The sequence below is a fragment of the Sarcophilus harrisii genome, chromosome 2, assembly GCF_902635505.1.
Source record: "Sarcophilus harrisii chromosome 2, mSarHar1.11, whole genome shotgun sequence".
NCBI lineage: Eukaryota > Metazoa > Chordata > Mammalia > Dasyuromorphia > Dasyuridae > Sarcophilus > Sarcophilus harrisii.
Genome location: NC_045427.1, coordinates 509587013 through 509725133, shown reverse-complemented (window position 1 = coordinate 509725133; position 138121 = coordinate 509587013). Strand labels below are relative to the sequence as shown.

General features: G+C 34.8%; 1 protein-coding gene across 4 annotated transcripts; it reads right to left on the bottom strand.

Moving 5' to 3' along the window:
* Window positions 1-33653: 33653 nt before the first annotated feature.
* MYZAP (myocardial zonula adherens protein) lies at window positions 33654-136107 on the bottom strand. Of its 4 annotated transcripts, XM_031955272.1 has the most exons (14): window positions 136006-136100; window positions 135620-135919; window positions 113803-113889; window positions 96986-97141; window positions 94996-95088; window positions 92762-92875; window positions 86556-86708; window positions 78505-78630; window positions 76701-76829; window positions 69656-69741; window positions 67719-67824; window positions 43940-44023; window positions 39613-39713; window positions 33654-34667 (listed from the first exon to the last, which is right to left on the bottom strand). In XM_031955272.1, the coding sequence occupies exons 2-14, from the start codon at window positions 135677-135679 to the stop codon at window positions 34559-34561; spliced, it is 1404 nt and encodes a 467-aa protein (XP_031811132.1). In that variant the 5' UTR covers window positions 135680-135919; window positions 136006-136100; the 3' UTR covers window positions 33654-34558. The 4 variants fall into 4 exon arrangements, with proteins under 4 accessions (XP_031811132.1, XP_012399297.1, XP_012399289.1 ...); XM_012543843.3 differs by lacking the exon at window positions 135620-135919 and having other exon boundaries at window positions 136006-136107; XM_012543835.2 differs by lacking the exons at window positions 135620-135919; window positions 136006-136100 and adding an exon at window positions 135191-135551.
* Window positions 136108-138121: the final 2014 nt, after the last annotated feature.

Here is a 138121-nt window from a genome sequence, read left to right as displayed (position 1 = left end):
TAGCCAATTTTTTTTTCTAATAAATTCTTCACTTGCCAATTTAGCTCCCTGCTGTTCTCTGTATCCCAGGAAGCCTCACTGCTCCTTCTATCTTCAATTCCTGACTTTGCTTGGACTTTCCATCTATTTTCCTGCTTTTAAGGTCATCTGGTCTCCATTTAAATCTTGTCAACACCTGATTGATAGTGAGCATTTTTCCAAGAGTAGGCCAAGGGAAAGGTTTTTATTCATCCATTCCTTAAATATTCTATAAAGATGAAAAACCAGATAGTTTCTTTCTATTCCTGATTTGCAATTTCATATAGTCACCATAGAGTTCAGGATTAACAGTTATCTAATTGTTTCATTCCTGTTTCTTTTCTTTCCCCAGATATGTGATTATATATATATATATATATATATATATATATATATATATATATATATATATATATTGAAAGCAAAGACAAAAGTAACCAATGCCTTCATTACTCTGAGATCAGCTTAATATTCACTAGGCCATGCTCCCTTACTTCAGATGTATACATCTATGTATTTATGTGCGTGTATAGTAATATGTGTGTGTATATATATATATATATATATATATATATATATACACTCATATATTTTTGTTTATATAATAGTGACACACACACATATATATGTATGTGTGTGTGTATATATATATAAGAGTGACAAGGGAGAAAGAGCAGGAAAGAGAGATAGGGAAGAGAGAGATAAAGAAGGAAGGAAAAAGAAAGAAGAGGAAGGAGAAAAAGAGGAAAGAGAGAAAAAGAAAGAACAATGAGGGAGGGAGAGAAAGGAAAGAAGAAAGGAAGAGAGAAAAGAAAAAGGGAGGGAGAGATGAGAAAAGGAGAAAAAGAGATCGAGGTAAAGAGAATGAGTAGGAGAGAGAGGAAAGGGAAAGAAAGAGAGGAAGAGGGAAGTTGAAAGAGAAGAAGAGAGGGAGAGACAGAGAGACAGAGGAAAGAGGAAAGGAGGGAGAAGGGAGAGAGTCAGCAAAATCTTTGTGAAAAGAACAAATCATTTTTCATGTTATGGTATCTCTAACATTTGACATAGCTTAAGTTTTCAAAATGTATGATATTACCCTGAATTCTTGACAGGATCCCTGTACAAAGCTTTTCAACTCTCTCACCACTCTTCAGAATGTTTGCCAAATTGAGAAACTTAGCCCTAAAAGGAAAGCAGACTGTCATTAAATCAGAATTGAATCTAGACAAGAAATAAATATACTTTTGAATGAAAACAGGCAAATTAATTTTTAAAAGCCCATTTGAACATAAAAGAGGATTGGAACACAGATTTTTAACAGCAGGAGAAATATCTGGGGAAAGAGAATAAATTAGAGGAACTGAACAACAGGGGGAATAAAAAAAGCAGAGTGGGAACCTTGTACGTGGCTAGTTTCACCTGTTTCCAGCTGAGCTGTGCAGATGTTTGAGAAGATATGGGGCTCACAAACCCCAGGCTGCTGACCTCTACTAAATAAATCAAATTCCATATCAAAATAATTGAGCTAAAATGCTCATCTGTCACAATGAATTTCAGAACTGGATGGAGCTTAAGCTGAATGGTTTTATTTAGTGTTCATTTTCAAGAAAAATAGAAGCCACTTAAATGGTGCTACCTTGATTAAGAATCCTCTGAGAACAGAGCTCCTTGAAGATGAAGTAATCCTTTTAAAAAAAATACATAAATCAAGGGAAGCTGTGCTGGCCTGCTTTATGTCACTATACCACAGTGTTCCCACGAAGGTACATGCTCAAGAGACTGAGGGACAAAACTTCTTCTGGGAACAATTTCCTTTTGTCCAAACACATTTGAAGGTAAACAGAGTCAAAATTGGGAAATCACAAAACATTGTCTTAGTTGGTCCACATCTTCTACTACTACTACTACTATTACTACTACTACTACTACTACTACTACTACTATTACTACTATTACTACTACTACTACTACTACTAATAATAATAATAATTTTGTAATGATGATGATGATATCTTATAACAGGCAATATTTTATTTTTTTCTACTCCCCTTTCCCCATCTCAGTTGCTAGTGCCAAGACTTAGCAACAAGACATGATAGGTATGGATATAGTCCAAGAAGAGATATGTAAATACAAAATAGAGGGACAAGAGAGCAGAAGTCATGATGAAGCAATGGGAAGAAAAATTGGGCAATAAGTATAGAAGAAACACTAACAAGAAATAAACCACTGTCTTCTGAGTCAGGGGCTCCATGCTTCTGTTTCTGGGGCATTCTAACTGGTGGTCAAAATGGGTGGAACTGAACTCTCAAAGGAAAGAAAGATGAGAAACCTGACTGTATTTGAGAAAGAACCTAGAAACTCATCACCTTGGGGCAAAGAAGGAAAAAATCAATTCAGCAGAACTAATCAATTCACCAAAGAAAGGTAGACAAATGGAGGTAGAGAAACCAATTAAAAAGTCTAACCTATAGTAATTAATAGTATAACCAAGTGACTAAACTAAGGAGATGGCCATATGTTTTGAGGGAAGAGAAGGTAGAGGAGATAGTTGTGTTGAAGAGGTAGAATTGTCAACATTTAGCAAATGATAAGATATGGGGGTGGAACTGAGAAAGTGAAGGATCACATCCATGGTTATAAACCTGTGTGACTAGAAAGTTAGTGGTACCCTTGACAAAAATAGGAAAATGAAGAAGAGGGAGCAATCTTTGAGCCTTGGAAGGAGAAGAAAATGAATTCTGTTTTAGATATAACAAATTTAAGATTCCTATAGGATATCAGTTTACAATTATTTCATGTGCCATTGATAATGGGGCTCGGAACAGAGAGTGAAGCTAGATTAAGAGATCTGGCAGTTATCTGTGTAGAGATAGTGATTAAACTCATGCCAGACGATGAGGTTAGCAAAAGAATATGAAGAGAAAATAAAAGAGGGTCCAGTATCACACCCATAGCTGGAAGGACATGAGAGAATGAAGAAAAGAAATAAAATGGCACCTAGAGAGAGCAATGTCACAAAAATCCTCCGAAAAAAGAGTATCTAGGAGAAGAAGAGAAGGCAAAGATAGTGGAAGGACATGAGAGAATGAAGAAAAGAAATAAATGGCACCTAGAGAGACCAATGTCACAAAAAAAGAGTATCTAGGAGGAGAAGAGAAGGCAAATAGTGTCAGATACTACTAAGGGATAAAACTGAGAAGAAGCCACTGGATTTAACAGTTAAAAGATCTTTGGGAACCTTGGAGAAATCAGTTTCTGCTTAGTAATAAGAATGAAAACTAGATTACAATGGGCTGAGAAGTGAATGAGAGTAAAGGAAGTTAGAGCAAATGAGTTGACTATGAAAGAGAGAAGAGAAATAGGACAGTATCTTGAAGGATAAAGTGAAGCTTTTGATGGAGACTTGAGCATGTTTGTAGGTAATAGGTTAAATTCCAGTAGACAGGGAGAGATCAAATAATATACACAGAAGGGAGATGATTAAACAAGAAAGGAGAAAAGGGAAGGAAACAAGCATTTATTAAGCATCTATCATGTGTCAGGCACTATGTTAAGCACTTTACAAATATAATCTCCTTTGATCTCACATAAAGACAGGAAGAGATGAGATTCAGGGGTACATGTAGGGAATCTACCTTGGTGAGGAGGTACACTTCTTTATCAGAGAATAGAACAAAGAAATAAAGAATTCCAGATATCAATAGGTGTCGAGATGCATAATAGCAAAGAAGATGCTTCCAATTAATGGTCTCTATTTTCTCAATAGAATATGCGATTAATTCCTGTGTTGAAGAAGGTCATGGGAATATGTGGGAAATGGGAGGCTAAAGAAAAGAGAAAGCTTTGACAATTCAATTCAATAAACATCTTTAAAGCACCTACTGTGAGCCAGGGCCCTGTGCTAAATATTGGAAAATCCCTCACAAGGAGTGAAATAAAGAGACAATGAGTGAATTAATGTAAAAATGAAATGAGATGACATATATAAAACATTTTACACACATTAAAGTACCATATAAATGCTAGTTGTTTGTTTATTATTATTATTACTATTATTACTCTAAGAGAGAGATAAGAAGATTGCCTTATTTTTATAAGATGTTGAAATTAATTAACATTTGTATTGTGGAGTGAGTCAGTATAATTGTGTTTTTAGCATTTATCAGCATTCTTTAGGAAGAGCCTAGAAGGTAGAAAAATTGGGATAATCCAAAACTAGGATTCGTAAGGCAAAAGTGATGAAGAGATAGTGAAGAAAGAGATTAATCTTATCTAAATATCAGAATTCACTCTTACAGAACTGCCACTGCCAGTTTTTACTTCAAATGACCTAACTATGAATGTAATTTCCAAGATAATTATTAGGCTATCAATTTTCATCAATATTATCATTGAAATGGGTCAGATTGTTGACTTATCATAATGTGGATTAATATCTTTTTTATATTCTATTTTATATTTTATATTAATATATATATAATATATATTATATTTTATATTTTATATTTTATATTCTGGGTAATGCTAATATAAATAGGTTATATAAATGCTTAGGAAGCAATTGTCAGTTATAAAGCATTACATGCATAGTTAACAATAATGGATTCTATCATCTTTTAGACTTGAAGGGTTGAATAATATACACTTTGGATCAAGCTAAACTGGAAAGGGGCACCAATGCAATTCTACCTAGGCTAGAATTTAAATCATCTTTACTTATCATCCAGGAATGTATTTCCTATAAATTTTTCTTTTTGAACTTTTATTGCTTTGTGACTTTATCCTAGTGCAGAATAATAGTTAACATAGGGCAATTGGTTTTCTCTTAGTGAACAAATATGAGATGGAGGACAGATAACAGTTCTTCCTTATGGTCTTCCAGCAACTCTACACTGACAAACATGACCTCCCTTGTGATCCTATTCCTTCAAGGATCCTTGTTCCACCATTCTCATAAACAGTCTGATCCTCATCACACGCTTCTTCCAGGGTCCATCTTTTTCCACCATGGCACCAGCATAACTTTATGCACGTGACTAGGAAGGGACTATCCATGTTATACCATCAGGGCTAGGAATTTGCATCCTGGGAGGCAGCCAGAATGATAGTAGCTTGTGATTGTCTCATTCCAAGCATCATTCTTGGTGATCTTAAGTCCTTGCTACCTTCCCCTAGCTGAATTTATCATATATATTGTGTTTCTAAGTAGTTCTGCCTTGATATATTAATAAAACCTTTTTAAATCTTCAAATAATTTTCAGACTTGTCAAAGGGAACTTTTCTTCTACTTGCTAGTTAAAAATAAGAGAAGGGACCATAAGAAGAATATATTAAGCACCTACTATGTGTAAGGTGATATGCTGGGGATATGAACACTGAGAATATACAGATCAAAAAGGATACAGTAACTAAAGAATCTATATTCTAATACGTGACATGGAGTAAAATTTTATAAGCCAAAGAAAAGAGCCAAAAAATATACTATAAAAGAGCAGCACCCTTCAAATAGAGCCTTGAAGGAAAAGAAAAAATTTCAAGAGTAGAGATATAGAAGGGAGTACATTCCAGGCATGGGAAATAAGTGCATGGAGAAAGTAGAGAGGAAAAATAGATCATGGAGTAGCACATAGATGAGTTGGGCTAAAATGTTGAGCTCATGACAGGAACCAACACAAAACAGTGCTGTTAATCTAAATTAATCACAGATTATTAAAGTCCTTTAATGCCAGTATAAGAAGTAATGCAAGTATACTTTATCTTATGGGCATTGTGGAGTCACTGAAGATTTTTAAGCTAGGGAGTGAGTGACTTTCTCAAGCTTATATATTTGGCAGCTTAACTTGGGATCACTGTGAAGGATAAATTGGAGAGGGAAGATTTTGGGGGCAAGGAAATAATCTGGAGGGTAGGATGGTAACACTATGAATAGAGAGGACAAAATGGATAAAAGATCCCATAGGATCAGCAATTGATTTGGGGGGTGAGAGAATGGCAAGAGATCAAGACAATTCAGAGATTTGGAGCCTGGTGAGTAAGATGAAAATGATGATGACATTGGCATAAATGGATTTATGGGAGAGGATAGTAAGTTTCTAACCTGGTGAGTTTAAGGTGCTAGTGAACATCAATATGAACAATATAGGATCATAAATTTAGAGCTTAAAGGAATCTTACATGATATTGAATTCAATCCTCTAATTTTTCAATAAAGAAACTAATATCCAAAGATGTTAACGATTAACTCAGAGTCACACAGATAATAAGTAGAAAAGTGAAGATTTAAATCTCAATATTCTGACTCTCAATCCAGCATCCTTTTTTCTGCATCACATGCCCAATATATAGTTAGAAATATAAGACTAAAAATTACTCAGGACTTAGCATAAAGAGACTTAAGAGTCATCTTCATAGAGATAATTGAATTTACAGAAGTAGTTAAGACTGTGAAGGGAAAGAGTATAATAAAGACAAAGAATTTGAGAATACTTCCTCTTGGGGGGGTAGTGTGAGGGTGGAGTCGAAATAAAAGAAACTAGTAGAAGAAAACAAGAAGTGGTCATATATGTAGAAAGAGTCTTAGGATAATGCAATAGAATGGAACACAACAGGTTCCAAGTGGTCATTAAGTCACTATTCATACTAAGGTAGTAAGTAGTTGGAAATAGTGAGGGAAATAGCTTTAAAAATTAAAAGAAGCTTCTGCTGAAGGGATCATGTGTTAACTTTTTGTGCCCTCTAAATTTTTGTGCCCTAAACCAAAATCCCATTTATTTCACCTTCGTTATGGCTCTTCTTCCCGCTATCTGCCTCTGTTAACTTCTCTTCCTTTGCTATAGCTTGCACTGTCTTACTTTTAAAGCTGTGCATATTACATATAAGACTCTCTTTTAAAAATGTTTTAAGCAACTTTTAAAAAAATGTATCTTTTAAAGCTGAAATAGAAACAACTTTTTTTTTTTTACCAACTACTACTACTAGCATAGAAGAAAAGAATAAGTAAAGCCACAGAAAAGTAAAAAATAATCTTTATTTATGGTAATTATAAGAGAAAAAAGAATGGACTATATTTTACTTTTTTATTATTATAAATAATAATTTTAAAATAAGGAAAACATAATACTTTTCAGCAAAGTATTACATATATGTGGGTTTATGTATATCTATAGATGTAGATATATAAATATATGCATATCTACCTATAATCATATGCTTTATAGATGTCTAGAATGCATTACCTAATACATATCAACTCATTTGATCTTCATGGCAATCTTTTGAAATAATCAGGGCCACCATTATCATTCCCATGTTAGATATTAGTTTAACAGAGACCAAGACCTATTTGACCATGTTGTTTCTGCTACACTATTGTTACTCTATAAGTACAAAATGTATTTTAAAATTACATTATGACTAGCTGAGGGAGAGAATAAATAATAGAAGAAAGGGAGAAAGAGAAGAAAGATTGGGAAAAAGAAAAAGGAAAGGAAAGAAAAAAGCAAGAAGAGAAAAGGAAAACAGAAAGAAAGCATAGAGGAGCAGATAGAAAAAACTCTATAGAATCACAGAATTTTAGAACTGGGAAGCCTTTAATGACTATGTAACAGCCCAGATTCTACTTGTTAAATCTCTTCCACAAGCATTCCTAATAAGTGATGATCCATGCTTCATGATTTCTGCTGATAGGTAACTCGCTATCAATGGAGGAAGCCCATTCCATTGTTAAACAGCTACTTATAAGAAATACTTCTAAAATCTAAGTTTGATTTATCGATTTATCTCGATTTATCGAGAACTTCGAAGTAAGCAGAGTGGAGTGGTTAAGTCTGAACTATATCTATGAAATTCTGGGTTTGGGTTGTACCTGTCCATAGATTGGTTTTAAGTAGCCTGGATCTGGAAGAAGCTGTGAGTTCATAGCTCACGCAGTAGTTGTTTAAAATGTTTTATTGCAGTTATTTAACTTTTTGATCAGGAATGTGTATGGTCAAATCAAGTACACTATATTTACAGGATTAAGGTTCACTAACACACAACCGAAAAGAAAAGAGAATGGAGTTTTCCTAGTAGGTGGAGACTTGAGACACAACTTATCTAATTCTATATTGTCCTCACTTCCTTATAACAACAAGGTCCCAAACCATTTACTTCATTCACAATTATACTCACTTTTTGGAATTCTTTTCTTCCCTCTCACTGCTTGCCTTATTCCCTAAAGAAATGTCAGCCTGGAGGCCCTGCTCTTCAGATTGGTGACTGCCACAATAGGGTCACTGTTTCGGGAACGTCCTCAGATGTACTTCACCTCAATCTCAAATTGACTCATTTTCCCGTCTGCCCCTTCTTCTCACTAGTTGCCTTGCCTCTATGTGGGTAATCTTATCCCCTTTCTGGTCCCCTTTATTTGTTGCCTTTTGTCTTTATCATGTTAGCTCCTTGGGGGTCTTTTTTTACTTAAATTTGTATCTGCAGGGCTTATCACAATGCCTGACATACAATAAGAAATTAATAAAAGCTATCCATCCATCTTATCTATATCTATCTAATCTATCTTATCACTAAAGGGAAGAGCTAGAGGAACAGAAGTAACAGTGTTCTGATGCCCAGAGAGATTGACTTTCTCTGCAACCACTCTCCAGTGCTGGATGAAGCAGAAAACCATCATGGTGAGCTAGCCGGCTTCCATCACTGAAAATGGTCAGGTAGCTGGGCAGAGTGCCTCCTAGTGTTCAGTTTCCAATAACCAACCTTTTACTACATAGCTCAAGGGCATTAAGTAATAAAGGGTATTCATTTTAAAGGAAAAGTAAACTCTTATTTTCCTTATATAAATAGTTTGGTATGAGAGACTCTAGTTTTTAGCTCCTGTCCCCCTCCTCATCAGCAAGTAGTAATAGTAAAGCCATTTAACAGAGCTACAGCTCTCAGATGACATATTGTGGCCTCTTAAAATTAATCCTAACAGAGTCTTCTTACTGCAAGTAATAGCATAAAGACTACTTTTTCAGAGAGTGTTAAAACAGTTGTTTTATGAACAGTGTGAACAGAGAGCCTATCCCTGAGGCTTTGAGAAAGGAAGCATGTGAAAATGGCTGCCTGCCTCTTTGTTTGCTCAGCTGGTTGGAAAAACTAGGACTAAGGGAAATGGGATTAATCAAGGGGGCAGTTGCCCATGGAAAAAAAATACAGTGACTACGGTGAGAAAATTCCAGCCAAATAAATTAAAGTTGGAGGAGGAGAATTTTCCTCCCTTTTTTTCTTTCCAGAGTTTTAGATTGATTATTAGTTTTATTTAGTCACCAGTCTTCCATCCCAGGATATATTAGGAGATCATTTGGCAGTTTAGAGAGTGGAGATATTTTAAGAAGACAGTTATTAAGTGTTTCCCTTTCAGAAATGTGACAGATAGTGTGTGGTAAGATTTTTATCTCAACAAAATTTTTATGTGATGAAAGGTTAAAGATAGAGTCATAAATTTCAAGCTTTTATTATTTTTGTTTGGTTGTGTCTGACTCTTTGTGACCACAGTTGGAGTTCTCTTGGGAAAGATACCAGAGTGGTTTGCCATTTTCTTCTCCAATTCATTTTATAGATGAGGAAACTGAGGAAAATAGGGTTAAGTGACTTACCAAGGTCACACAGCTAGTATCTGCAACCAGATTTGAACTCATGGAGATGAGAGTTTTTGACTTCAGATCCCAGACTCTATCTGCTGTACCACCTAAATTTAGAATTAGAGGAGACTTTAAAAGTCAACTAATCCAACCCTATTATTCTACAGATGAGGAAGGTGAAGCCCATGATTACATAGGCATTAAGTAGCAGAGCCATTATGGAATCCAGGTCTCCTAATCCCAGATTCAGTGTTTATTGCTGTACATCACATTCCATTACCACAATTATATCAGAAACAATCAGTACATAGCTCTAGGAACCAACCACATCATGAAGATAATAGACATTCAGCTAAAGAATATGATATACAACCAACCTCTGAATCCCTGACTCACAATTCATAAAATAAACTTTACTATCATTATAGCCAGCCATTCTCTCACTCCCACCATGGGAGCCATTGTGTAGAGAAGAAAAAAAATCTTGAAGCTTTTAAGGTATTCGTGACATCATAAAGAAGATAATTAAAGAAATTGTGAAAAGCAGGAATAATTGGCATACATTTAGGCAAAGCTAACCTGATTGTTAACATGATCTCTTTGGTCAAAAATATCTTCTGTGTACAGTAGTTGCATTTTTGCTGATTTCATTTGGACACACTGTCTAAAATTCCCAGTCAAACTCATTTGAAATCATAGGCACCTTCTTTTAAGAATATTATTTCTGCAATTATGCAAGGAGGAGCAGCCAGTCATCTGAATATAGTGTGAATTTATTAGAATTGTTTGCATCTTGACTGAGATGAAGGAATGGAGATTTTAATTGAGAGAAGAATCCTAAAATAATATTGGAGTGGAAGACACTTAAGGGGAACTGGACCATAGTTGAGCTTGATATATGCTTATTGAATGCAATTGAACCAGGTCCCTAAGTCAATAGCCTTTGTTTAATAGAGAAACTTGTTCAGAAAGGGAAATAGGAAGACCAAAGACAGATTCATTCCTCTTACAATTTTACTTGGCAATGCTCAAAACCCAAGAAAGGAATAAGGAATTAAGTACCAAATACTAAAAAAATTTAGAATTTCCCAGTGTGGGAACTTCCTCCACTGAAACATATTCCAACCATCTATGACTTAGTAGGTCACAAAATCATAGATTTAGAGTTGAAAGGAACTTCAGAAGCCATCTAATTGAATTCCTAATTTAAAAACATGAAGAAATAGAAGTAGAGGGAAGTTAAGTAACACCCATTGGTGGGCATAATTAGAAGCAGGCCAGGAATTCAAATCTTCTAGATGCCAGAATATATAACCCTTTCACCAAAATTTGGTGGGCCAGTCAGTATTTATGACTTGTTTTCTTATGGGACCATGCTATCTGACACTAGCTGTGAGACCCTGGGTAGGTCACTTTACCTGATTGGCTAAAAACAAAAACAAAAAAACATGCTTTCCAGCAACAAACTTGCAATGGCCCAAAGTTTTCCTTCTGTCCTCTCCAGATCATTGCACTTTTGGACAGCTCTAATTGTTAGGAAAAGTTCTTTTCCTGACATAAAACTAAATTTCACTATTTGCAACTTCTACCCATTACCCTTGATTTGGCTCTAGAGACAGACATACAAATCTACTCTATCCTCCACATGGTAGTGCATGGTAGAGATATTATATTATCTCATCTTCCCCAAACTTCATTCCTCCTAAACATCCAAAGTTCTTTCAACCAGATCTCATATCATGACTTAATACTCTTAACCTCCTCTTCACATTCTCCTTTTTATTAGTATTCTTCTGCATCATCATACCCCAAAATGAATACAATGCTTCAGATAATGGCAGAGTATACTGGGGATTATCATTTACCTATTCTTGGAAGCTATGCCCCTCAATGTAGCACAAGATTGGAACTTTTTGACTGCTATAAACTTTGCTGATTTAATGTCAAGTTTACAATCCAATAAAACTCCTAGTTCTCTGTTCAAAATTATTATCAATGTTTCCCTCATCTTATTCTTGTAAAGTTAATTTTCTGTATCCAACTACAATACTCTGTTTCTCCTACTGAATTTCATCTTATTAATTTCATCCTAATGTTTGAACCTATCAAGATTATTTTGCATCCAAACTGTTATTTAGCCATCCCAGTTTTGTGTCATCAACAAATTTGATGAATATATCATCTATACCTTTACCCAAGACATAGATAAAAATAATAATTAGCACAAGACCAAGCAGAGATCCTTAGGGTTCTCTACTAGAGATTTCTTTTCATATTGATGTTGAACCTTTAACAACTACTCTTTGAGTAGGTCCAGACAATCAGTTCTTAATCTATCAGATTGTATTATTCTCTAATAGATGTATCTATCTTCTTGACAATAATAAAACGAGATAAAAAGTTTCCCTAAAGTCTAGATAAATTATATTGAGAGCATTCCTCCCCCATCTACTAATTTAGGGTTTTCAAAAAAAAGAAAACAATTAGTCTATCTCACAGTAGATAGGATCAAATGATATAATATTTGGTAGGTTTTTTTTAAGTATTCAGCACAGTGCCTGACATCAAGTACATACTATATAAAATGTGTGTTCATTTCTATTCCCTTCCCTTCCTCCTAAGAGGCATGTAATCTTTAATTTGTATAGCTAAAAGCCATGCTGGCTCTTTTTTTGTAATCATCTTTCTTTTTATTTTTTTAAAAAAAACCTTTTTCATTTTCTCTGTAATTCCTTTTTCCTTTTTCCTTTAGTGATTTTAAACCAACCATCTCTCTAATGATCCATCTTAGGTTTTTCTCAGGAATCAAGATTAAGCTCACTAGCCTATAGTTTGCCAAGTTTCTTCTCTCTTTTGGACATTAGGACAATAATTTCCTTTCTTCAGTCTTGTGGTTCTTCTGTTCTCCTTAATTTCTCATTGATCAGATCACTTATAGCAGATCAGCATTCACACCTACCAATTCTTTTAGGACTCTAAGGACCCTTGAGTCAGGTGGCATGAATTCTGCCAGTGAAGCTATTTCCATACCTATTTTGAGTATAACTTCCTGTCAGTTATTTCTATTCTGTCATTTCCAGTGTAAAAGCCATCCCTCTTTGCAAAGAAAACACAAAATAATATTTGAGCAGCTAGGTTGTAAGTCATTATCATCCATCCATTCATCCCAAGCAAAAGTTACAGCCTTTCTTTGATCTTTCTTTTTTTTTCTCCCAATAGAGCATTACATTTTTTGTTGTTGTCATTAGCTTCCCATGATAATTTCAGCTCATTTTGAATGTTAGTATTTTAAACGCTATTTTTACCACAACCTTATTTTTATTTTCTGTTAATTGGTTTGCTTTAACTTTTTTCACATTTCATTTTAAAATCTTAGTTGGTTAATGGTTGTGCATTTACATTAATCTTTTCAGAAAAATACAATCACCACCATCATCTTAAAATTGCTTCTCTTTGTGACTTCAGAATGCCATTCTTGAACATCTTCCATAGCTCATGGTCTGACATTCCCTAAAGTATTTACTCCATGAAATCCTATCTTTCCTCTGAAAACTTTGGAATATTCTTTCCTAAAATCTGATTGCATGTCAAACTATAACCAGATTTCTCCTCTTCTATCACAAACTCTAGGATAGATTGACCATTCTCCCTTCAGATTCCCATCATTTTCACCCCAATAGCAGTTCTCTGTTAGTGAGAATCAGATCTAGAAAATAATTTCTCCTTGTTATGTCTTCCATCTTTTGGAGGATGAAATCATTACTGAGGCAAGAAAGAATTATCATTTTATAGATGAGAAATACTTAGCCAAAAGAAATGAAGTATTAATCATATAAGCAGTAAATAGCAGAGCCTGCAAGCAGGTCTTTTCACTCAAAATCCATCACAGTTTTCACTGTTATATTGACCTCTGAAGGGGCACGCATTTAGGAACTTGAGTGCCAAAACTGTGTGTCTCCAGATTACAAAGTAGAACTTGGTTTTATTTTGCAATACTTAAGATCCTCGGGATCTGAGACACAGATTGTGACCCAGAAGACTTTTGAAGTCTGATGCCTGTCCTCCATATTCAACCTGACAGTAGTACATCTGTTCCTTCATGTCTAAATTCAAACCCCTATTGCTAAAGAAGGTGTCCAGTGGCTGAAATTGCAATGGGAGACCATGATTTTTAGGATTGAGATAAACCTCTAAAGATTTTGTAATATGTGTAAAATGGATATATTACCTATGTAAGTGTATGTGTGTGTGTGTAAATATAGGATTATTATATATGTCTGTGCATTTTTCTAAATGTGACTTATGGGGAGATATAAGTAGACATCTTTGGACTGTTACCTACCTCTCTCCAAGGGAGACTTAGATTTTGCCTGAGGGAGAGCAAAAGAGGCCATGAAGCTGATTGATCTGCTTTCCTCAGAGAAGGAGTAAAAGACTAGATTTATATCTATATGGCCCTTTAAATATTAGTTTAGGGGAAATCATTTTAGGTTCAAGTTCTTTCCCTTAAAAAGGAAATACACCTTATATCTGAAGACATGACCTAGCAAATGCTGGGAAAATCCATTTATTTAAGCAAAAAGAGGTGCTATACAAACTCAATCAGAAAATGCAGAGTGTATTTTCACCTTAGGAGGAGTATGATAGGAGAGAGGAAGAGAGAAGGAGGGAACAAAGAAAGAGGGAGCGATACAGACAGACAGAGAAGAAAGAGAATCCCTAATCTCTACCTTATTTCATTCCTCAAGTCTCTAGGGAGGCCAGATTTCACATATCTATTTTCCAAAACCTATTCTCTTCCTCTATAGACTTCTCCCTGAAAAGAATCTGAAACCATGTGTCTTTTCTTAAAGCAAAAAAAGAAGTAAATTTTTCTTCTCAAGTCCTTGAATCAACTCTGCTTCCTAACACAGGTACATATATTACACATGTATATCACAAATGTACCTCACACATTTAGTCATCATCCTCTTCATCAATGAGGAAAATCTTATGTAAATGATCCTGGTTTGAATCTCTCATCTGTTATTCTATTCTAACTCTTATTTTGTAGTTAATTCACCCTTTTTAAAGCCTTTAAGAGTAATGTACTAAAGAAAGCACCTCAGATTGCTTTTTCAAAGCAGGAAAGTGTGTGTGTGTGTGTGTGTGTGTGTGTGTGTGTGTGTGTGTATTTGTATGTGTGTGTGTTGATTATGCAGTGAAGACATTTTTCAATATGTGATAAAATGAATTACATTTATACTATATAAAAATAGCTACCAAGGTTGCTTAAGGTTAGACAATGGAGAGAGGTAAGAGTTTCTTAATCTTATTTCTTTTTGTAGTGTTAAGACCATTGAACCTAGAGGTAAAATATCTCAAATCTAGCCCAGACTCTGTCATTCTATGACCCTTATGTAAACCACTTCTCTTCTCTGGGTCTCAGTTTCCACATCTGTTAAGTAAGTTAAACTCAATAATCTCTAAGTCTCCTTCCACTTAAAATTCCATAATTTTATTTTATTTTTAAAATACATTCTCTGGCACATCTGCATCTCTTTAAGGTCTTACATGTAGAGAAGAATTATTTGACATGCAATAAAATAGGAAGCAGGGAGCCCCCTTAAAAACTCCTTCCAACACCGATTAAGTTCCTGACTTTATCAGTCTTTGTTACTCCTACGATTGGACATATCTCATAGGACTGGATCATGTTTTCAGTCACCTACAAGTCTTAGGCTTAATTTCATTTTTGCTTCTAATCAATGACAGCTTTAAGTAATTTAATGTTATTTTTAAGGTAATGAACTTGGAATTCAGTATAAAGTGAAGTTGTTCAAATTGCACCAGACAACCAAACTATAATAAATGATGTGAGAGGAATATCACTAAAAGTGAACCTGAGAAAAAGGAACAACCATTCCCTCTTCAAAATACTAGATAGTAAAAATGGATAATTGAACCCAAACCATTTATTTTGTGAGACATTCCTGTAAGTGCCATAGAAATGTCATTATCTACTGGTCAAAGTTATATACTTCAAACATGGTAGGATTTTCCTTACCTTTATCTTATAAAGGTTCCCAAGATAAATTAAGAAGAAAAAAGTCCTCATAAAGAGGTCTCAAGCATTGCTGTGTTGTGTTGCTTTATTCTTCTGCTTCAGTCTAGACCTTCATCTTTAAAATGATTCAAAGACTTTGGCTGTAACTCAGAAGATACTATTTGAAGAGTGATCATTAAAACCAACAAAAATATTTGTGAAACTAACTCTTTCAAGACTTTGCTTAGAAGTTTCTGCTGTTTTTTAAGCCCTGATATCACAGACAAGACATGACTATAACATCAAAAGAATACAACAAAAGAGAGACAAACTTTTAATAAGCCATAGAGGAATAAGTCTCCTTAATAATAATGATACTTCCTATTTCTACAGCAGTTTAAAATTTACAAAACATTTCCTTTCAAGAAAAGGCAAGAATTTTGATGATTATCATTTTACAGAAGAGAAAACTGATCCTCAGAGAGGTAAAGTGACTAGTCTAGTCTAGACTCAAATAGTTAATGTCAGAACCAAGATTCATATCCAAGTCTCCTGACTCCAGTCAAGTCTAACAATCTTTCTATAATGTAACAATGATTATCAATGTACTGGTCCCTCCCCAAAAGACTATGTGAAATCATGAGGGAAAATATTGCCATTGTTATTTTTATATTTAACATTCAATTTAAAAATATATTCATAGATATTTTGATAATGTCTAGAGTTTTTATTATACTATTTTTGAAATTATTGTTTTATTCCCTAAATTTCAAATAAAATGTTAAAATTAAAATATACATATATTTACAGATTTCATAACAAATAACCAAAACAAAAAGAGGTCAAATTTTTTAAAAGTATCGATTTCCATTTCTCTCTTATTATTTCCAATAACAACTACAACAAATTGCTAAACCAAAAAATATCATTTTATTTTAGAACTGAATTCCAATATACCAAATACCAGTTTGGTATTTTTCCCCTAGGAAGCATCACTGGTTTGGATTTCTGTTTTGTTGTTGTTGTTGTTGTTGTTGTTGTTGTTGTTGTTGTTGTTGCTGTTGTTGTTGTTGTTGTTGTTGTTGTTGTTTTTGTTTTGTTTTGTTTTATTTTTGGTTAGGTAGTGTCAGGACTGATATAGAAAAGGTATTGATGCAAATCTTTGTTAAGATGTCATTTATCTCAAGCAAAAACAAAAAATCTATACTTTTCTTCCTATTTAATAAGGAACTAATCTAACTTTCTGTTATTTGGCTCAAGAAAGTCTTAAATCTGTAACAAGGGAGTGACTTCCTGTTCTCAAGAGCATGGCTGCCAAAGAAAACATTTACAAGCAAAGGCCAAGAGCCAAAAGGATTGCCTGATAATTATTCCTTCCCCACTCCAACCCCCAACCCTATTTCAGGAAGGTGAATATTGTAAATGGTTATATGTTAAAACCCTAAAATATGCTGGAAAATTAAAAGAAAGCCCCTAAGAATTTTCCTCCATTTCTTTTTCTCTTTTATTACATTTAAAATGTGCTATTTTTTAAATGACCCATGAGCATAGGTTTAGTATTTCAAATGGTATCATATTCAAAATTCCAAAGATGACAATGAATCAAATCTCATGCAATTTTACCTAATATCTCATACACAAAATATACCTTGAAGCATTTATCAGTTTAAAATAGACAAGAAAATATAAAGCACAAAACAAAGTCTAAACACATTGACAATTATTACATAATTAATCTTTTGATTTTTACAGCTCTGCATGGAACATCTTGCTACATAATTCTCTCAAACATTAAATTTTGAGACAATTGTATGAAGTGAGTTGTTACTTACTTTTTTTTTTAATCAATAGGGCTCCAGAAATAAATACTTGTACATAAAAATGTAAGTTACCAGGTTTGTGTTACAAGCAATGGACTTCCAAGTGGGACATGGTTTTCAAATGGAGCAAGACCTTTAAATATACTAGTGTACTCATTCCTCTGCCTTGAAAATAACCTAGAAGACTGTGAGTCAGAAGGGAAATTTTAAGAGAGTTCAAATATTATACTTTTTTTTTTGCTTTTTGCTGAGGCAATTGGGGTTAAGTGACTTGCCCAGGGTCACACAGCATATTAAGTGTCTGAGGTTAAATCTGAACTCAGGTCCTCCTAACTTCAGGGCTAGTACTCTAAATACTGTACCACCTAGCTACCCCATGCTGTATATACTCTAAGATTCAAGCATCCCTTCCCCAAGAACCTTTCTGCTCTCCTAGTTCTAGTTCCATCTTTTGATAATATCTAGAGGTGTTTTTTTTAATTATACTGTGTTATTGAAGTAAATGAAGGACAAACAGTAACATACCAAAGTAAAATATTTTACAATTATTTGTGAATTGAATTACAGGCTTATAGGATTGGGGGATGGAAAGAACCTTAGAGATTATGTGGTTCAGTCCCCTAATTTTAAAAGATGTGGAAACTAAGGATCAGATAGATGAAGGATCTTTTGCCAGAGGCCTTTCCCAGCTCCCCCAGGAGCTTGTGCTTTCCTCTCTGAGATTCCCTTCATAGAAAACAAGTCTTCATCTTGCCGCACACAGGTGCAGGGAATTGATCTCCACTAAGAGAGCCCCATACCAACAGCCTCTGGGTCTGGGATTATATATGGAGAAGGATAATTTTTTTAAAATTCTGAATGACAATGGAATGTATTAGTTTTGGTGTATACTCAAGTTTTATTGATGTCTTTTATTTTTACAGCATAATCATTTCTAAATGGGCAGCTAATTGCTGCAATGGATAGAATACTGGGCCTGGAATCAGGAAGTCCTGATTTCAAATCTGGCCTCAGACATTTATTAACAGTGTGACTCTGGGAAAATCACAGTAACTCTCTGTCTCATTTTCTCATTAATAAAAAGAATTGGAAAAGGAAGTGGAAAACTTCTCAGTATCTTTTCCAGATACATAGTCCTAGACAAATATATTAGGTAAGTGACTTTTATTTTAGGGGTCTCCTTTTTGTCCTGTATCATATAGGTCTTCTTGTTAAGTATAATTTTGAACCAAAAAAAATGGACATTGAATGAATTGCTATTCTTCCAGGATTTTGTTTCAAAAAGATCTGAACTTAATAGAAAATTTGACATATAAGACCCAAGAGAAATGTAAGATAAGCATAAAAGACTAATTTCAAAGGACTCAATAAGGACAAATTATTTATATTTTATACATGAAAATGTAAATCATATGTCTGAGGTTGCCATTAGTTATTGGGTAGTTCAAAAGAAAGATTTAGGATAGAGATGAGTATGATGTGATTCTAAACGTAATGGATAGAAGAAATCAAGCAAAGGAATCAGTATGGATAGGAAATAAAGAATACACACGAACATAATTATAATGACCAGAAGTATAATTGATTAGGGAAAAAATTAGGAAAAAAATTGATCTCAGACAAAATTAGAGCTAAAATAATCAAAAGAAAAAACCAGAGAAACTACACTATCTGCAAGTCCTATTAATCAAGATTGTTTTAGATTATTTAAAATAACTAGATAATATAAGATTGGAATATTTCTGATACGGAAAATGATGAGTTGGTAGATTTAGAAAAATATGTAAAGACTTGGATTTATAAAGAATGATGTTATCTACCTTCAGAGAAACAAAGGATAAAGAAGCAAAGTATAACTTTACATAGGTATATGAATGTATATGTATATACGAATATGGACAGCTCTTGATATAATGTATAGTATTTATTATATAGGCTTCCTTGAATAGAATCAATAAGTGATTATATAGATTTCACTTAAAGATTTAGTGTAAGAAATAACCTAATACTGCCCAAGAAAACCTAAACTATGTTGGGATTGTTTAAGTTTATAGAAATTTTTTTTCACATGGAGTCAAAATCTTCTACTCTTTCTAACTGCTACTCATTTTTTCTGGTGTCCACCCTCTGAATAGAAGATTAATTTTTAAATTAATAATCTATTTATTTGATTAAATTATTAAATTTTATAGTAAACATTTCTCAAATACCTATTAAGTGTCAGGCACAATACTCAGTACTTTACACATATTATCTCATTTGATCTTCATAGCAACCCCAAGATGTAGGTGTTATTACTATCCCTATTTTACAGATAATGAAACAGAAACTGACAGAGGTTAAGTGACTTGTTCAGGGTTGTATAGTGAATAAATGTCTGAGACTAGATTTCACTTCAGTCTTCCTAACTCCAAATCTAGAGTTCTATCCACTATCACATAGCTGCCTCTATGGATTACAAAACAATCTACAAAACTATTTCCACATGTTCTCTTTGCTAATAATATTTCTATTTCTGGTTATTATCTGTCTTTTTATGTAGCTTAGCTTTTTTTTCTAGGTTTAACTAGTGGCTACAGAAATTTGAGTAGCTTTAGGCTATTTTGCTTCTATGAAAAATTCCAATTATTACTTTTGATTTTTTTTTTTATTTTTAAAAGGTAGGATCTTTGTAGAACATTGCATAAAAAACCAACGGGAATCAGATCCTCCTTCCACATGGAAGCCCTTCGGATACTTCAAAAGAGCTATCATGATTCCTTGTCTTTTCTTCTCTATATTAACTGTTCCTGGTTCTTTTAACTGATCCTTGTAAAGTTTTTTCACTTGTCATCATATGAATGAATATATCCATTTTGTAGTTAATGATCATAATAATTAACACTTATATAGTGCTTACTCTGTGCCAGCAGGAGCAGCTAGATGGAATAGTGATAGAATGTCTGGTATCAGGAAGACTAATCTTCCTGAGTTCAGATCTGCCACAAACACTTACTAGCTGTATAATCTTGGGTAAATCACTTAATTCTGGTTGCCTCAGTTTCTCATCAGTACAATAAGACAGAGAAGGAAATGGCAAACCACTCCAGTATCTCTGCCCTTCAAAAAAACAAATCAAGTCACTGATAGTTGGATATGACTGAAATGACTGGACAGCAATAAAAATGTACCAGGCACTATTAAAGACTTTACAATTATTATATCATTTGATGATTTTGGGATTCTTCATCAGTGTGATAATGCTCCATCTTCTGGATATATGTCTTAGCTGCCTAGAACAGAACACAATATTCTAGATGTTTTCTGATGGGGACAGAATATAATGGGATGATCACCTCCCCATACCTAGAAACCACTCTTCTTTTAAGTTGGACAGGGTTATTATGAGGAACAAATGGCTTAACATATATAAAAATATGCTACACAAACCATAAAGACCTACAAATAAGCTAGCTATTAATATTAGGCCCTTTTAACTGTCAAATCATACTGCTGATTAATATTCAACTTGAAATGCATTATAATCCTCAGGGCTTTATCAGAAGAATTGTTATCTAGCTCCATCTTAGCCATGTACTTGTACTTGGAAAGTAATTTTTGTAGCACAAATGTTAGACAATACATTTATCCCCATTAAATTGTATCTTACTCAGTTCAGTCCAGTGCTCCAGCCTATTGAGACCTTTAAAGATTCTGTCTCTGTCATCCAGTGCATTATTCATCTTTTCCTGCTTTGTAGCATCAAAGCATTTGGATAGGGATTACATGGCAATTACTTCAGTGTAATATTGTGAGATAGCCAGTGCAATTATTATTATTCCTATGTTACATATTAGGAAAGCAAGGTTCAAAGAGACTATATGACTTAGCCATGATCCTACTGACAGGAAAGGATCTTGAGACAGTCCCTCAAGAACTATATCCCAAAATACTATATCATCTTCTAGCATTAAGAACTGCTCCCAATCTCATAGATCATTCATGTGATGACAGGTGATGTTAACATTTTATCTCTATGGTAAGGGAAAGATAAGAATACAAGTTAAATGCCTACTATGTGTTGAGGGAGGGGAATAGCTTGGGAGCACAGTGGATAGAATACTTGGCCTGGAGTAAGGAAAACCTATTATCAGACATCCACTAGATGTAGAACTATGAATAAATAACACTCTTTGCCTTGGTTTTCTCATCTGTAAAATGAGCTGAAAAAGGAAATAGCAACCAATATGGCAAAAACCATATTTTTGCCAAGAAAACTCCAAAAGGGATCATAAAGACTCAACCATGACTGAACCAACTAAATAATAATAAAATTATTATTATTAGCTACAAAATGTATATAATACAAAATTATATATTTTGTATATAATGTATAATATACATTATATACATAATGTATATTATACATTATAATGTAGATATACATATACATGTATATATACAAAATGTATATAATAATAGCACCTATTTCACATGATCGTTGTGAGGACCATTATGAGACATTTGCTAGCCCACATAATTAATTAGCTGATAATTAAATAATATTGGCTAATTACAACTAGCAATATGAGGCCAAATGTGAACTCAGTGAACACTATGCTTCCTGGCAGCCCCAATAATAATAATAACAACTATAATAATAGCTAACATTTCTATAACACTATGGGCCAGGCATTATGCTAAGTTCTTTACAATTATAATCTCATTTCATCCACACAACACTGGGAGGAAGGTATTATTATTTCCTCCATTTTATAAATAAAAAAAACTGAGGGAAATAGTTTCTGTGTCTTACCCAGAGGCTGAATTTGAACTCAGGCCTTTCTGCCTCCAGGCCTAGTGACTATACTATGCATTGTACCACATAGCTGTTCCATTTTAAAGGAAACATTGTCGATTTTACAGGGTCCCTTTTCTAAAAATCACAATGCTGAAAGTAGACTTTTCAGGCACCCTAGCAAACCAGTGAGAATGTCAGGCCTTCTCCAATACGTCTCAATTATCACAAAATTGAGTATTTGCCTTTGATTCAGTTTTGAGCATATAGTATAGAGTAAAATCATATCCCAGTGCAATGTAGAAACATACATTCACTTCTTGCTTCTTAATCTAAAAAATCATTTCCATATTTTCATGTATTTATAATACTGCAATTTCATTACATCTTCCTTCCTTTTATGTGGTTTGGAACTTTTTTCCAGATTTAACTGTAACTAGAAAAATTTTGGATGCACTTTCTTTTCCTTCCGTGAGAATATTCCTATCACTTCTAATGATATTTTGGGATTTTAACAGTATACCAATCATATTTTATTTAAAGTCCTTATACCATTTTTATCAAAATTCCTTTCGAGAAAATAGGAAATTGCCCCCCAAACATTCATTATGTCAAGGGTGGTAAAAATCAAGCATAACTTAAAACTGAACAAACTTTTAACAATTAACGTATACTTTTGGTGACTTTCTGGGAAGAGTGCTAGAACTGGAAGACTTGTGTTTGAATACTACCTACAACCTTTACTAGTTGTGTGGCCCTGACCATCTCTGACTCAGTGCAATCTTGTTAAGTCTCTTTTATTTCCCTGAGTCTCAATTTCCTCATCACATAAGGGAGAGAAAGCATTTCTAAGCTTCTTTCCAACTAGAGAGGAGGGAGGGAACAAGCCTTTACTTTTTTTAACTTTAAAAAATATTTTTCTAGTTTTTTTTTGTTTTAGTTAAGTTCATTTTTAATACATATTACTTTATGAATCATGTTGGGAGAGAAAAAAATAGAGCAAAAGAGTAAAACCATGGGAGAGATAAAAAAACAGAAAAAAGAAGTGAGTATGTCATGTATTGATTTATAATCAGTCTCCTTAGTTCTTTTTCTGGATGCAAATGGTATTTCAAAGTCTCTTGGGGTTGCTTTGGATCACTGAGAAGAACAAAGCCTTTCACAGTTGATCATCACACATTCTTCCTGTGATTGTGTACAATGTATTCCTGGTTCTGCTTATTTCTCTCAGAATCAATTCATGTAAATCATTCCAGGCCTTTCTAAAATCAGCTTGTTCTCTCCTTTTCTATAGAACAATAATATTCCATTACCTTCATATACCACAACTTATTCAGCCATTCCACAACTGATGAGCATTACTCATTTTCTAAATCTTTGTTACCACAAAAAGAGCTGCTACAAAGATTTTTGCACACATGGGTCCTTTTCCTTCCTTTATGATTTCTTTGGGAAACAGACCCAATAATAGCACTGCTGGGTCAAAGGGTACCATAGTTCCAGATTGCTCTCCAGGATAGTTGGATCATTTCACAACTCTACCAACAATTTATTAGCTTCCCAGTTTTCCCACATTTCCTCCAACATTTATCATTACCTTTTCCTGTCATCTTAGCCAATTTGAGAGGTGTGAGGTGATACCTCAGAGTTATTTTAATTTGCATTTCTCTAATCAATAGTGATTTAGATAATTTTTTCATAACTATAAATAGCTTTAATTTCTTCATCTGAAAATTGTTCATATCCTTTGACCATTTATCAACTGGGGAATGACTTGTATTCTTATAAATATGATACAGTTCTTTAGATATTTTAGAAATGAGACCTTTATCAGAAATACTGGCTATAAATATAGCTTTGTACTTCCCTTTTAATCTTTCTATTGGTTTTGTTTGTGTGTTAGAATTCTTACAGGGTGCTAAGTCAGTGGAATTGACAGAGACAATGGTTGTTTAGCAGGGTACTTAACAATTCTCTAGATGTACTTAGTACTTACTACAGTTCCACAAGATTCACACGTTTAAGAGAGCATATATAAGCTAGGAGCCTCAACCAGGATTGACTCCGGGAGATTCACAACCCAGGATTCGGTTAAGGAGATTCACAAGCCAGAAATGGCAGTCGGGCAGAACGAAGGAAGACAGAGAAGTAAGTGGTGGCAAGCTGTCCTGTGGAGAACACTGAAACCAAGATCCGGAAGGCCTCCAGAAAACTAGCCGAGCCCCAAGTGAAGGAGATAAGATTTTGGAAGAGACAATAAAGGATTTGGACTTTAACTCCTGGCTGTATTCGGGGTGATTACTTTGAACTAAAATGAAGGCTGCCTCCAGAAGCCCCCCAAGAAACCTGCTCCCAGAGAACATTATATTTTAGAGAAGAATATTACATTTGTGCAAAATTTTTTTAAATTTAGTATAATTAAAATTGTCTCATAATGTTCTGTAGTTCTTCTTTGGTCATAAATTCCTCCCTTCTCCAAAGATCTGATACATAAATTATCCCTTGCTCTTCTAATTTGTTTATGATAGCATTCTTTATCATGTATCCATTCTGACCTTTTTTTTTTTTTTTTTTTTTTTTTTTTTTTTTTTTTTTTTTTTTTAGTATGTGGTGTGAAATGTAGGTCTATGCCAAGTTTCTGACATATTATTTTCTAGTTTTCCCAGCAATTTTTGTTAAATAGTGAGTTCTTATTCTAAAACTTGGAGTTTGGGGGTTTATCAAATACTAGGATTGCTATAGGCCTTCATTATTGTGTCCTTTGTATCTAATCTATTCCACTGATCCATCACTATTTCTTAGCCAGTATTGATTACTGCTGCTTTATAATATAGTTTTAGGTTTGGTACTGTTAAGTCACCATCTTTTGAATTTTTTTTCATTAATTCCCTTGATATTATTGATCTTTTGTTCTTCCAGATGAATTTTGTTATTATTTTTTCTAGTTTATAAAAATGTTTTATTGGTGTGGCATTGAACAAGTTGACCAGTTTAGGCAGAATTGTAATTTTTATTATATTAGCTCCGTCTAACTATGAACAATTGATTTTTTTTTCCAATTGCTTAGATTTGATTTTGTGTAAGAAGTGTTTTATAATTGTGTTTGTATAGTTCTTAGGTTTATCTTGGCAGACAATACCCCCAATATTTTATTTTGTCTATAGTAATATTAAATGTAATGTCTCTTTCTATCTCCTGTTGATGGGTTTTGTCACTAATTTGTAGAAATGCTGATGATTTGTGTGGATTCATTTTATATCCTGCAACTTTGCTAAAGCTGTGAATTGTTTCCAGTAGATTTTTGAATTTTTTTTAAAGAATTCTTTAAGTATATCATCATATCTATAAAGAGTGATAGTTTTGTTTCTGTATTGCATATTCCACTTCCTTTAATTTCTTTTTCCCCCCTTATTGCTAAAGCCAACATTTCTAATACAATGTTGAATAAAAGTGGTGATAATAGGCATCCTTGTTTCACCTGTGATCTTATTGGGAATGCATAGAACTTCTCTCCATTGCAAATAATGTTTGCTCTAGGTTTTAGATAAATACTGCTTATTATTTTAAGGAAAGCTCCTTTTATCCCTATGCTCTCTAGTGTTTTTTTAATAGGAATAGATGCTGTATTTTGTCAAAAGCTTTTTCTGCATCTGCGGAGATTATCATATGATTTCTATAGGTTTTTTTTTATTGATATGGTCGATGGTGGTAATAGTTTTCCTGATATTGAACCAGACCAGCATTCCTGCTATAAATCCTATTTAGTCATAGTAAATATCTTGCTGATAAATTGCTGTAATATCTTTGCTAATATTTTATTTAAAATTTTTGCATCAATATTCATTAGGGATATTGGTATATAATTTTCTTTTTCTGTTTTGGCCCTTCTTGATTTAGGTATCAGTGCCATATTTGTGTCATAGAAGGAATTTGACAGTTCTCTTTCTTTAACTATTTTTCAAATAGTATTGGAGTTAATTATTCTTTAAATGTTTGGTAGAATTCACTTGTGAATTCATCTGGCCCTGGAGACTTTTTCTTGGGGAGTTCATTAATGACTTGTTCAATTTCTTTTTCTAAAATGGGACTATTTAAGTATTTTATTTCCTCTTTTGTTAACCTAGGCAATTTATATTTTTGTAAATATTCATTCATTTCAGTTAGATTGTCAGACTTGCTGCCATAGATTTAGGCTCCTAATTGTTGCTCTAATTTCCTTCTCACTGGTGATAAATTTATCCCTTTCATTTTTGATGCTGGTTTTTTCCTTTTCTTTTTCTGATCGAATTAGTCAAAGGTTTGTCTAGTTTGCTAGTTTTTTTTCATAAAATCAATGCTTAGTTTTGTTTATTAGATCAATAATTTCCTTAGTTTCTATTTTATTAATCTCTCCTTTATGTGTCAAAATTTCTAATTTGGTATTTAATTGGGAGGTTTTAATTTGTTCTTTTTCTAGATTTTTTTTAGTTGCATGCCTACTTCATTGATCTCCTCTTTGTCTATTTTATTTACGTAGCTATTTAGAGATATAAAATTTCCCTCAAGAATTGCTTTGCCTGCATCCCATAGGTTTTGGTATGTATGTTGACTCATTCTTGTCATTTTCTTGGATGAAATTATGGATTGTTTCTGTGATTTGTTGTTTGACCCACTCATTCTTTAGGATTAGATTATTTAATTTCTGATTGGTTTTTAGTTTATCTTTCCCTGACCCTTTACTGAATGTAATTTTCATTGCATTGTGTTCTGAAAAGGAAGCATTTACTATTTCAGCCTTTTTGCATTTAATTGTGAGGGTTTTTATGTCTTAATACATGGTCAGTTTTTGTGTAAATGCCATGTACTGCGGAGAAAAAAGATGTATTCCTTTCTGTCCCTATTTAATTTTCTCCAGAGATCTATCATATCTAAGTTTTCTAAGATTCTTTTAATCTCCCTAGTCTCTTTTTTGCTTATTTTGTGGTTAGATTTGCCTGATTCTGAGAGGGGAAGGTTGAGGTCCCCTACTAGAGTAGTTTCGTGGATCATACTTTTATTAAGCACCTATTACATGCTAAGCTCTATGCTAAATGCTTTGAAAATATCTCATTTGATAACTACAACTGTGGGAAATAAGCATTATTATTATTATCCTCAATTTACAATTAAGGTAGACAGAAGTCTACAAGGTGATTTGCCTAGCATCACACAACTAATAATTAGTTGAAAATGTATTTAAAATCAGTTCATTTGAAATATATTTCAATACATTTGGTTTCCTTTGTAATACTATTTTCCACATTTAAAAACATTAATAAGAGAAAGGATCCACGAGTTTCACCAGATTATTTATATTATTACATTATAATAGAGTATACATAATTTAATAGATTGCATTATTTATATTAAAGAATAAAATCTCTTTTCATGCTGGCAAAATATTGGAAATTGAGGGAATGCCCATCAACTTGGGAATGGCTGAACAAGTTGTGGTATATGAATGTAATGGAATACTATTGTGAAATAAGAAATAATGAGCAAACAGATTTCAGAAAAGTCTGGAAAGATCCAATTGAACTGATGCTAAGTGAAATGAGCAGAACCAGGAAAACACAGTACACTATAACAGCAACCTTGTTTGATAAATGTTTATCATTTTAGGAAGTAGTGAGAGAGGGAAGAGGGAAAAAATTTGGAGCTCAAAATTTTGTAAAAGTGAAAGTGAAAAATTGTCTTTTACCTATAATTGGGAAAAATAAAATACCATTAAAATTTTAAAAGAAGAAAGAGAAAAAGGGAATGAGGTAGTTTTCTTAAGGGTCCTTACTCTAGAGCCTTTATTCTTCACTTTTTCTTATCTTAGAATGCATGTACAATACAGTCCTACATACACCTCTCTATATATACTGTATTCAGTATAACAATCATTAATTATAAACTTGTATTTACTCTAGTATATGAAGAGAGAATCATAGCATTTTAGAAATAGAACTTTAAACCTTTAATCTAACCTTGCCATTGTGTTCCATGATCCCATGTAGAACCAAGACCCCCTCACTTCAGGTATAAGCCTTTGGACATCAATCTCCCTCCTCTTTGATCACATCCTCGGATCCCATACCCTCCTCTTCAGGACCCAGTCCAGACAGCAAGATTCAGTCACTAAAGCGCTTATTCCAGATCTATAACCTCATATACCTGGCCCCTCATTTCCAAAACCCTATCCAAGACTAGAATCACAGACACCAAACAAACCCTTTGCCATCTGGATCTCTCCCAAGTGTGCAGTCTCATTCACTAGACCTAATCTCCCTTCTTCCTTGGTTCCTGAGAACTCATGGTAGGTTGCCATCAAAGACACCCTGAGGGCAAGAGCTCCTACCCTGAAAGTACTACACCACCTTTCTATGTCTAACAAATTCAGTTTGGAACCTTCTCTGCAATTTATAGGCTTGGTGTTTAGAACACTGAGAGTTAAGTGACTTGACCTGTCAGAGGCAGAAATTTAACGAGGCTTGTTCTTTCTGGTTTCAAAGCCAGCTTTCTATCCCTCACTCTATGCTGGATGGAGGCAGAATGTTATCCTATATAGCTACAGGAAATATCTTTCCTCCATCCTTCTTTCTTTGGAGATTTTTACACATTGAGATCTGTTCTATAAATGAGGGACCTGAATCAGCAAAGGGAATTTCCCCATCTTTTAAGCAATGAAATCACAGATCCAATTTCTATCCTGCCCTCAAGAAAGCTATTTTGATGGAAAAATTCAGGATACTTTCAAGAGAAAATTAAATGTTGGCAAGATATGATTAAATGAATATTGTATAGAGTAGGTCTCTAACAATTTGAAGTAGGGCCAAGAGCTAGGGAAGCCTTTCTAAGAGAATGTGCTCTAGAGCTTAGGAAGAGGGGAAAGAGTATCAGATTGGAGATTGGAGCATAAGCAAAGGCACAGAGTCAGGAAAGAGCATGGCCTGCCTGTGGGAAGCAAGGTGGAGAAGGATTCCTGTTTTTTGTTGTAGCCACTTGAGATCTGGGAGCAGGCCTTGGAGATGGAGGGCCATTCTTGTCTTGCATTCCCATCTGTGGCACTAAATAGCAACTCATTCTCAGGCCAGATATTTAATATGTAGCAAAGGCTATTATAAATCTGAAGATGGGCAGAAACTCTATTAAAATAGGCAGTTTTAACTATAAAATATCGACACAGGGTTAGATTTTGTCCATTTTAATTGTCCTATTTCTGGAAATCCTCACATCTGAAAACGCCTCTAGTCAGTCATCTGATGCCAACCCCAGTCTAATTTGTCTAATGATGTTTTGATTCTATAAAACCAAATTTGTGGCTGAACTGCACCCATCTGGTAACATTGAATTTCTCAGTAAGCAGAATGCCTTATCTGGCAGCCAAATGTACCAAGACACTGGGTTTAGAGTCAGAAAAACCTGATTTCAGATTCTGCCTCAGATATTTACTCTCTGTGACTCTAGACTTGCTGATCTAACTTCCTTGAGCTACAATTTCTGCCATCTTTAGAATAGGAGTAACAGCAATCACCTCATAGGGTTGTTTGGCATTGAGTGATACAATGTATGTTAAACAATTTCCAAATTTTAAATGAAAAGAAAAATGTAAATAATTATTACTTTTTTCAATTTGGGATGCTCTGGATCAATCATGTAAAGCTCATTCCTATTCACTGTTTGATGTGAGCCTCTAAGAGACTGAAATTCTCCCAATAACCCAATATATTCATTGGGCCCACTGACAATCACAGTCTGAGCCTGTCTATCCACGACTGAGAAAAGCCAGCACTTTGTATTCCCCAAAGGGGTATATAGGCAGGCCCAGATTGAGAGATGGCTTTCACACTTGCCAACTCTGTTGGATTTAAACAGAGTTTGTATCACATCAAGATACTTAAAATAAAATCCAAGATACAAAGTTTACTATACTTAGAAAAGCCATTTGACTTTATTCCTCAAATTTTGAACTCTATGGCAAGAAACTGGAACCTGAGTGAATGCCCATCAGTTGAAGAATGGCTGAATAAGTTATGACATACGAATGTTATGAAATATTATTGTTCTATAAGAATTGATCAAGAGGATGATTTTTATTTTATTTTATTTTCAGCTTGAGAATTTTCTTTCTTTTTCTTTTTTTATTATAGCTTTTTATTTACAAAACATATGCATGGGTAATTTTTCAGTTTGGCATTTGCAAAACCTTTTCTTCCAAATTTTCCTCTCCTTCCCCCCACTCCCTCCCCTAAATGGCAGGTAGACCAATATATGTTAAATATGTTAAAATACATGTTAAATCCAATATATGTATACATATTTATACAATTATTTTGCTGCTCTTTTCATCACTGAACAATTAGAACTGGTTTGAATCATCTCATTATTGAAGAGAGCCATGTCCAAGGAGGATGATTTTAGAAAGGCATGGAGAGACTTACATGAACTGATGCTAAGTAAAAGAGCAGAACCTGGAGATCATTGTACACGACAGCATTGATAGTATACAATGACCAACTCTGATGAATGTGACTCAATGAGATCTTTCAGGCCAGTTCCAATGATCTTGTGATGAAGGAGAGCCATCTACACCCAGATAGAGGACTGTGGGAACTGAATGTGGATCACAACATAGCATTCTCACTCTTTTTGTTGTTGTCGGCATTTTGTTTTCTTACTCATTTACTTTCTTCTTTTTATCTGATTTCTCTTGTGCAGCATTGGATTTAACATATGTTTTAACAAGTTTAACATATATTGACTTGCTTGCCATCTAGGGGAGGAGGTGGGGGGAAAGAGGAGAAAATCTGAAATCAAGGCTATGCAAGGGTCAATGTTGTCAAATTATCTGTGCATATGTTTTGAAAATAAAAAGCTTTTGAGAAAAAAAAATGTTGAACTCTATTATATACAAAAGAAAATGTTGCTAAATATTTCTCTCCTTCACTCTCTCCCTCTCCCTCTCTGCCTCTCTCTCTCCCTCTCCCTCTTCCTCTCTCCCCCTGCCTTTCTCTCCCTCCCCATCCCTATCTGTCTCTGTCTGCCTCTGTCTCTATCTGTTTCTGTATCTGTTTCTGTCTTTGTCTGTCTCTCTCTATATCTCTATCTGTTTTTGTCTGTCTCTCTATGTGTGTCTCTGTCTCTCTATGTCTCTTATCTCTGTCTTTCTCTTACTTTTGTCTCTTGGTCTCTGTTTCTGTATCTGTCTCTGTGTCTGCTTTTTCTGTCTGTCTGTCTCTTTCTATCTCTATCTTTGTCTGTCTCTGTCTTTCAATCTGTTTCTGTCTCTGTCTCCTTTTCTCTCTGATTGTCTCTGTGTATGTGTCTCTGTCTTTGTCTCTGTCTCTGTCTCTCTGTTTCTCTCTCTCTCACTCTCCCCATTCCTCTCTGTCTCTCTTTAACTCTGTTTCTGTCTCTGTCTCAGTGTCTCTTTGTCTCTATCTCTGTCTATCTCTCCCTGTCTCTGTCTCTCTGTATGTCTGCCTCTTTATCTCTGTCTGTGTGTGTGTGTGTCTGTCTGTCTGTCTCTTTGTCTCTGTCTCTATCTCTCCCTGTCTCTCTGTGTCTGTCTGTCTCTCTGTGTCTGTCTGTCTCTCTCTGTTTGTCTGTCTCTGTCTTTCTGTATGTCTCTGTCTCTATCTCCCTGTCTTTCTCTCTCTCACTGTCCCTCTCTGTGTCTCTCTCTGTGTCTCTGTTTCTGTATCTGTCAATCTGTCTGTCTGTCTGTATCTATCTCTCTGTCTGTCTGTCTGTCTGTCTCTGTCTCCCTATCTTCCTCTCTGTCTCTGTCTCTATCTCTGTCGCTATTTGTTTTTATCTCTATCTTTCTGTGTATCTCTGTCTCTCTATGCCTCTGCCTCTATTTCTGTATCGTTCCCTCACTTTCTTGTCTCTTGGTCTCTGTTTCTGTATCTCTGTCTGTCTCTCTCTGTGTCTGCTCTTTGTCTCTTTCTTTCTGTCTATCTCTATCTCTGTCTCTGTCTGTCTGTCTGTTTCTGTCTCTTTCTCTGTCTGATTGTCTCTATGTCTCTGTCTCTGTCTTTGTCTCTGTCTCTGTCTCTCTCTGCCATCTGTCTCTGTCTCTTCATTTAGAATGTAAATGGTAGGGGTTTTGAAAGTCTAAGGCATTAACCTTTTGTCAAAAGACCTAAAAAACAATTGCTTTTCAATCCAGTTATACTTAAATGTCAATTCCTCCTAAGTGTCCTTAATAGTCTCTTAATAGGACTTACTAATATTTGAAATTTGTGACTTTTCAACAAATGAAAGTTGGCAAATAACCTTCCATACACACACACACACACACACAATTAGTGACAAGATGGCTTTGATACCAAGAGACATTCCCTGGCATCTTCTAATTTTAAGATAATCATTGATATTTGCATTTGTTCATTCATTTTTAAATGTCTAACATTGTGTTTTAAGAGAAGGAAGGAGAATTAAGGTAATGTGGGAAGTTCAGTGGGCCATCTTTCATTTCTCTTATTCAGCAGAATTTATACGCTAGAATTATTGAATCAAACAGAATAAGCAGGTCATGAAACTAGCTCCCTGTCCACCATAGTTCCAAGTTAGTGACTCTTGCTGGCACAAACAAGGTCTTTGTTATTCTCTAGTGTCAAATAACTAGTGCTAGGGTTGATTTTGCTATTGCCCAGTCCTTAGACTAGTTTTCTCCAACCAGCTTTTCTGATGCTGTTTATAAGTCATTACTCTTCTTTTCTCATTGTGGACCTTCTATCAGCATAAATCAGAAGTTTGATGTTCTTTAATACTGTTGGATTAACACTATTCCCTTTCTTTAAAAAAAAAGGCAATGTAGTAGAAATTTGACTGTGTTATTATTAGAGAAATTGGGTGCAGATCTCAACTCTGCTGTTTACTCTCTGTGTGTTCTTGGGTAAGTCAATTAAAGTATTTGAGCCTCAGTTTTCTCATCTATAAAATCAGGGATTTGGGCTGGATGCCTTCTGAGATCCTTTCCAAAAACATATCATGCTTTGAAGAAGATGGGAATGCAACATAGACATAACCTATATACCATTGCCTGTTCAATAGTGTTTCATAATAAAAATTATTGGTCTTTCATGTTGCAATCATGTTGCAATCAAACCTCATCTAGCATTTCATATTGGTCAACTGCGCACAACTTTATTATAGTATAGCCCCTGTGGAACTGGACTATAAAATATCATTTCTCTTAACAATAAATTTTTTAAAATAGAACCAGGTAACTAAGTTAAAGCAGGAGAGTCTGTGTATTGTAGTAATTTTAAAGACTTCATCTTGGGGTTTATCTTGCTTTCAAAGACTTCACTAATTTAAATCTTTGTTTTTGCTTTACTTGATGTTCTTCTTCTGCTCCCTGAACTTTTAACACAAACATAAATGAAGCACTAAGGACCAAGTAATAGAACAAAATATATAGAATTTATTAAATAAATGCATCAAGGGGGATTATAATACCAAAGTACTATAATTCTTGAATAAAATATTCATTTAAGAAAAAACATCAGTTGTTATTGAAAACTTAAATTAGTAAAATTTTAACATACAAAATTATTTTTAGGTTGAAATGAGAAAGAAAAATGCTCAGATAGAAATAAATATTGTGATTTCAGTTGGCCTGATAAAGACAAGGCACAAATGAATAGCAAAGGACTTTGGAGCTCCAGAATACAGTTTTCAGATGGCTGACCAGGCATTAGAATTATTCTTCACAGGAAGCTCATATGAAATACAGAGCCTTCAGCAGACAGACATCTGTGGCCAACAGTCATCAGTATCTGACTTCCAAATAAGTCTTCATTTCCACTTTATTTTGAAAGCGTGTCCAAAAGTCTTTTTTCTCTTTCATAGACAAATGTCTCTGCACCAGAGAAAAATATCAACTCCTAATACTTTATGGGTAACAAAACCTTCATAGTGTATGTAACAAGTGATCCTGGCATGAAAAAAAAATCACTTTTTGATTAATGCCCTTTTCCTCTATTAACACCCAAATCTAATAAAAGTACAGATTGTAAGTGAATCCCACTGATAAAACCTTAGTGGGTACATAAAAAGTCACAGAAAACACTGCACATAAGCATGTTTGGATTTAGGTTTGAAATATGACATATTGCACTTCAGGCTTCTTCCCTATCTCTTCCAACCCCCATATTACTTTCCATCTTTAGACTGCCAAAATGAAAGCAAACTGCGTAGCAATTCTAATTCTCATTTATGGAAACGTGTAGATCAAGGAAGTATCATCCATCCTTTTCAAAATTCATGCTGCAGTCCCAGTGCATTTATTCCTCTGAAAAGAATGTATTTATTGGTCTGCTTCAGTTATAGCTTTCTTCATTGTTAATTCCATTACTCTTGTGTATGGTGCATAGGTCCTTGCAGGTCTCACAATTTCTCGAGTCCTAATTGTTTGACTAAGAAATGGAAAAAAAAAAAAAAAAAGGTTAGGAAGATCTAAACTAACCTACCGGTATCCTTGATAAGTTCAAATGATTAAATTCCATAGTCTATAGGAAGGACATTCTCCAAATTTAGTGAATTATTATAGTAGTGAAAATAATACGCATTGCAAAAACTGTCTAGAGCAACAATATCATAAAAGTCAGAAAATGAGGAAATCGCTATGGAAGTAGACTTTCCAGGTTTCAGAATGAGGTTTCACAAAGCTGCCTTTCCAGAAAGAGGGAATAAGGGAATTTTTGTATTTTTTGTTTTATCTTATATATATTTAGCACTTTTAATCTATAATTTTCAAGAACAGCTAGTTTTAAGATAGAACTTTATTTTATACATTTTAGCACTTTTAATCTATAATTTTTCATATATCCTGCTTTCAGCATTCACACTCCTCTCCAGATTCTACCTCCCCCCACTCCCCTCAAAAATCAGGATCAGTAAATAAATACAGAACATTTTAAGAAAAAGTAAATAGTTATTTGACAACTGAAAGCAGATGAGGAATTATATTCTCTGATGACATGCTGGTTTCTAATAAGTGATACCTTTTAAAAAAAAAAAAAAAAGCTTCATTTTCTCCTCTTCTGAGACTGAGGAATGCAGATTAAATTCAAGGATGTTCAATTATGTTCCCAAATAACTGATTAAATAAAGATTTTGAGGTCTGGCCTCTGATGACTTTAGTCTTTCCTTCCTTGCTACCTTCCTGCCTTCCTTCTTTCTTCTCCCTTTTCCTCTTTCTCTTCCTTCCTCAACTTTTCTTCCTTCCTTTCTCCCTTCCTCCTTTCCTCCCTCTTTTCTTTGCTCCCTCCCTCCCTCCCTTTCTCCCCCTCTCTCTCCTTTCCTTCCTTACATTTTTCCACATTGTGAGATACAGAAATATTTGAAAAACTAAACCATGTACAAAATTAACAGTACAGCAAGCCAATATATGATCAGTAAGTGTTACAAAGTACAAAAGATGTTCCATATTAGAATGTAAGCTCCTTTAGAGCAGAGATTCTTTTTTGCTTTTTGTCTTCAGAGTCAGACACAACTGAAAATAATTCAACACTTGCAGAAGACAAGTTGAAAATAATTTCAGAAATGTACCGAGACCAAATTATGAATGGTTTAAAGGCCATTGAGAAGATTGAAATTTATTTTTAAATACTGAGTTCCCTAAGATTTTTGAGCAAAGAAACAACATGATAAAAATAATTATTTAAGGAAATGAATCTGATGGTGGCTTGAAAGATTATCAAAGAGGAAAGAGACTGGAGGCAAAGAGATCAGTTAGGAGTGACAGTGATGATCCCAACTTTAGCTATACTAAGTTTGAGGTATGTGGGCAAACTATCTTGGCATACAGATATAGAAATAATTCCTATAGTAGTGATAGTTGAATGTGTTAGTGAGTAAGACGACTGAAGGAGAAATTTCATACAAAGAGAATAAACAGGAACAGACTGAGGAAAGAACTTTCCAACATGTCAGCATTTGCAGCCATGAGGAAATAGAGTAACCAACAAAAGGGATTGTCAAGGAATACTTAGAGAAGTAGAAAAACAGTGTTTAATGTCAAGGAAGACAAGGAAGGAAGTTTATTTTTTTTAAATAGAGGGACAACGGTGTCAAATGCAGAGAAATCAAGGCATATAGAGATTGATTTGTCTGATTTTTAAAAATATATTATATTAGTACAAAGAAAAAACTAGATTTTTTCTCCAAATATGGCTTATAAAAGTCTGTAATCACTGCTATTTTTCAGTGTATCGTCATATATCTTTCCTTTTTAAAGCCCATAACTACCCATTTGATTTTAGGAATACCACTTAAAATACATGGACCTCAATTTTCCTATCAGTAAATTGGTAACACTGGCATCTAGTGTCCCTTTCAGTCCTAAATCTATCATTAAAATTTCTTCTTATAGCTATGGGATATATTCTGATCAACACAGTAACCTTTTCTTTAAAATCAAATTCATTTTTATTTTACCTATTGGTTTCTGGCGGGACACAAAAACATTAACCAAAAATCTTAAACATGTGACAATTTTAATAATGATAAAAATGGATCAAGTAAGTTGGTTTTTTAAAAAATAGACTATAAAACATTTTCTGACACGTTAGTTTGGAGCCAGAATACTAACCACAAAACACACTAGGATGCAGAGTACGGCGTGGGACCTATCACATGACATCCCTGAGACATATTAAAATTCAGAAGAATATGAAATTTTAGCAAATTAAAAAAATGTAGCTCACAGTAAGAGCTTTCAACATCGACCATTGAATGACCAAGCTAGTTAGGTCACTATGATGTAGTTGAAGGGAAACTGAATATGAAACTTAGGTAAAAGCTGCTTTTAGATACTAAAGTGGCTTCCAGGTTCAGTACTAACATAAGTTATGGGTCTGTCAGCACTTCCATTATGAAAACCGATTTGTGGTTCCATAACTTAGCCATAAAAGTTAGCTTCAGGCTAAACTTTGGCACACAAATTGAAAAGCTGATTTTATTTTAAGTTAAAGTGTGGGAATTTAAAAACAAACAATTTATTGGCTTCAGGCAAAGTTTTGTATTCCTCTTAGCCAAACAGGATTTATTAGGCAGTCAATTAGTGCAGACTAAGCCACTTGGGTACTTGGAAAAAAAATAAAAAAAGGAAAATGGCCAAGATTTGGATTTCAAAAACAGTCCTTGCCCATGATCAGTCCTTATTTTCTGATAAACTTTTATTGTACACTTGGTACTACATATTCATGATGTACAGACTCAAACTCTGTTTATATTTCCTTTTAATTATGTGACGATAATAAAAACCCCACATTTTGCAGAGACAAACAGTGTAAATAAGATTGTCAAAGACTCAAGGTGCCAGGCTTAATGAATTCCTTTAGATACACAAATGGCCAATTGAAATAAACACAATTAGAAAAAAGAAGGGATAAATGAAAACAAAAACAGTAGATAAGATTCTGGAGAAACAAAAAAGAGAAAAATTAGGCTAAGAGATACCTACAAAGGAAGGACGACTACATGGAGAGTAGTGCAATATTAGTTGAATGTATGGTATAAGACTTGAATGTGCATTTTAAATGGTAATTCATGTATTAAGCTAAGTAGAAATGGAGTTAAGAATGAATAGTCAGCATTGACTTTTCCCATATCAAACTCTCCCTCTTGAAATTATTTTATATTTATAAAAATAGTAATGATATTTCATAATAGCTAACACATATTTTAGGGCAGCTAGGTGGTGCAGTTGTTACTAGGCCTGAAGTCAGGAAAGTTCAAATCTGGCCTTAGACACTAACTAGTTGGGTGATCCTGGACAAGTCATTTTACTTTGTCTCAATGTCCTTATCTGTAAAATGTGCTAGAGAAGGAAATGGGAAACTCTGCCAATATCTTTTCCAAGAAAACCCCAAATGGAGTTACAGAGAGTCAGAGATGGCTGAAATGACTAAACAACATATATTATTTAATACACATTTTTGAAGAATTAAAAGCTCTTTGTATATATGGTCTCATTTTATATACTTGATAACACAGATTGTTATATTCTATGTATTTTGTCTTAAATATCTGTGTACATGTGTATAGACAACAATTAGTTTGAATTTTGTTTATGTATCCAGTGTCTAGCGCTGCTTTGCACATAGCAGGCACTTAATTACTGAAATGTTTTGTACTCACAAGGTATTTAACACTGTAACTGATTGATTGGCTCTAAAAAAAGTCTGGTTAATTGACCCATGTCTCCCTTCTACTACCATTTTGCAGCAAGAGGAAATGTCTATATCTCACAACACAAGTCATTCTTTTAGCCAAGCAGAACAGATCAATGACTGAGCAGCTTAAAACACAGTCTTGAGACAAATGAACAGTAATAGAGTTCACAATACATTATAATGAATGGAGGGCTAAACTTAATTCAGAAATATATGGGTTCAAATATTGCCTCTCTCACTTATGGGGCAAGTCACTTAATATCTCTGAGCCCCTTTTTCAGTAAAAATGAGGAGAATAGACTATATAGATTCTGAGATCCCTTCCAGTTCTAAACCTGTGATTCCATGACCTATTTTAATATCTAAATTAGATTGTTTAATGGACTCATTTGGTTACTTACCTCAAAAGTGTAATGAAAATCAGACATAAAAAGTAATTAGATGCATTGTCCTGAATGGGACCAATTTCCCCTCCTCTGGAGTAAGAGGTGATTGGTGCAACATTTTTGCTATTTTCATATTTCCACCTTCCTATGCCTCTCTTTACACAAAGATCTATTGGTGCTCCTGGGATACTTCACATGAAAAGTGTTCACAGAAAGAAATAAATCCTGGTAAGAACAACTGCTCAGTCAAAATTCCTCAGTTGTCTTTGGTAGCAAAAACACAAGCTTGCTTTTTGTCACAAACCTTATAAAGGCTTATTTATTGATTTTGCTGAATGGTTTTTTTTTTGGCGGGAAGTGGAGTACAGTGAGGATACAGAGGAGGAAGGATGATATGACCATAGGAACAGGAAAGGTACTCAAAGGCCAAATAGTTTAACTCCTTTATTTCACAGATAAAGAAAGTGAGGGCTAATGAAATTGAAATGATAGAAAACATGAGATTTCAACCCAACTCCTCTAGCAAAGATTCAAGGGTGGTTTGCCATTTCCTTCTTCACCTCATTTTACTGATGAGGAAACTGAGACAAAATTAATTAGCTTACCTGGGTCATACAACTAAAGTGCCTGAGGCTGGATTTGAACGAAGGAAGATGAGCCTTCATGAATCCAGGGCCAGCATTCTAGTCCACCACACCACTTAGTTACCATTGAACTAAAAATAGAGGGTGGAATTGCTTGTCTGTTTTTTAGTTATTGAGGGACATGTTTTTGGAAAATAAGAAATACACAAATACCTGGGTAGTAGATCACAGCCAACTCCAATGTCTCTGGTTTCGACTTCAGTCTTGGGCTGTGTTTCCATTAAATAGTCAAGTCTGCTTTGTAGTTCATTATTCTGTATTGGAGGGAAAAAGGCAGGAGAAAAAAAGTTTTTTGCAAAGAATATTCTTCCCTTCCCTCCCCCATTGTGTAATGGACAACTTGTGCTCATTCTCTGGTTTCACCTCATAAACGTGTACATTTTTCTATTTTCAAATACATATAATGCTTTGCTCCTGGCCTCAGGGGTGGAAGGATAGCTTTTCCAAAATGTTAATTGTTTTTATCTTCATGGACCTTACATAAAATATGTTAGGTTCTTGATTTTTCATATTTATGAAACAGATAACAATGTTTAAATTAGGTTAAGGTCACGCAACTAGCGTATTTATTTTTCCTTTTCAGTTAGCTGATGTGGAAAAGTTGGCTTGGTGATAGAGAAGGACTGAGAAATGCCACACAGTGTGCCATGGAAAATCTGAGTTCCAGGTGCTATGGAAGTAACTGACTTAGGTTTTGTGAGAGGGAATGTGAGCTATTCAGCTGAATCTTAGCACAGCTTTTGTACAAAGTTATGGGACATAAAAGATAGCATCCTTTCCGATAAATAGGAAATGGTGTAGAGGGATAGAACACTTTCCAGATACCCTCTCAGTAGACAGGTCATGACAGATCTATGGACTCTGAAACCAGTCACTTAATGCACACTGTATGGGAGAATAATACTGGACACTAGCCAAAGAGACACAGAAATTTACGCACATGTACATGCACACAACTTTTCCAGTTACATCTGGACTTTACCATTCACAAGGAAAGGAAATAACAGGGGGATTTCTGCTGCCATTTAGTATCCATTTTTAAATCAGTTAATTTACAAATGTATAGGCTGAAACCATGAACATCAGATCTAGCAACTGTGCTTACAAAGCACTAAAGAAAGAAGTGGAGAGTGCCCTAATTTGTATGCAGTATATAGATAATAATTAGCCCAATGTCATTTGAACACAGGATTACAGGACCATATACTAATGAGAGGAGCCACTGAACTTGATTTCAGAAGGTTTAAGACTCAGATCTGACATTTGCTGTTATACATTTCCTACATTTACAATGACAGTAAATTTGAAGTTGAAGGGACCTAGTCCAACCTTCTCATTTTATTGATTTGGAAACTGACCCAAAGTAGTTAAAAGATTTGCCCAAAATCACATGAACAGGAAGTAGAATTTGAACTCAGGTCCCCATATCCCAATGCAGCTCTTTTGAGGGCAGAAGTTGTCTTAGTTCCCCTATTTGTATTCCCAGGACTTAATAGAGAGCTTACTTATTATAGGCCAGTTAATGGATTGATTAAATCTGAGTTTCTTCTTGTGTAAAATGAGAATAATGAGATTTGAATTAGTTATACTGATGAAGTTGAATAGCTAACATTTATATATTAATATCCTGAATTTACAGTTGAAGAAACTGAGATAAACAATAGTAATTTGTCCAGGATCACACAGCCAGAAAGTCTCTAAGGAAACTCTAAAACTCTGAAATGCAGGTTGTGAGGACAGGGAGTCCTAGTCTCCCCTTTCTCCTTCTTTTCTCTCCTTTCTGGGTCAGCAAGAGGGATGGGGCAGTAGAAGTAAAAGCTAATAGATTCTCCCACCTTTGAAAGTGAAGATCTCACCTTAGAATCCCTGAGCACTGAACCAGCCATCAGTCACAGGACAGACAAATAAATTAATTGTTCAGAGAAAATTTGGAATAAAAAAGAGAGGATTGAAGGAAAGACCTGTAGGTTCTGATCTGACACCAACACTAGATTGTAAACAATTCATTTAACCACTCTGAGCCCTAACTTTCTCCTCTTTAAAATGGAAATAATAATATTTCAGTACTGATAGCTCTGACAGCACTAGCATGTCAAAGATAAGGGGGAAAATGAACAAAGGGGCATAGTCCTTATACACTCAAAAAGTTTGAAAAATATTTCACTATTTATAAATGTTTTTATTTTATTATAAACCAACCCTAATCTATAGATAAAGAAACAGAGTTAGATTATTTTGTACTTAGTAAGTAAATTATTAATGTAGAAATATTTATCTATCTTTTTTTAATCAGTCCACAGGAATCCAAATGGTACATTTGGGCCCTTTATTCTGGACTCAAGATGGTGTCTGACAGAACTCAATCTTCAGGCATAATCTCTAAGCTAAATTGCAGTTACAAGTGATATCTAAGAGAACTAAGCCACCTCCTAGCTGTCAGTAGGACCTAAATTTTCAAATAATTACTATTGTACTCATGATAGACACTGGGAAACCTCTTTGGAGTCTAGTCTTCCTGGTAAAAATTCAAACTTGGCTATGACAACTTCTAGGAAAAAGCCAGTGTTACCAGAATTCCCCATGAAAAAAATAGGAATTATCAAAGGATGAACCACATTTATGAAATGGACATGGAAAGATAGACAATCGAATACTGAGAGATTGTATTTTTAGGGCACTGACTTGTCCCAGTTCAACTGGAAAGGCATCATGAAGGATCATACAGGAAACATTTTATCTTGGGGGAGGAGCAGGAAATAAATATACTAATATATGATAAATATGATGAAAATTTTATGACAAAATATTAATAGTTATTTCCTTTCCTGAAATTGATAAATTATCTTATTTTGTCCAGCAGAGGAATAGAGCCAGAGAAGTAGCTATTAAAATATTAGAATAAATATTAATATTTTGTCTTCCATTGAATGTTCACTTTAAATGTAAGTTTATTATACTTAGCAAAGAAAATGTTATTTAAAATATAACATATTCTAGAAAAATTTGGATTTAATGTTATTACTTTAATTATAGAGTGGTTACAATTTAAAAGCATTTTGCTTACAACAACCCTACAAAGGAGGTTATGCAAGTATAATAATCCCCATTTTACAGATGAACAAACTGTAAGTGACTTGCTTGAAGTCATATGACTAATAAGTAACAAACCCTGGGATTCCAGGGCCTATTCTTTCCACTACTCTGTGCTATCTCTGTTAGACATTTGTAGATTTGCTCCTCATTAAAAAACACTTTACTATGGAGTGGTTTATTCCACTCCACAAATAATTATTTGTCATCTGAAAGACAGCGGAGTTTCAAGGGAATGGAAAGCCAACAGGCAAGCTTTGGTTAAAGAAAGGAATTGGTAAAATGTCCAAAGAAAAACATATCTATCTGTACTCTTCTGCACAATGTCTTTTCTGAATATTTTCCCTAGCACTTTTTTCAGTTGCCAAAATGGAAAGAACAAAAGAAAACAATGAAAAGGGAGATGGAAAAAGGGGTTTTAGAAACTGTGCTAAATTTCATAACTTTGTCTAGGATCAATCCAAACTGGAAGAACTGGAACAAGGAAAATAGTACTGAACAGATAATTAGCAAGTGGTAAGACTGAGAGGCAGTTGCCATGATCTAGTAGAAAGAGCTTCAGATTCAGAATCAGAAGATCTTGAGTCCTGGCTCAGCACTCACACTATGAATTATTGAGTTGGATACATTATTTAATTCTTCAGTTTTCTTAACTATAAAATGAAGGGGCTAGAATGTCTGATTCAAGAAAGGAGATGTTTATGCCAAGCTTCTAAAGAAACACAGTACTGTTATATATGGCAGATATGTTACTTGATTCTGTTGAAATTTTTCCCTTTTAAAATCTTTGTTCTAAGGGTTGGTTTGCTAGGTAGAAGAGAAACATGTTCAGATATGAAAGTGTTAGAGAAACAAAATTTAAAAATTTAAGTAATAAAATAAAATATATTTTGATTTTTTAAATGGAAAGATTTTATAGAACAGCAAGTCTGTAGCTTCTCCTATCCACAATCCATCTAAATTCTTAAATTTCCTTCTAATTCTTTGGTTCTATTCCTCCTCTAGACAAAATAAGATTAATTCAGGAAGGAAATAAATATTAATATTAATTATTTTAAAATTCCAGCATAAACTAAATGACCTATAACACATTATCATATTTATTCAGCATATTACTGTGATTGCTTAGAAAGTTCATATAGAAGAAAAGCATATACAACCAAAATAGGTTGGGGAGAAGTAGCTAAATTCATTCATTACCAGTAGAATCACAACCCTCTCAACTAATTTTGATGAATAACTATCAGAATTTCATCTTTTCATTCAAAGTTAATTTACTATTTCCAACCTCTAAAAAGTCTTCTTTTATTTGAAAATTAAGTTTTGGTACCCCAGTAATAAAAAGTTATATGATACAGAAGAATTGGATCTAATAATCATAGATTCTTACCTCGCCTTCCAAGAAGGATATTTTTTCTAAAAGCTGCAAGATAAATAATTGTTTCTGTTGCACTTTTTTCTTTAATGATTCAACCTATGAAGAAACAAAAGTCATAGTAAATGGTTAATTAGAAAAGATTCAAGAAGTCAGGTAAATGCAACTTGATTGAGAATCCTACCTAATTATTTTTATTGAATAATGATAACAACAACAATAGCACCTTTGCCGGGTATTATATTCAACACTTTACAAATATTATCTCTTTTAATCCTATAACAACATTGGGAGATAGGTATCATAATTATTCCCATTTTATATTGAGGAAACTGAAATAAACAGAAATTAAGTGACTTGCTCAAAATCAGATAGCTACTAAGTTTCTAAGGCATGTTTTGAATTCAGGATTTCCTGACTTTAGGACCATCACTCAAACCATTGCAGTACTTCAAAAAGACTACATTTTGGTAACCTAGTAAACTGGTCTAACAGTGTTCATGGATATATCATGAGGGCCATTTATGCAGAAATTAGAGGTAAGAATTAAGCTAGCTGTTGGCTGTTGCTAATTCTATGGTTAGTTTTTATTGTACCCCCCAATTCTCTGCATATTTCTTAAGCTTCCTAAATCTCACCCTTCAAAATTGGCTAATGTCCTGTTCCATGTTGCACAGAATCTTTCCTGAAGATTCTGCCTCCCATTAATAATTTTTTCCTTTAAGTTTCTCATTTCAGCAAACATAATTTAATATTTGATTATCTATTTGTTGTAAATTATTCTAATTTATTTCTTGGATGAAAGTATTTTCTCCCTCCTTTTCTTTAAGATTCAAAATAATAAAGATTTTCTTCATTCCTTTGCAGATATAGTTTGATGAATATCCAAAAAAATAACCATTCTGTCAAGCATTGTACAAATATTCAGTAAATATTGCTTTATTGAACCTACTAGCTTTTCAATAGCTATCAATATTTTTAAATCCCCCACCAACTTTAAGACTACATATGAAAATTGACTATTTCCCCTCCAAATGTTTTTAATTATCCAGATTTTAAGGGACTTTTTGTGAGTTGATATATTTTTTTAAAATTTGCTTATATATATGTACATATATATATATATATATACACAATGTACACATATATACATACACATACATATATAGTTTTCTACATTTACTTTTATAAGATTTTGATTTCCAATTTTTTTCCTTCTATCCTCCCCCTCTCCTATTCCTAAAATTAAAAGCTTTCTATTTTCTTATATAGGTTATACAATCATATTAAACATATTTCCACATTAGTCCTGTTAGGAAAGATGAATCAAAACAAAAAAAACAAGAAATAAAAAAGTGAAAATAGCATACTTTGATGTGCATTCAGACTCATAGTTCTTTCTCTAAATATGCATGGCATTTTCCATCACAAGTCTTTTGGAATTGCCTTAGATTACACTATTGCTAAGAAGAAGTCTATCATAGTTAAACACAATGTTATTGTTACTGTGCACAATGTTCTCTTGGTTCTGCTCACTTCATAAGTTCATGTAAGTCTTTCCAGATTTTTCTGAAATCATACTCTATTAGATACATATACCACAATTTGTTCAGCCATCCTCAAATGGTGGGCATTCCCTCAATTTCCAATTCTTAACCATTACAAAAGAGCTTTGTATATGGATCCTTTTCCCTTCTGATGATCTGTGGAATACATACTTACTAGTGGTATTGCTGGATCAATGGATATACAGTTTTATAGCCCTTTTGGCATAGTTCCAAATTGTTCTTCAGAATGTTGTTGGATCATTTCACAACTTCACCAACAATGCATTAGTATCCCAGTTTTCCTATACTCCCTCCAATATACAACATTTTCCTTTTTTTGTCGTATTAGCCATGTTAGGTGTGAGATCTTACCTCAGTGTTGTTTTAATTTGTATTTCTCTAATTAATAGTGATCTACAGCATCTTTATATAATTATAGATAGCTTTAATTTCTTCATCTGAAAACTGTCTGTCCATATCATCTAACCATTTTCAATTGAGGAATCCTTGTATTCTTATAAATTTGACTCAGTGTTCTATGTATTTTAGAAACAAGGTCTTTATCATAAATACTGAATGTAAAAATAGTTTCTTAGCTTAGTTTTCTTAGCTGCTTTCTAATCTTGGTTGCGTTGGCTTTGTTTGTGCAAAAACTTTTAAATGTAATAATTATTTTGTATTATTACCTATTTTATATTCCCTAAAGGTCTCTATCTCCTTTTGGATCATCAATTCTTCTCCACAGACCCGACCTAATTTGCTTATAATATCACCTTCTATGTCTCTCATGTATCCATTTTTATCTTATCTTGATATACATAATTACTAAGTTATTTTAAATCTTGGACTTGACATTATTTTTCTTCTTTCATAGGACATTACTTTTTACAAATTCTATCAACAAGTCCATTTAATGTGTGTGTGTGTGTGTGTGTGTGTGTGTGTGTGTGTGTGTGTGTGTTTTGCTGAGACAATTGGGGTTAAGTGACTTACCCAGGGTCATACAGCTAGGGAGTGTTAAGTTTCTGAGTTAATAGTTGAACTCCTGACTTCAGGCCTGGTGCTCTATCCACTACACCACCTAGCTGCCCCACCTTTAATATTCTTAAAGGAAAATTTATTAAGTGTTTATAAAGCACTTTCTAAATGTGCAACTTTGTTATAAATGCTCTGTGATAGGGAGATGCAAAGAAGTATGAGAATTCATCCTCTAGAAACTTTAATTTTATGATTTGCTATATAAACAATATTAAGCATTAGTATAACTAATCAAAGTTACTTTTTAACTATTTGAATTTAAATAAATATTAATAAAATATGACTTTTCAGTCACTCTAAGCCTCTATCAGAATGTCTGGTTATCTTCTTGTTACTATTTAATTTTGTTGGGTTTTTTTCATATGGCCCATCAGAGTATCTTTTGTTCTTTAGGTTATGTTTTTTAAAAAAAGTGTTTCATTTTATAAAACTCCTCCTAGCTTTTTAAAAATATTACTCATATTTTATCTTAATTGCATTGCAGAAATCCATTACGTTAATGTACCACAATGTATTTAACCATTTTCCAGTTGTGGTACATTTAGATTATTATACTCTTTGTGATTATTGATGATGCTACTATGAAAAATTTTAAGTTGTTTTTTATTTGTTTTTGATAACATTTTGAGACTAAATTCCCAGAAATGAAATTATTAAAGCAAAGAAGAAGATTATTTGAAAGTCCATAATGAAGACTGCTAGATTTCACTTCCAAAAAAAGTGCTATAATTTTGTTATTCTGCCAGTAATGAATGATGGTACTTGTTTTTCCACAGCTCAACCAACTATATCTTTTATTGCTTTTAATTACTTTTAAAATTGTGCCCTTTGATTAAGATTAAGCATTTTGCAAGTGATTATTAATGATTTGCTTTTCTCTTTTAAAACAGTATTCACAGGGGCAGCTAGATAGGATAGTAGATAGAGCACCTGCCCTGGAATCAGAAGGACCTGCATTCAAATTTGACCTGAGACACTTAACACTTCGTGGGCAAGTCACTTCACTTTGTTTGCCTCTATTTCCTCATCTACAAAATGAGTTGGAGAAGAAAATGGCAAAGCACTCCAGTATCTTTGCCAAGAAAACCTTAAATGGGGTCATGAACAACAATGTTATCTTGTTCCTAACAATTCTTTTCTATTTAAAAACATTAAAAGACAATTTCTTAGGGCAGCTAGATGGTGCAGTGGAATAGAACACCTGTCCTGGAGTCAGAAGGACCTCAGTTCAAATCTGGCTTCAGAAATTTAACACTTCCTACCTGTGTGATCCTGGGCAAGTCCATTAACCCCAATAACCTTGCAAATTAAATAAATAAATAAAATAAGTCAATTTTTTCGATGCCTTTACTGGATAAGAAAAAAAGATTCTAAATAGGGAAAACTTTCAAGGATAAATAGAGTAAACTTACTCTAAAGCAAAGGCAAAGTTTATTTACTTTTTTTTTTGGAGGCAATTAGGGTTAAGTGACTTGCACAGGGTCACACAGACAGAAATGTTAAGTGTCTGAGGCCAAATTTGAACTCAGGTCCTCCTGACTTTAGGGCTAGTGCTCTATTCACTACACCAAGTAGCTGCCCTGGCAAAGTTTATTTAAAACAAATTATACTTCTAGTATAATGCAAATACTTAACTAGTTCTCAAATTAAGAAAAGCAATAGATATGTTTTAAGAATATTTACCCAAGTAGCTAGAGAACTAGTTGGGATGTCTAATGGCCTGATCATTTTAGATGTTATATTATAGCTATAAAAATAGACTTTGAGAACTGATGAAAGAAGAAAACCAGGAATATATCAGGAGGGTTAGGGTTAGAAGACTGAAAATAGAAGGCAGTTTCATAATGGGAAGAAAGAAATGTTCTTAGAGTTTGGGGTTTTGAAGACTCTTAGGATTAAGTTCCAATGTTTTTTCTGCAAATACTTATCTATTATTCAAAAAGAATTTTGTTCATTCTAATTTACTTTCTCCCTTTGAGGTATATTTCAAAGATCATAAAAATTACCTGTTTGGGGCAATTAGTGTGGATATGAAGTGGGAAATATGCAAAGATGAGTATAGAAAGGCCAAATGTAAAGTGATCTGAAAATTTCAAGGTGCTATGTAAATCTTAGCTAGCTTGCTTCAAGAGCTTTGGGCTTGTGCCTTTAGAAATACCCCCTATTTGTAATAAATATTTTCTTGATAGCTCAAGGCTTCAGAATGTTTGAACAAAGTCATGCAACCTTAGAATTAGAAATGACCTGAAAGGACATTCAATCTAAGTCTCTTATTTGATAGTTGAAGAAACTGAGTTCTAGAAAAACAAAATAATTTGCTGAAGGTCATATGTCTCTTTGGTGTTCTTTCTTACAATCCTAAATTTATAATCTCTCTCTCTTACATGAAATCTCTCTTCCTTTCAAAGTTTTTTTTTTCATAAGCTCTAAACAACAAAATAGCTTGGAAATTATGTATTGTTTTAAGGTACTATCCCTAAAAATATTAATAGAAAGTAGGAATATCCTGAGACACAAAGAAAAGATGTATTAGTTTAAAGTATCAATCATCAATATTGGTTTTATGACATCTTGAGATTCTCTAAATATACAACAACAACAACAAAATTATTCACATATAGCACTTTAAAGTTTGTTATTGTCCAGTTGTTTCGGTCACACTTTTGCAAAAATCCTGGATGGGTCTGCCATTTCCTTTTCCAACTCATTATATATATATATATATATATATATATATATATATATATATATATATATATATATGGAAACTGAAGCAAAAAGGGTTAAATGATTTGCTGAAGCTCACACAGCTAATAAGTGTTTGGGGCCAGAATTGAATTCAAGTTTTCCTGAGGCCAGACCCTATAGTCTATCCACTGTACCACCTACCTATGCCATTTTAAAATTTACCAATTTATTTTTCCCCATTGTTAAATATCACTTTCATAGTAAAGTATTTTATTTGATCTCCCAACAAATTTGTAAGATTTCTGTTATTATCTCAATTTTACAAATGAAGAAACTGAGACAAAGATTAAGTGATTTCCTCAGGATCACACAAATAGTAAATATCGGAAAGCAAGGCTTAAACTCAGATCTTCCTTATTCCAAATGCAGAAGTCTAACCATTGCAACACTTAGATTATATCTCCCAAAAAATCCCTCTAAAAATTAGCTTTAATTTTTAAAAGACATAACAACACATTGTGAGTAAAGGGAAGCAGTGCAGTGACAAATAATAATGTAAAATTAGAAGAATATTACATTTCTGACGAACTAAAAGGGAAAGAGATGGGGAATAGCAGAAATAGAACTATTCACTAGAAAAGTAGCTTAATTTTTGATATTTTTAATGGCATCTATTCTCATTAAGGCTGATCCCAAAAAGTACAATCTGATCATGCCTTCCTTACTTAACCTTTTCTGTGATGACTGGAATAGTTGCCTGGACTAGAAAGGGCCCAAACTTAGAAAACATGTCTTGAATTTCAGTGGCTAACCTCATATGGAACAGAATTCCTGGGGAAGCTTTAAAGTACTAGACATCTCTTCGATCTATAACCCCAAGAATTCTGTGATTACAATCTGGGGCAGCATATTACCAACATGCGTGTTTGCAGTAATCACTTTATTAGTTTAGGTTTCCTGTTTAAATTTAAACAGTTTTATACAACATTCAAAAGAAAGCAGTCTAATTAGGTTAAGCTGCCACCAAGTGGTAGTAGGTGGCTTAGTACAAACTGGCCCTGTGCTATAAGAATTATCTGAAAGAGATTAGAACCGTGGATTTGTTCAAATTTTTTTTCTTAGGTTTTGTTTGGTTGGCTTATTTTTCCTTAAAAAAATGACTACTAAAAATGGCAAAGCCTTGGAAATTAAGTTTCTAAAATCAAAAATATCTAGGTACAATTTACTATGTCAAATTGTCATAAAACACAGCTTTCTCTAGCCATTGTCTTAGGTCTGATTAGAATGCTCATTTCTAACTCACTCTGAATCTTTATCTTGTATTTGGGATACTTTATGAGCACAGTACATATTTCTAGAATTTTATTTCTAAGATATCAAGTCAGTTTTCATGTCAAAAACTAGTTCTGCATAGTTGCCAGCGGCTTTATCCCATTCTAGCCAACTGAAGGAACTATCTTAACCCAGCCTTCTATCCTTCTTGTTGACTATGAAAATCTATTGCTGTTCTTCTCTCCTCAGTATCTTCTTTGTCTCATTGGCCAAGGCAGGAGGAGAAAAGTACTATATTCTCTCCACAAACTCTCTCCATCACATGATTTTTCAGTCAGAAAAGACTAATTTTGTTGTCTATCTATAAAAAAGCAGAACTGTCTCTCCTCTCACAGAGCAATCTCCAAGAAGATATGGGTTAAAGTTAGAATTTAAATGTGGATAAATTAGTAGAATTAAATAAAAGAAATTAAATTTAAATAACTTTTCTTTTAGATGTTGAAATTACACATACCATCCTGACTCTTCTATATTTATAAAATATAAATAGAATCCAAACTGCTTTAAAGAATTAATTTAAATGGATTTCTAAAAAAGCTTGCATCTCATCTTGGGAAAGAAAACTTGGAATTTGCAACTTAAAGGAATTAATTTTTTTAGGAAAAAAGCTTGCATTTCTAGAAGAAGAAAATATTTATAAAAATCAGTTTAACAAGTTTTTAAAGTAAAAATTTTAAGTAGCTTCATCATAAACCTGTGATGAAGTAACTTTTTTTGTTATCGCTCAATGGTATGCAACGCTGTGATTTTCTTGGCAAAGATGCTGCAGTGTTCTTTCTCCAGCTCATTTTATAGATGAGGAAACTAAGACAAACAGGGTTAAGTGACTTGCCCAAGATCACATGGCTACTAAGTGTTTGAAGTCAAATTTGAACTGAGGATGATGAGCCTTCTTGATGCCAAAAGTAGTGCTCTATATACTGTACTTCCTAGCTGCCCAAGGTAACTTTTAGTCTCACAGAATAGTCATCTAAGGTTTTTGTTATCTGAGCCTTGGGAGCACAAATTTAGAGCTAAAATGAACCTTAGTCCAGCTCCTGAATTTTATAGGTAAGCAAACTGAAGCCCAGGAAATTTTAATTATTTGCCCAGAATCACTCTGTTAATAAATGGCAGAGCCACTATTTAATCCCTCTAAAAATGTGGTAGATCATGATGTAACTCTATAATTCAGTGTCATGATTGATATCCAGTTCTTCTAATTGTAAATAAAATTTTGTACATATGCCTATGCCTGTGAAAAATAAAAGATCATATGAAAGCATATTTTCACCTTTTTGTTGTTGTTTGCTTGTTTTTTTCTCATGTTTTTCCCTTTTTGATCTGATTTTACTTGTGCAACATGAAAAATATGGAAATATATTTAGAAGAATTACACATTTAACTATATTGGATTGCTTGCTGTCTTGGGGAGGGAGAAAAATTTGGAACATGAGGTTCTGCAGAGATGAAAACTATATTTGGAAAAAGAAAATACTATTTTAAAAAAGAAAAGATTATATGAGTATCAATTGTAATATAATACTTTATGGAGGATCTTGAGAGACATTTTGCCACTGGTACTGAATGAGGAATGCTCACTCTTAACAATGGATGTTTAGTTTTTCATAAAGACAGAAACATAAAAGAACATTCTACTTCAGCTTTATCTCATGCTCTAAGTGCCTGATTGATAGATTTCACTTCTATAGCGTTACTGATAATTTATATCTGAGTCTTTGTGACCACATTTGGGGATTCCTTGGCAAAGATACCAGAGTGGTTTGCCATTTCTTCCTTCAACTCATTTTATAGATAAGGAAATTGAGGCAAATAGAGTTAAATGACTTGCCCAGGATTACACAGCTAGTAAATGATTGAGGCTGGATTTAAACTCAGGAAGCTGACCCTTTGTGGCCCCAGGCCAGCACTCTATCCCCTGCATTATTATGCATCCTGATAGGATTACCCTAATTTACTAATTTTTTAGATTTCTCAAACTTTTCCCCTACTCATAAGTATGAATCAGCTCTAATCCCCAAACTTTGACCTGTACTTCAGCTTCAGGCTCCTAATCTTTCCCCTCCACTGCCTGGAATACTACATAAACCCAAGTGGCTTTACTAGTTTGGAGTACCTTATTTCACCTAAGGATCCCCAAGGATGTGATCTGTTTCCATCCTTCCTGACTGCCCTTTATTAAATTTCCCCTTTTTTTTTCCCCTTTTTATTGAAAAAGCATTACTTTCTGCTGACTTCCTTTTCATGCTGTTTGTCTTGTGGTGTTCTGCTCTTCCTTGTCTTATCCTTTGGAACCTCAAACCTCACTCAAATTATTTTGACACCTCCACATATAATGAGACTAACCCATATTTCATTCTCTTCACAGAAAAGGTTTCATAATTACATCTGCCCTTAATTATATTAATTTTTAAATTTAAATTAATTTTATTATATTAATTAAATAATTAATTTAATTATATTAAAATGATTGTGCTTTAAGCATTTATTTTTATATTAAAAAATAGAATCCTCATGCTAAAAAATGACCTCAGGAAGCAAGTTTAAAAAATAATGGAAATACTAAACCTTTTTCCTGAAATAAACCATATGGGGAGAACTAAGTCAGCTATTAAGTTATCAGAATTTGCCCTGCTGTAATATACTGCAAGAAAGTAGCTTAACAAGGAGGGGAAAAAAGTTATAATACTCCAATTGAGAGGAAAAGGATGGAATGAATTAAAGCATGAACAAAGTGAAACTGAAAAATTGCTAAATGAAGTTAAGAGGGGAAAATGAAAAATCAATGAAAGAAAGGGGTAAAAAGGTACATTTTTCATCTTCATGATGCCTGATTCAGTTTGTGAAAATTCATTTTCAATTAATGTGTCTTGTGGCATTCAGCCAGGGCACATACAACGGACAGTGCTCATATTTTAATCAATTTTTTCTATTAAGTTCCGAGTAATGTACAGTAATAGAATTATGCCATTTAAAGGGCTCAAGATGAAACTGGCTTCCAAGATAAAATAATCTACTTTTGTTTGACTTTTATTTTAGGCTCATGATATGTCCACTCCTTTTTAAAGTAGGCAACAAAATAATTAAATCCAATCCTTTGAAGCACCTAAAAATCATCCTTAGGTGTATACAAATGATACAAAAGAGGTATAAATTGATTTATGGCTTGGACACATTCACAGAGAATTTATAACCACCAAAAAGAAGAAAATGGTAATTCTCCCTATGCCATCAGAATTGTTCTGTCCCTGAATTTCTTGTAAAAAGAGATTTTTTAAACTTCCCCCACCCCTGGCCAAAATACTTTCTAACACTCAAATATAACCCCATAAAGTAAGAGATACTTCATTTCTCATATGATGCTGATAGGCAGATTTCCCTTACCAACTTTATAATCATACAGGAAGGAGATATATCCATACATAAAAGATCTATTTGTACTCTTAAATTGGACTAAATTAAAATAGATCTGGGTGATAAGGGACAGTCTACCTATACCAGTTTTGTAAAATATTAGAACCTACTACAAGATGGGGGAAGATGGGGAGATCTCCATAAATGCATTCCTTTAGATCACTTTGAATAGAGGAGCTATAGGTTGCTTTTTTTCCCTTACCCCTTTTCTGTCTCTTCAGCCTTTTACCAGGGGTGGGGAATAGGGGGAGGGGACATGGTGGTGATTGGGGGCTTGGAGGATGAAATTCCTTTAGCTTCCAACCATCTATTGAATGTTTCATTTACAAGGAGACCTACAAAACTATTGCTGAATAATGGGGGAAAAGAATCTTCTACTTCAAAGTCTTTGAGTTTAGGACCTAAATGTAATAACTACTTAACATTTTTTTGTGGCACAGACCCTGTTGGCAGTCTAGAGAAGCCTACAGATCCCCTCTTATAATATTTTTAAATGCACAAAATGAAATACATATAATTATAAGACATTAAATTGAAATAATTTTTTTTTTTTACTTAACCAAGTTTATATCTCCCTGAAATCTATCCCCTCACCCTTGGAAGGGTCCATAGATCACAGCTTAAGATCCTCTATTAGGGCTTGTGCAGAGCTTTCTCTTCCATGAGAAATACCTGGGGCTAAGGTCCTAAGAAATAATACATGTTTGGTTTAAAACAGAGTTGTTGAATTCATGTATATAGCCTAAACTAGGTTAAAATTTAATTGAGAAATGTGTAACAAAATAAATATAAATGCAATACAGCAAAATGCTAGTTTGTGGCTTTCTAGGTCAATATGCAGCTCTCAGAATTGATACAACTTATTTAGGACACCCAAGGACCATAACTAGGATTTGGTTTATGGGGAAAGTGACCTATCTTTTACCAGAACAACTATTCATTTGCTTTTCTTTAACTCTCCTTTTCATAGTGAATTTATTTCTTCCCACTACCACCACCCAAAACAATTTCCAAATACAGAAACAGCACTATAAACATAGGCCATCATTTTTTCTAAGATATCACTCCATACCCTCCCTGATGGCATGAAGACCATGTATATGAATCAACAGCCAGCCCTATAATATTTCCCCCCAATTTCCAGGAAATCAAGGCCTTGTATTAGAAAAATCTAATAGTAGATAGAGATGGGAAGGGCATAAGTGATATGATGCACGATATTAGATTTTGAACTAAAAGGAACCTCAGAAGTCATCTACTTTAATCTCCTTATTTTAAAGTTGAGGAAACTAAAGACACAAGTGGTTGATCAAAGTCACACAAATAGTTAACATCAGAGACAGATTTTGAACACGTCTTCAGATCCCTAAGCCCATACTTTTTATGTTGTACCATGCTGCTTAGGCAAATTTTGCACTGAGTTTGGATGATAATTGGAATAATAGAAAAGATAATCAAGATGAATTTTTAATTCTTCAAAAACAAGTAATTTTTTTCCTTAAAAAATTTTTTAGACCAATAGACCAGGGAAATGCTCACAAACCAGCCTTTAATCAAGTTAACAAATATTTATTAAATCCCTACTATATGCCAGGCATTGTGTTAAGCAATGAGGATACAAACAAAAGCAAAATACAAACAAATTATATATATTTATATAGGATAAATTGGATATGATCCCCAAAAGTGAAGTCAATAAAATTAAGAAGAACTAGGAAGGACTTTTTGTAGAATGGGAACTGAGTCTTGAAGGAAGTTGGGAAGATAGAATATTTCAGGCAGAAGGGACAATAAGCAAAAATGCCTGGAATTTGGAAATTTGTTGAAGGAATAGCAAAAAAGCCACTGTATCTCAGGTTATATAGAAGGGAGCAAAGTATAAGACTGAAAAGATAGGTTATGAAGGACTTTAAAACAGAGAAAATTTTGTATTTGATCATAGTGGCAAAAGGGAATCACTGGAGTTTAAGAAATGGAGGAGTAGGGGGAGGAGTGATGTCATGAAATTTATACTTAAGGAAGATCAATTTGATGGTTGGATGGATGGACTAGAGTGAGGAGAAATAATAGGCAAGACAATCAAGCAGAAAGTTATCACACTAGTCTATATATAAGATGATAGCTGAATGCATGAAAATGAGATAACTAAGTGAAATAGTATAGAAAGAAAAGAAATCCTTAGAGGATAGGAATACTCATAGTTGATGGATGAAATGAAGATCCAGCAAAACAATTGAAAAGAATCAGACAGATAAGAAAACCAGAAGGAAAACCTAGAGAGAAAAGAACAGAGAAAAGAGGCACCAATAATCCAAAGGCTGCAAATAATGCATAACAGTTGACAAAAGACCATTAGACGGGTAATTAAGACATCATTTGTACTTTGGAGAGAGAGTTCCTGTTGAATGATGAAGTTGCAAGTAAAATTGCAGAATTTAGAAAAGAGTGAGAGGAGAGAAAGTGGAAGCATTGATTGTAGACAGCCTTCTAACCCCAAAAGAGAGAAGTCATAGCATCACTACCAGTAAGTGTAGATGGATCAAGTGAAATGTTTTTGAGCTTGGGGAAGATATGTATTCTTCCCAAAGAAGATATATTTGTAGGCAGTAGGAAACCAATTAATAAACAGAGATTGAAGTTAAAGTGAGAGAGGAGATAACACATGGGGGATTCTGGAAAAGATGAGATGGGATGGAATGGGATCACAGGCATATAGATGGGTTCATTTCAGCAAGAAGAGCCACTTCTTGTGAGACAAAATTGATGAAAGTTATTTTTTGTTAGAAAGCTGAATGAAATAAGGAAAGGAGGGAGAAGAAGAAGCTCTCAGTGAATGACTTCTACTTTTTAATAGCATGTTAGATCATTTTTCCAGGAATTGGTTAATTTTTTTAAATGATGTGATTGAAATTAATATGAATCATTTAGAAATGGCAGAGACTTTTTCACTCCCCTTTTTCACACTGTACTCTTCCACACTGAGGACATTTAGTCAAATATCACACTTCACCCCAGCTTGTTTGTGGCATTGCCTACCCCATAGACTATACTGGAAAAGAAATTATGGATGATTGTTATTTAAACGTAAAAATGGTTTGCTAATTAAATTGGTTGTTTATTGAGATTCTCTTGAAAGAAAGAAGTGGAAAAGGTTTGTATCAAGCTTTTTTATCTCTACTGTCATAGGAAACAAATGCAAATTTCTTGAGATTTAGTTTGGGCAGGTATGAATTTCTTGAGACAAGATTCGTTCAGAATCAGGCAGATTTGCAAATTTTCAATGACTATATGTATTGCCAACAAGTTTTCTTTTTTTAACTTTCTTTTTAATAATACCCAATATTCATATATATATAGAACTCCTATTTTCCATAAATTAGTGATAAAAGGATAAGAAAATAGTATCTGAAGAAGAATGTTTCAATAATGCTACTATAAGTTCTAGGTCTACATTACTGGAACTGGGGGGAAATTAAAATATCATTGAGTTTAATCTCCTTTGAGAAAACGAGACCTGAAGGAACATTATAACTTGCCAAGAGTCATACTGTTACTAAGTGCCTGAGGCATTATTTGAATCCAAGTTTTCCTGACATCTGTTTCTGTTCTCTTATCTATCACAGTACTCTGACATCTTCCCCACCCCAAGGTAAAGGGGTGTGGGAACAAGAGAGATCACTTCATTGCTTTTAATACAAGCTAAACATGTTCCCTTCTCCTACTATACCTGCTGGCCCCTAGGCTGGATTTTCCCTGGATGGTCAGGGATCACATTCCCTAAGGGATGTGTAAGAGCCATAAATGGCCAGAACATTCATCTCTTTGGCAAGAAGTGTCCCATTGCTTAAGTGATATTGATGAAAAGCTTACTCCTGATTCCTCTCCCTCCCTCCCTCCTACTTCACAGGAATAGTTGAACCTTCTAGATATATTTGTCTTCTACACATATTTAGAGTCAAAAGAGCAACTAATCTGTATCACAACAGAATTTATTTAATAACATTTGAAAAAAAAACATGTCCAACTTTTAAGAGAACAATAAGAACACCATCGATATTACATGTACTTGGTAAAACGAAATTGCAGTAGGGAGAAGGAAGGGGGAAGGGAATAAGCATTTATATAGTGCCTTCTGTGTACTAGGCACTATGCAAAGTGCATTACAAATATTCCAACTGATCCTCACAACAACCCTGTGAGGTAGGTGCTGTTATTACCCCCCCTTTTACAGTTGAAAAAATTAAGTCAGACAGATGACTTGGTCAAGTTTACACAGTTAATATGGCAGGGCTAGTGTCTGAAGAATTCATGTCTTCCAAGCCCAGAGCTCTATCTACCATCCCACCCAGATGCCTCTATTGTCTTCCATCACACACACACACACACACACACACACACAGCTTATGTACATATGATATTTCTGGCATTGTCTGTAAACTTCACACTTAGTAGAATATATTAATATTTAAAAATTAAACTAAGAATAAGACCATAACAAATTCTGGCATTTAGAATTTTAACACTTCTATTAACTAAAAATTCATTCCATATAAATATTTTCTAATGGCAAGCTCATACTGGGATGTGGCTAGCAATGGTACAGGATGGGAATTCTGCTAAACAATAGGTCTCAAGCAGACAGATAATGGGTCAACCTGAGGGAAGTCCCTTGAAGCAGAAAGAAGTAGGTTTCAATACCCAGAAGGTTAAAAAATCAGTCAATGTAGCATCTGTCTTCTATAGCTGCTCCTGCCCTAGACTTAAAGGAGGTGAACATAACCCTCCCCAAAAGGGAATGAATCTATAGAAAAACCCTCCCCTTGATTAAAGTATGGTCAGAGATACTAGAAATATCTTTAAAGTGTGTAGGATTGAAGGGGCTGCCTTTTGACTTTGTATTTCAGTACCTAATGTAGCACCTGACACATAGTAAGTGTTTAATAAATATTTATTGGCTGATTGCTACTATTCCATGTTTCAACTCTCTTATTTGAAAAAAATTCTCTACAAGAATGTTATGAGGTTGAATAAGATACTACTTCATATCAACATGTTTTGTTTCTTCGGGAAATCAAAAAATGTTAAAGCTAGATTATCTATTCTGATGACACTTTCCCTCACTTATTGATGAGGAAACTGAGGTTCAGAGAGGCTAATTAAATAAATGACTCATCCAAAGTCAAAGAGATGATAAGAACTCTTATTCTAAGCATATAGATACTACTATGAATAAAATAATAGACCTAGAGTCAGAGTTCAAATCTCCCTTTGGACTAGCTGTGTGACCTTAATTTAACCTGTATGTGCCTCAGTTCCTTCAAATGTAAAAGTAGGGATAATAACAGTATATGCCTCCCAGTAGTGAGGATAAAATGAGATAGTGTATGTAAAGGATTTTACAAATCTTGAAGTCTATATAAATGCTAATTATCATAATAATGTGTTTTAGTGTTCTTTCTACTAATACCATGACTGCAACTCTAAAAATATTAACTTATAATTATATAGGACTTCAGGGGGTATAATGCATTTTACACATAATATCTCATTTAATCTTGCTTTGCCTAGCAAGATAATTAATATAAGTGTTATTACCTCCTTTTTAAAGATGAGGAAATGAAGATTAAAAGAATTTCAATGACTCACCTAAAGTCATGCAATAAGTAAATTATAGAATTGGAACTTGAACCCAAGTCCAGTGTTGTTTCCAACAAACCCTGCTGCCTCTCAGAAACACTTATGTAGGCTTTAAGATTTGTAATGTCCTTTATATATGCTATCTCATTTTTTACTCACCAGAATTCTGGGAGGCACTTATTATTAACCCTTTCAGAAAGGAAAATGATCCAATTCATGCTTAAATAAAGCTCAAATGCGGACGTCTATTCTATCTATCACAACAGCCTCCCAAACATCCACCACGTAAAATACATTTGGTCACTAAAAACTATTTAAGCATTTTTTTTTGCTTAATTATCAGGGGAGAATCAAAAGTGACTTTGTAAGGAAAACTTCCTTAATTCATATCCATTTGAAAATAAAATCCATTGATGACCCTTATACCATCTTCAAAAGTTTTCCACATCTCATCAGTAATGCTTTGATAAATTATTTGTAGCTTTATTCTGTATATAAGGTTTTATTTTTCAAATATGGATTGTGTGGAACCCAGCCTCTAAATGTCACTTTCTGAATACTGTTTTTACTTGCATTTTAAAATTTAATAACAGACCTTTCTCTTTTTTAACCTTGAAGTCTGCTTACAGTTTCTGAAATATTCCAAAAGAGCAGTCTTTAAGATTCTTTCACTTCTCTGTTTGCAGCATACAGGATGTAATTTTCTGAGTAGTATTTAGCTACATGGATATTTTCCCAAACCAAAGTCCTAGGATTTTTCTTCTTAATGGTATTTCCTTAATGTTTTGGCCATTGGATGCCAATGGGCAAGTATCACTTCTCCACCACGAATGTTCTTCCAACATCATATGGTACATCACAGGGTAATTAGAAAAGCTTCTCAGATCAGGTCACCACTTATCATCTTCCAAAGAAACGAAGACTAAATCTGGAGAACAGCTCGTGTGACATAATCTAGAAACAGTTCAATTCAGTTGATTAGGGTTCTAGATTCTGTTGGAAATTTTCCATTTCCCCTCCCATATTTAAAATGGAATTGTATGACCTAGTGATAGAAATTATGAATCTCTGATCAAAGAAAATAAAGCAAATTTTACCTTTTATCTTTAGAAAATAAAAAACAGACTGAATACAAGACCAATGGCAAGATACAAAGTCTGAAATTCAGCACATGTATGGCTAATCTTCTATAATATATATATATTGGTAAGGGCTATGAAGTGACTGTGTGTGTCAAAGAGTAATGTAAAAAAATGTGGTGGGGAAAAACAGAAAGAATGCTTGTGTATACAAATGTTATGGGTTAAAGGATATTTTGAAGATGGAAACTATTGAAGATTGGTAGCAGGATAGTGAGAGAAGAGCTACAAAAAGCTGACCAAAAGAGCCAAGTTTTGTTGAGTCCACAAAAGAAAAAATAAAAACAATTTTAAAAAGACTTTGTGATATGGGTAGCAGGCAGGTCTGCCGTGTTTTTTTCTATCCAAAATGCCCATTCTATGTGGGACACATATATCTTCACATCGATAATACAACTCTGAGGTATCTTCTAACCTGAGATCATCCTCCAGTGATCCTTCATTCAACCTGAACCTCATTTCTCTCATCCAGAGAGTTTCTCACTCTCAACATAGATCAGAATTCTTAACCTTTTTGGTATCATGAACCCTTTGGTCAGTCTGAGGATGCCTAAAATCTCCTTCTCAAAATGATTTTTAAAAGCAAATAAACAGAATTATAAAGGAAATCAATACTATTGACATGCAGTTATAAAAAATATAAAAAACCTCAAACCCAGGTCCCCAGTCCTTCAGTGCTAGATGATTTCTAAGATCCCTCCTCGTTCATTCTATGAAAAACAGTTTCTCAGAAATTGTGCAAAGGTGTTATTTATACTTAAGAAATAAGACATCTTTTCTTCCTTTCTTCCTTCTTTTCTTTTTTTCAGATTGTCTCTCCATCTTACTCAAACTAGAAGTGTATTGACCACTTTAGGACACAACCCTGACTCTGACCCCACTTGTGAAACAAAGGGTACTGTTGACCTGCTCCATTTACAATGTGGGCATTCTGACCTCTCCTTTGCAGCCCAGAGCATACTGCTTGCCTCCACTACCCCGGAGGGCTCGCCTTATTGGTGCTGCATTCCGTGTGGACACCTGATCTGTTTTAGTCTTCCTGCAGCTCAAAATTCTTGAGCTCAAGAGATCTGCCACCTTCAACCTTCCCAGGAATGAAAATTACAGGGATATCCCATCATTCCAAGGCTCTATTCCCTTCCTAAAAAGCTACAGAACAGCCAATTTTCATAGATACTTCCTGAATATTTTAAACTAATGGAGGAAGGGTTAGGGAGAAACTAGTACTTGTCCTGGGGGAACCACAGTCCAAAGAGGAAAAACAAATCATGTTCAGTCACTGGCAATCCCCAGATATAACTCCACAGGAACAGGGTATACTGTATTACACCTGATCTCTGCTTCCTGTTAACCATAACATCCATTCTACTTTATAAAAATCTGTACTCTCAAACTATCTGGACAGCCTTTGTAAGACTTTTATTTATCTACAAGGCTATCAGCCAAAAAGAGAGCATTCTCTAGTCATTATTTGTAGCTCTGACAGCCTAAGAACTCCTGAAGGACAGGAGGTGACAGGATGTAACTCTCCAACAGGAGGTGATAAAGGTCATGGAGGCAGACAAATCTCCCTGTCACTTATTTAAATAGGTACACTTTTGTGGTCATCTCTTCTGTGTTTCTGTTTCATTTGTGGCTTCAGATTCTGGATTGTCTGCCTAACCAGTTAGATGAGATTTTTCTAGTGTTTAGAATATAGTTCAAATAGAAAGGACCATAGCTAGAGGAAATACTGAGGAAGGACTAGCTATATAAATTAAAGACTTGGGCACATACTTGGCAAAAACTTAGGTTACTGCTGTTAAGTAGCATCTTGGGAAGCTCCATGCCTTTCTGAACCCACCAAGGACGTAGTTTAATGAATAAAAACTAATTATACCCTTTTTTCTTATGCCATAAGCCAATCCTGACTCAGATCACATGGAGAAGACCCCATGATGACTTTTTGTAGAGAAAGAAGTATTAGATACCTACAAAAGAGATATCAGAGGGAGGACATTATTATAATGCTCTCTGCTGGTTGAAATGGAAAGTGCCATGGGAATAATGATTTAAATTACTTTTTATTAATCTAAAGAATGTGGGCACCCATTTGCACAAATATGCAATTATAAAACCATCCACTCACATACTTCCCTCTCCCTACTAAGTCTGAAGAAAATTATGAGAGTTTTTTTCTTCTCCACATTATTTTCCCATGGGCCAGTAGGATGCTTTGGTTGGCAAAGGCAGCAGGCTGGGCCACAGCAATTGAAGAGGTGTGAATGACCGTGTTTGCTGAAGTCTGAAGGTTTAAAGAGGTGTTAACAGCAGTTAAGTGCTTTGCCCAAGCCTTCAGAGGTGATAGAGCTGAAGTGATGAGGAGAATTAAGCATCTTCCTTGGTACTTTGGTGAATTCACCCCATTAGTTCATTCCTGTGTATACTCACCCTTTCCTTTATTTGGGTTTTAAAATATGTGCTAATGGAGGGAAGTAGATTATACGAATAAAAGCAAGTATCATTTTTAATGATAGTAAAATAATTTGTTCTCTTCTGGTCTCATTCCTTCCTCTCTCTGCTGCACTAATAACTGAAAATCAATCAATCAGCATTTATTAAGTGTTCACTGTGTGCCAGGCAATGATATTTGGGAAGCGTATATACTTTATAATGCATGAAGCCTAATTCAAGGCAGGGCCTACTCCACAAAAGGCTGTCCAGATAAGGAATACAAAGAAAGGGCCAGAAAATGTTCCTGTTTTGTACATGTCCCCACCTCTAAGGTCTTTCTCCTTTCTGAGTCCTCTGTGGAGATAAGAGGATAATTGGGTAGCACCCATTATATAATAGTCTTATATTCATTTGAAGTCATGAGCCTTATGGTCTTTTCTAATGACTAAGTAAGTGCAACTCATGTCATCTTTCTAATTAGGGATATATTTCCTTTTTTTTTTTTTTTTTTTTTTTTGCTGAGGCAGTTGGGGTTAAGTGACTTGCCCAGGGTCACACAGCTAGTTAAGTGTCTGAGGCCAGATTTGAACTCAGGTCCTCCTAATTTCAGGACTGGTGCTCTATCCACTGCACCACCTAGCTGCCCAAAATATTTCTTAAATATAATTCAGTCTGGTGGTCTTTCTGTGGAAGTCATTTTAACTTCTGGCCCTCCCAGCTGAATATATGTATACATCCTTCATGAAAAAGAGATCACCTCCTTTCCTTCTCTTGCCTATTTTTCCTGAACATCTTATATTTTCCTAGCAGTTAAGTATCCCAGTAGATAGAGTACTGGACCTGGAATCAGGAAGACTGATCTTTCTGAGTTTAAATCTAGCCTCAGATATTTACTAGCTGTGTGATCCTGGGCAAGTCACTTAACTCTGTTTCCCTCAGTGAGGCTGGAGAAGGAAATAAAAACCATTCCAGTATCTTTACCAAGAAAACTCCAATAGAATCACAAGGAGTCAGACAAGACTGAAAAATGACTCAACAATAAAGTTTATCATTCTAGTTATGTGTAAAGTTCTATGTTAGTGTCATATATAGATCATCCTCAGAGATCTTCGTAGTTTACAAAACTTTTTCCTCCTGTGTTTTCTTTAATACAGAAAAGGTAAGTTCTTCTTTTTGTTTTTACAGAATGGACTAAATTCAGAAAACCACATAGTAGTGTAACTTTGGGTGGTTTGATATAAAAATGGAAAGCACTTATTTTAATGTATAGAATTTCTTTATAGCCATTATAACTAAAATAATGTATGAGAAATGAAATAACATTTTCAGTGAGTGTGACCCCTCAATCCATAATACTCATGAACTTTCAAGCTTCAATACAACATAAAGGGAACTACTCAACTAATTTGCCACCAATAAAAAACTTACTCTGTCATCAAATAAACAGATAGTTGACTCACTGGAACAAGATTTCACAACTAATCTCTCAAATACATTTGCTTCTCAAAGTTTGTCCTTACAATGTGATCTGATTTTGACTACTGATTTGACTTAACTTCCCAAAGTAATGGAAATATTAATATCTATCTTAATTATAGTATGCCATCATAATATATTTATATAAAATATTTTTAATCTAAGTTCAATCTCCCATTCCATGAGCAATCCTTTCTTCAAAGTCATCACAGATAGCCATCCTCCCTCCCAGGGACATCTGCTTCTGGTGGACAAATCTCTTCAATAAACAGTTTAATCTTTTGCTGAACCAAAAAAATGTCTTTGTGATATTTGCCCTTTTGCCTTCTAAGACAACACAGCACAAGACCTTTGCTGTCCCCAACGTGATAGGTCTTCAAAAATGTGAAGATAGATGTCATTTCTATTCTTAGGCTTAATCCTTCTGATAATCCTAGCCACTCCCTTCTACTGGTTCACACAGGATATGAGATCCCCATTATGATCCCCCCATTGTGATCAACTCTTTTCTGGATGAATTTCTTTTTGCCAAAGTTCTTCCAAGATACCTTTGAATAACAACAACCAAAAAAGGTTGCCATAATAGTTACAATACAGCAACTGAGATTTGAAGCCACTTGTTTTTTCTGCAACTTGAAGCTAATGGAAAATTAAAGGAATATATGATTGACATGCTGCTTTAAAACATGATTTTTTAAGAAAGAACAGATGTAGTACTCTTCAAAAGCACTTGATTCAAGAGTAAAATATTTTTATTTTTAAAGCAAGGTCTTAATGTACTAATAAAACTAAGCATAATAGCCAGAAATACCACCTCTGACATGTACACACACACACACACACACACACACACACACACATACACACACATACACACTCAATTCTCTTAGACTGTAACTTTATTCTAACAAATGGGCTTAGAGATATTGGATAGGCTAACAACATATATAACAGTAATGTGGACATACACTATAATTCACTTTTCTCCTGCCCTAGGCCTCTAATTATTTACAATAATGTTTTTGTCTTTACAAATAGTATGTTGGTTATATTTTGTATTTGAGATGAAGAGCAGAAATTTCTAAACCACTAAAGAAAATGAAAGCCAGTTTGCCTGAATATGAAATGTTTGTTTAAATGGATTTCCTAAATTTGACTGTAGCCCTTATAAATTTGAGCATTACAGCACAATCAGAAATGTACATATATGTGATTATTTAGCACAGTCCTTGGAAGTTTAGTAATCTATTACTATATTCTGAGGAAAGCAAGAGACACCATTATTCTATGTAGTAGGGAGTAATTTGACAAAATGTTAAATAATCTCAATTTAGGAAGTGACATAACAGAGGAGAGGGGAAAAGAAAAATAATATTCTCAAAAAGGAAAAAAAAGTTGCTCCCAAAGAAGCTAAGTAATATGGAGTCAATGCAAAAGAGAGCATCCTAGGTTTTCCTCAATATCTAATAGTAGACAAATATTGAATGGAATTTCTCACAAACTGTAATGGAACATGAAAAAAATTCCCAATTCTTATTATGTTCTCTAAAAGTTCCCTGCACAATAATGAGTACAAGCTCTGCCTACAGTAAATGACTAACAGAAATGCAACATTTTTCTTTGGGAAGTAATTCCATAACAATAGCCAATAGGGATGCTATTCTTGTGGTACAGGTATTATGGATGCCAGAGCAGCTAAGCAGATGTATAAGAGATGGCAGAGGCAATGTGGAAAGGGGAGGTTAAAGGGGGAGGGAGCAGAAAATGTGTGACTGGCCACATTTTACATTTATATTAAGAGCATAACAACAATACTAAAAGGCCAGAGTCGAAAAGGACTTACAAAATACATTGTGATATGATTTGATTTCTCAATTTAGGCCAAGATGCTAATTAAATCACATTTTAAAGCAACAAAATAGAAATCCCTTCTCCTTTCCTTTTCTACCCTCTACCCTTAGAAGTAATAGCATCATTTTTTATAATGGCAAAACATAATCAGCAAATTTCAAATGTATACAGCAATACCCAATGTAAATATATATTTTTTCAATATTTACTTTGAGTACCAGGAGGCTAATTAGGTTGAAACCTTCCCCCCCACTTTTTTTTATAAGAAAGGGAATCAGACCCTGAGGAATTTTTACTAACCAGCTAGAATGTCAGTGTCTCTCTTTTTAATCAGGTTTGCAAATGAAATAGCACTGGAAGTAATTTTAAAATTTGTATAAGGAAAATGGCTCACAAATGTATAACTAGTGTCATACTATATCACAGTATCAAACAAACAATATCTGACTTTATGACACAAATCAGGGGTTATGAACTTCCCCATTCCAAAGATGAGGGGAACCTTATGGAAATAAAAAGCAACAATTTTCAAGTGTTATTTTAAAAAGAAATATGAAATATTTGACTTACCTACTGTGTCAGTTAAGAACAGGGAACATGAAACTTTATTCAATAAGTACAATAGGAATTAATTATATCATTTACTTCTACTTAATAACTACTATAAAGAAGCAATGGAAGTAGAAATAGAGGGAAAGAATAAGAAAATAGAGAGGGAGAAAAAGCATAGATGAGGAAGGCACAATGTAGGACAAAGAAAAGGAGGGAGGAAGAAGAACAAAGGAAGAAAGAAAGGAAAGGAAAAGGATAGGGAGGGAAGAAGTAAAAAGAAGAGGGATAAAGTTAGAGACAGAAAGTAACTTAGCCATTTAGTGGTGACTACGAGTTGAGACAAGCGGTTTTCATCATACCCCATGTAGCACTGGACTATAAGTATGAAATTAAGTTATGATAGTCATTTGAAAATTATTCAGTTAATTAGCTATTAGAAAATGTTCAATTCCTTAATCTTTAATCTCATAAAATCTCCATTGTGAATAAGATAACCACAGAAATCTATGCCAGGGACCATTAATCCCTGTACTAAAATGATTGTGGTCAGAATAATTTGACCCAAGAACTGATGAAATCAAGCAGAGGTCTAGAGCTGGCCAATTGGCCAAAGGTTCCTCATTCCTAATGGCTGCTAAAGTCCATGGATAGCATGTCTGGCATTATAATACTTTATGAAAAGCTTACCTCCTCAACCATCTGCTTGACTTTCTTCTGCTGGCAATGGACCATGTCATCCAGGTGTCTAATGCGTTCTCGCAGGCTAGCTGCTGCCTCCTCCAGCTGCTGATACCTGACATCAGGAGAATATAAAACAACTAAATTACTTTTGGAGACAAGATAATCAACACATATAGTCAAATTGTTAAAGAAATATAGCTTAACAGCAAGATGTGAAATCCAAAATTCTTTGCATGTATATTCATTAGCAGTATCTGTTCAGTAGATACACTTCCATAAGTACCCATTAATAAATTGGATTGTGAAAAAAAAAGAACCATGACTTTGCCAATCTCTATTTTGTTGAAAGGAAGACAAAACTGAAAGAGAAAAGCTACATTTGTATAGAAGCATACTTTTAGAATGCCCTCCATTTCCATTGTTTCATGTGATCCTCAAAATTTAAGGTAGCAAGATAGTTATTATATGACCATTTTTTGTAGGAGAAGAAACAAAGGCCGAAAGAGATTAAGGTATTTGTCCTAAATTACATGGATAGAAAATGATGGAAGTATGTCTTATCAACGTGAGTTTTTTGACTCCAACTTCAATATTCTTACAACTATAAAAATCAAAAACCTTGCCTGTCATTGATATTAGTCTAAAGGAAAGAGAGTCACGTTGCAACTAAGTATTTTTGTTTTCTAATACCAAACGTTAGTAGATTACTTTATCAGTGTCTTTTCTTTGTTCCTGTTTAATTTTAAATTCCGCCATATTTTTTTCAGGGAGATGCATTTGCCCAAATTAAGTTGTAATCTTCTTGAGAAGGACAGCATTATTGTTTTTATTTATAGCATATTAATGTCTAGCAGAATCAACATTTAATAAGTGGTTTGTTGAGTTCATTGTATTTGATTGCAATGTTTTGTGGAATCCTGGGTTTTAATGAGGTATTTTAATATGATACATGAAGGACAATTTAGTTATTTCAAGCTTTAACTATCTATCACATACAGGTTATGCCCTAGAATGAATGATAATGGAGAGGAAGTTAAAATTCTTGGCTTTGAAAAAAAAGAAAAATCCCATAACTTATTTTGAAGCCTTTAATTGTTAAAAAAAGAAAGAAAGAAAGAAAGAAAGAAAGAAAGAAAGAAAGAAAGAAAGAAAGAAAGAAAGAAAGAAAGAAAGAAAGAAAGAAAGAAAGAAAGAAAGAAAGAAAAAAAGAAAGGAAAAGAAAAAGAAAATATAAAGCAGCATTATTCTCTTGAACCATTAGTTCCACTTAGAATTTTCCATGGATTAGAGACATTTCTGTTGCAAATGAGTGCCATTCTCCTATTCTTGATGTAAAACAGACAGTGGGAGGTAATTTTACTTTGTACAAAGAAAGTTTTGGTAAGCTTTTCTATAAACAAGTAGGAAAGACAGTTAAATTTTTTAAAATCTGGAAAGTGAAATTAGTCTCAATTGTGGTTCTTCATCAAAATAATGCATCCTGCTGATCAATGAGCAACCAAATTACACAAATCAAATGATGAAAAACCTTTCACATACTGAACCTTCCCTAGAGAGGAAAAGGAATTGGATTTGAGATTTTATTAATATAGGGAACCTCTAGACAAGGAAACTTCCTCCACCAATGCAGGTCATCATCTTCTCTTCAACATAAAGCATTACTTAGAACATTAAGAGGTTAATTGATTTTTGCTCAGTGTTCCACAGGCAGGAGCTAAATTTAGGTCTTTTTGTTTTGAGGGTTGTATTTATCCATTAAGCCATGTTATCTGAAATAATCATTTATATGTCCCAAGCTATTAAAAATTCCCTCCAAATAGGATAACTGATATGAAAATGAGAACTCTATTTAGGCAAAGTGTTGCCCATAGAGACAGCATTTCAATGACAAATGGCAGACCACTGAGGCAATTCATTGTAAGACAAGAGATATTATACCTTACCTTCTCTTATCAAAATCTGTGCTAACAACTTCTCCCGACATTTCTGTCTCATGCTGAAGTAGCTGTAGTTGAAGTTGCTGGCGTTCCTAAACAAAAAGAAACATTTCTAAATTAGCTCATCATAAAAAGCTCTCCAAAGTAATTATACATATATTAAATTCAGTTTAACCAGCCTCCAAAATAGCCCAAGTATCTGTAATAGAACTCAGTTTGTTTGTTTGCACACTTTATATTTAAATTTTAGGAGAAATAAGAAGGTTGATAGTATTAATTATTTATTTTTGAAGTTATATGTCAGAGAGGCCAGGATATATCACAAGGTCAGTATAATCTTGGCCTAGACTCCTATATATCTTACTATTCTACATCTATAGTCTTACAGGATCATAGATTTAGAACTAGAAGGAATCTCAAAGTTTTTCCTTCTAGTCTTACCACATAAGAAAAGGAAAAAGATTTAATATGATTGCCCAAAGTAACGAGCTAGTGTGTCAGAAGTGGGATTTGAACATAAAATTTTCTGGCCCCATGTCCACACTATTTCTTTCCATAGATATGAGTACCCATGGGCTAACTACCATATCCTCAACTCCTTTCTTGCAAAAATGAAAATTTAGATCAGTATAATTTTAAGTTACGTATTCCTATCTTCCAATTCTTTTAAATTGGGTGATTCTGCTTTGGTACACATGCTAAGTTAGTATGCCACAAGAACTAATTAATAAAAACACTAATTTATACAACCATTCTGGAAAATAGGAGATTACTCAGTCTATGGAAAAAATTGGTTTCAGTAAGATAAATAAATAGGTCATTTGTATTTGAGAACTATGGAGGTACCAAGCTCTTTCCAGAAGTACTTCACAATCCAAAATTTCACATGAGAGGATATTGTTTAGCTTTTTGAATGGATTGTCAAAATTACGAGATCATACTATATCAGGAAAATGACCTATAACCCTTTATCTACTAGAAGGGGGAATTAATGCTCTTTGGGAAGAGTTCTGACCAAATTATAATGGGATGGGACTGGCAAAAGAGCTAATAAATCTTAAGACTTTATTCCTAGCTGTCACCAGCTAGGAAACCTAATCAATCATATTCTGTGCTGGTCAGAGTACAGCTGGCATGCCTATTCAGTTTTGTACATCTCATTTTAAAAAGTACAATGACAAACTCTAAAAAAAACATTGACAATGACAAATTCAAGAAGAAAATGACAAAGCTGGTGAGTAATCTGTAAACTCTGCCCTACAACCATAGCAACTTACATAGATATAGCACTTTTACACACACACACAGTATGTATAAACATATAAAAATAAGTAAATAAATGTGTGCATGTATTTATTCAATCATCCTTCAGTCACATCTAACTCTTTGTGGCCCCATTTAGGATCTTTTTGGCAGAAATACTGGAGTGCTTTGACATTTCCTTCTCCAGCTCATTTTACAGATGAGACAACAGTGTAGACAGTGCTTTAATTCCATTTGCTCTCTAAATAAAACCCTGTGAAGTATATAATACAAATACTATTATCTTTCTTTTGTAGATAGGAAAATTGAAACTCAAGGTCTTACAATTAAAGAATGGTAGACCTAGGTCTTCTGACTCCAAATTTGTCACTCCCCCCGCTACACCATAGAGGACCATAAGAAAGATCTGGGGACACTTAGTCTGGAGAAGAGAAGATCTAAGATCAGAGTGATTCAAGTAATTAAATGATGACCAAGTGGAAAAGGTATTAGATTTATTTTGCACTACTGGAAAGGAAAGAACTTGATACAATAGGACATTACTATAATGCAAAATATAGATCAACACAAAAACTTCCTAACAATGAAATGGACTATCCAAAAATGCTATGGACTGCTTCCTAAAGTAATCTTTTAGAAATGTTGTAGTGTAGCAAACTTTAATAGAAATGGTTGTCCTAGCATGTATTGGTCAACTTGCCATCTGGGGGAGGGGATGGAGGTAAGGAGGAGAAAAATTGGAACAAAAGATTTGGCAATTGTCAATGCTGTAAAATTACCCATGAATATAACTTGTAAATAAAAAGCTATAATAATAATAAAAAAGAAATGGCTGTCCCTAAAGTATATAAAAGGATTCCTACAGGTTGTGTATTGAATTAGAAAAACGTGTAATATTACCTATATTTTATTATATTTTTATCTATTTTGTTAAATAATTCCCAATTACACCTTAAATTGGGTAGGGCTACACAAGGTAGTATTGTGGGCACTTGTGGTCCATGGGTCATTGTATTTTACTTTTTTTTTTTAACTTTTTTCTTTTAACTTTTTAAAAAATATTTCCCAGGGCAGATAGGTGGAGCAATGGATAGAGCACTAGTCCTGAAGTCCTCTTGACTTCAAATCTTATCTCAGACACTTAACACTTCCTAGCTATGTGACCCTGGGCAAGTCACTTAACCCCGATTGCCTCAGAGAGAAAATAACAAACAAACAAACAAACTTCCCCACAGAAATGCTACTCCCATACCTCACTGATGAGCCATGCAATGAGACTGAGAAATAATAGAGGAACTGCCCTCACAGTTCAGTGGTACCCTCAACATATTAAAAGTACCTCAGGAAAGCATTTGGCTTATTGGGGCAGATCTTTGAATTTCCTTTGTATATATTTATATATGTGTGCCTAAAATCATTGGCTCCTCAGAGGCAGGTATTGCTTAGTTTTTGTTCTTCACTACCCCAGGGCCTATCACAGTTCTTGACACATTGAAGGCATTTAATATTTGTTAATTGATTAGTTGGTTAGCTGAGCTGCTAAAGCAGATTTATGTAAAGACGCAGAAAAATAATTATATAGGAGAAGGAACTACAGAGAGAGTGTCCATAAGAATGAGATCACAGGTCTATGAAAGTACTCATTAATAAATTACAGGAAGAGAAAAAAAAAAGTAGTTAAACAGGACCACAGGATCTAACTTTAATTTGGAGTTTAACTTGGATCAAGATAATATTTTCAATATTGTGAGTGAAGAGAACCATAAATTAAGCCTTATAATTGACAAGTCATTCATAAAGTAGAAGTCTGCCCTTGAGCAAAGTCCAAAAATAGAAGAAACAAGGTCATGAGATGGGAAGTAAGGATACAAACAGTACCACAATTCATTCTTCCTGGCAGGCTGTTCACATACCTGATAAGAGTCTGGCAGCATTTCTGCTCTCAAAGATTTATACGTGGGGGTGCAGGATGGGAGTAGGGTAAGGAGTAGGTTTGTAATTTGGAATGCCAAATTTTAGCTTAGCTAAGGAGACATTTCTCCAACCCTAAATGGAAATGATAATTTAGAGGAAAGAACTATTCAAAAGCTATCAAGAGAAAGTCATAAAGACTTGAGGGACATTTGTATGCTTATGCACAGGTTTACAGGAAATTCACAATTCACAAATGGCTGGTATAGCAAAAGAAGTCTGGACTAGTTGTCTATCTCAGATGCCCAATGCTTCTGGGATTCAGTTTCCTCACTGTAAAACTGAGGAGTTGTTTGAGATGATTCCTAGGGTCCCTTTTGACAATAAAATTAGATAAAATAGGATGTTCCAAAAAAGCATGTAGTTATATGGAATCTCAATAAATTCTTCCCTGATCAGCTGATCATCCCCTAATGCTACTTCTTACCAAGCTGGCTCCCTCCATAGTGTTTGAATGTTTAATCAGTCCCATTCCAGAAAGACTTTATACAAATTTCTCCTGTCCTGGCTGCTGGGGAATGTTGGCTTTCCAAATGAGTGGGTTTCTTAGCCTTTTGTATATCATGAAGCTTTCTAATAGTCTGGTGAAGCCCTTCTCATCAGTCAGTCAGTCAACCTAGTATTTATTAGGTGCCTACTATGTACCAGGCGTTGTCCTAATTTCTGGGGATACCATATGTATAGAAGAATTGTTTATGTTTAACATATATTGAATTGCTTGCAATCTAGGGGAGGGGAAAAAATTTGGAATACAAGATTTTGCAAGAGTGAATGTTGAAAATGATCTATGCATGTGTTTTGAAAATAAAAAAACTTTAACCAAAAAAGCCACAAATTAACATTTTAAAAAATAAAATGATTGTACATTGTATATTTCTACCTATATCATATTTATTGCTATCTTGGGAAGATAGAAAGGAAGGGAGAAAAGAAAAAAATTGGAATTCAAAATCTTTTAAAAATGAATGTTGAAAATTATCTTTAGATGTAATTGGAAAAAAACAAACACTTCTTTTAAGTGTGGGGAAATATAATAATGACATTTGTTTTGGGAGAGAGGTTATAGCAAAGTATTTATTGGATACTTTTTTCCTGTTAGAAGAAAAACCAATTTAAGGATTATTTGATATACTCAAGCCTAGTAACCCCAAAATTAAAACTTTGGTGGTGAAAGGGAAAGGATTCATTTTGATTTGTTCCAACATGATTAATATGTTAGAGAACATTTTGAGCATAGTACAATTTTTGAATCTGCTTCTGCACAATTTTTCCAACAAGAAACATGTCTCTATGTACATTTGCATGGCGCTTTTTAAAATGCTAGCAAAGAATTGGAAATAAAGCAGATTCTCATAATTGGAGAATGGCTAAACAAATTATGGCACACACATATTTACTGTGGAACAGAATGATATTTACTGTGATATAAAATGATGTGTGTGATGAATACAGAGAAATATGGAAAGATCTATATGAAACTGATGAAAAGAATCAAGAAAACAATATTCACAGTAACTACAGCAATGTGAAGAGAAAACAACTACATACCAAAAATCAAAAGTAAAAGTAGCAAAATTATAAAGATTAAGCAGGACTCAAATCAAGTGTTAAGAGAATACCCTACTCCCAAGCATCCCTTTGTGGAGGTGGGATGTCAACAGTTATTACATATAGTACAAGTCTATCAATCAGTTGATTTTGTTTCCTCTCTAAAAAACAGTTTTGGCTAGATAGTGGCTTGGTGGATAGAACATTGGCCCTAGAGTCAGAAAGATCTAAACTCAAATCCAAACCCAGACACTTATGAACTATTTGACCCTTGACAAGTGACTGACTCTCTGTCTTAATCCACTGGAGAAGGAATGTCAAACCAAATCTTCTGCTATTAAAACACCATGGAGATTACAATCCATGGGGTCACAAAGAGTAGGGCAAACCTGAACAACTGAACAACAACAAATATGACATGGTTCTCAGGAAGGAGGAGGGGAAGGAATAATTGATATTAATACAGTAATATAAAAAAATAGAAGACATCAGTGAAATTTGTTTTAGAAAAAAGAAACAATGAGAATGCTACATCCTTTCCAGGACCTATTTCTACAAAGAAACTTTGAATCTTTGTTGAAGTCAGGTACCACATAATTGTACATTTTCTGATACAATAAAAATTGTGAGTAGAGAGAGGCTTATCTGTACCACCTCCACCTCTACCCTTTCCCCCTATGGATTCCTCAGAATCTTGCCACTTTTTATTGTGATTCTGCAAGGGATTATCTTTTGGGGGGAATATGTATGTCCAGTTATAGCAAACTACCTGTATCTAAATCTATAGGGCACCAATCCCCAATACACACACAATTCAGGGCTATGTAGAAAATACTGCAAAGGGATCACAGTTCTAAAAGCCTTCCCAAACTATTTAGTTCAATGTCTTGTTTTTACAGATGAAGAAACTGAGGTCATGAGAGGGTAAATGACTTGTCCACATTTGCCTTAGATTCTCTGACTCCCAGTTCAGTGCTGGTTCCGCTATATTACACTCTCTCTGGGTAAGGTATAGTCTATAGAGAGACAGGAGGACTCCTTATATATTCCATCTAGTCTTTTAATTTTCAACAAGCTTATTAAAGGATTTTAGCCATTCAGCAGGAGAAAATTGGCATTCCTGGGGAAAAGCAGGTCAGATTATTACAGACTAAAGTAAGCTTCTATGCACCCCAAATGCACACATTAATTTTATTGAAAATCACTAGGAACCCCTCAGGGCTCCATAAACATTGAATTTACTACATTTCCTATTTCAGTTAATTCCTACCCAAGCACTAGAGAGCTATGAATTTTTCAGCTAACAAAAGGCAAAACCCTTTTTGAAATTTTTACTTGGGGGCCCCAAATTTCACCTCATAGAACTGAATAATATTTTCACTAGAGGGAGTGGAAAGAACTATTTAAGTTTAACATAGTCAGCACCAGCTCCTTCTTCCTGTTTTTCTCTGTGTAAGTATTTAAGGACACTGGCATTTCCTTTCTCCTAAGATCTGACAGCTCAGTATAGTCAGTGGCTTCAGTAAGATCACCTAGGCTTAGCAATAATAGTCAAAGAGGGTCCAACCCTAATTGTCCATTAATTTTAGTCCTAGGCCATCAAACATAATTAGAAGCTACTTAATCAATGAGCATTTATTAAGTGATTACTATATACCAGGACATTACATAATTGAGTAGAAGTTCGTTCATCTTTTCTTTTTCTCTTTTCTCTTTCTCATCTCCTTTCTTCCTCCCTTATTTTCTTCATTCTTTTCCTCTCCCTAACTAATTCTTCCTTTCAGCCCTCTCTCTTCTATGACTTTAATAACCAGATAACCTCTGGAGCAACAATTTTCAAACTTTTTTTAAACTCTTAAAAACTATTAAGGACTCTAAAGAACTTTTGTTTATGTAAGTTATAATTGTTGATATTTGCTGTATTAGAACTAAAATGTCATAATTATTATTATGAAAATAGTTTTGACCTCACAGAACCATTGTAGAGGCCCCTAGAGGCCCCCAAGCCCCATTTTGGAAACCACATTCCAGAAGAATGCTTTCAGCTCAGCTTGCTCACAACATCATCCTATAAAAGTGTGTCTTACATTCACTGCCCTCCCATCACTACATCATGCCCACAAGTGTCAGGGAAAACTTTTAGATTTAATTTACGCTGCATATCATGAAAGGAAAAGAGCTGGGGAATTCTGATGTAAAATTTGAGTCTAGAGAGTTGTGACAGTGCATGAGAGTTTGAGAGAGAGGGGAAAAGGAGATTTTGAGATACCTTTTCCATACGTTCAATTAGCCTGTCCAGCTCCCCGATCCTTTGGTCTCGCTCCTCAAGGCTGGTCTCTGCTGCTTGCATCTTGATATTAGCCTCCTCAATAGCTTTCAGGAAATTATTGGTTTCTTCCTTCAAAACAAACATTTGTCTCAATACACAGAGTTCGCCCGGAACATTCACCTCAATTCAGCCACCTTTCTTTTAAGGCATATGAAGGACAGCCTCAGGTATCATCAAAGGTGAAATCATTTTTCTTAAACTTTTTATGAAAGCAAAGAAATCCTATGTATAGGATCAAAATGTACATCTGAAGGGATCTCAGAAGCCATTAAATCTAATCCATTCATTTTGTGAACCCAATGATTTGCCCAAGTCATACTGGCAGAGCCAGTCCTTGGCTCAAATTCAAATATCCATTCTCTATTTTATCAGACTTGTAATATGCTTTAGCATTTAAACGCCACATACAAAACGGAACCTATGTCTTCCTCTATGGCTCCTATAATAGGGATAGAGATGAAAAGCTGGTCACCTTGTGTTAGTTCTAAGAGAACTTAAGCAAGGTTTGAGCAGTTGGAGGAGGTATTCTTCCCACTTATATGCAAAAAAGGTATTATTTAACTTTGTAAACCAAACAATCTCACTACCTTGTTTCCATTTACCATCATGGTTCCCATATGTAGTAAATCTAAAAAATCCTGTCACCATTCCACAGCATTTAACTATATGCTCCCTGACCTTTGTTTGCTTCTCCTTTTCAATCATGGTAAGCCACATTATTTGTCAAAACCAAGAAGGAATCAATGTTATAAGTATAATATAGAATTCCTGGATGCCTTTTCTATAGCACTGCCAACTAAACTACTCTTAAGAAGAAATTTTTTTTATTAAGGAAAGGGAAGGGAGTAAACATTTATATAGCATCTATTGTATGGCAAGCATCCTACCTCTGCTAAGAATTTTACAAATATTCTCATCAGATTGAATGAATAAATGAGTTAATTAATCCCTCAACATTTACTGAGTCTATTATAGGGAAGAGATGGGAGATACAAAAATGCATAAAATATGGCCCTTGTCCTCTCAAGCTTACAATGTGTTTGGGGGATAAAAGACTTGGGAATCACCACAGTAGAATGGAAAGAATGCTGACTCTGGAGTCAGGAAACCTGAGTTTAAATCCTGATCATGACACTTCCCACCTGCTTGACCCATGGGCAAGTTATTTAAATTCCCTTTGTTTCCATTGCTTTATCTAGAAAATGATCATCTCTGATCACTTCTACTTCATTCTGTGCACACAATTATTATATAGACTACAATAGTATCCTCACGATAAAGAAGTACCATCTCCCTCCAGTGAAAGGAAATACTTTTTGTGATTGGGGAAGGTTTCATGGAAGAAGCTACATTTCTGTCAAGCTCTGAAGAATAGTTTGGTTTTAAACAGGGAAAGCAATAGAGCATTTTAGAAGGGAAAAATAGCATGGAAAAAGAAAAGCACAGGGTGAATTTGGAGGACAGTGAAGATTTCAGTTTGCTATACAGGAATATATCTGGGTATTTTATTTATGGAGATAAAACTGGAAAAGTAGATTATGAAAGAGCTTAAATGTCAAGCAACAAAGTTTGAAATTAATTTGATAAATCATGAGAAGTCATTGAGGAATTCTGAGAAATAAATAAATAAATGGAATTCTGCTTGCTATAGCCCTGTGATTATGACCACATTTGAGGAAGAAGAAAACAAAACAAAAACAAAGAAACTATCTTCGATTTTCATTGCAGGGATCCCCAAACATACCAGGAGGGCCTCTTTCTCTGCATTGTGCTTCTGTTGTTCTTGATGTAGTTTTTCTTCATACTGACTATAGAGCTTCTTGGTCATCTCTCTCATGACATCAGCATTGGCTTCCTGAGAGGATTCTACCTATAAAAGGAGAAACATCCAGGTCACATCATCTGCAGATGAAATAAAGGCAGAAGTAACAGGTGTGTGCATGTATGTGTATATACATGCATATATACATATATATACAGACACATATGCAACATTAATATTAAATTATAATTTACTAGCTGTGTGACTCTGGGCAAGTCACTTAACCCTGCCTGCCTTAGCTCCTCAATAGTAAAATAAGCTAGAAAAGGAAATGGCAAACCATTCCAGTATTTTGCCAAGAAAACCCCAAATGGGCTCACAAAAAATTCAATACAATTGAAAATAACTCAACAAAAATATATGTACATATATGTGTCTACATGCATGTGTGTATATATGCATGTATATATGTATGTGGGTACACACACACACACACACAAACACCCAGTAAGTTTAAATATTTTCCCAAGAGTCATGGAAGTAGTAAGTATCAAAAAGAGGATTAAAACTCAGGTTTTCGGACTCCATAGTCATTTCTTCCCCATTGGATCATGTTACAGGTTTCTATATAGTGCACATGAAAGTATATGGAGTGATCTCCCATATTGAACTATTCTCACTTTATTTATAAAGATCCTGATTTAGTGTTATCATTCTTCCTCTCTGTGCCTGTGTTATTTCTAAATGATATGAAATAAACCTCATTTTGTCAAGTCATTCACTGTTTTGGTTTTGGGTTCTGTGACCTAGATTTAAATAGAAAGCTACTTTGTAGTGATACCTGCCTGTAATCATTGTTTCTAGAGGGAACTTGAAGCTGGGAGAGCAGCTGATCTTGGGAGCTCTGAGTTGTCACAGGTTTAAAGCCTGTCTACACTAACTCCACCATCAATACAGTAAGCCCCCGGAAGCTGGGGGGGTAGAGGGACTGATCTAGGTCAGAAATAGCTCAGGTCAGAGCTCTCAATGGCAAACAGCAATGAATCTACTTATGAGTGGCTGCTGTACTTCTAGCCTGGGTGAAATAGGGAAAACCAGTATCAGAAAGGGGGTAAAAAAATCTAAAAGGAAGGTTAGGGAATAGATTTAAAATCAAGTATATGATAAAGCACTAGCAGCAAAAAAATGAACTAATCTTGGAATAGGATTCTTTTGGGTAGAGGGAATCTTTACCTTCTCCTTTTCTGTGTGAAATTTATAAAGTATTTTTTTTTAATGTTTTTACTGCTATCTAAAAACACATAACTGATCAAGGAATTTGAGTGGGCTGACATATGTGGAATGTCAAATGTCCAAAATGAAAAATTAAAGCAAAGAGAATCTTGTTTCACTTCACTGTCTACCCTTTCCCCTCCCCCAATGTTTAGCTAGCTATCCTCCCTACCCGAATAATTTCAGTCTTTTGAAAGCAAATAACTTGAAGTCAGGAAGACTTGAATTCATAACCTGTGCCTGACATTTTCTAGCTGTGTTACCATGGACAAGTCACTTAACAGATGGTAAGTATTAAATGACAGTGTCAAGTGATCAGCAACATCAGTTTAATTCGCAAAAAAAACAACAGGTTGAACTAGAAGGCCTTTGAGGTCACTTTATTCATGTCTGACTTCTTCTGTCTTTTGGTTTTCTAATGGTTTTGGATACTTTTTAAACATCTCTACAAGTCATCATCAAACTAGAAGTAGAAAAAACATAAAAAGACAATTGAATCCACTTAAAGAAATTGAGGCACAGGAAATTAAATGATTTGTTCTAGATCACAAAGAGAATAAATAGTATCAGTAGTGGGATTTTAACCTAGCTCCTAGTCCACAAAAATGGGAATTTGTTAAGGGGCAGGTCAATTCTCTGAGAGCCTCCACAGTTGTGGATTATAGCATCTGAAGGAGTTGCAGGGCAGCTTTTGCTGACACAGGTGTTGTGGACTGGGAATGAAATAAATTGGAGGCAGAGGGAAGAAGAGAGAGATCAGACAATGCAATGGTCTTTCAGTCAGGTCAGACAACGCAAAGGCCTCTCAGTCTCCTTGTATCATCCTCTCAAGACAAGGAAATCCATTCTGCAGGTCTGGGTTGGATCTCCAGCAGTCACTGTCAGGTGGCCCCCATGTATTCCAACAGCTCCCGTGAATTACAATAGGAATTGTCTCATTCTTTCTTTGTATGTGTCTGCCCTCAGTGTATAGAAAAGGATCTGATTTAGAATCCATTTAATAAGTATCTGTTGTTATTGTTTAGTCTTTTACAGTCATCCAACTCTCTCCATGACCACATTTGGAGTTTTCTTAGAAAAGATACTGGAGTGGTTTGTCATTTCCTTCTCCAGTTCATTTTATAGATGAGGAAACTGAGGCAAATTGTGACTGGTCCAGGGTCACAAAGCATGTAAATGTCTTAGGCCAGTTTGAATCCAGATCTTCCTGACTCTGGGCCCAACCTGTCCTTTATCATATATATATATATATATATATATATATATATATATATATATATATATATATATATATTGAGCATTTATCTCCTAGCAGAATGCAAACTCTTTAAAAAGTTCATTTCACTTTTTTTCTTTGTATTTCTAACATCTAGTACAGTCCCTTGAATATAGTGAATATTTAATAATTGCTTCTTCATTGATTGCCAATATTTAAGGACTCTGGTCAGCACCCTTTCCCTTACCTTATACCCCTAAAGAAATCTACTTATCTTTCATAGATACATTTTGGAAGCAGAGCTGGAGTTCAGGAATATGCCACTAGGGAACAGCACTCCAAGGGAGGACTCACTCAAGTTAATTTGATCTTCCCTATCTTTTCTTTTTTAATGGTACTGTCAATTCTAATCTTGCCTCCTGCACTTACTTAAGTGTGTGTTTATGTGTCATTTAACTCTGAGAATATTAAAAATATGTGTACTACCTACATTATAGGGTTGTGGTAGAGAAAACGCCTTGTGAACCTCAGAAGTATTACATAAATGTGATTTACTTTACACCTATTTTATTGTCTCCTGTTATCATTTTTTCATTCCTATCTGAGTTCCTGATGCAACCTTTATTATAACTTTCTGCTTCTAATTTGATGTGAGCTGAGGAGTCATATAAACAAGCAAGCCTCTTGGACTTGCATCTAAATTACAAGTAAATAGTCTCTAAGTAATGATTTGAAAGCACTCCTATGAGAAAAGTACATGATCTTTTAGCACTAAAAATGGAGAAATCATTTTTTCCCTTCAACAAATAGAAAGAATGAAACAGTGGAGTGGTAATGGAGGCCTGAGCATCTAGGAATCATGTTATTGTCTTCATATGTAATTAGCATTATGAGTTTTATAATGGTTTGTGATGGATTTTTTAAACTGGGGTGAATTCATAAACCCCAATAATAAAGGGAAGCTTTGGGATATGAATTACTTATACAGACTTAAAATAAAGCAAAAATTAACAAAGGTCCGTTCTTAGATTGTACCAAAAAGCCAAAATGTGATAGGCTTTATTAATAGTTCACATTTCTATATCATTTTAAGATTTCAAATGATTCTATATCATTTTAAGATTACAAATTATTTTCTCACTATCACTCTTTGAAGGAGCTAGTGAAAATATAATTATGCCCATTTTATAGATAAGGAAACTGAATCCCAGAGAAGTACATGGTATAGTGCTACATTTGAAGTCAAAACACTTAGGTTGACATCTTGGTTTTGCTACTCACTCAAGAAATCTGGGCTCTATAAATGCTTTTATTGTTGCATTTTTGTTTTTTCTTAAGTTGTCAAGTAAAAGTTTGTATCTCTCAAAGTTTGCTATCCCAGTGACCCACACAAATCAAATGCTTAATATGTGCTAATTGGCACACAGGTGCCAAGGATTATAATACTTTATGAATGTGTTCATAGCATTCCATTCAAATTTCAAAAAATGCATTTTGAAATCAAAGATATCTCTCGACTGATTAGGATCTCCCAAATTAATTTTTCATTGAGTCATAGTTTAACATATATATACATATATATATAATATATATATATATACACATATATATATAACATATATATCTCCTAAACAAAAATGCAGATTGTTTACCTGGCTGAGGCAATGACTGATATAAATAAGAATGGGACAGATTCTACCATTGGGAGAGCAATAAGCTCTTCACCAGTGAGAAATACTAACACTTTCAGGTCCCTGGCAATCATCAAAAAGCTCTCCTTAATTTCACCAAGTGGCCTCCCAAAAGATCAGATTTATAATAGAGAACTGATGCTCAGGAAAGCTTAAAAATGATTATAATATATTGGGCTGCATTAGGAGAAGAATAATGTCCATAATTAGGGAAATGATGATTATTTATTATGATTAATAATCATAGGGAAAAACTGATAATCAGAACCTGTTTGCAAGTTCTAGGATCTACATTTTATAGGATAGATAATGGTAATACATACAATAATAATGGTAATACAATCAGAAAAGAATAAGATGGTGAGGGACTAGAATTATGCTGTACAAGGATTAGTTAAAGATATAAGAATGCTTAGCCTAGGGAAGAGGAGATTGGTTTAAGGGAGTAAGGGAAGATGGGATTGAGATAGCTATCTTCAAGTATTTTCCGAATCACTTTGTACAAGAGTAATTAGCTTTATGCTTCTTGATCCCAAAGGGCCAAAGTTTACAGAAACACATTTCAACACAATAAAATGGAAGAAATGCAAAACAATTAAAATTGTCCAGAAATGAAAAGTTCCACAACTGAAGCTCTTCAAATAAATCTGGAAAGACCATTGGAAGTCCTTTCTAACTCTGCAAGTCTGTGTTTCATATAATTGTAATAGGGATTTGAGGGTTGAGTGACCTTCCAGGTATCTGTAGTTCAGTGAGGCAAGTATTATCTACCTGCCTTGGGAAACATCTGGATTACAGTAATTTCTAATCCAGGAGGCAGCCTAGAGTAATTCCCAGCAGTTTTTTTGTGTGTGTGTGTTTTTTTTTTGAGGAAAAAAGGGAGATAGATGAACAGAGCAGAAGTCAACAATAAAACAAAGCACTAAGGATTCCCTACAGACATTTTGCATAACATTTTCTAGGACTAAAAACTTAAGCTTCAAATCGTGGGTTCTGGTCAATAGAACAAAGAATTTGGATAGAAAAAATAGATGGCTCTGTCTGGCTGTACTTTGAGGAACTGCACACAAAAATCTGAAAAAATTTCATTTTTAGTTTCCTAAATTCTTGGTCTCATGCTTAACAATGGGCTTTTAATGTAATTGTCTCTCCCTTTAAGCTGTTTCTTATCCTCATTTTTATTTAATTTGAATATCATGAAAAAATATATATATGGCATAAATTGTCAGTAAGTTCAACTGATCAGAATTTCATAATGATCTAGAGGGAAAAAAGTTGCATGTGTTCTTTTTTATTAATAATTAGAATTTGTTTAAGCTCCCTAAAATAATAGATAAATAGATTCACATGGAATTTGGAGTCATTTTACCCTCTATTCTAGAAAATGAGTTTATTATTATAGCAGGATATAGATGCTCAAGTGTCAAGAGGAAAATTTTAACTTCCAACAGAGGAGAATGGCATCATTCAAGATTCAGTGCCTGGCCAAACTTTTAATTACACAATAATGCCTAGAGGTTATAATAGGAATATGTATTTTCTAGGTTAGGACAAAGATTCTCAAACTTTTTGTGTACCATGGTACCCTTTGGAAGCTGATAAAGCTACAAATCCTTTCTTTAAAATGCACAAAATAAGCAAAATTAGAAAAGAAATCAATCATTAAAATATAGTTTTCCAATGTCTTTAATTTACAGATATCAGGTTAAGAACTTTTTTTATAGTGCCAAGCTGAGGGCAGAACTGTTTGCTATTAATAAGGCAGCTGACTGCCAGCTATACATGTCTCTTTATACATCTCTCTATTATAAAACAGAACCAATAATTCATCACTGCCACCCACCCATCCACCCCATCTCCTGGCTAGGACTGAGAAACTTAGGGGACACCACAATTATCTTTTTTGCTGCAAAATCAGATTAAAGTGTGATTCTAGGATAATTCTTAGTAAAACTTTAACATATCTTTATTCTAAAACTATCAATGTTACAGTCAACATACAATCTAGATCTCATCCTGGATCCCCCCCCCCGCTTCCCTATCTCTCTCTCTGTGTCTCTCTCTTCTTCCCCCCATATCTCTCTCTCTCTCTCTCTCTCTCTCTCTCTCTCTCTCTCTCTCCTCTCTCTCTCTCTCTTCTTCCCTCCCTCTTTCCCTCCCTTCCTCTCTCTCTCTCTCTCTCCCCCTCCCTTCTCTCTCCCTCCTCCTCCCCCCCTCTCCCCCATCCAATCAATTGTAAAATGCTGACATTGCTGCCTTTGGAGCAGGTCTTATATATGTTTCCTCTCCTCTGGTTCTGATATCACCTGGAACAATCCCTCATCTCTTCACACCTGGACTATTATCTCCTGGTTGGTCTTCCAGCTGTAAGTCTCTCCATACTTTTAACTCTTCTTCTACTTCTACTCAACTGCTGATTTTCCTAAATCACAGGTTGAACTATATCACCTCTCTATTCAATAACCTTCAATAGTTCCCTAAAACCTCCAATACTCTGTTGGTTTTAAAGCCCTTCATATCCTGGCCTCTTTCTACCACTTCAGTTTTCTTACACCTAATTACTGGGCATTTACTCTGAGACCCAATGACATTGACATTCTTGCTATTCCTTACACAAAATTTTCCATTTACCAGTTCCAAGCATTTTTAGAAATTATTTAAAATATATTTTTAAGCGATTAAGTTCAAGAGATTTGCCCAGGGTCACACATTTAATTTCAACGATTATTTCCAGAGCCTGGAACATCCTGTTTTTATCTCTGTCTCTTTCAAGTCTCAGCTAGTCTTCCCTTCTGAAGAAGCTTTTCCTAGTCCTACTAAGGACCAGTACCTTTCTTTTGAGATTACTCTCTAATCTAACCTGTATATATCTTGTTATCTCTCCTTATCCCACCCCCACCTCCTTATTAGATTGTGAGTTTCTTGAGGGCAAGGAATTTTTTTTTTTAACCTTTCTTTGTATCCCCGAGCACCTAGGGCAGTACCTAGTACATTGTAGGCATTAATAAATGCTAATTGACTGACAGTAAACAACCTTATCTGTTTGCAAAGAACAAAGGCATAACCTGTCTGAACAGTTCTTGCAACACTTAGAGGGTAGGTGAAAGGAAGGGAGTAAGTATTTATACAACACCTGTTATGTGCTAGGTACTGTGCTAAGCGCTTTTACAAATATTATTTTATTTGATCCTCACAACAACTTTCCAAGACAGGTGCTATTATTATCCTAATTTTAGAAGAGGAAACTGAGGCAAACACAGGGTAAGTGACTTGCCTGAATTATATAGCTAGAAATTATCTTCAGGGAGATTTGAACTCAGGTCTTCTTGACTTCAGTCCCAAGAGTCCATCCACTGTGCCACTAGCTACATTATGGAAGTGGTCATGTTAAGTATGTATAAGAGAATGAAATAAGGTTAATATTCCTTGGATTCAGTACTGTGCTGAAGACAACAGTTAACATGCTCAAACATTCTCTAAATCATCTAGATTATACCTTCGATTTCAGTCTTCTAGGACTAATAACAATGAATGTGAAAAAAATAATGGAGTAGAAAAAATAAAGGGGTAGAAAGAAAAAGTGAGAAGACAGAAGAGAAGAAAGCTGAAAAAGGAAAGAAGAAATGAAATAGAAATTAGGTGTAGAAACCTGATGAAAAATTTAAATTTCATTTACTTTACCTTTAGTTTCTTTTTTATTCATCTCATTATATATTTTCATTTTAATAGTATTTTGTTTTTCCAAACACAAAGATAGTTGTCAACATTTATCTTTGCAAAACCTTGTGTTCCAAATTTTCTCACTCTCTTTCCCCTTTTCCCTTTCCCAAGAGAATAAGCAATCTGATAATTACCTTTAGTTTCAAAAGCTGGTTTTCAACCTGAGCCACCTCTAATTGTCTCTGCTTTTCTCTCAGTTTTTCCATAGACGCTTCATATGTAAGCTGTAAATTTCTGATCTGGTCCTTAATGTTACTGTTTTCCAAGGTAATATCCACCAATGTTTTCTGTCGAGATAGAAATGAGAATGCACTTTGAGACATCCCATTACTGACTGATCATCATAAAAACACATTAACCACATATGAACAGAGAGTCAAGGGATTTCATAACACCTTTAACAAGGCTGTAGCCTAGAATATCTTAATGTACTTTGCCTTTGAGTGTGTTAAGACAATCCAACATATAACCGATAGGAGGAACAACAAATCACCCTCCCTCTTCACATTCCAATGCTTAGACCATTCTGGGAGCCTTCGTCAGCATCACAGGTGTGGGTTCTTGTTATTGTCAAATTGTCTGGTGGCTCTACTTTACCTACCACCTATACTCCTCAATTGTAGCCACCCACACCTTTTCTCATGGAGCCTGTACCACTGAAGTTGGCTAGAGAGGAATTTTAAAAATGGGGAGTCTTTCTCTCTTACTTGAAATGGGTGGCCAATTTTGTCTTTCAGGGCAATATGGAGGGGTAGGGAAGGAGGGGCTCAGTTGATTCCATGAAATGACAGTTTCACAAGGAATCTCTTCACTAGTGGCTTTCTCTCATTCTAGTGGAAGTGGGAGGGAGGAGCTGGTAGAGTTAGGGGACCATGGACTTTCAATGTAGTTTATAGCACTTTACTATAGTGTTTTGCACAGACAGGTGCTTAACAAATGCCTTTGATAATAGCCAGGAGGTGCCCATCAGCAAGAATGTTTTAAATGCCTGCGGCTTTTTATGACTGCAATTTGTGTTTGGTTTATTCTTTTAGGACTCCAGAAGAGTGAGGTCATTAAAGTCCAGAACTCCCACAGCTAGACACTACGTTTATGGCCTTCTTCCCTCACCTCCCACACCCTTCCCTCCCCCACCACCTCGCATGCCATTTCAAATACAAACATCTGGAAATGCTGTCCTTTGAAATAGTATCCCAAGACCTTTGCTGACTGTAGCAGGAGGAGAATTTAATCTCTGAGGCTCCCTCCTTTCTAAATCCTTATTTGAATAATGATAATAAACCTTTTGCTTTTTTTTTTTTTTAACTTTATTTCTCTAAGCAGAAGATAGGATTCCTGATTAAAGTATATAGTGACTACATGAAATATCTATGCTTGGAATGAACTCTTCCAGCTTCATCTATTAAAGATCATCCTTTTGCTTTAAAACCCAAGTCAGGTACCATCTCTTCCACAAAGCTTTAGCTTCACACTTTATTATCTAAGTGAGTCATCTAAGTGAGTCATTTTACTATCCAGGGCTCTACCATCCTCATCTATAAAGTAAGAAAGTTAGACTAGATGGCATCTGAGATTGCTCCCAGCTCTAGAATCAGGTTCCATGATCTTCTTCTACCCCTTGCATACCTAAAAGTATCTAGCCTCTAACCTAAAATTATCTATCTATCTTATGTCTGTTAAACCTCATCTGTGAACTTTTGTGAATTCCATTATATCAGTTATTTGAATCTCCAGGGAGCCCAATCTCCATTAAATTATAAATTCCTCAATAGCAGGATGATTGTTGTCTATTTCTGTATCTTCAGCACCTACCACATACCCTTGATGCTTCAAAAATATTTGCTGAACTGAAATCTTACAATGAGATGTAAAAAAGCTAAAAACTTGAAGTAACATTGAGCTTGGATGGAGGTATAGTTCTGTGGAAAGAGATCTGAACCTAATAAAATGTTTTTCCAACACATTTAATCTAAATACGAAATTAAAATATTTTTCTTTTATAGTATCTTTCAGTCTCAAATTTATAATTCTAGGAGTAAGATCAATTTTTAAAACTGAAGACCAGGCTTCCTGAGTATCATAGAATCTTAACACTAGGAAAATCTTAGTGATGATCTAATTGATGCAACTAATTTTAAACATGAGGAAATAGAAGCCCAGATGTTACTATTCTTCAAAAACCTACATCATCTTCTCATCATCTACAGAATAAAGTCTAACCTTATTGGGGAAAAGATGCTACAGTAAAACTAAACAAAGACTTGATTTCATTCATCAACTCAAATGAGATATGAGTAAAGTTGGTAAGCGGAGAAGCAGAGTGACTGACACATAACGACTTAATAAATGCTTGTTGATTGATTGAAACTTAGAAATTTGTATAAATAAGAAGCCAAATTGTTTAAAAAGATCTTCAACTTCAGCTTAGTTAGCAGACTGTATAATTTGATGCTTAGTTGATTTTCCTTCAGTTATGACATATTTGTTCTTATCTATTTCTGATTAATTTTTAAAGGCAATTTGGAGTTAGGGACAGATAGGTGGTACAATGGATAAAATACCAGGCATAGAGTCAGGAAGACTCATCCTCCTACTTTGCTTTGCTCTTGAAGAGGATTAATAACATCATGAAGATGATGTCTTGACTTGTGAGCAAACTGGATTTAAGTGAGACAGAGCTGCACAAAGCCATCGACCTCACTCTCTCCTCCAGGGTCATTGAAGTCCAGAAGTTAAGACAACTGGCAATGACCAAAGATGCAGTGGGTGATCTTAGCCTTTCTAAATTAAGGTCTTTTCCAGACCTCACTTTGTCTTCTTGAATTAAAATCTAGTCTCAGACATTTGCCAGCTGTGTGACTTTGGGCAAGTTACTTATTGCATCAGTTTCCTCATCTGCCAAATGAGGTGGAGAAGGAAATGGCAAACCACTCCTGTACCTTTGCCAAGAAAGCCCCAAATGGGATCATGAAGAGTTGGACACAATAGAAATGACTGAACAACAACAATTTGAAGTTGACTGTATACCAGGTCAAGATGGTAAGATTTCAAGGTTTATCCAGTTGCTTAAATAAAAATGTGCTTCTCAAAAGCAGAAGACTGAGGTGTCTACTGGCAAGTAAATTATACATCTGGCCAGCAACTTGGGATCTGGTAAAAAGAAAAATTAACACTTCGTATATTCTCACACCAAAAAAGGGAAAAGAACAAATTTGTATAAAAACATTTATATTAACTCTTTTGTCATGGCTAAAAAGAAATAATTGAGGGGATGTCCATCAATTGAGGATTGGTTGAACAAGTTTTAGTTCATGATTGTAATGGAATATTTTATTGTGATTCAGAAAAACCTGGAAAAACTTACATGATGCTGAGTGAAATGAGCAGAACCAGAAGAACATTGTACACAGTAACATCAATACTGTGCAATGAACAACTATGAATGGCTTAGCTTTCTCAGCAATGCAGTGGTCCAAGAGAATCCCAAAAGACTTATGATAAACAATGTTATGAGTTTCCAGAAAAATAACTTATGGCATCTGAATACAGACCAAAAAATTCATATTTGTATTTACATTCTTTCTCCATCTCCCTTTCATCCTCACTTTCTACCTTTCCTTTTCCCTTTCTCTTTCTTCTTTCCTTCCTTCATTTCTTCTTCCTTCCTTCCTTCCTTCTTACCTTTCCTTCTTTCTGTCTCTCTGTCTCTGTCTCTATTTTTCTCTGTTTCTCTAACTCTTCCTCCCTCTCTTTCTCTCTTCCCCTTTCTTTCTCCCTCTCTCCCTTTCCTTTTTTTACTTTAATTTCTTCTTTGAGTTTTCTTCTACAAAATGACTCATATGGAAATATTTTACATGATTGCTCATGTATAAACTATATCAAATTACTTACCACTTCAGGAAGGATGGAGGGGAGAGACAGAGGGATAGAATTTTAAACTCAAAAATAAAAATGTATGTTAAAAAATTATTTTGCATGTAATTGGGGGAAAATAAAATATTTTTTTAAAAAAAGATAAGCACATAGAAGCTTACCATAGAATAACTCTTAAACTCAGTTAAGCTGATCCCCTCAGCTGCCAGGTGACTAAATGCATTCTAAGATAGTAGGAGAAGCTTTGGTTTTCAGATATAAAGGGAGACATGAGGGAGAATGTGGAGGCGAGTTAATAAACTAGTACCCACCCTGGAAATTCCACTAGTCTATGCCCAGAAGGAAAATGATGTGCTACAACAGGGCTCAGAAAGAATATGGAGACATGCTATAATCTCATTTCCAAATTCTTCTATTGTTGTTGTTTAATTGTTGCAGTCACATCTGATTCTTTGTGACTCCATTTGGGGTTTTCTTGGCAAAGATACTGGAGTAGTTTGACATTTCCTTCTTCATTTTTTCCCATGAAGCCTTTTAATCACACTTGATTCCATTCCTCACTCTATTGGTAAGGAAGCCATGGGAAAGCCAACTAAGACTGATACCAGAAATTTCATCCCATGAGCCACTTGACCATTGTCATTTCCTATAACTAGTGACAAAAGGCTCATCCTCATCATTTTATTACAGAGATATAGGGGTTCAATACTTATTCTTTAGGGAGGAAGTGCAGTCAGTACTTGACATCTTTTTAAATTATTTTAGCACAAAAATCTGTGGACTGGGAGATTGGGAGACCTTAACTGTTTTGCCAACTTTGCTACTATATTACTACACAGCTTTCTCAAGTGAGTCAGTTCCCCTCTCAGAGTTTTTATTCCCTCATTTCAAAATCAGAGGACTGGATGAAATGGTTCCTCAGATCCTCCAATTCTAACCATCTATGGGCTACTTCTCTTTAACTGCAGTTACTCCAGTCAGCGATCTTTCCAGCTAACCCAAATACAAGATGTGGTTCCAGTAGACTAGTCATCAGATGTCTTACAGCTAGCTTTGTTGTCAATTCAACTCTGGTTTTCTGCTGCAATTAGGGTCTGGGCCTCATGTAAACATACAGGTGGCTTTTGGCTTCCTAAACCAATAATTTTATAAATGAATTAATGAAAGCAACATTAAATAGGGAAAGGGCATTAGACTTAGAATATTTTCTTAACCTCAAATTCATCATCAGTATAATGGGAAGAGTATGTGCCTTACCAAACCTCTTGAAGCTGCTTTGAGGATTATCAAATAAGACAGTGAATTTAAACATGCGTTGTGTATGATGAAGTGTGATATTATCATTTATGATTTCTATTTTACAAATGGACTTAGGACTTCACTAATCTAGCAATTTCCTCTAATGACAGACCTTTGCCTACCTACCATTTGTGACTATGTTCCATGTCCCCCCAATATAGTGAAGATCTTTTGTTTTCTTTCTCCTGCTATTGTAAGGATAGCAGTGTCAAATACAGGTGAAAAAATGATTATCCTTTATTTCTACCATGTGATAAACTCATCTCCTTTTTGGCCATAGATGAGTTTGATATTGATAATAATCACTCTAAAAGCAGAAAGGCTTTTAACTTACAATGGTGTTGTACTCTACCATTCACCTGCAAATTGATACTCTGACTCTTGATTTAGGGCTGCTGCTCAATGAGTATTCAACATATTTAAAACTCCTCAGCTCTACTATGAAACAGATCATTCATCATTTGGCCATTATCCTTTTTGTGGCACCTGCACACATACTATGTATGCACTCTGCCTGACTGCTTTCAATCTCTTGCTCTAGAAACAGTAATCAGATCAACACTATCATTTATAGACAGGACATGTTCATCTATTGCTCTACTACTCCTTTTACTATTCCTATAACTCCCTAAACCAAAACACCCAAAGAATATGTTTTTTGACAGCATAAACAGTTGTCTTTTTTCTGTCCATGAATTTGGCATTTAGTACTGTGCCTCACATTTAATCAATGCTGTTTCATTTATTTATTCTTTCATTTATTTGTTCATGAATACTTTCTATAAATCAAATACCTTGTCCTCAATTAGATTTTCCTTATATGTAATAAGGTAGAGAAATCCTTGGTAACCCTGATATTGAAGGATGCAACTACTATAAAATATGCAACTTTTACCATATTCATTTAGTTATATTTGGTAAGGGATGTGATTTGGCCCATGGTGAAATGGGGTTCTATTTTAATAACACTTCATATTACTGAAGTATAATAAACCCCACTACTTTCTTCTTTTGTCATTAAATTTGATGGTAGTAACAACAAAAATAAACAGTTTGGAATAAGCCTCTCTGCTTGAAATTTGCCTTCAAATGCATTTTCAAACCTTTCTAGAAAATTGGAATATAGCCACCTTGGAGCATTGTGAATATGGAGAGCACAATAACATACCTGTAAGCCAATGGAGTCTGATGCCAAAGAGGAATTCATATCATTAAAACTATCCAGGGCTGAAGACTGTGTTTCAATGTGATTTTGTAGATAGTCCTGTTGAGCATTGGAAACCTGAACAGAAGGAAGAGAGAATTATGCAAAACACATACAAAGAGATAGTCCCTCAATTCAGTTGCCTTAGATGAACTAATCAAGCTCATTGAGATTCCATAGAACATGTTCAAAGGCAATAACCAGATGATAAGGAGAGCAGAATTTCAGAGGTTGTTTATACCCAATAAAGTCAAAACAAAAAATATGATGCTCTTCCCAAACAATGACCAGTTTGTTCAGATATAGATTTTAGAAAATGTTCTGCCCTGGTTTGCTAATTCTTTTAGAGGATAGATACCTTTTAAGTTAAAAGAATATTCTCAACTTTTATCTCAGTTGTTCCTCCTACATCAACTCTTAAAATCCTCCAGGAAAGTAAGAGTGACCTTTTTTTGTATCTTGATACTCCTATGCATTTGGTAAGATCACAAACACTGGGCAAAGCCAATGTTCATTAAGTAAGGTAAATGTGCTGGAACAAAGCCCTTTCTTTAAATTTTCCCAAGAACTTGGGATTTGAATTGACATCATTTAGCAGAATTATCAGTCTGGTGTTCTCATTAATCTATGTCCCATTCTCTAAAGGAAGGAGAAAGCATATAAATAAAGGAACCTAAGAAAGTTACTAAGACCATCTACTTTTTACAGAGGACCCCATATAAACTATATATACACAATGTAGAGAAATCATAGTTGAGTCCAAAATCAGGCTAATTCCAGTAACAAAGAAAGGCAATGAGCAAATTCATTAACTAATTTATCAAATATCAATTGATCCTATATAACATGTGTCCAGCTTTTACCATATTTTAGAAAAACAAATAGTTTAGAATAAGACTCTGATGAAAACAATGTTTATGATATCCTTATCACCATCAAAATTTAATGACAAAAAAAGAAAGCATTGGGGTTTACCATGCCTCAGTAATATGAAGTATTATTAAAGGAACCCTATTACATAATGGATTGTTTCATTAAATACTTTGGTGAATATAAAATGAATACATTAAAGTGTGGTGCCTGACACATAGTAAATACTTAATAAATGCTTATTGACTGACTCTTCCCTACTATTATTACTAGTTCTATTGCTACTACTAATGATAATGATAATGACAGTATTTATTATAATGCTTTAAGGTTTGCAAAGCTCTTTTAAAAAATATTTTCTAATTTTATCCTCACAACAACTTTGGAAAATAGATGCTATTATTATCCCCATTTCATAGATATTAAAAACTGAGGCAGACAAAGGGTACGTGAATTGCCCAAAGTGAAACAATTACTAAGTGTCTAAGGCTGGATTTGAACACAACTCCAAGTTCAGGGCTCTATCTACTTAGCCAACATTTTTGCTGACAAAACTAATGTAGAAAGCAATTGAGATCACATGTAACAATGTACAAAAGTACTAATCACAAGTACTATCAGACTTTAATGAAGGAAGCTATTACTGGAGTGATTGGAGAAGGCTTCTTGAAAGAGAAAGATCAAGGCCTAATACTTACTTAAAGGTGTTTTTATTCCAATAGGCATGGTAAGAATAAGAATGGTAGTGAGGGGGTGGTAATGATGGTATAGATATAGAGAAGTGAAGACGAGGAACAAATAAACAGATTATGCACAAATGTTGAGTTTTGCTTTGTTTACACTAAACTCTTTTGCCTTTATTACAGGGATTTAGTGACTGTTCATGAATGTTTTCAGATCTTCATCAATATGTCAGAATTTTACTATCCAATTTCCCAAAATATTTATATTTCAACACCTTTTATTATTGAATCCACATAGTCTATTATATGCTATTGGTTCTTTCTTACTTGGCTTCAATCACACACAAAGGTGACACCCAAGTTAAGGAAAGTGAAAATTTGGGACCTAAAAATAGCAGAAAATTATTATGATTCCCACTTCAAAAAAATTAATTGATCATTTTCTAAAAATAATCCCCTCTAGCATATTTTAAAGCATGTTTCAATTTACAAATATCAATAACCTTAAAATTTCTCAGACACATACCTTTGCTTAAATGAAGCCTATATATAATCCATGTGTGTACACATGTGTATAATTTTCCTGTGAAAATTATTTATATTCTGATTATTTCCCCACATTTCTAAATGAAAATAATTACTTACTCTCAATTCTTTCGTAAGGAGTTGAATTTTCTGCTTCATTTCATCATAGTTTCCATATATTTGTTTTCTGACTTTTTCCAATGTTGCTCTCACCTGCAGTCCAACAGAGATGCTAATTAAAAATCATGCAAACATTTTAAGCAAATGCAATGATGGGCAGCCCTGACATAAGACAGTCCTAAGGAAAAGACAACTTGGAAAAGGATGCCTAAAGTACCTCGTATGTTTTCATTCCAACAGCTCTCACCTATCTTGCTCATTTGAAAAGAGAAAATCATGTACTTCCAAAGTCTATTCTCTCATCTATAAACAAAAACTACCTGAGGAAAATAAAGACAAAAGCATAGCCTTCCACATGAGGAAGAAGGAAGATCTTTCTTCTACTGTTAGGATACTATAGCAGCCCTTAAAATCCTCCTCATCCCAAATGGCTTGTTTGGCTAAGGCAGGGGAGAAGTTAGAGAATAAAAAGTAACTGTTAATTTTGAAAGACTTAGAAACTCTAATCATCACAATGATCAGCTTCAATTCCAGAGGACTCATGATGATAGAAGATACCCACTTTCTGATAGAAGTATGGTAGAATGGAAATTTAAAAGTCATTTTTTAGACACAGCCAATGTGGGTATTTATTTTTGCCTAACTATATATGTCTATAAACAGATATTTAGATTTTCTTGCTTTATTAATTAAGAGAGATGGAGAGAGGGAAGGGGAAAGAGAGAGAGACTGCGGGGGGGGGGGAGATACAGACAGACAGACACAGACAGAACAGACACAGACAGAGACAGAGACAGAACAGACACAGACAGACAGAGACAGAGACAGAGGGACAGAGACAGAGAGAGTAGATTTCTTTTTTAAAAAGCTAAAAAAATTTCAAAATGATTTTTAAAGATTCACAGACAGTAGAAGGTATAGCAACCTTTACTCTCATTTTAGAATGACTAAACAAGAGGTTAGTCAAATCTGACTTTGAACCTGAATTTGAATTTAGATAGATAGAATATTATCAGTTCTGATAAGAAAATTTATTTTGACTCATTATGACATGGGAGGTCATAATGGACTAGTACATTTGATGTTGGCAGTTAAAAATCAATCTTGCCAGCTATGCTCAGCTTCACACATTGAATGGTTTTCTATGACCTTCAATTTGATTTTCATCCCTTTTCTTTCATACTGCTCTAGATATTTGAAAAGAAATTCTGAGGTAATTAGGCAGCTTAAATAAATAAAAGTTGTCTTTCTTATGAAAAAAAATCCAGTGTGGAACTCCTTTATATAAGTTCTAATAGTAATATTGAAGGGTGCATTAAATATATAGTGCATTAAAGTCTGCAAAATGCTTTATATATATACATCGATCCTCACAAGAGGTAAGTGTTAATATTTTTCCAATTTACAGATTCAGAAATTCTTTAGACTGAAAAGTTAAGTGATTTGCCTGTGAGGTAAAGCATATATATGTCTTTTCCTCAATGACAGAAAACCAAAAAATAAAGCTATACATGCAAGCTCAACCAGAGGAAAAACAAATGTATGCTCCTCAGAAATATTAAAAAAAAAAACTTACAGCAAATCAAAGTAGTTTTTATTTCCTTTTTATTACTAATCTCGATCATGAGATCATACGTGTCTCAGTCACAATTGCAGTTATATTTGGTGAAGGAAAACTCCATGGAAACCCAAGGAAAGGATGATGTCACTTTAGTCTGTATTTCTTAGGGCTGTTCAACATACTAGGAGAAATATTTTAGGACAATTTTTAAAGGAAAATGTCTCACCTTGATTGTAACAAAGGCTAACATCATAACTAAGAATCACCTCTTTGTTTTGGCCAGGATAATAGGATGAAGACTTAGGGAACATTCTCTAACAAAAAGAACTGATAATTTTCTTCAAGGACACATTGTAGTCTATCACAAAGGAGTAAGTGTTCTCCACAAAGTAACAAAAGCCAGAAAAAAAAATCTTAAAAGTAACTCACATCCTTGATGTAGTTCATTTCTTCTTTCAGCTGATTAGTGGACCAACCATATACCACCATTTCTTTCTGTTGGTTTTGGTCAGATCTCCGAACCACACCATAAACCACACCTTGGGGGAGTCTCTTGGTATATTCTCCATTAACTAAATCAGAATTCTATAAAAAGGAAAAGGGCAAATGGTAAAATAAAACAAAAAACTATGTACATTTGTAATAGTAAAACTACAAAAAGTAAATAATAAAAACACAGTAAAATAGCAAACAGTGGGAAAACATTCATTCATATTCATAATATCAAAATATCCTGATATTTTCCCTTAAAAACAAAACAAAGCAACATCTCAATCCAAATCACATATACTTCTTGTTGTTTGGTCATTTCAGCTATATTGAGCTCCATGAATCCATTTGGGATTTTCTTGACAAAGTTATTGGAGTGGTTTGGCGTTTCCTTCTCTAGCTATTTTAAGATGAGGAAACTAAGGCAAATAGGGTTAAGTGACTTGCTCAGAATCACACAGCTCATAAGTATCTGGAGTCAATTTTGAACTCAGGAGGATGAATCTCCCTGATTCCAGGTCCATTGCTCTTTGCACTATGGCACTACCTAGCTGCCCTCATATATACCATTTTCACTCAAACCAACTCTCTCCCAAGGCACTCAAATGAGGTTACAAAGTCAAATAAGAGCAAATCAGATTTAGTGCCATCAATTCCAATCTCCTCATTTTAGAAATGAAGAAACTCAGGCAGACAAATTAATGTTACTTGACCTGTATCACAAAACTACTAAAAATCTAAGGTAGGATTTGAACCCAAATCCTCCCGATTTTAAATCTGATGCCCTATCTCCTACAAGGGGTCCTCAAACTACAGCCCGCCAGCCAGATGCAGCAGCTGAGGATGTTTATCCCCCTCACCCAGGGCTATGAAGTTTCTTAAACAAAGTTTTTGTTTTTACTATAGTCCAGTCCTCCAACAGTCTGAGGGACAGTGAACTAGCCCCCTATTTAAAAAGTTTGAGGACCCCGTAAGATTATACTGTCACTTCTTTGATTTTTCTGCATGAAAATGTCAAGGTATCTTATTTCAATTTTATAGTCGTATAAACCTTACCATCCCAATAAATCTCCTACTTATGATAGCTACTTAGGATCCTGTCAACTAGCTATCCTCCTAACCCCATCTGAATGACCATATTGCTTAAAGGATTGGATTTGCTTTGTACAATCTTGGAGATCCACTGAATACGAAATATCCTACCCTAATGCCCAATATCCTACCACATTCTATAACATATAAAAGAAGGATAAGACAGCAGCAAAATCAGATTTTGAACTAGTAGAAACTTAAAATATCAAGCTTCTAATCCACCCCACCCTACCCTCATTTCACAAATGTGAAAGCTGAGATCCAGAGGAAGGATATGATTTGCTTAAATAGAATGTGATTTGCTTAAATAGGGCCACAGAATTCCTTATCTTCAAGGAATTTCTCATCAATTGAAATATAATAAGACAGACAAAGTTGAAATAATCAGTAAACTCTTCCCCAAGAAAAGTTCTGAGAAGGCACCATTTTTGCAGGGAATATAAGAGGTGTATGTATATACATAATGTCTCCATGCAATATCAGAGTTTTTTAATGTATTATTTCGTTTTACTGAACTGGCTATGAGGAATGACTCTAGGAAGGGGAGGGATATATTGGGAGATATAGGTGATATACAAAAGACATAACAAGTCAAGTTTTTAAGGCAGGATTTGAATACAGATCTTCTTGATTTCAAATCCAATGCCGTATATACTAATTCATATTAAAATACTATTGGTGGTTTATCCTTTATGGGATTAAAGATCTGAGAGTAGAAAAAGCTTTCAAAAACCACAGAAGGCAACAAAATTGTCTATATAATATTTTCCCCATGTGGGCCCCATTAACATAAATTTTTATATTAAATTCTATAATTATGATTTTTACATATCTTGAAATCAGGTTCTTCCTATTATAAATTTTAGTTTAAATAATTTAAATTAATTTTTCAAAATTACAAACTTTTTTTAAAAGAATTTTCTATTTTTTTCTCCTCCACCCTTATTAGAAATATACAAAAACATGAATATAAGGCACAGCTGAAGTCAGGAGGACCTGAGTTCAAACCTGATCTCAGACACTTAACATTTCCTGGCTGTGTGACTCTGGGCAAGTCACTAACCTCAGTTGCCTCAGCAAAAAAAAAAAAAAAAAAAAAAAAAAAAAAGAATATAAGGCGTAAGTATCGAGAGAGGCTTCTGGTGGCATGTTCCAAGGAATTCGTTGTTGGTCCTGTGAAATTTGTATTTTATTAATTGGAGGCATATATAAAATTCTTATCAAATTTGCTAATGTCAAGAGAAGTAGAGGGATAGTTACTACATTGGCTAATAGGGTCCGAAAAGATTTCAATAGGTTAGAATGATAGGTTGAATCTAATAAAAGAAAATCTAACATGGAGAAATGTGTTGTTTTATAATTTGAATTTTTTAATTCATCATTACAAATACAGGATAGGATAAATGTGAATGGATGACAATTTATATGAAAAATATCTAGGAGTTTTAGTGGACTATAACTTCACTCTGAATCAACATGGCAGAAAGAAAGAAAAAAAAAAAAACATTAATACTGTCAGAAATGTCCAGAACTAAAGGTATTATCATCCAGTTTTCCAGGGCCCTGGCCAGATCTTGCTTGAAGAACATATATAATATTTTAGGAAGGAAACAGACAGATTAAAGGATATTCAGAGAAAGTGACAAGGATGGAACTAGAAATTGTCATATGATGACCATTTGAATAACATGGAGAAGATTTTGGGGACAGAATATCTGAAGAATAGACCCATAAAGAAGAGTTAGACCTATTCTGGACAAAGGCCCCTGCAGGCAAAATTAGTGGCAATAGAGACAGAAGTACCTTGAAGACATTTTGGTTCCATGTAAGAGGGGAAACAATCCTTTCTTTTTTTCCCCTCCCACTCATTTATTTATTTATTTAATGCTTTCCCCCAGTTATAGCCAAAACAATTTTTTTACATTTGTTTTTTTTTTTAAATTTTTGCGTTCTAGTTTTTCTGCCCTTATGCCCAGTAACAATTAAGAAACCATATGTGAAATTAGGCAAAACATTTCCATAAAAGTCAAGTTGTGAAAGAAAACAGATCTTCTAACTCTAATGAAAATAAAAACCCTCAAGAAAAATTAAGAGAAATAAAGAGAGATCAAAAAAGAAATTGAGAATGTTTCAATCTGTATTTGGACTCAATCAGTTCTTTCTTTGGGTATGAATAGGATTTTTCATCCTAAATCCTTCAGAGTAGTTGTGGATGATTGTACTACTGAGAATAACAGTCATTTATAGCTGGTCATCCTAGAACATTGCTGTTACTTTGTATATGGTCTTTCCAACAATCCTTTCTATTAAAAGAGGTACAGGCTATCTTAAGAAGCAGTCATTTTCATACTACCAAAAATCCTCAAACTGAAGTTGAATGGTCACTTGTCAGCGATTTTAGAGGGAATTTATATTCAAATCTCTCTTGAATTAAGTGGCCTGAGTTTTGTTCCAAGTCTTTGTAGATTTCCAAGTCCATATTACTTTAGAATGACATCTGCCAGAGATTTCCTTCCCCACATTTTTAAAAACCTGATTGCCCAGTGTATTTAAATTAGTAGCCTTACTGCCACTGTGGTCATACTCCCAAACATATTAGTCATTATAAAGCACAGGTCCCAACATTTATGGATTTCTGATCATATGGTTCTTTATTGAAAAAAAATTGTGTATCCTTGGAATAAGGGTTTTACACAAGTAGTTTGTATTTCCATGAAGCCCACCTTTTTTTAATCCTAGAAATCTATTACTTTATTTTTAAAATATTTTATTTTTGCCTAATGTTTTTTACATCACATTTATTTCCTGATATACTTCCTTCCCCAAATCTGAATTCCCCAATGAAATTGTCCCCTATAACAAAGTACAATTCAACAAAACCCAACCCACTAAAATCATCTGATAATATAGAATTCTCCTTTATAGTCCCTCCTACCTCTCTCCCAAGAGTAGGAAGGTAAGTTTCTGCATCTGTTCTTTAATGCCAATACAAATCATTGTAATTAATCTGAATTTATTTGCCTCTGAGCAAAAACAGATGCCTAGGACATGCCTCCAAATACGTCCATGGATACCTGCACCTCAATATTCTTGTTCTTGTATATTTTAATAGGACAAAAGGAAATCAATAATTCTTTTTTATTGTAATATGGAAAAATCAGCTTTTATTATTTCAATTTAAGATGAGGTATTTGAAGAGTTAACACAGTATCTATTACATAATAGGTTCTTAATAAATGCTTATTATCTTCCCCCATGTTAGTATCCATTTATATTTTTATAGTTGTTTATGTTGTTTTGTGGTGCTGTTTTCTTCACTTTGCATTGATTCATGTAAGTTTATCAGTTTTGTCTGAATTTCTGAGTTTTCATTTATGATACAAATGTATCCCATGATATCATGTATATCATAAATTGTTTATTTGTTAATCAAATGGAACCAACTTTGTTTCAAATTCTGTACAATTACAAAAAATGCTTCTATAAGTATTTTGATATGTAAATAATCTTTCTTTGTTTTTTATCTCCTTGGAACATATGCCTAGTGAGACCACTGGGTTAAAAGGTTTAGTGATTTTTCTTGCATAATTCTAAGTTGTTGTCCAGAATAAAAGAAACAAAATTCAATTACTCCAAAAGAGTTTTAGAATGTTTATCTCCTCTAGCTCTTTCATCATTAACTTGTTCCAACTTTTATGCTTGTTACTAAATGTTTCTTAAATTGAACTGAATTTTCACATCTTTGCACTTTTCAAAACCTGCTTTAATTTGCCTTTCTCTTATGAGTGATTTGGTGCATTTTTAAATCTGGTTGTTGGCAGTTTTCAAAATAAGAAATGCAAAACGTTCACATCCTTTGACCTATATGGAATCTAGTGATTAAGAAATGGACATTCCCAAATGAAAACACATAATTAGGAAGAGGAAAAAAAAAAACTAAAATGGAACTCCCAGTGAAATTTCACATTGCAGGAAATGAAAAGCAGCTCTTTCAATCATATACCCCACCTAGTTCCTGAAAAACAAGCTTGATCGCATAATCTCTGACCAACCAACTTAAATTCTGTAAAGACATTTTATGTTGTTGATTTGCATATATTTACAGTAAGACCAGCAGAGAAAAGCTTATCCACAGCAAGTAGAAACTATTTTATTTTTTGCTTCAGTAAAACTACCCCCACGTATGAGAAATTAAAATGCAAAAACAAACCAGTCATATACCTAAATCAGAGGTTCTTAACCTCAAGTTTATAAACTTAATAAAATGTTTATAACTATTACAATATAACTGATTTCCTTTGGAGTCTCATGTATTTCATTTTAAGCATTTAAAAACATTATTCTCAGAAGGAGTCCATAGGTTTCACCAGACTTCCAAAGGGATCACAAAAAATGTCAAGAACCACTCATTATTCTATGATTCCAGAGGACTAATTATGAAAAATATTACACACCTCCTGACAGAGGAATAATATACTAATATGCAGAATGGCATGCAGTTTTGGACATGGACATAGCCTATTAAACACACATGGACCATATTTGCTTGACCCTACCTATTTATTATTATGAGGATTTTAATTTTTTCCAGGAGTGGGAAGGAAGAAAAAAATCAATATTCTATAATTGAAAAAATAAAATTTAATTAAAGTGAAAAGAATCCTTTCTCTAGATAGACAAATTAGAGACAAGTGTAGAGGAGACAAATTAGAGATAAGTTTAGAGAAGGAAGGGACCTTGGAGATAAACTAATCCAAATTCTCATGTTTCAAATGTGGACTACTCAGACTAGGGAAATTAGGTGATTTTCCCAAACCTACAGTGATTTCAGAAAGGACAAAAGTGTCACAGGAAAGGATTTTATTTTGGGGGGGAGCAGTTTGTAGATCTGTAATAGGAAAAAGAGAGAAAATTCTATAGATACAGAGGTAGCGAAGAATAGGACTCATCAGCTGAGTATTTGGCCAAGTATTTCAAGATAACAGATTAGTAAAAGCAATTGTTTCTCAACATTCTTATGAACTGGAATATCATTCTCCCCCCAATTCTGCCTTTCAGAATCTTATCTTCTTTCAAGGGTCAGACCCAGCACTTAGATCTCCTTTGTGAAATCTTCACTGATCTCTTCAAATAACCTTCCAAATATTTTGTATAATGAGGTCAACATTTCCCTGATACAACTTCATTCCTACCTCCTACAACATGGGAGGCTTTCCCTAAAAGAAGGTGCCCTTGAGATCTGATGGGCGCCAGTTTCCTTTCCTGATCCTCCTTCCCAGAAAACATGAGATCCAAGATAAAGCTACTCTCCTGGGATCTGATGGTCCTGGTTTCTCTGACACAGCTTCCCAATCATCTAAAGGTATAAAAATCCCAGAAATTTAGAAACTAGGCCCTTGGGACATGATGGATTTCTGAATCTCATTTGAATTACTTTACTCTGCCCTGTGGATCAGACTTGGTTTTTATAAGGAAAAGGCAGTAGGAAAAGAAAAGGTATCCAGTGAAGTTAAGTACCAATACATCCCTATTACATATCCTTTTTCAGTTTAGCAAATTAGATCAATGACTTACAAGTGACTTTTGTCCCAACATCAAATCTAAACTAAGAAAGTGCTTCCCTTAGAGCTATGCCTCCAAGACTTCACGTTTCCTTTTATACATACATTTTATTCCCCCAGCAGAATGTAAGATTCTCTGGAAACAATGGGTTTTTCTCTTTCTAGCCCCAGAATATAGTACAGTGCCTTAAAAATGTAAGTTGAACTGTCTGTGTCCAAGGCCCTGAGGACTAAGACACAGAAGGCTAATTCACCACAATCAGTGAATATGTGGGTGATAAAAACCAGCACAAAATATTATTAGTTTGCAAGATAAAAATCACATTTATAACCTTGCCTCACAATATTCCTGTGAGTTAGATCATGTATTATCCTCATTTTATAGCCAAGACAACTGAGGCTCAGAATAATTATTCTACAGCCATATAACTACCAATTGCAGCACTTCTATTCCATTCCTAGTCTTCTGGCAACTGAGTGGCAGAGTGGGTAGAGCCCTGAAACTTCAATTCAAATTCAGCCTTAGACACCAGCAGCATGACCCTGGCACGTCACTTACCTACTACCTGCCTCGGTTTTTTCACCTGTTAAAGAAGCATCTAACTACCTAATTGTTATGAGGATTAATAGAAATAAAATTTGTAAAGCATTTTGTAAATCTAAAAGTTTTATATTTAATGTTGTTGTTGTTGTTGTGATCCTCCTAGTCCAATGTTTTTTCAACCATACTACAATGACTCTTTATTCTACATAGTAGCAAAGGGCCAAAATTTTAACATATCCATGAAGTATCTAATAAAACTAAGATAAATACTCTGAAAATGAGAATTATAATAAATATATGTAACTAAATGATGTGATTTTCAACAGCAAACAAGGCTGATGAAAGGAGGATGTAATTGAATTCCATTAACCTTAGACAAATTGCTCAAATCAACACCAGCTTTGTACAGTAAAACTCTAAAGAAGTTACCAAATAAGGTTATCCCATGCCATATATCCAAATTTTAAGTTCTACCAATAGGCCCATAATTCTCAATTTCCTGACTAACACATTTTCCCTTTAAGAAGTGTTTAGGTGCACTCCTTTAAAATGTTTCACAAAAGAAATTAGGAGATATAGAAAAGCTGCCCAAAATTGAACTCTAAATTCCCAATTTCATATTTTCTAGAACCTTTATTAAAGAGGCATAAATTCATGAGGCCCAAATTATACCCTAGTGCTCACTCTAGCAACCCTGTAGTTGTTTACCAATACATCTCATGGATGTAAAACACATGATACAGGGAATTTAAAGTTCAATTTTGGATGTAAAACACCCTTAATATATGAAGTATTAAACAAAAGCTTTAATATATTGACTTGTTTGCTACATGTATACAGATAAGTCTAGATGACTGATTCAGGAAAGTTCAGTCAGAAATCTTGTCCAAGAGCAACCTTCATGATATTTTTGTTTGTCAATGTTCCATCCTGGCATCCCTTGAGCTGTGAGGTTACTTGGCCAAATTTCTAATGAACTATATTAATGTAGATAGTGACTATTTGTATGAAGGAGTAATATGTGGGAAATATTTTGGAGCTTCCAATCTAAGCTATAGAATAGAATATAGAATATATCATGAACATATATTTGTAAAGTCAGCTATGGGGTGAATCAGAATTTTTTCTCCCTTCCTCCTTTATTTCCCTCCCTTACCCATTAAGCAGCAACATAAGATAGTACCTAAAAAAGCAACTTGAAGACAAAGAACATGAGTTCAAATACCAGTTTTTCTACTTACTAATTGTGTGGGTATGTAATTAAAATATTTGAACTTCTGGGTCTTAGTTTCCTCATCTGTTAAAAAATGATAGGGTTGAAGTAGATGACTTCTTTTTCAGTTTCTGGGTTCTGTTGAGCCTATGAAACCTCAACCAATTATATTACTTTCAAATATCTCAAATTATATATATATAATTTTAAAATATCTTAAAATGAAGATTTGGAAGTAGAATTTACACCCTGCCTCTTCACCAATCACTGCTCTAGAATTCCTAGCAAGAAAAGCAAACTGGTAAAACATCTTCAAGATGCATCAGAGATGAAATTTTCCCCAAGTGTGAGGGGGGGTTATATCTAGGCAGTAATTTCTGTGATGTCTTTCACAAACTAATTCAGTCTGGAGACCTGAAATAATATTCAGACTTCCTAGAGACTCTATCTTCAACACCCAATGTTTTTAGCTCATTTGGCTTCTCCTGGCAAAAACAAAACAAAACAAAAAATAAAAAATCCTTTCATAAATCTTGTTAGAATATGTAAGCTTTATGAACAGGCTGTCTCACTTTTCATGGGTATGAATGCTGGCTTACCACCAAATTAGCCATTTGGAGAGCATCTGCTACTGGAAAGAGGATAGAAGGTTTTGATTTGGCCTGCTTTATCCACAAGACCATGATAAAATCCCTGCACTAACTCATCATCTCCTTCCTCCACTATCTTATTTGGATGCTACCCATATCACAAAGGCAACTTGAAGTTTTTAATGGCTATGCCAACAGAAAACATAATCAAACAGATTTTACCAAGTTGAAAAGTTCAGTTTATAGACTCAAAAATCATTTTCCATCTTCTAATTATAGATGGCTCCAGCTAAATACAGTGAAGTATGTGAGCAGAAAGTTAGCCACTTTCATTGGAAAGAGCTTAATTCTCTTCCTATAGCAACTGAAAGTCAGCATGATATAATGGAGAGAACATTGAACTTGAATTAAGGAAGACCTGGTTTATTTTCTACCTTAGACACCTATCAATTACAGATACCATAAACAAATCTATGACTTTAATCTCTGTGCCTCAGTTTCCTCATCCATAAAAAATAAGAGGCTTGGATTCTGGAAAGTTATTTGGTATTATGCAAAAATAATGACTAAATTCTCCATATTCTTTCTTCTAGATATTGCACTGAGAAGCATATATGTAAAGGCCAATGATAAAAAGAAAGAGTCTCATACACCAAAATGTCTGTGGCAGCACTTTGTATAGTAGCAAAGTATTGGGAATAAGATAGAAATCCATCAGTCAGGGAAAGCTAAACACATCAATATAATGGAATATTACTGTGGTGTGAAAAATGAATATGATAAATAAAGAAAAGCATAAGAAGAGTTACATTAACTGATATAAAATGAAGAAAGCAGAATCAAGAAAACAACATACATAATAACATCATAAATAAAGGAAATAATTTTTAAATCAAAATTAAATGCTATGAAATTATAATGACCAAGTTTGGTCTTAAAGAAAAGATATTAGAAGAAACTTCCTTCTGTTCCTTTGCAGAGGTATGGGCCAGTGAGCGTGAACAATGGCAAGTGACATCAGACTTGCTTGATATACTGGTTTGTTTTGCTGAAATGGTTCATTTTATTTTTCCTTTTTTTTTAATCCTTTATGGTAAAACATGACTCCATGGTAAAGTAAAGGATGAGGGAAATGTAGGTGATATAAACACAAACTATATCAATAAAATTATTGTAAAATGCTTAAAAGAAGAGATACTGAGCTTAATAGCCTCTTTTTTTCCCAATTTTCCAGTTTGAAATCATGCTCCTATAAACTAACCTGGGAAGAAAATGCAATCTAAATAAATGGAAAAAGTATACCTACCAACAAACTTGTGGTTCTCTTTTGAAGGGCTGAAGTGGAAGTATTATTTCTTTTTTCATAAAAATCATTCTAGGACAATATAAGTCCCTTGTGGGTAGGAATGGATTCCATTTTTTATGTTTGAAACCACAGTCCCTGCCAAAGTACTTGGAATATATAATCAGTCCTAATAAAACGTTTGTTGAATTGAATTGGGTGGAACTAAGCTAAACTGAATTGAGAGCAGTATAGATTAAACTAGGGGCTGGACACTTTAGGCTCTAGTCTAAATACTGTTATAACAGGGTGATCTTAAAGAAATCAGTTGACATCTCTGGATCTTATAAAATTAGGTTGAAATAGGGGACTACTAAGGTCTTTTCCAGCACTATTATTTTAAGACTATAATAAATATGAATTGACAGAGGGACACTACAGTAACTCACTGCAGGGAAACATAGAAAAGAATGGTGGGTTGCCAACCCCACTTCTGCTCAGTCCCCACCCTAGTGACTATGTTTCTTACTTGAGAATTGCTTTGCACTGAATATTACAGTACAAGACTATGTGTAACATGCACAAAGCACTGAAATTTCAAGAATGTGCTCTGACCTGTTGTCAGTATTAGCAAATAACTAGTTTCAGGCCATTATTCACACTTGACAATGTTTTGTCTCCTTTGCCTATGATGAATGTCACAGGAAGGGGAGTATTTCATAGCTCCCAAAGCAGGTTGTGTAAGGACTAAGCATAAAAAGGCACCTCTCATATCTTAGAAAAGTAAACAAGGCAGCCTTGGTGTATTGGCAAGAGCCCATGATGTGGATTTAAAGGATTATGTGCTCATAGCAAGGGACCTTGCTATGTTCAGTTCAGTCACTGAGTCATGTTCAACTATTGGTGACCCAGTGGGGAGTTTTCTTGCCAGACAGTGGATACTTTGCCATTTCCTTCTCCAGCTAATTCAATATGATGAAGTCAACTGAGACAAATAGGGACAAGTAACTTGCCCAGGGTTACATAGCTAGTAAGTGTCTGAGATCAGATTTGAACACATCTTCCTGAATCTAAGACCAGCACTCCACATTGAGGCATTGAGAGACCTTAGAAGTCTCCTAATCCACTGCAGTTATTTTAAAGATGAGGAAAATAGAGACTGAAAAAAGTTAAGGCCTTCCCCAAGATCAGATAAGTATTCACTGGAAGGCCTTTGAACCAACGTCCTTTAACTCCATGTGCAATATTATTCCCTCCATACCATGCTGCCTCCTAAATCTCTGCTTTGCTAATTGTTATTTGTGTGACCTGGAAAACTGCTTAATCTTTCCAGGCTTCAGTTCCTTTATCTGTAAAATAAGGCATTACGACCTCATGATCTGTATGATACCCTCCAACTCTAAGTCTTGGAATCTGACTTTGGTCCTGGATAAAATCCATGTAATTTCTGGCTATCCATGAAATATACATTCCCAAGTCATTCAATATGTGCCTGATTAGTAAAAAGCCCAGAAGAAAATAACTGTAGCAGGGCAGAGACCTTATACTTATTTTCAGTGGCCTAATTATATAAAAATAAAGATAATTCCTTCCTCCACAATGTCTCCCCTTCAACACATGCATGCATGCGCACACACACACACACACACACACACACGTTTATTTTTTTAAATAACTTTTTATTGCCAGAACCCATGCCAGGGTAATTTTTTACAACATTATCCCTTACACTCACTTCTGTTCCGATTTTTCCCTCCCTCCATCCCCTCCCCCAGATGGCAAGCAGTCCTATACATGTTAAAGAGGTTACAGTATATCTTAGATACAATATATGACACACATACATTTAAAAAAAGAAGTTATTTTGAAAGCCTTCAGAAAGAGGTAGTAAAATCTCATGAACAATACTATTAGCTTTGGCCTTAAAAATATGGGGAAAGAAGAAAAAAGAAAGTAAGACTTAGATTAAGAGCAAAGAATTGTTTTTAAAAACATAGAGTAATATTAAATAATGAAGAATTTTTTTAAAAAATTAGTACTGAATAAAGAACTTAAAAACTCATAGTTGATTTGACTACCAAAATTTAAACATCCAATTGCATTTCCCCCAAGATGGTAGAAGGTAGGAGTCTGGATCCAGGTGATCTTGATTTTTTTTAACTTTTGAATAAAGAGATTATGATAGACTCTCCTCTATGAACCAAATGGTTTTCTTTACCCTTCTCTGCCCCCTTTCCAAAGTAGTTATTATTCAAATTTTCCCTTCTCTGAAATGATCCACCAGGCAGCTCTCAGGAAGCATTCTAGGAGTTAGAGACATGAATGAATAAAATAAAATGTATTTTTGTTCATTACTTGCTACATTCAAACAGGAAGGTATTCATAAGAACATATATTTTTAGAACTATTTGAGGGTGGACCCTCTTTTACAGAACAAGGCAAGGATCCTTTAGGCATTGTACATGACACCATGTATCCTTGTGAGACAAAGGATAAGCATTCTCCCAAAAGTAGACTCTATTTCCCTTCAATTCTAGTCAGTGAATAAAAATTTATTAAGGACCTATAATTTGCCAGGCACTGTGTTAAGCAACTTTGTAGTGCTTTATATGTAGAAAACATTTAATTTTTTTCAAAAATTTATTCATTCACAGGAAATACATTTAGAAGTTACAGAGTTATTGCATCTCTTTCCTTGCATTTATTTTATCAACTCATTCTACTGGATCAGTTTCCTCAGCTACAATTTGGAAACCAGATTATGACAGATGCAACTGTTTACTTGGCAACAGCCTATTATGTTAAATAAACAAAGTATTTCAGGAGGATAGAAAGCTCTGATTCATCCATTTATTGTTAAAAAGAAATATAAAAGATCATCGGTCATGATTTCCTCCTTCTAGGCTTTTTACTACTGAATGAAAGTGCCACCCCTTCCATGCTCTCTCTTTTTGAGTTTCCAAATACAATCATCATCCCCTAAACACACACACACACACACACACACACACACACACACATTTTCAAACCTGGCTCCACAAACAAAACATAGTATTTTTAAATGGCCAATTAGAGTCATAACTGGGGACAATTTAGAAAATATTCTTTAAGCAAGGTAAAATAATACTCATCAAACACTGACTGAGCACCTTAGATACCAAACAAAGCATGGACGAGATCATATGAGCTGGAAGATCTTAGGGCATTTGTCTGAGATTATAGAACATGACTCCCAATCCATTGCATTATCTATTAGCCACCCAACTGAAGAGATACTTATCCCAAGCTGAGCAAGCTACAATTACTTTTGTTTATGAGTAGCTCACTATCAATGTATTGTGACTTACTCACTGTGGATAATAAATTGCTAACTTGCTCACCTTGCCTCTATAGCAGATGCCACATAGGTAGAGGGAGGAGACAAGAGAAAGGGAGACGACAAAACAAGCTAGGAAGTCTTGAGTATATACGTGAGGAAAGAGGAGGGGAGGGTGGAGAAGGAAAAATCATCATGATGCACACAGCAGAAAACTATATCAATAGGGCTCATAGCCTATAAAAATGAAAATCAATAAAGACTTGCAAGTAGTGATCAAACTAGCTACATGTCTCCTCACTAATAATACAAATTATTAGTAGTGGTCTCCTTTAAAAGACTCCCAGGACTAAGTAAATCAGGGACATCCTTTTCTACTATGTTTATATTTTCCCCTCTCCCATCTGTTCATGTAAGTGAACTCCTTTGGAACCTGCCCTTTCTAATCTAGGGACTCATGCTTCTCTGTTGACTAAGAAGCTAATGATCTCAGAGAAGAGCCTAATTTACTTGGATGTCAATAAATAATTGGAGGAAATTATTTGGGCAGCCACAGGTGCTATTGCCAATAAGTTTTACTGCAGGGTAGGTTGTTTTGCCTTTTATCTCCAAGAGGAGATCTAATACACCAATTTCTGCTACTCTTGCCCTTTTATATGATCTTATATGTTATCAGTGCAGCACCCTGGAAAGAAATGAGTATCCTCTCATTTAGTGCCCTATTGCACTCAGCCTGGATTCATGTTTGATCCTGCCAATCTTAGTCCTTCCTTGCTCAGTCAGGAGGCTACAAATTTACATAGGTCAGGGTGGCTCTGTTGGGCTTGATTTTGATGCTAGTCAAGCCAATGGTGATCTTTCATACAGCAGTAGCATTTGTGAGAAGAAAACCAAGGGAAGTTTCTCTAGGAACACTTCAGGAAAATTGCCTCCAAGTTTAGGACACTGAGAATTTTTCCTAGGTGGTTACTGCAATGCAGAAATAACACCTATTAAAACTGCCACACCCCCTGATTAGCTTCTAGGAGAGTCTAACCAGGACTCTGCATTGCCTCTGTGATGGTTCCTTGTATTGGTGAGATTGTAAAATTTTATAGATGTTTTTGGAAATCAATATAGCAATCTTCAGTAAGTTACAAAACTGCTCATATGAAGCAAAAAGGAAGGTTAGGAGCACCTGTTTGTACAAAATATACTCATAGTTATTCTATTTTAACAGAATGAAAGAAAAAGAAAAAAAGGAAGAAAAAAGAAAGAGAAACTATTTGCCTCAAAAATTTGGAAAATAACTAAATAAATTAAGATATATTATAGAAAAGGACTTTTCCTTTAATACAAAAAGTCACTAGTGAGGAAATTTCCATATCACGGCAGGTTAGTACCTTCTGAAATTTACAATATTATAGAGCTACTTAGAATACTGAGATGTTAAATAACTTGAATGTCACACAATCAGTGGGCAAGGTGAGATGAACTCAGTCTTTCTGACTCCAAGGCCAGTTTTCTATACACTAATGTCACTTTTATATTGAAGGTATATCAGTGTAATGAAATAACAAGTACAAAGAAACATGGAAAGATATGTGAAGAGAGATCATAGAATGAAAAAAATATGTATAATTACTACAACTATATTGTAATTGTAATCAACATCAATGAAACTTTAGGTGAAATCAGGAGATAAGAAGCAAATTGATATTTTTATATTGTTAAAATGTACATGATGACATCAACAATTTTATGAAAGATTCTATTCTTTATTTTGCTTGCTTGCTTATTTTTCATGGATATTAAATTTATAAAGTTACTGTCCTTTTTTGGTGTGCCATGTCATCCAGAATGATAGAAAAAGAAACACCAGCATTTTGGGCAAATTATTTTATAAAAATTATGAAACTAGATTAATAGTTAACAACATACGACAGAGCACTGGTTTCAGGGATTAAAACCCTTAAGTTCAAATAGAGACAATCTAAGTTCTAATTTACTAGCTATAGCTATCCTTGATAAATCACTTAGTCTTTTCATGCCTTGGTTTCTCCATCTGTAAAATGCCTTTAAATAATAATTGCCACAGGAGTTACCCATAATTGCTAAGGTTATAAGAAAAGTATGCTGTAAACCTTCCTATATTCATTTATATTATCTTATTTGACCCTGAAAATAACATCTGGCAGCAAACAATGCAAGTAACATCCCTATTTTTTAGGTGAATAAAGGAGCTAAGCTCAAAATCATTGTAACTTATCCAAAGCCATACCCAGGCTTATACTACTACTAAGAAACAAAGTTAAGACCTCAGTCCCTGGGACTTGGGTCAAGTTCTCTCTATACTATGTATCCCTAAGTCACTATGGAATTGTGAGTTAGATCCTTATCTTCTAAAGGCAACCTAATCTGGAGGTCATCATTGTAGTTATCTGATGATCTGGGAATAATATATACTTTCTGTACTTTTCTAGAGCAACGGTGTCCTCAGATATTGACTAGGCATTTGACATCATGGGACTCTGGCCAACCTGTTTTTCAAAGGCCTATTCCCCTGTTCCTGCCTTTTCTTTCCTTCTCTAAGCCTATAGCTTATCACAAACCTTTTCATTTGCCTTACACAGAACCCCAGATATTGTACTATTGTGACGTTAATGAAAATTCCTTCCAACAAGAGAGAGATTTGAGGTGGGCAGAGAAATTAGAATCTAGTCTACTGTGTATGTGCAAAGAAAGGCTTGGCAATGTTGCAGTCCTACAAACAATGCTCCATTTTGATTCTCCTGAGCTACACCTCTCAGTTGGAAGGGATCCTTTCCTCAGAGTACCTGCTGCTAGAAAGTCAGTGTCCCCAAGCTTCAGAGGTAACATAGTTCAGTAGTGTTCATGAAGAAAGAGGAGAAGGGGGTGGAGAGAGAGAAAAGGGAGGCAGCCCTGGCCAGGGAGGAAAGGTGTTTTCTGGGAAGATGGGAAATGAGAGCATGGAGGGAGGGTGGCACTTTTTATTAACTGAGTTCCTGACATCCAACTCCAGTGAATAGCCTTTCAAGGAAAAAGCAAGTTTCCATCAGCGGCGCTAAGAACTGGAAGGGACATTTGTTGTTAGTTGTTGTTTTAAAGTAGGTCTAGATACTGTTCACTTGATAGGGTTCAGGCACCAGAAGTACTTACTTGCTCCTTTCTTTCCTCTTTCCTTTCACTTTGCTCTGGCACTGGGCTGTCAGGGGGCACCGTTAATCGTAATCGGCAGACGTTGGCCTAAGCAAGAAATACATACACATACAGAGAAGGCATTAATTGCAGGCATGTTATCAGAATACAGATCCTAGTGACCTAGTAGAATAGATGAACTTTAAAGTTGGAAGAGACTTTAGAATCCACAGATATTGGAGTTGGAAGGAATCCTAGATGTCATGTAATCCAACCAATATCTAAAGAGAAATCTCCACAAGATCTCCAGTGATGAGGAACCTATAACCTCTGAAAGCATTCCATTATATTTATGAACAGTCTGAATGGATAAGAAGCTTTTTCTTGATCAGTCATCAATAATATATGCCTACTACACATCAACAGTATAGTCAAACCTGGGCTTTAAGCCTTTGGCAGCTGTGTAGAGGATGGATTGAAGAAGAGATAGGAAGAGACTTGAAGAAGAGAGACATGTTAAAAGTCTAGATCACTAGTACAGGCAAGAAATAGTAAGTGACTAAGCTAGAGTGGGAGCCAGGGAGAGAATGGGATGACTGAAAGATGAGAATAGATTCAGTAGATGTTGTGGAGGTAGAATTATCAAAAAACTGATTGGATGTGGGTGATGGGATGGAAAGTGAAGAGCTGAAAAGGAATTAAAACAATTTAACTGGGAGAACCGTGGTATCTGAGACAGAAATAGAAAGGTTCAGAAGTATTTCAAGGGAGGAGGGAGTAAAATCCATTTTTGATAGGTTGAATTGAGGTCCCTGCAACACATTCAGTTCAAAATGACCAATAGGCAATTGTTGACATAGGACTAGAGCTCAGGATAGAGACCAGGCCTTGATCTGAGAGTCATCAGCAGGGAGATAATTGAACCCATGAGAACTGATGATATCTCTTGGAGAGTGGGGTGTAAAGAGGGCCCAGGACAATGAAACTTGAGGGTGATTCAGCAAAACAGGCTAAAGTCTGGCCAGATAAATAAAACTAAGAGTAGGTTAAGGGATATGACTTCATTTTAATTCAAATTCAAATTATTTGTGTATCTCTCTGTGTGTACACAGATACATATGTATGTATGTGTGGGTGGGTATACATATGTGTGTATTGGATACTGTAAAATATACATCATATAATACTTAAGGAAAAATCACCAAATCTTAGTGGTGCAAATTGTAGCTTTTGATTTCAATGGGAAAAGGTGTGAAAAAGTACCACAATTCAAAGAATACATAGTAACTAGGAGAAAAGTGTTAACTGAAATGTACCCTGGAGCTACTTTCACTCAGTGTTCCTAGTTCTGCTTTCTGGGACTAAGCAAATAATTCTCATCTCTCTCAAATGAGAGCCTTTTGATTACAGGAACATGGTTGTCTTATCTAGAGTCATAACTCAAAAAATAATAACTCACAATTATTTCATGTTCGTACTTTCAATATACTTTCCCCACAATTAGTCTGTGAAGAATAGGACAGACATTGACCCTATTTTACAGATATGAATGTTAAACAACTTGAGTTTCTCCAACTAATCTTTGCATGTATGATAATTGTGGAAATGTTTAGAAAAAATTATACATGCTTAACATATTGAATTACTTATCTAGAGGAAGAGGTGAGGGGAAGGAAAGGAGAAAAAAATTGGAACACAAAATTTTACAAGGGTGAATACTGAAAACTATATGCATTTACTTTGAGAATAAAAAGCTATTTTTTTTAATTTGCATATTATAATCTCCCATTGTCTTATCATTCTGATCAACCTCCTCTTGAAGAACATCTTCCATTTAGTAATACATCAACTTTATTTTATATCAACTGCCTCTGCCATCCAGAAAGTCAACATGAAAGTCATTTGGATTTATATCATTTCCAAATACTTTAGTGTAAAAAGTGTTTTTAACATTTTTGTATATGAGGTGAGTCAATCTCTATCAGGTAAAATCGTCCAAAAGGACCCTAGATTTGGAGCCAGAAGATTTGGGATAAGCTGCATGCAGGTCCTTTCATTGATCTGAACTACATTCCTTCTCTACAAAATGAAAATTATACTTTGCAGCAGAAAATAGTACCTTCCTCACTGTGTCTGACATCACAAGTGTTTCGAAAGCATTAGAAAAATATTAGCTGGTATCATCATCTTCCTCATAGCTGCTGCCTGACGTCACTGACGCTTAGGTCATGACCAAGTCCACCTTACCTACACATGGAAATTGCCTACAGGGCATAGGGAAATAAAGGTTTCACACATTCAGGGCTGGATACAGATTTTGTGGCCTGAAAAACACTTGTATGAGCTGCATTTACAGCTTCAAGAGATACATCTGAGCCACAGTATAATTGTGTACTGGTCTCTCACCTGAGGAGGGACCATTAACCTGAGGGCATTCACCATGTTTCACCCAGTTCAAAAGTAAAGTTCAACATCCTCCCCCCTTTTTTTCTGTTCAATTATATTATCTGGAAAAAAAATTGTAGGATTCTTAGACTTCCAGATCCCCATCCCCCTGGAACTATTAATATTAAACTCATAAAAGCCTACTTAAAGTGTTACCATCTAAAAAAAGGAAATCAGTTCAATGCTCTATTGCCTTCCTTTTGCCTGATTAGAAATAGCAGGGTATCAAGATGGTACAGTGGATAGAACTGCCAAGTCTGGAGTCAAAAAGGTTCATATTCCCTGAGTTCAAATCCACCTTCAAACACTTATTACTTGTGTATGATCCTAAGCAAGTTGCTTAATCCTGTTTGCCTCAGTTTCTGTATCTAGAAAATGAGTTGGGCAAGGAAATGCCAAATGTCTACAGTATCTTTGTCAAGAAAATCTCAAATGGAGTCAGGAAAAAAATGGAAATTATTGGAAAAAAAAGACTGAACAATTAGAAAATAGCACCTAATTCTGTTCACCTTGGAAAGAAGTTATTCTCCCAACAATTCTGGTTTATCCAACACATCCCTAGCATTTTGACAAATATCAAAGCATGACTCCCCTCTGGATAAACAAATACAATTCATTGGATCCCCTTCCCACTTAGATATTGCAACTCTTAGGTTAAGTCTGGACCTCAACAAGATTGATCCTTCTTAGGTGCACTATCTTCACTCTCTCAGGGGCCTTCTTGCTACATTCTTTTCCTCTCTTACCTTTTAACCTCTACCCTAGAAAATCCATTCTCTCAAGGGCATGGCACTTTTATTCTTTCACTACCCCTCCTCTCAGCCTCCAGTTGTGCAGGACACTTCTCAGATCAATTTTACTTAAACACACTTTTTTATAGTCACCTATTCTCTATCCCAAGCTATTTTCCAGCTGTCACACCTATTTCGTACCAAGTCCCCCAGAGCCAAATGAAATCAGCCTGCCCTTATCACATCTTTTCTAGAGTGTCTTTACAAGGGAAAACTTGACAAATTTAGCATCTAATTCAACCTTATGAGAAAAAGAATTTCCTACCACTTCCAGCTAATGTATATTTTATCAGACAAACCCCTATTTTAATGTCAAGCCAAAGTAAGATTCTCATAGCAAAAACTCAGACTGAGTAAATGGCCAGCAGGAGAAATATTTTGCATCTGTAATGAACAAGTAACATTAACTTGTAGTTATATAGCCCTTTAAAGGCCACTAAGACCAAGTGATTTGCCAATAGTCACATAGCCAGTAACTGTCAGTTATTGCTAATTAGTCATTCAGTTGTGTCCAACTTTAAGTGACCCCAATGACAATAGGATTTTCTTGGCAAAGATACTGGAGTAATTTGCCATTTCCTCCTACAGTGTGTCCCCATTTTACAGATGAGAAAATGAAACAAATAGAAGCCACATGCTCCAGGGCATACAACTAGCAAATATCTGAGGCTGCATTGAACTCAGATCTTCCTGACTCAAGGCCCAGTGATCCATCCACTGTATCACCTAATTGCCCCTAGAAATATCAGGATTCAAAACCAAGCCTCCTGTTCCAAGGTCAACAATCTTTCCACTAAGCTACTTTCTTCCTGGGTAGTCATCTGAGGTAGATGGTCACTTATTCTCTCTATGCTTAGGTCTTTGTCATTTTAGGTAATAATCAAAATAAGAGAGTTGAATTTCTTAGAAGTATTTTATCTTTCCATAGCACATCATAATGTGTTAAGCTACCTAAGGTGATGCTTTATTTTTTAAAAAATTCTAATAATTTTAACTAAATTGATCTAATGATGATTCAGACTTAAAGCAGGATTATAATTCCAATTCTAGGTCACAAGGAAACTATATATATATAGATTGGCCATAGGACCTAGATAATTTCTGAGTTGATTCCAATGGCAAAAGAAAAAATGTATTTTTATTTGTTTAAATAAAATGCTATTGTTCAGTTATTCAGTCATGTCCAACTCTGAGACTCCATGGACAATCGGCAAAGATATTGGAATCATTTGCCATTTTGCTCTCTAATGTGTCTCCATTTTACAGATGAGTTACTGAGGCAAATAGGGTTAAAGTGACTTGCTTAGAGTGACACAGCTAATAAGTATCTAAGGCTGAATTTGAACTCAGCTCTTCCTAAGTCTAACCCTAGTGCTCAATCCACTGTGCTATCTACCTGCTACCAAGTCACCCAAGCTAGAAGAGCAGTGGTCATTCATGAACTTGACCTCCATTATGATCTTTCACAGAAGTTTTTGGCATGCTCCATTTTTCTGATCTGGACTGGTTCACCCCTCTTTTAGTAGCCTTTTGACACTTTGCTCCAGGGTGCTTACTACATTGGTATCAGACAGCATAGACACCCAATTAGTTTCAGACCTCCTATAACCCAGAACTCCCAAACTGATGGAATCCATCAGCCTCAGAGTTCCTAAGCAACAGGGATTACAAGCATGTACCACCAAGCCCAGTAAAAGTATAGCACTAGCAAAGCATTTCAAAAGGAATGGCTTTGTTAAACTGCATATCTTCTTTGAAAAATAAAAATATGAATTTTCTTCTTTGAAAAATAAATATTAATTGGATTACTTGCCATCTAGGGAGGGGTAAAGGAGGGGAAAATTTGGAACACGAGGTTTTGCAAAGGTCAGTGTTGAAAAATCATCCATGCATATGTTTTGATTTAATAAAAAAAAAGATTTTTTACCAGAAAGAAGGGAAATTTCTGAATTGTTAAGATAAAATGTAATTGTTAATAATAATACCTTATATACCTTATATTTTAATAAATACTTGTTGACTAAAAAAATTTAAGAAGATTAAAAAAAAAAAAAGAAATATATGAATTTCCCTGTGGGAAAGTTTCTTGGGTCCAAATAAAAGTCTTATCTCTCTGAGCATTTTATAACCTCAATTACCAGTATCCAAGAACACAGGACAATAATCTACTGGCCTTCCCCTAGGACTATTATAGCCAAAGAATAGAAGACTAATTCTCTCTAATCTCACTGGAGCTGCTGTCATATGGTACCTGAAGCATAGGAGATAGTAGAAATTGGAATGTTGATTTAAAATTTGCAAAGCATTTTACATCACTATTGACTAACAATCCCTGGTGAGATAGGCATAACCAGCATTATCACTATGGTACAGATGAGAAAACTGGGAATCAGGTTAAGAGCTTCAAGATTCAACCTCAGGTCTATCTAACTCCATATCCATAACCTTATCCATGACACCATGCAGAGATCATGCCAGATCTCAACCCAGTCATCATTCAACAAAAGAACATATTAAATATATTCAATGTGTGTTTAGGCTGGGAATTTTTTTTAAAAATAGTTGTTCTTAACTATTCTCAGCTGTATGTAAGACAATTCCAAAGGACTCAGGATGAAAAATACCATCCACCACCAGAGAAAGAACTGATGTAGTCTAAAGGCAGATCACAACATAATATTTTTAATTTTATTTTTCTTGGTTTTTTATTTTTTATTTTTGATCTATTTTGTTTTACAAACATGACCAATACAGAAATATGTTTTACATGAAGACACATGTATAATCTACAACAAAATGCTTGCCTATTCAAAATAAATATTTTTAAAATGTGCATATAATTGGAAAAAATTTAGAGTCCTAACATAAGAATAATCAGACTACTTAAAATCTATGGTCAAAAAAAAAAGAATCTTAATGCGATAATACAAGAAATAATTAAAGAAAAGTGTCCTGAAGTATTAGAACAAGAAGGGAAAGTAGAAATAGAAAAGTCCACTGATCATCACCTGAAAGAAATCCTACAAGAAAAACCTACAGAATAGTATAGCCAAATTCCAAAATCTTCTAGGTCAAGAAGAAAATATTATGAGCAACAAGAAAAAAAACAGTTTAAACAGAGAGGAGCCACAATTAGAATCACACAAGACCTGGCAGTGGCTAAATCAAAAGACTTCAAGTCTTAGAACCCTATATACCAAAGAGCAAAAGAACTAGGGTTACAACTGAAAATATCACACTCAGCAAAGTGTGAATGAAAGAAATGGATATTCAATGAATTGCCAGACTTTCAGGATTTTGTTGCACAAAGACCTGAACTTAACAGATAATTTGACCTATAAGATCAAAAGAAATACAAGGTAATCATCCATCAAAAACTAATTTCAAAAGATTCGATAAAAACAAACAATTGTTCATACATGGAAATGTAGACCATATGCCTAAACTGTCATTAGTAATTGGGTAGTTTGAAAGAAAGATTGGGGTAGAACTGATTATGATGTGATTATAAAAAATGGAGATGTAAAGGTAAAGGGTTAAAAAAAGTAATAGAGTAATTATATTATATGAATGAGATTCTAGAGGAAGAACTGACACAGATTAGATGGGGAAGGAAGGTTGATAATTCTGGAATCCTCACATAGGGAATGGCTTAAAAAGGGAACTATATATATATATATGTATGTATGTATAAAAGTCTTTTAAATTTATAAAAAAATAAGAGTGGGGATAGGATAAAGGAGAATAAAGAAGGATATGTAGATTAATGGGTCTACTCACATAGGGAATGGGTTAAAGAGGGAACAATACATACATACATATAAATTTATATAAAAAATTTTATATAAATTTATATAAAAAAATAAGAGTGGGGATAGGATAAGGGAGAACAAATAAGAGTGTGTAGATTAATGGGAATGGGATATGGTATATAGATTAACAAGAATAGGATAAAGGGAGGGGATGTGAGGGGACAGGATAAGGGAAGGATCCTTACAGGAAGGGTGAGGTTAAGTAATAATAACGGCAAGTAAGCAGGTGGAAGTAAAATAGAGGAGTCAGCAGGGATAAGAAATAAAAGACATACAAACATAATAATCAAAAGTAGAATTTAATAAGGGGAAAAAAGCAGAAGTAGTAATCATTGATTTCTGTCAACCATATTAATCAATATTGCTTTAGACTATTTAAAATAATTAAATAGTATAAGTGAAATATTGCTGTGGTATAGGTCCTAAATTGTAGGAAAAGTGACTTGGTGGATTGAGAAAACTATGGGAAGATTTAGACTTATAAAGGATAATGTTTTATTCATCTTCAGAGAAACAGAAGATAGATAAGCATAGTACAGCCATACACAAGTGTATATGAATGTATATGTGTATATATATATATGTATGTGTGTGTGTGTGTGTGTGGATGTGTGTGTGTGTGTGTGTGTGGGTGTAAACTTAATTGTAGCCTTCTTGGGGGAAGTGGGAAAGAGGAAAGGGGAGAAAAGAATTTCTTATTCTATTTTGTTTTATTTTCGTTTTAAGATTTAAATAAATAAATATATTTTAAAGGACCTTCCTTTACTAGGGAAATGCAACATGAACTTAGACAAATATAAGAGAGAAAGTCATCAGAGCAAAAGTTGCAACCCAAAATAATCTAAGAAAATTTGAAAATAGAAATAACACTAATAGCTGGGGCATCTTGAGGAGGCAGCATCAGATTCTGCAAGTATTTTACCAAGAGAAATAGAGAGGAAGTTTATTGCAGATATAAGGAATATTAAGTGAACCTATAGAAGTAGAAGACATAATATTGAGAGTTCAGCAACTGGCTGTTCAGCTGTATGGACAAAAGAGAGTAATGTAAAATAAGGCTGAAAAGATAAGCTGAAGCAGATTGGAAAAAGCAAAGATTCTTAACCCTTTCCATGCTATGGATTCCTCTGGCAATCCAATAAAACATAGAGACCTCTTTTTGGAATATTTTTAAGTATGTAAAATAAAATATAAGATTTATAAAGTAAGAAATAAGGGATATATATATAAACACAATAACAAAGATCAGGAGTAGAATTCATTAGAAAAAAAGTAGGAGTAGAAATCATTGCTCTCAAAGTCAAACTTTTAAAAAGATTCAATTAGAGAAATCTACATTATAGGTCAGTTATATTAATATTGTTTTAGATGTATATGTAATGCATATTATATAAATAGGTATTCATATTATGTATATATGTAGATATGTCTATGTGTGCAGGTGTGTGAATATACATATACATATACATACACACACATACATATATCCATGCTTAACAGGAACCTGCTTGGGAGGGGTAGGGGAAAAAAGAATAAAGTAAAAAGTGCACAGCAGAGAACAAAAGAAAACCTACAAAGAAGCAAAGAAAAGATGGACAGTTATGAATACAATGTTTCTATTATCATTATATACTTTCTTGAAATGGAAATATATTGTTACATATTTTGAATCCTTCCTGATGTTCTGCAAATCATATGACAATATTTTGGTATTCTTTTTCTATTTTATTTTTTCTTATTTTACATTTAAGTTATAAATACATTTAAAAAAAACCAGCAATAATAAAAGGAAACTAATGATCATGAAACAGTCATCCATGTTTTTCTAAGCTCACGGACCCCAAGTTAAAAAACCCTGATTCACTCAGAAGTTATGTGATTTGTCCAGAGTCACAGAATTTTTAAGTATCAGAGCCAGAATTGAAACCTGTCTTTCTTGACTCCAACTGGAATGTTCTTTCACACATAACACTCCATCATCCATTTCAGTGCCTTTGAATTCTCAACCCCTAAGCCTGGGATACTTTTCTCATTACCTCATCTAGCAAAGGACCTTAATCATTGGTTTAAAGAACTTATATTTAGAGGCAATAAGGATCTTCTGAAGACTCCTTATTAGAAATAATGGTGAGATCTATGCCTCAGAAAGGTTATTGTGACCATCATGTGAAAAACTGGTAAGGGAACACTAAAATATTAGCAGAGGGAAGGTGCTGAATTAGTAGGGTAGATACAGAAGGATAACTGACTAACATCCAGAACATGACATAATAGAAAAGCACTAATTTGAGCATCAAGAACCCTGGGTTCTAGTCTAGGTTCTGCTACAAATAATTGCATGACTCTAGAGAAGTCACTTCAGATTCACAGGATGGTAGCATTTGGAGGGGAAGAAATTCTTTAGATCATCTAATTTGATTCCCTTTCATTTTACAGGTTAGTGAAATGAACTCCAGAGAGCAGAAGTAACTGACCCCAACTCATGTAGTTAGAAGGTGATATGAACCAGGACATGAAAACAGTAGTTTAAATTAAGGGAGGGACCTCTAGGTCTTCTAACTCAAAATCCAGTACTTATTTGTTCAACTATACCTTAGAGATGCTTGGATCTCCTAAGTACTCAACTAGATCTGAAATTCTATTATTGTACTATTCACAGTAGAGCTATAATGTGAAAATTTTCCCAAAACATTGACTCATGGCACTATAAGATTCATACTATATAGAAAGGATTTTAGAGATCATTTAATCCTTTTGCAGATTAGGAAACTGAGCCCCAGAGACACAGGATAATATATCCTCTGACTCCAGATCTAATGCTACACTGGAGGCAGCTAGGTGGCTCAGTGGTTAGGCACTGGCCCTGGAATCAAGAACTCTTAGGTTCAAATATGGCCTCTGACCCTTAGTAGGATGTAACCCTGCTTGCTTTAATCACTAAAGAAGTTAAGGTAAACTTATCTTTGCTAACAAATCCCCATGGATTAACCATACAACCATAACCAAACAACACTCCATGCTACCTTCAGACAAAACATCTAAAAGGAGATAAAAGGAGATAGCAAAGATCAGCCTAAAATTAAACTCTGTTAAAGCTGTCGTGAAGTACACATCTGTCATTCACAATGACAGATGTGTACTTATCTCATGGCTTCTATCTCAGACAACATGAGGGGCTGATCATTAGGAAATTTGGATGAAAAAAAAGTCAAGAGTTTGATTTCTGAGGCTGAAGTTAGTTCTATAAAGTATTACATGAATAAAAATCATTTTGTGCATTTTAGTGGCTGAGATATGCCAAAAATACTTGATTTTGAGAGAAAAACAAGCACTGAGAGAAAAAAGGAAGGGGGAGCAGAGAAGATAATCAGAAAATATATAGAATAATGTAAAATCAGCAGAATTTCCCAAGATGGATTTGAAAATTCACCAGCAATATTTATATTTTCTTTAAAGTAGTCCATATTGTAAATAAAGAGCAAGGTCAGCTAGTTCATACTTGGGTCCCTTTTTTTTTTTTTTTTTTTGGTCTTCCTCTTTTCCTCTCAGAGAAACATTTATGAGGAGATTATCACTGTCATTTCTCTTCTGAAAACCTGCTCTACGTGACCAGTGTGAGTGTGACTGAAGAGTTAAATCCCAACATTTTCTTCTTCACTGATACAAACTCATAAAAACTTTGGTGCACAGTCATTGCAAAGGGCTTGTTGCCCTCTCTACTTCTGCTCTTACACTCTCTGTCTCTGACAGCTATTCCAAAATGGCCTACTCCAACTCAAAAGGCTGGCTTTCTGATTGTTTAAGTTGAGTTCTGTGCATTATTCTTCCGAGTTGAATTTCAGTGATTCATGACTTACAATGGATATTTTATGACTAAAGCAAGAACATGCATGCCTGGGAAAGGGTACCTTATCTTGGAGCAAGACTACAGGTCAACCCAAGTGTTTACATTGATATTGTGAAATACTAAAGTAACAACCTGTTCACATGGTACATGAAGAATAAACAAGTCACAACTCTATGAAGGTATGTACTGCAAATATTATTCCTACCTTATAGACAGGCAATCTTAAACTCATTCATATCTTAGTTAAATGGCTGGTTCAAGCTAGCACAACTTTTACGTGTCACAGCCAGAATTCAAACCCAAGACTTCCCTCACTCCATATGTAATATTCTTACTCACATGACATTCCATCACTTATCTCAGAGGCTGCCCCTCATATAGATGGAATCCTTTTCTCCTCACCTCTGCCTTGTAGAATCCCTGATTTCCTTTAAGACTCAACTCAGACTCCGTTTTCTGCAGGAAGTTTTTCCTAGCTACTCCCTCACCCCTAAACTAGGGCTTCTTAAACTTTTTCCATTTGTGACCCCTTTTTGCCCAAGAAATTTTTCATAGCCTTTAGTATGTAAGTATATAAAATAGGTATACAAATTAAACATTTATTGACAATAAATCATTATTTCATGATCCTCCAGTCAATTACACTTCACATGTGGTCAAGATCCATAATTTAAGAAGCTTTGACATAAACAACTACTCTTTTTCATTAAGACAAGTCAACAGCAATCATTTTTTTTTGCCGAGGTAAATGGGGAAAGTGACTTGCTCAGGATCACACAGCCAGGAAGTGTTAAGGGTCTGAAACAACAGCAATCATTTTTAAAGAATTTACTAGATACTAAAGCTGGGAATTCAAAGAAAGGCACTGTACATTGCCTATACTGTACCTTTTTATATACAAGCTGCTACCCAAATTCAAAGCAATCAATAAACATTTATTAAGCTCCTACTATGTGCCAAGCACTGTGTTAAGTGTTAGGTAAATAAAAAGAGGCAATAGAGAATTCCTGCCCTCTAGGAGCTTACAATCTAATGGGAAGACAATGTGCAAGCAATATATACAAAGCAAACAATGTACAGATTTACAGGAGATAATTAACATAGGGAAGGCACTGGAATTATGAGGGCATGGGAAAATCTTCCTTTAGAAGGGTAGATCTGAGTTGGAATTTAAAAGAAAGCCAGGGAGGTGAATAATCAAGAGCAGGAGAGAGCTAGCATTCCAGGCCTGGGAGATACCCAGAAAGAATACTTGGAATCCAATTTAAGGACTATTTTTGCCTCTTCTTTTTATCTCCAGTCCTTATTAGAGTGGCTGGCACACAGTAAACATTAAATAAATGCTTTTCTAAAAGACTCACAAGCACAGTGACATATTTATGGAGCAATATAGACAAGTATTGTATGGAATGAGAAAGTGGTTTGTAACCTGTTCCTTTGGAGACCTAATGATGAATAAAGATCATAGATTCATAAATGACTTCCCAGCTCCCATCCAATTCTAAAATCAAAATAAAACAAGATTTTTCCTTTTTCTTAGGTGTGGCCCTGGACAAAATCATTAAGTGGGTGATATTTTTATTGAATCAGTACTTCACTTCCCCTTTTTTCTATTTAATTTCTCTTTAAGTTTCAGTTTTCTAGTCTGTAAAAATGGGGATTTTAATACTTATAATCAAATGCCTCACAGAGTTGTTGTGAGGATCAAATGACTTTTTAAGAAATACTCTTAAGTACCAATTCCCCCTTTTCATATCCCCTTCAGCCCTAGAATGTACTACTCATATAGTCCTAGTTCTTTCAGGCTCTGAAAGCATCCTATGATTAAGTCACTAGAACTTTTTTAATGTAAGCTAAAGTCCTATCTCCATAATTACCACATAAAAATCTCAAGATATTTATATTCTAAAAGAGGCTAGGTGAGAAAGAACAATGACTAACCAAAGGAACTCATTTCTAGTGGTGAAATATCAGACATTGTGGCATTTGGGTGAGGTTGATATTTACAGTCAAAGGGAAGCTTCCCTAATACTTCACAAATTGCTTCAGGTAGACAACCACTAATTAACTCTGCCCTTACCCTGTTGCTAATGGATATACCACATCAATCCATTATACAGAGTATTTGGGTCTTTGGCCAGCTTCCAACTTCTCATCAAAAGTATAGATCCCTAGTACTGGTCTCCTGGTATTTCCATCACTTTACTGCAGGGGAATCTTGTGTTAGTATGAGTGTGAGTCCTAAATGACAATAAAGAAACTCTGGACAACTAGAGATGTCATTTGTGGAAGATCCAAGTATTAAAACAAGACTCTAGGGATTTGTGAGGGCAAAGGTAAGGCCTCATTCATCTTCACACCTACCACTAACAGGGTTCTAAAATGTTGTTAAAGGAATTAATTAATATAGAACAGAACCTCCTTTATTCAGGCCTTTGGAATTTGATGATATTTGAGCACATGGCTCTCTGGGAGGGGGCTTTCAAGGAAGAAATTGGCTTCATTTGTCTTGTTTTTCTGTTTCTTTATCAATCCCAATTTCACTGGACTACATAACAGCAGAATTCTGGGCTATCTTGTAGTGGGCCTTTGGCTGGTCTTTGGCTGAAACTCCCACTAAGTTAGCCAGGATGAGACAATGGGCCTAATGACAATTTAACCAAGTAAGAGCAGGTAAACAAGGTTACAAATTAGAAGCAGGGAACAGTCAAAAAAAAGCAAGGCTGTAAAAGACAAAATAGACATTTCTCAAGATACGTAAAAGTCTTGACTATTACCCATAATTTGTGTGCCTACCATAGCTGGTATTGGGTCCAATCTTTCATCATGTATCCTGCTCTGTGTTTGAAAACTATATCCTTGCCAGCTAATGAAATGTATGTGTACAAAAATATATACTTGTATGCATGCATGCATATATTATGTGCAAATGTGTGTCTATATCTACAAATATATATGTATGTATTATATATATATAAAAATATATATATGCATACACTTCCTTTGCTTATATTGGGTAATCTTGATTATCTTAGTGCCTGGAAATAGAAAGTCAAACTTAAGGATATCTTTGGATGAAGACAAAGTTTCTGTAGTATAGTCAAATACCTGTACTAAGTTGGTCTTTAAGTCATATTTTCAGTTTGCAATAAGCTTCTACTATGCTGCTCAAATAGAAAATTCTTTGACATTCATAGCCCTTCATAACTTACCCTTCTTTTCTTTTCTGTTTTTACACACACACACACACACACACACACACACACCCCTACATATTCTGAAAGTCAATATTACTCTCCTCCTTACTGTTTCTCAAACAAGACTCTTCATCTCAATTCTGGGAATTTTTACTGGCTGGTCTCCATTTCTGAAATTCTCTCCTTTTTAACATTCACTGCCTGGCTTCCTTTGAGTCCCAGCTACCATCCTACCTTCTACAGGATCTTCCAAAGACTCCTTACTTCTAGTGCCTTCTCTCTGTTGATAATTTCCAATTATCCTTTATATAGCTTGTTTATAAATAGCTAATTGCATGTTATCTTCTCTTTTTGACTTTGAGCTAGTTCCATGAGAATTGGGACTGTGTTTTACCTTTCTTTGTGTCCATAGTGCTTAGCACAGTGCCTGACATGCTAAGAAATACCATTTGACTAATTATTTACTAGTTATACAGATTCCTTATGCAAACATATATTGAGAACAGTTATCGGCATATAGTTCCTATGCTTGACCATGGCTCTGGGGAAACCCTATGGCTGCTGAAACTAGAGGACTCAAGGGGGCAGCAGCTTTTGGGGAGAACAAAGTGGCTCCTACCAATTGGTTTTCAGTAAGATCTGGAATTCATAGCTATAGAAACAGACTATGCAAACATATCATCTCCAAGCCAAATAGATGAAATATGAATCCTATTCTCAGGTGGCCCTTTTGTGATTTCTTTTCTCTTTTACAGCTGCCCTAAATTTTTATTTTAATCTCATTTCACTTATACCTTGCCTTTTGAGAAGGAGAAGGAACACAATGTGATTTTACCTTGAGATCTGTACCCTCCTCCCGAACTCCAAAGGAGGGGTCTGGGTTCCTCTGTGATTATATCCAGAGCTTGTGATGATTTTTCCTGCCTAAACAATTCAGACTTTCCCAGTAAAATCTTCAAGATCATGGACTATCCATCTTTGCCCATTGTGTAAGAGTTTAATGAATGTCTGTTGAACTGATAAAGATTAACACTCACTTCTAGGCTCCATTTAATCTCCAGGATATCTCATTGTTGAGGGGAAAGAGACCTGTATATGGGGTCAGAGGATGTGAGCTCAAGTTTTACTTACTATCTTTAAGACTTGTCACCTAGCCTCTCTGAGCATTAATATCCCATCTATAACATGAGGGTATTATGCTAGTTGAGCCCAAGTTCCCTCCCATTTCTAAAGCTTGTAAACCTATCAAGCCTAGCACAGATTGCCAAACTGAACTGTTAGTTATATAGTTCTCAACTGACCAACATAGTCAAGTCCTTGCCAAATCTTCTCTCCACTCTTACAGCCAAAGTCTAATTCAAGCCCCTATCAGCTTTTTCCTAGACTATTGCAATAGCCTTCTTAATCCATACCTCAATTTGCTCTCTCAAATTCTGTTTTGACTCAGTGGCCAACATAACTTTTTTTTTGTAGATAAATATCATACTTTTTTATAATAGACTCTTATTTTTTCAAATACATGCAAAGATAATATTCTCTCTCTCTCTTTCTCTCTCTCTCTCTCTTTTTTTCTTTCTCTCTCTTTTACTGAGGCAGTTGGGGTTAAGTGACTTGCCACTTCTCTGAGGCCAAAATTGAACTCAAGTCCTCCTAACTTCAAAGCTGGTGTTCTACCCACTGCACCACCTGGCTGCCCCAAAGATAATTTTCAACATTCACACTCGCAAAATCTTGTAATCCAAATATTTCTCTCTCCTTTCTTCCCTACAAGGTAAACAATCCAACATAGGTCAAACATGTATAGTTCTTCTCAACATATTTCCATATTCATCATGCTGCACAAGAAAAATCAGATAAAAAGGATAAAAAAACAAGAGAAAGAAAAAATAAACAAGCAAATAATAACAACAAAAGATTTTTTTATCCACCTTCACTCTCCATAGTCCTCTCTCTAAATGCAGATGGCTCTCTCCATCACAAATCTATTGGAATTGCCTTCAATCACCTCAATGTTGAGAAGAGTGAAGTCCATCACAGTTGATCATCACATAATCTTGTTGCTGCTGTGTACAAGGTCCTCTTTCTTAGCATCAGTTCATGTCTTTCCTCACTTCTCATAGAATAATAATACTCTATAACATTCATATAACATAACTTATTCAGCAATTCCCCAACTGATGGGAATCCACTCAATTTCCAGTTCCTTGCCACTACAAAAATGACTGCTACAAATATATTAGTACATGTAGGTCCTTTTCCCTTTTTGATGATCTCAGTTCACAACTCCACCAATAATACATTAGTATCCAAGTTTTCCCACATCCCCTCCAAGATTTATTATTATCTTTTCCTGTCATCTTAGTCAATCTGAGAGGTGTGATGTGTTATTTCAAAGTTGTCTAATTTACATTTCTCTAATCAATAGTGACTTAGGACATTTTTTCATATGATTAGAAATAACTTTAATTTCTTTAACTGAAAATTGACTCTGTTCATATATCCTCTGATTATTTATCAGTTGAGAAATGGCTTGTATTCTTATAAATTTGAATCCATTCTCCATATATTTTATAAATGAGGCCTTTATCAGAAACAATGAATATAATTTTTCCCCTAGCTTTCTGCTTCCCTTCTAATCTTGGTTGCATTGGTTTTGTTTATACAAAAAAATTTTAATTTAATATAATCAAAATTACCCATTTTGCATTTTATAATGTTCTCTAGTTCTTCTTTGGCCATAAATTCCCCCCTTCATCATGTATGTGACAAGTAGACTATCCCTTGTTCTCCTAGTTTTCTTATAGTCTCATCCTTCATGTCTAAATCATGAACCCATTTCGACCTTATCTAGTTTCTGCCATAATATTTTCCAATTTTGTTGGCAGTTCTGTCTCAGCTCAAAGCTGATCTTCCGCAAGAGGCCTTTCCTGGTTTTCCTATCTTCATATGCCTTCTTCCCTTCCAAAATTGGCTTCCTTTTATTGCCTATAGTTTTAAAGTACCTCATTATTGACATGTTGTTCCCTTTATTAGAATGTGAGCTCTTCCAAGGCCTTTATTTTAAATCCTAAGACTTAGCATAGTGCTTAGCACACAGTACAACCTTCATAAATATTTTTGACTGACTGATTTCTTGAGCTCACTGGGAACAAAGAGGAACAGGTATTAACTCAGGTACAATGAATCATGGAATAATCTTAGTACTCTGGTGAATGCAAAGAAGCCAAATTTCCTTAGTAGCTTCTAGAACTAAAGGTTACTCACGTTTTCCAAAGATCAATAAAGATAGCTTCAAGGTCTTAACATTATTTTTAGCTTTTCTCTTTTACTGCCTGGCATAAAGGACTATATTTGCTGTGCCAGGTTGTGCCCTAATCAGTACACTGATACTCCAAGATAAAATAGTTGTTCAGTAGTTGGTCTAGGAGGGACCCTAGAGCCTGACTATGCTGATGGGTGACTGCCTTCTCAATCACTGTTTAAGGAAAGTCTTCCTTCTCCAGCTTTCTCTTCTGTAATTTATCCTGTAATCTATCCACTGCTAATTAAAGTATTTTCTCCTCTGTTACAATTTTGGAATCATGAATCATGATCAATAATTCAACACTACCATAGTTCTTGGATGGGGGGTTATCAATCTATTCACCTACAGTCCTAATCACCATCCAGGTAACTTTCTAGACCACAATGCTCCTCCCTAGGGGATATTTAGTAGATATTTGTTTAAAAATGCTTATTAGCATAATGCCTGACACATAATATATAAGTATTTATTCTCTTCCTCTCTCCTTCTTCCCTTTTCTCCTTTAGATTATATGCTCCTTGAGACTAGGTATTATCAATGCTTCTGTATTTGTATTTAACATGAGTTTGGCAAATAGTAAATGGTGGATGAATTTATTCTTTCCATTCATTTATTTCTTCATTTATTCTAAAGTCCATTCAATTCTAAAATTCTATAATCTCTATGTTTATATATATTTATTGGGAAAGTAAAATGGAGATGGGCATCTTTCTGGACCTAGGAGTGTAATTGACAGATCAAAGTCATTTATCAAGGTCATTCAATTCTAAGACTATGAAACTATAATCAGATTCAGATTTTACTTAGATATTGATACAAAAACAAGCAAGTGATGACTAACAGGTTAATTCTAATTCTTTGCAAGGAAAACAGTATTCTAATATAAAGAAAATAGTGGAGGAAGAAGAGAGGAGATGCCTGATTCCCTTCCCCCTTTTGTAAATATCTCTTAGTAGTCAGTTGTCAGCTAGCAGTCAAGTCACCTATGTCTATAAATAACGTCTGGTGTTAGAGAAGAGATTCAGTATACTCCTTTAGTCAGCTCTACACAACAGAATAACTGAAGATATTTGGCTGTAGTAAGTTCCAAGCAGTTCATAAGCACACAAAGCTTTTTTCTTGAAGGGAATATGTCAGTCTTACTTTTAAGGGATCATCATTGTCTTCTAAACATTCCCTTGAACGACAAAAGAATTTCAAAATGTTTGATTTTTCCCACCCCCCAAAGTTATCATTCAAGTTTTTTCTGATCATGTTTTCCTTGCAAGTCTTTCCAATTTCTCTTCCTGCTGTTGCTGTAGATAAAACTATTTTTAGTGCAGAACTGGTTTGGAGGCAGACGTTTTTGTTTCACAATATCGGCTGGTTGGCACATTTCTAAACTTCTCACACCTCTGATTCTGAGTTGACAAAAATCACTCCGCATTTCTTTAGATACAACTTCAGTTGAGAGGCAATCACAGTTTCTAAGTGACAATCATAAAAAAAATGAAATTCCAATAATAACCCAGGCTGTATACATCATTTTTGGTACCTGATTCAGAGAATTCATGATTCCTCCTGAGCTTTTAATAACTATTTCTAGTCTGCTTGAATTTCCATCCTATCAAAACGTGTCTTCCCTACCTCCCCTAGTCATGTTTGATGTGCTACTTTTGATAAAAAAACCATTATTCTATCTGCTAGCAACATCTTATTGTTTCAATTTCCCTTCTCGTCCAGCATCAAAAAGGTAAGCTGTCAACATGGACAAACCTCCAAGTAAAAATGTTTTTTTTTAACTAACTGATCTATAAAGCTGAAATAAAAATTGTTGCCCTTAAAGTAAGCAAAATGTTTTTTCTTCCTCAACCAATTTCAATACTCAATAAAGTGATCAATAGTATGTCTAATGTGCCAGTTCCCATTCAGAAAATGACACTTTTTCAGACTAAGGCATATGAAATTCATAATTAGAGCTAACAACCTTGAAAGAAGGAAAATAACTGGAAAGTTGAATCATCTTCTTTCCAGATTCAGGAACTGGTGAATTCAAACTGAGAACTGTATTCACTGGGAGAGTCAAAAGTCATTGACACTATGTTATTGTAGGAGTGTCCAAGATAGTCCTGACCAAGGATGTGAATGATATTTGACTACCAAAGCAAGGCTTTCCTTAAGAATGTTTTTGTCATACTATATTAAGAACACAAGCTAATTTATTTATTAGAATATTGGTCTAGTTATTGATGAAAGTGAGCATTTGAGCAAGCTGATAGATTGCTGATCACATTTCTAAATACCTATAGTTTTGTGCTCTAGACTTGCTTTTATGAAACAATTCTTCCACTGTCTTAATGGTATCCTAACAAAGATCTTCACAAAGTTGAATAACACATATCTTTGTATAAAGGCCATTATTATCAAAAGCCCTAATGGTCCAAATTGAGATCTTAGATTTTGAAGTTAAAAATCAGATAAAGTCCTTTTGATCTATGTGTCTAGCTAGATTTCAAAAACAAGAGGAAAAAATAGGTAGAGATCTTAACAAGTTCCCTACTCAACACCCCTCCCTCCCACATACACGCATAAGAACCTTAAAGGACTCAAGACATTGAATGTCATTAATGGCTTTGTGGTGGTATAAAAATTAAAACAGACATACTTAAAGAATAAAACTTCCGAGCAGGCAAAAAATACCAAACTACCTAAAGATAGCTCTGGTTTAGGTGGCAATTTAGTAATAATCCATTAAATTATAGACTCCTTGAGGGCAAACACTGTCTTTTACCTCTTTTTGTATCTCCAGCATTTAGCACAGTGCTTAGTACATAGTAGATAGACCCTTAATAAATGTTTATTGATTGATAGTAATAATCTAAAAATATGATCAATGATGGCCTCTATGTATGTTTTATATATACATATATCTACACACTACAATGTATATATTTATGTGTGTGCACATATGTATACATGTATATACATGCAGACATGCACAAATATTAGGGAAAGATTAAAAAAAAAAATTAGGCAGCTGACTTTTTTTAGAGTAAAGGTGCTATTTTGACCTCTAAAGTTTATCACGAAATATTAAAAGGCACTGTAATTTCCAAATTAATTTCTCTAAGATGGAGAAAATTCTCAGGAAAATAAAAAACATTCAATTTTGAAAATAATAATGACAGCTGCATCTTATGTGACACTTTAGGAAGCTGATTTAGATTTCAAGGTACATAAAATAGGCTTTCTTAGCATGCATCATGGAAAAGGTACCCAAAGCTCAGAGCTAATAGAATATACATAGAATTTCTAGGATTTTATTTGGTCTTTTTAAGCAACTCAGAAGGAAAAACAGTGGCTTCTACTAAGTGAATTCAGAAGAAATAGAGTCAGTTGACTCTTAGAGGGGCTTTTCTCTGTTAAGTACAGTATAAGGGCATTATTTTAAAATAAGGACCATTCCCCTTTCCTACATTTCCCTTTTTAAAAGCAGCTCTAGAAAAATTCTTAAAGGTCAGCTAACATTACAATACAAATATACTATCGTTTTAGTTTAACCAATGGACAAAACAAAGTTAGACATTTTCTTTATGTTTGCCTTTAGGTCCCAAGTCATCTAAAGTTATTAAAAAAAAGGTCGTGCTTGTTTCTCACAACAGATGCCTTCCCCATATCCTTGGCTTAAGAGAGGCACATAGGTCAGAGAGAGAGGAATGCAAACAACAGAGCAATCGGTGGGCACCACGTAAAATGCTAAGTCCTTTCCCCCTCCCCTGGGGCCTCTCATCCCTGGGAGTTTGCAGGAGAGAGCAGGTGGACTTGTGAAGGGCCTGAGCTTGGCTGGATGGAGCGAATGCAGGGCTCTCGGGCAGAAATTTGAGCGATTCTTTGGCCCATGGCTAGCGTGTTTCTGGGAGCAAAAGCTCCTAGCCAAGAGAGGGGAGCCGAGCGCCTTTAGACTGGGCCACTTGGGCGGGAGGAGGAGAAGGGGGGACTCGCTCGCTTCCTCTCTTTCTGTTACTACTACTCACCCTCTTGCCTGGACTCCCAGAGGAAGCGGCCCCGTTGCCCGAAAGCAGGGTGACCGCGGAGCTGTAGCGCAGCATCCTCCAGTGGTGCCTTGGGGCGCCGAGGGCGGGAGTGTAGCCGGAGTGTCTTTCGGGTTCGAATAACGCTCCCGAGGGCCCAGGCTGGCAATCTGTCTGCCCGTCGGTCTATCTATCTACCCGCCCTCGTTCGTCCTCCTCGCCTCCTCCCTTGGCCCTCGTCACTATTCCCGCTCCTCCTCTCCTCACGCTACTCGGGGGAGTGTCCGCAGCCCGCCCGGTCCGGAGGGAACGCCCAGACTAGCCCCCTACCCGCACCTCTGAGGCCGCGCCAAGCCAGCTGTGTGGCCAGCTGCGGTCGCCGGGCGCCGGGGTAGAAGAGTGGGCGGGTAGACGGGAGGGAGCGGAGCGCACCTCGGGGCGGAAGAAGCGAACTCCCAGCTCGTCCGACCTGTCCAGCAGCATTTTCTCCATTTGGCTCTGACTCAGTCTTTCTATGCAGGGGTGGCCAAACCGAGTTTGGGTGAGGGAAGGCTGAACCCCTTCCTCTAGGCCAGCGCAGAAGGCTCTTCTTCCTCTCCTGACACCTTAACACAAGTGGGAGAGAGAGTTCTCTGGGGAGGCCCACTCTAGCTTTGGAGATAGGAATTGCTGGAACAACATTGTCATTCAATAAACATTTTGTTCTGCTCGTGTAGCGCGCAGAGCACAGTTCTGGGTATTAAGGAAAATAAGAAATTTGGGTAATGAACAGCCAGACAAATAAGAAGAAGATACACAGATACAAAGATCATACATACATAATGAGCATCGCATTTGAGAGTGAAGAAACAAAAGTGCTGTACGAGTCGAGATGTTTTCCTCAGTCACTGCCCCCTAGTTTTGAGGAGGGGAAATCCAGAGGACCCCCAATGCCTAAATGACGTGTCTCCTTTATGATTCCCCAAGTGTGGCTTTGTGACGATGGGGACATGGTTTTCCCCACCTGTCAAAACGGGATCAGACTATTAGTGAAAGATTCCATTAGTTAATTAATATCTACCAAGATACTTATCAAGAAGGAGGTTAATGATTATTTTCTTGATGTCTGGGCAGCTCTTCTAAGGAGGAAGGAAGTGGGTTGTGACCCAGACAAAGACAAAATAAACTGGCATCAATTGTTTGTTTACATTTTGGTGACCACTGGAGAGTTTCTCAAATGTTTTGGTAAAAACAAAGAATGCAATAGATCTACATTTTATCTTGGGGTACCATTTGGCCATTGCAACATAATAGGTTTGCGTGCTCCCTCCCAAAGGTGTTTCTCTGCAAATGTGCTTTGTAATAAATATTAAAACTTTTTATAAATTCCAAGTCTCAAGAACAAAACCCAGAACTTTTGCGACTGAAAAAGACGTCCCAGATAATTTCACTGACAGAGCTCTCAGAGCACTTTGCCAGCTTTTGTGAAAAGAGCCACAGGGTTTACACTGCCTGTTAAGACTTTAGGAACCAAGAGCTTTGGGCCCTTGATTACTTACTCAGTCAATTCCCAGAGTATTTTGATGCCTCTCTGGGTTATGTCACTGTTCCAGTCAGGCCAACACTGGAAAGCATAATTAGCAATATTGGAGGACATCCAAGGAAGAGAAGAATGGGGAGCAAACAGGAAAGTGCAAAAGGGGGTGGGGAGGAGAGAGGAAGTATACGGAGCTGGGAAAAAGAAAACAATAGAATATATTTCTGACCTGAGAGGAAAACAGAAAACTCAATAATTCATCTCAACCACACTTTAAGGAACAATTCTGAGAAATGAAATAATAGGTTTGAATATAGTTTTAAGAATAACCAAAGCATTTCAGTATATAAAGATTTCAAGCTGGAAGGCACATTAGTGATCATTTAATTTAAATCCCAAAGAAGTTGAATGCAAATCACACAGGTAGTTATTTAGAGTCAGAATTTGAATCCAGTCTAGACTAAGTAGAAGCAAATAGAAAGGAAAACTGATCATATTGATAGGATTCTGATTGTTACCTCCAGCCCAAACCTAGCTCTAGCTCCTCCTACTTGGAAATTCACAGAAATCCCCAAACACTTGCTGACAGGTACAAGTCTGCATGGTCCATCAATACATAACATGAAAATATATGTAACTAATCTATGAAAAACATTTTATATCCAATAGAATGAGAAGCTTCTTGAGTCCAGGCTCTATGGTATTTTTATGTTTGTATCTCTTGCCTCTGCCACAAGAAGTCTGAACAGAGATGACATTTAATAATTGTTTTAATGAAAACATGCTAGAATAAATTATGGTACTGAAGAATTGAAATGAGTGTGGAAGATAGGAACCTCCTAAATTTGTAACCAAGCTATATGTACTCCTTCAGATTTAGCCATCCCAGGGTTGGATATTTTCTTTCTTCCTTCCACTCCCCCTCTTTTTTTTTTTTTCAGTTTCCTTTAATGTATTATCTTCCCATTAAACTGTAATCTCCATGAGGGGAGGATCTGTCTTTTTTATTTTATTTTTTATCACAGTGCCTAGCATATATTAAGTGCTTAATAAATACTTATTGACTGATTAAAAAAAATTAGTAAAATCTTCATGGAGGAGGAACTAACTAGACCTTGAAGGACATATAGATTTTGCAGTAAGTAGAGTGGATAATTTTTAAATTATCCCCAAAAATAAGAGAATTAAGTTATTTTTAAAGCTTTCCTCTAAAGATGATTCCAAGACCTCCTGTCACCCAGAAAATGCACAAAAATTTGAAGAGACTTTAGTGATCATATATTAAAATCTCCTCATTTTACATATGAGAAAACTCAAGACCAGGAAGTTAAATGACTTTCCCATAATTATAAAAAAAAAAAAAAAAGAATTAGAGATAAAGTAAAGACTAGAACTCAGATCTCCTGACTCTCAGTTTA

Coding starts and splice junctions, on each gene's coding strand:
- MYZAP (XM_012543835.2), bottom strand. CDS start 135,265: ATGCTGCGCTACAGCTCCGCGGTCACCCTGCTTTCGGGCAACGGGGCC. Junction 95,089..96,985: donor AAATGAACTACATCAAGGAT/GTGAGTTACTTT, acceptor GTTGGACTGCAG/GTGAGAGCAACATTGGAAAA. Junction 34,668..39,612: donor GGCTGTGATCTACTACCCAG/GTATTTGTGTAT, acceptor TCCATTTCTTAG/TCAAACAATTAGGACTCGAG.